The sequence below is a fragment of the Nelumbo lutea genome, chromosome 7 (assembly GCF_056320005.1).
Source record: "Nelumbo lutea isolate HS-2025 chromosome 7, American lotus-T2T, whole genome shotgun sequence".
Classification (NCBI taxonomy): domain Eukaryota; kingdom Viridiplantae; phylum Streptophyta; class Magnoliopsida; order Proteales; family Nelumbonaceae; genus Nelumbo; species Nelumbo lutea.
The window spans coordinates 10602147-10746325 of record NC_142690.1 but is presented as its reverse complement, the minus strand read 5'-3'; the positions used below and the strand labels follow the sequence as shown (position 1 = coordinate 10746325).

Sequence of the window (144179 nt, the reverse complement as noted above, 5' to 3'; positions counted from 1 at the left end):
TAATAACAACGTGATGCTGCAAATGATGTTGACGATGATAGTTTAATTACAAGTCTTTTCCCCAATAATAGCTAGGTAGTTTATTGGTGGTGATTATTAGTAATGGTGGGAGGTATTGGATTCCAAGTCTGGGTTACCTCCCAAACATTACCAACTGAGCCTGAACCTGTAGTTTAAGTGGACAAAAGAACACTAAAGGTCATGGTGTTTCTTATTGCCTAACATACAAAGTGCAAACCAAACCTCATAGAATCAAGCCAAATTCTATGAAGAATAAAAAGTTCAACAATTTTGAGAAGACACTCGAGAAGAGAGAAAGGACAACAAGAAAGGGTTTTAGTGGATGGGGTTAACTAAGATGCCACATTGTTAAGAGACCAAAGTCATCCAGAACAGATTGGGAGAAATAACAGAAAACATGGCTACTGTGCTTACATAAACAGGGCGCCCTTTTGTATTGATTCTGTTCATAACCGCAGAGAAAGGACATGAAGAAGATGCTACCCTGTGTTCATGAGCATTTCTGTTTTCAGAAGCAGAGAAAGTAGAAGAAGCTCTTATTTCAAGCAACCACCAGCATGGAATTAAGAAAAACTGGCCAAATCTTCCAAACAATTCATAGAAAGATAAATGGAACAGCATAGAAGATCTTAGGTATAACAAATGGAAATACAAAACTTGAATTATCACAAAATAGGTACCATAGAAGCTATAAAATACTACTTAACAACACAACCTAGCTTAGTAACAATTATACACTCCGTCTATGATAACAAGCTATGAACTACTCACAGACAAATTGTTTAAAACAGAAAGTGATGCACCTGGATACAGTGTTAGTGTCTTGTTTACTGCACCACACATAGACCTCAGAAGGACTCAGCACTTGGCATCTATAATTGCCTATTATATAACAACTTCGGACTTCATTTTTGATAATATAATTGTAAGAAAAATGATATTAAAAAGAAAGTTGTTTATATGTATGTATTTATTAAACAAATGTTTTAAACAAAAAGAATATGTATGTATGTATGTAATTTACCGTTTTAGATATAAAATATAATAAAAATTACAAAAAAGAAACATAACATGAGATCCTTATATATCATTAATTATCATTAATTATATAATCGTATCAGAACAAAAAAACCTTGCATTTTATATTATTTTGTATTACATATTTGTATTTGTAGTCTTTCCAAACTGAGCTTTACTGTATCTTTCTAGTATCATGGTTCAAACCCTTCCAACTTTGGCCTAACCCAATTTAGAAGTTAGTCAAAATTTTAATAGGCCCAACCCAAGAACCCGGATTTCTTGCATTCTATTTGGTGTGGGATGTGATACACTTCCAATGAAATTTGATATCTGAAAAATAAGAAAAAGGTGGAGAAAAAATAGGAAATTTGACTGTCCAGCTGAATTAGGGAAGAGGCTAAACCAAAAAAATAATGGAAACTCGAGACTTTCCAAACCAGAATGTGCATACACTATTAACCACCAATTTAAAAATCTTTTTACAAGAAAATCCAGGAAATGAAATCCTTTGATAAGAAACAAGAGTGTTTCTTCACTTGAGTGGTTGTTCAAGGCTTTTGTAAAAACAATGGGTTATTGTTTTTATAATATTGATGAAGTCAAACGATTGAAAAATATGCAAATCTCTTGTTAATGGTTCACAAAGAAGAAAACAAACCAGTGAAGAAGAAACATTGTTTCTTGCAAAAAGATTAATTTCCACCCGTCCTTGGGTTAAGTTTCTTGCAAAAAGATTTCCGGTTGTTAATGATGCCCAAAGAAGAAAGCGAACCAGTAAAGAAGAAACATTATTTCTGGAAAATGATTTCCACCCTTGTTCTTGGGCCAAGTTTCTTGCAAAACGATTTCCGTTTGTTAATAGTGCCCAAAGAAAACGAACTAATGAAGAAGAAACAGAGCAAAAAGATTTATGCTCCAGTTTTGGGGTTGGGTTTCTTGCAAAAACAATTTGTTGTTGTTAATAACATTTGCACATCTAGGGTTTGGGCAATTTGACAAGCAAGCACTGGGTTAAATTTTCCTGTTTTTGGTTTAACCTCTCCTTTGATTCAATTGGACAATAAGTTTTCCTCTTTATTTTTTTTTTTCAATAAAAACTTGAACTTAGAGACTAACGTCCCAAACCTTACCATTAAACATAATTTGCACATGTGAAATGGAAAAAACATAATTTGCACATACTAACATTCTTAGTATAAATCCGTTGCTTGGAATCAATAAAGCCTACAATCTAATTGTTTGACAGACTAGAATGGTTTTTTTTTCTTACAATACTAAAAACCTTAACTTTTCTGAAGACTTCTATCAAATCATCCTAGAATGTTTGTCCACTGTCTCTTATTCCATTCTAATTAATGGTATTTTAGAAGGAAAAATTCTACCTACAAGAGGACTTAGATAGGGGTATTTTAGAAGGAAAAATTCTATCAAATCCCCCTATTTATTTATCCTAACCATGGAATGTCTCACTCCAATGATTGTCAAAGCCAAAATGACCAACAACTGCAAGGTATCCAAATATCTGCTAGAACTCCATCAATTACCCATCTATTTTTTGCAGATGTCATTCTTCTTTTCATGAGAGGACATAGAGATAAACTAGATAATCTTAATACTATTCTGCAAAACTTCCAAGATGCCTCAAGACCACTGATCAACTTAGAAAAATCTGGAATTTATTTCAATGGAAACACTAACCCTAGGCATCAAAGAATGATCGTTGTCAGTTTCATATTCAAAAAACCTCCATGCAAATTCTAAATATCTTGGCCTACCTCTAATTTAGGGTCATAATAAACACTCTCAACTTTCCTATATCTTGGACAACCTCAAAGCCAAACTTAATAACCGGAAAGCAATGCCATGTCTATGGTTCAACTTCCCCAAAAAACCCTAACCCATATAGAACAAATTATAAAAGATTTATTGGTGGGCCATATCTGATTCCAATGCCCATCCGTTCCATTGGAGTTCTTGTAATTCATTATCTATCCCTAAATCTTCAGGAGGATTAGGTTTCAAGCATATTAAGTTAATCAATCTAATTCTTCTCAAAAAGCTAGCTTGGAGATACCTTAATGAGCAACATAAGTTATGGGCCCAAATCTGGAAGTCAAAGTACCTACCCTTTAGTCATTTTTTCCGACCATTATCCCTTCCTAGAGTTCTCTATTTTGGAAATCGAGAATTAGGTTTCCTAGTTAAACCTTCTTCCTTTGAACATATTGCTCAACTACCTTGGATCCAATCAGTTGAAACATTCCACATGATACCTCAACCCGTTTCATTCAATGTATCCTAGCTTACTTTCAATAATATCATTCATCATAATGCTTAGAATACCCCCATTCTACAACAATTTTTCAATATAGATCAGATTCATCAGATCTTACAGACTCCAATATATCCAACCAATACTTCCATTTCTTGGATCTCGACAAAATACCATTCGGGTAAATTTTCTATTGCTACAACTTATAGAGACTTAATTCAAGATTCTCTTCCGAATGTCTCTAATCATCTTAAAAAGTGTTTTAAATAGATTTGGAAGCTTCCCTACCCACCTCACTACCAGTTGTTCATGTGGCGAATTATTCAAAACTTCATACATGTTAAAACATAGATTTTCTCTTCTTAGGGTCAGTTATGTATGTTTTGCCAGAATCAATCTGGAACTTTGAACCACCTTTTTCTAGACTATTCCTTCACCCAATCTATTATTTTTTGCTTCACCTTGGAGTATTAATTTTTCACATTACGCAAATTGGTAGGATTGCATTTTACATTTAAGCAATCTTTTTACTGAGAAAAACAGTTTTCTAAAAACTCTTAGTTGGTATGCAATTGTGCTTTACTACATCTAGTTTGCGCAAAATGAAAAATCTTTCAAAGATAATATTGTTTCAAATCATTGGATTTTACACAAAACCAATAATGTTTTTAACAATCTCTCAATTTCTCCCACTTTGCATAAGACATTACCAACTTTAAGTTCCAAGTTACTATATCTGTGCAACCACAAATAGATGGCATCATTTTTATAGATGTAGGGAAGATATCTTCTAATGAATTTTGCTTTGGAACCATCCTCCTCAACTGACGCTTGGAATATATTCAAATCTCAGGAGGAAGAATATCTTTAAATTTAGTGGAAGCTGCAGAACTCTTTGTTGTATATCAAGGACTACTCCAGGCTTAGAGGTTTAGATGGAGTGCCACAAACACTTAGTTGCGATGACATAACCAAGTCAAGCTGCAACAATCCACATTATTGTCACAAGAATATCAATATATTGCAAATCGATGACAATAAATGCTCAAATCACATCAACATTAGCATATTCCAAAATCTTGTACAATAAATGGGTGGGGGGGGCTTGCCTTTGTGCCATATTTTCCTTGTCCAATGCTTTACTAGCAAGACCTTTTATCAAAATGAAGGGGACTGGGTACTCTGTCCACTAAACACCCATGCAACCCCCCCCCCCCCACACACACACACACAGAGGAGGACCACAAAGGTCGCACATCAAGTAAACCTCACTTAAGTGTTTCTCAATAGAAGGCATTCTATCAAAATACATGGGGGGCTGAACATTAAACTAACCAATTATTCATTTCACTTGTTTCTTGATACAATAACTTCTATCAAGAAATAGGGGGGTTAAAGCACAGAATGAATGAAAGTTAGCTCAAAACCGATTTCCATCCAAGGACATTACTAAGATGAATGCCAAAATGCTTATTGACAAGTGTGATTCAACATATCCAAATAAAAATTTTTATAAACAAAGTTTGCAAAGCATCTCATCAAGAAAAGGAACAATCACTAAATTGAACAGAAAAGATCAAGATACCAACTACATCTACAATCTTGTTGCTCATCGCCCCATCACGAAACTACAAAGTAAACACGATGACAAAAATTCTTATCAGTCAGTTCCCACTTACTGATAAGCAGGGGGCTGGTGTAAGTACATAGTGGTTATTAAGATCATTAGAGCATGGAGGGTGTCAAACCAACACTACACGGACACTTGTGATGAGTTTACAACTCATTGGACATTTGTGATGAACTCGTACCCGAAATAGGTTGCGATGAGCTTTGACCTACGCAGATCTACAATGAATCTTAGACACATGTGAACTTGTGATGAGATTTTGACACACGCAAACCCATGATGAATTTCAAACAAATACGAAATTACTGTAGATCGGGAATAAATATCGAAAACGCATGTTTCTTTAAATTACGCTTGTAATGGGATGCCCCGTGGTCTTAGTAAATGTGAGCAATGTAAATAATAAAGTCACTTGCGCCACGTCAATTTAAAAGGGTTACAGAAAGAAGTAGCATGCATAAATAATTCTTAAGAGATATGAAACCTTATCTTCTAAGGATCTCACTAGACATGCGACGAAACCCTAATGATACTCCCTTAATAGTCAACATAAAGAAAAAATCCCCTTTCCGTTTCCTTTAAAGTCCTTCTCCTTATAGCCTTGGCTTTAACAAATCTTCCCTAAGGGACGACAAATCCAATAATCTTAACCGAGGGTTTCTCAAATAGGGATTCTCCCTTCTCCCCTTTCTTCCTCTCTCTTTCCAATGTTCTCTCTCTTTCTTGGCCGTCATCATCTTAAACCTTCGGAGGCCTGACCGAATCGTGTTACTTATAATAGAATCTCTTGTTGCCCCTTTGATCGATGGTGTCATAACAACTTCTGACCTTTCCTGTTGGTTGTCCCTTGTATAATCGAGTTCCGATGATCAAATCACCGTTCTCGCTGAGCGAGTATTGAAAGGAAATTGCTGCAACTTATTCTTTTCTAGGGTTCCCACGATTGAAAGCCTTTTCGTGAAACAAGCATTGCGCGCTGGAGAAGGGTCGCACGATTGTGGCATGCAAGCTTGAAAATAGGATTTGTGGTGTTTCTTCTTGTCTGTTAATGGCCAGTTCAACCAACGGAACCCGGTTAACGATGAAACTCCCGTCAAGTCATTGTTATGACCAATGAGAGGACGTGTTCATCTCATACATGCTTCCTGTGAACCTAAGGGTTCATTGGATGTGAACTCGGAGTAAGGCATGGAGCGAGTTGATGTGATCCCCACTTTACATGGATAAGGTTGGAGGAATTGCAAATTTTGCATTAATTTTTCTGATATAAAATTTGCATTATTAATGGATGGATGCAAATAAGACAAAAAGTACAAATTTTGTTTCAGGTACAACTGCTCACAAACAAAGGTTGTAATTTGACCAACAATGGTGAATTTTGTAAGAATCTCCCTTGGATGTAAACACAAAGTTCTGAAACACATTCAATTTTGCGTGTTTCTCTGTTTACATGCAATCAAGTTAAAAAAAAAAAAAAAAAAAAGTAAAATTGAAGATAATCTCATCCCCAAATTGGCAAAAATAAGAAAAATATAATCCAAATGCATGTTTCTCTTCAAATATTTTCTATAGTACTCATAAATATATTTATAAATAAATAAATAAATCATACGATCTAGAGTCATTTAATCATGATGATTTTCAATGTCTGTGATTTTGGAAGTTGGAATTGGTTTGCCTCTTAAAAAAAGCCTTGGCAACAGCCAACAGAAACATGACGGAGCTCATCCTCAAAAGTGTTGCCATGTGGAATCCAAGTCCAAGGTCACAAGCATACGCGATGAAAATGCCTCAGATTTGGTATGAATTCCGTTAAGCCTAAACCGACCCAAATACATCCAACCCAACCCAAATCTAATCTGGGCTAGTTTAATTTGTCTGAATGGAGGTCTAGAATCAGAATTGAAATGTGTCGTTTTGATTTTGGCTGTTTGGTTGAATGGAATTAGAATCTCATTTTCATTTTTGGTGAAATGACATTCCTCCATTTAAGGGAAAAAATCATTCCCTCCCTTTCCCTTGAAAGCAAAATCTCATTTGTGCTAATTCCAATTCCTATTCTGATTCTAATTCCAACGATAAACCAAACGGTTCCTAAATAAAATGCTATACTGAACCAGATTGGGTCAAGCTCAACCCGAAAGCCATCGTTGTAAGGCTATTTTTACAAAGGTTACATCGTATAATGTCAACCGGTCGGTTTGGCATGGATCAACCTCAACCGAGATCCAATTTAGACTGGTTCAATTTTAACCTGATAAGTTTAATTAGCACTTAACGGATCCATGATACCCCTACTGGGTACTGGCTACTGCAGAGATATTCTGAAAACTCAGCAAGCTAGAATCAGTATGAATTGACAATTTGTATTTAAGCATGGACCTAAAGACCACACGAAAATACTTGTCAAACCTTCAAATGATGATAATGTTCATTCACACAACACATGGGTGACTCGCAGCCTTAAAAATGTTATGGTCGAAGATTTCAGATCAGATCTGATGCTTTTGCACGGTAAACTGACCCAGCAAATGATGGACAAAGACTAATAAATTTAGGTTCAGAGTGGTAAGAGAACAAATTTTCTACCCATGGAAGATGAGGAAGAATCAAAGTATCACTCCTGAGCTTTTGAAGTCAGAAGCAAATACAAATGAAAATTTGAGGATTAGATTGAACAATTTATCCAAATGTTGTGATATTGATAATGTTTAAATAAAATTCCTAGGCCATTTTCTTTCCCTAGAATTGATGACTTGAATACCTTGATGTAAGGCCAATTGAGGGAAGCGTGCAATGGGATGAGGTCTGAGGGTGAATCTAAGATTGCTCAACAGATCCCAATTCGCTTGGAAGACACGCCCTGAAGCGTGAATCTAAGATTGCTCAACAAGGACGCCTCACCATTTACACAACAAGGTCAAGTGTACTAAAACAATTAAAGAAAGAAAGCCATGTGCCCAAATGACATTTATCAAGCAACTTTGCCTAATATTATTAATTAACAAACTAGTCAGGATATTAAAACGGGCTTTGTTGAAAGTAATCGTGTCAAAAGGAGCCTTGCAATTACATTTAAGTAAGATTGAGTCCAATCTAAAGATTATCTTGACCATGTATTGTTGGATAAATTAGTGTTAAAATTAATTTTTGTTGTTAATCTAAAATAAAGAATTTTCTTATATTATTAATTTCGTTAATAAATTTATAGTAGTATTTGGCTAATTATTGATATGGCTAATTATTGTATTCTGCTACAATTATGAGAGAAAACTTATTTTGGTGTAACAATCTAAAAGACATCTGATTTCACTTTTCTTCAATTTTTTTGGTACCAGAGAACATCATATTTAATTTTTCCAGTTAAACTTTTCAATGTAGGAAAAATAAAAGGTAACTCCTAATGTATGGATTTGTCTTTTTGATAATCGTTTTCCCTTGTTACTAATAACAATTCCAGTAGTAAATGGCAAAGCAAAGATTTCAAATAATTAGTCTATAGTTTTACCTTTATTTATTTAAAATTTTTAAATTTTTCTAAATTTTTAATTTTATCTAAATTTTTAAATTTGGTTGTTGCTTGAGCCTATTGTATTATCTATTTTTTTTAATCTTTTTAGGTAAAAATGAATTCTCTTCTAGAAAGCCAAAGTCAATATTTGAATCATCCTCCATTAAACAAGTCACCAACACCAGTTGATTCAAATACAACTAGACCAAATTGTTCAAGTCCAAATAAAGAAGAATCAAGCCTTACAAAGGCATTGAGATCAATGGTATGGAAACATTTCAAGAGACAAAAGGTTTAAGATAAATAGAAAGCAATGTGAATCAATTGTAATAAAAAACTTAGAAGAGAAACCAAAAATGGAAACACCCAGAAAAAATAACTTCACTAAAAAATGAACATAGGAAAATTGAGCAATGAGATCCATTTTCCTAATGACCAACTCCCCCACCCCCCAATTTCTCAAAATAACTATGTTTATATCCTATTAAACTATTAAAAGTATCTTATTAACAGGGTCAACATATCAAGACAAGTGGATGTATATATGGTCGCAAGTTATAATGCAAAATCAAATTGAACACGAGCACATCAATCCATATGCCATCGTTTTAACATTTATTATAAATATATGGCTCGAAAAACATATAACTAACATTCTATACCTTCTAGGCTACCAACGTATACAAACGAATGGACTTCCAAGAGAGCACGTCCCACACAACTCATCCCCCATGAATTGGGAACATCTCCCCAACACAAGCATTAAAAATGTTTGTAAGGCTGTGTTTATTTGTGGTATAAATACAGATATCTGGTTCAGTTTTGTCAGTATTTGCATAGGGTGTAATTAAACATAAAAAGTTGATGTAAAATTCTATTCAAATCAAGTCTTACAACCATTGATATCGATAATCACATCTATTTACAACTATTCATAAACTTCAAACCGATTGGTATACAACTGCATTAATGTAACTTTACTTTTATACCACATTTAAACTCTGCCTAATGATAGTGGATGGACTGTGAAATGCCCTTGGAGTGAGTTCCATGTAGAGTCCATACGAACTCAACTTCCAAAGTTTCCTTACAACATATCCTAAATTAAAAAAAAAAAAAAAAAAACTCTCTTATCCTTTGCTTCCTTACAAAGTTTCAAAATCTAATCAGAATTTCTCAAACTCATGTGGGTGGTGGGTTTATTGCCTCCCTCTTATATCAGCAGTTGAGGTAGCTTTTAATGGATATTGTAACTCTGATTTCACGAAAGAAGAGTGGAGCATTACATCAGCAAACAGGTGCTCGGTGCCCATACGTAGCTTGGTAATTCATTTTTTTTGGTACTTCCCTCCAATACTCAGTTTTATCTATTTATATTTTATGGTTTTTTATGGGGTTATTTTTGTTAAAGCTCTGGTTTTCCACCTAGCTTTCTCAGTAAGCACATGAAGCAGTACATTTAGTAACAGAAATCAGTACTAAGCTTTCTTTGAAGAGCAGGATAGATTATGATTTTGACAATAAATAAGATGAGATAAGATCTGGGTTTGTCTTGACAAGTTGACAATAAACAGGATAGTTTTTTCATTATACCAAAACCAGATCAAATCAGCCCCCTACAATATTGCCCCCCATAACATCCCATAACACATTCTTGCCGTGTATTCGGAACATCTCCCAATGATGATATCATCATTTCTGATATTATCATTGAAAGATGTTTTCAATATATGGCGGAGATGTGCTGTGGGACATTGTTGGGGGCAATACTGTGGGTGGCTGATTTGAACTCTACCAAAACAGTATAATCTTTTATGTCATAATTGTTCAAGAGTTTGTCTTGATTTATGAGCACTGGTCATGTGCATTTTTTAAAGATAATAGTGATTTCTTCTTCGTTTACTTTTTTTTTTCTTTCACAAAAGGGTAAAATAAAATTTTTAAAATTTTAAATGAATCCACAGATAAGATTTCATTGATGGAGGGTACGTTTTAGGGGTGAGCAAAAAAACCAATCAAAACTGAATAAAAAAATCAGTTAATCGAACCGGTCGGTTTGGTGTTTTTAGAAAAATCGAAGGTACTAGTACGGTTTTGGTTAATCAATATAGAAAGCTAGAGGTTAATTGAACCCATCGGTATGTATATATTTCTATATATTTTATATATATTTATGTATATTATACATTATATATATTTTATATTTTCATATATTATAAATTAATAAATATGTATTATATATAAATATATATATTTATAATATATTATATATTATTTTTATTTAAAATATAATATTTTATTATATATTTTTGTATTTTTATAATATATATTATAAAAATTAAAAAACCAAAAAAACCAATGAACCAAACCGAAAATTAACTGAATCGATTAATCGATTAACCGATTGGCTTCGGTTCAATTTTAATTACCAAGTTTTCAAAAACTAATAATAGATGCTCATTATCCGAATCATGAACACCTCTACTACTATGTTTAATTCTATAATCTATTTACACAACCAAGGTACAATTAAGCCAATTTATAAAGACTCGGTGTATATTTAAATCTTAGTCAATCTGCACCACATCATTCACACTTATCAACAACAACAAATAATAATAATAATAATAATAATATCAACTTGTATAAAGAAAAGGAGTCGCAATTAACCTCTGTGATTCGCCCATTTACAAGCTGCCGCTGCTGATCTTGAACCGACTGATCCAGCTCGTTTATCAATAAGAGAAAGCGAAAGGACATAGACACATAGTAAGGAAGCAAAACAAGGGTTACTATAGTTAAAATCTATATGGCTTTGATCGTGTTGCTACTGCTTCTTCTCCATTTGTTATGGTCAGCACCAGCAACAGCGGCTATATCACCAACCCCGTCGGAGGCAAAGCCCGGTTGCCAGGACAAATGCGGCAACATCACCGTTCCTTACCCGTTCGGCTTTGGAGACCCAAGGTGTTACAGAAACGGCTTCAACTTAAGATGCGACAACACTTCGACGTCTTCCAAATTGCTTTTGCGTTAAGTGCATTCAGTAATGAATGGACGGAGGTTTTAGAAATATCACCGCTAGGCCAACTGCGCGCATATTCCTTTATCCAATATCATTGCTTCAACGAATCGGGTTTGGTGAATTTCACCCTGGACACTTTCAGTTTCCGTCATTATTTGGCCTTGCCCTTCACTTTTTCCCACACCCGGAACAGATTCACATTCATCGGTTGCGACTCTGACGCGCGTCTAACGAAGGTTGTAATGCTAGGGAACAGGTAAGTTTCGATTACGTGGTCCAATATTAAATCTCTTCCAACTCAAATATATAATATCTTTATTCCTTTCCAAATTTCAACAATCGTATCCTTATAAGATATCGGAAACACATCATATCCGTTAAACTAAACTTACAGCCAATCAACCGGTATGATAATAGATGTCACCAATATGGTATTCATCAAGAGTTAAAAGAAAAAAGATGGTATTCATCAAATTTAAGGTGTGCTTTAATTGCATAAATATATTCCCATATCATGTCTTTTCCGTATTATAGATCTTTCTTATTTTGAGTTTTAAAATCTTCTCCTTCTCTTTCTTTTGAATTCCTCTTTTTACATTTTTTTCAATCTTTTTCTCCTTTCCATTTCTTCTAAGTTTAGGTACTCAATTTTTGCTTCTTTTTTTTTTTGCATTTTTTGTCTCTCTTTGATTGTTATATATCTAAACTATAAGTTGCACACCTAATAAATCTATATACTAGTTGAGACCCATGTGATGTATGAATTTTATTAAGAACTGTAGAAGAAAGTTTATGACATTTTCAATTAAAAGGTGTTCATCTAAGTCCAATTCAAGCATTTTTTTTTGGGTTATGTCTAGTTTATTCACAATCACAATTAAAGTCTCACTTTAGTGAGAGTGCCTAATTTTCTATGCTCTAGATAAGTTTGTATTATTTTTTCTATCTTAATGCTCAAATTATTATTTTATAGATATATTCATATTATTTTTAGGTGAAAAATATTTTTTACCAAATTATTTTTGATTTGTATTTATTTCTAAGTAAAGTTAGTTAAGGGTAAATTTGATATTTAGATAAAATGAATGCATTACATCAATATTTTCTATTTCGAGTGTTAATAGAAGGAAAGTATCTACACCTTTTTTCAAAACAATATGGGAGGTTTTTTGTCAAGGTCAATACGTATATAGGGGAGCTTCATAGGATTGTTAGAAAATCCAATGAGGCTTTTATAATTTTCCCATTTTTAAATAGAATTTAAGTTGATTTAAATTAATTTAAGGTTAATAATTTTTTGTTAATCCTTATTAAATTTAATTAGTTATATTAAACTTATTTTTCAATGCAATTTAAGTTTGTTAGTTAAAATTAATTATAAAACTAATAATTGTTGGATAATTTTGTATTAGTTTTATATTAATTTTAATGGATATTAGTTTTTAATTTATCTTATTCCTTTTTTATTATTTATTGTATTATTAGAAATATTTTTATCAATAATAATAATTATTATTTTATTTAAGTAATTTAATAAATTATTTTTACTATGGTTAATTTATTTTTCTTATTTCAAATGGAATATAAATGGACTATACTTTTTATGATGTTTTATTCAATGCTTTCAACTCATCATTGACTCAAATGGTTAAACCATTTGAACTATCACCTAGACGTATTTCTAGTTCTATGTTTCTTAAAACCTATTATTTTGTCAAAAGCCATTGATTTGGTCAAAATCTATTCAACCTAGGTAGTTGAACCATTGATCCTTTTAATCTAATCATTGGGTCATGGGTTACAATATACAGTGTATCAAAAACTTCTAGGAAACTTAACTTTGTGCTTAGTTGTCTTATTGGGGTGATCTTCTTTTATTTTGTGTAACTTTTCATGATCTTTGCAACTGCACTATATAAAAAATAAAACTTATTTTATGGTCTCAAATTTTAATTTCCAGCTCTTTCATTTATAAAAAATAAAGAATTAAAATAAAAGATACAAATTGAATCTAAAATAACGCACACACACAAAATGTAATTTTATTATATCATATTATACATATATAAATGGATGATTTGTTATGCTTTGATTTGTCTAACCCAAATAGTTGAACCTTTGATCGGTGACCTAGAGGCAAAAACTATTCAGCCTCTAAGCCAAAATTTAAAACAAGGGTTTTATTTGCACAGTGAATTAAATAATATTTATTCTAAAATATAAATAAATTAATTAATTAATTAAAAAATTAATTATCTTTTAAGTTGAAGTAGATTATTTAGCCTAATATATATCCATTTCAATATAATTGTTTTTATTGATAATTATAATTTAATATAAATATATCTAATGTGTTTAAAATTATAGTTAAATTGAAATGGATATATATATATATATATATATATATATATATATATATAAAGTTAATGAATTTTAGGCAATTTAATGGAATAATGAGTAGGAGAGAGAGCTAATGGCATAATTGATGATAAGACATAACTAAAGAAGTTAATGAGAAAGAAGAGATGGAGTTAATGGTGAAAGTCTTAAAGATTATTGGCCACTTGAGTTATTTCGTTCAATTTTAAAATGAGAAAAATCAAAATAACATGAAATAAAGAAAGTTCCATCTTGGCATATTCCATTATAATATATATACAATGATAAAAGGGAATGTACCAAATTGGCACTTTTTTTATTTTGGTTATTTTTTAAGGGCATCTATTAGGAATGGCAACAAGGTAGGTTTGGAGTGGGGTCCATACTTCCCATTTTCGATCCCAACTTTGGAAAAAAATCCCTGCCCATGATTTCGTTCTTTGTTGACAATAGAAAATACCCTCCATCCCCAATCCCCAAGAGATGGGTTACCTATCAAGGACTCAAACCCTAAAGTTTTTATGTTAAAATTATTTTAGAAAATAGATTTACTTATAATAAGAGATTTTTTAAATATAGACATTTTAAATATATCTTGAAATGTATATATTTAATGTATAATATTATATATGTATGTTTTTAATATAATATATATATACTTGAGGATGGGGCAGGGTGGAGAATTCACTCACCATCCCAATCCCTGCCCCCATCCCCAACCCCTAGGGTCAAGGAAAACAAGTATTTGATGGGGACAAGGAAAATTGAGTCCTTAGCATCTATCCTTTTTTTGTTTGTTTTATTTTTTTCTAATTTTAAAGTTGAACAAAATAACTCAAGTGACCAATCACTTTTAAGATTTTTATCTTTCTTCATTAACTCACCATTAGCTTTCTCCTCTTTCTCATTAACTTTTTAATTATCTTTCATTATTAAGTATGCCATTAACTCTCTCTCTTTCAATAACCCATGCCACTAATTCTCTCTCCTCTTCCATTACTCTATTAAATTGCCTAAAATTCATATCTATTTCTATATCCATTTCAATTTTTGGGTTAATTATTTATATATACCATGTATTTTTAGGAACCTAACTACTTAAATGTACCATGAACTTTAAAAACGTATCTACACATACATTGTTGACCTTTCAAAAGTTAAGTCTAACAGATATGTAAAAGACAAAAACATCCTTATCTGTTCATTAAATTTTCAAAATATGCCATTTTCTTTCTTTCTTTTTTTCTTTTTTTCATTCTTTAATGCAGCAAATACCAAATCCCAAGACCCACGCTGAATGTCAGTCCAGCTTAAACCCTATTGCCATTGGCTCCACAAAAAATCCTCCCATTGAAAAACCCAAGATGCAAGGGAGGGAAGACCGATTCCAGCTCTAAGTTGCAAGAGGAGAGCTTGGAGGGCCAGTTGAAACTAAGCCTTGTCCATGACATAATTTGTTTGATTGGGACGACACTAGAAATGTCAATTCAGTGAGAGAACTTGTAGTGGTTGTAGTAGTGAACGTAGCTATCGTCCAACCAAGCTATGACATCCTCAGAGCTTAGGCATACCATGGAGATGGAGTGCTTAGTGAATCAAGTAGTTGGGGGAGAGATTGAGCTAGCACTACATGAGCCCATTAAATCAGTCCACATTGAGACTTATACAAGAGATCGCAAACGATCTTGCATGGTTAGATTATGGAGGAGAGCTTCAATGGATTTGTTGTTTGTTGAGGTGTTGATAGGTGGTGGGTCGTTGCAGTTGAGAGCAAGGAGAGAAGGGAGATGGGAGGCTGTTGAGTTGCAGCAATAGTGGAGGACTAAGGGGAGAACAAGTGACTCGAGAGAGAAAATGGAATCCATGTACACTTAACTCACACAGAAGTATTTCTGTGTTTATTATTTCTCGTCTTTAGTTGGTTAATTAGAAGAGCACAAGTCTAAGAGTGTTGGTGCTTTTTATTTTCCTTGAGTTCATCAGGTAAGGTTAAAAAGGCGGGTCAGTTTTTTTGATAGTCTGTCTTTTTAACAAAGTTTATTTCTAGCTTCTAGTTCTAGTTTTCATCATAGAATCTAGGCCAATATTGGTATTATGAAAGCATTCGTCTGTCTTTTTACATAGAATATTTCTAGCTTCTAGTTTTCGTCATAGAATCTAGGCCAATATTGGTATTATGAAAGCATTTGAAGGTATTAACAGCTCTAAACGATGCACTAATTGTGGTCCTATATATGCTATGTGGGGTTAGTCAATAAAGCATATATAAGTTGTTTTTAATCAAATATATAGGGTATATAAAAGCAATTAATCATACATTTTTTTGGTAAGACTATATACATTTCAATTTAACTATAATTTTATATATATTAGATATAATTACACTGGAGATATTCAATGATATATTAACTTCCATTTAGAAGATAGATAATTTTAATTAAATTAATTAATCAAGTAGTTTTTATTTTAAAATAAATATTAATTTACTAGAACACCCCTATATTTTTAAGAGTTCATTTTACAAAAATATCCTTATAGTTTGCCACCTATTTACTTAATCAATCTTTGGTTAAGAAATGAGAATTTTTTGTTTTGCCATCTAAAAATGATAACATGATATGATATTGGAAAATGTTCAAAGGCATGGATGCATGATTATTTATTCCAAAAGTACTCTAACACTTCATACAGAAAACAAAATTAATCAAATAGGGCCAAATGATTGTTTGTATTTTAATAGGGGCAAAATTGATATCTTCATTTTTAGTTTTATTAAATTTATTTGAATGGATGTGAGGGTCAAAATTGTTATTTTTTACTTTTTATCTAATTGAAAGATTGATTAAATAAATTGATTGCAAATTATAAGAGGTGTTTTAATAAAATATAAAAATACAAGTTAAGTTTTAGTCCATAAAATTATAGGGATGTTTTAGTAAATGACTCAAAAAATAATGATAAATTGTTGACTTAGCTTTTGAATGGGTAAATGGCAAAGATTCGAGCAGCAGCTCGCTTTTTAAAATTCTTATCATTTAACACATGGCTTTAAAGCAGTGGTTGGCCAAGGCAGTCGAACCACTCAAGTGGATTTGCTTAAAAAAAACCATTGAATCATTTAATAAACCGTCGATTTGGACAATTGAACCACTAATCATTTCAACCCAGACAGTGGTTTATGGTTTTTTATTTTTAAATATTGAATAATGTTATGGGTAAACTAGACAGCCAAATTGCTGGCCTAGAAATTAGAGGCAAAAATATTTTTGATAGTATACCCTGAAAGATATTGCATAAATATGTGAGGGTGCTCATTCTCAAAAATCTTTATCAGGTTGGAAGTTAGATATCTTTCTAGGTTTGTCAATGGCTTAGCTTTGGTATGGGTTCTAGCTCAGCCTAAACCGATCCAAATCTATACCACCCAATCCAACTAAACTAAATGGGATATTGTACCGGGTTGGGTCAAGCTCATCTAGATGAAAAATTGAAAACCAACTCTGCAAGGCTATTTCTACAAATGTTGCAATGTCATAATGTTAGCCGATGGTTTGGAGTGGATCAACCTCAACTGAGAACCAATTAAAGCTGATTCAATCCTGACCCAAACTCAAGCAAGTTTGAACCAATATGAGCTCGAAACTTGTTTTTGCATGGGCTAGAGAACCCAGGTTCTTCACCGAGTTGAGCCATGCTTGGGATTGAGGCCCAAATATTAATTAAGCGCTGGACCCTGGATCAAACACAACCTGCTCATTTGCTCAAGTAAAGAATTGATTGCTAGTTTAAACTTACTTGCAAAACTTAACTAAGATCAGTATTAATAGATTTACCTTTACCTTCAAAGCAACGTTGGTTATGGATCTAGAAAATTAAGGCCTCGATTGTATTTATTAACTACTTACTTTATTTTTTAGAAATATAGGTTGATTTGTCCATTCCCTTTTCCTGATTCATTATTGGAAATTCCAATTATGTGTTTAGCAACAGTTAACTTCTGTCTACCAATAACAACAATAACAATCAATGGTATGAGGTTCTTCTCCACAGCATTCCAGGATTTGGATTCACTCTCTCTGTCTCTCAAATCAACTAATTTAAGGGGCTGTTTAATAAGAGCTGAAGATGCTGAACTGAAAGGTTTATTGTTTTGTGCTTTAGTGAATAGGTTTTTAAGGAGGTTTTGGAGCTCCAATGGCTGTTATCAAACAGCCCCTACGCCTCATTCCAACTAGATGGGTTATGGGTAGAAGGAAACACTTCTACAACCACTGCAGTTTGTAGGTAGATAGATTGATGCATGATTTCTCCAAAGCTACAGTGTCTTTTAAGATGGACTTTTTACAAAATAAATGACCTTGGTCATTTGACAAAATCAGTTATGCTTTTAAGATAAACATTTTATAAACAGTGAGTGGTATAAAAAAATTATTTTCTTTGACCAAATTTCCCCATTATTACTGTTCATTGTCTTCCCCCTCCTGGGTAAGTCTTCCTCCAATCTCTCTCCTATTCCCTCTTCTCTCACTCTATATCTTACTTCTCTCTTCCCCTCTCCCTCCGTTATCCCCCCCCCCCCCCCCCACTCCCCCATCTCCGCTCGCTGCTATAACCAATAGTATAGTGGTGGTTCGGCCCGTCACTACTATCACTACTTCGGTATAGTATTACAAGTACTTTGGTGATTTATCACCATTTTTCTAGAATCCTTATTGTCCCACGATGCTGGCACCCATTTTCATTATCCATTTCGTCTTTTCTCAATAATACACGGAACCTCTTGCTAAGCGATGCCGTTGGTAGCAGTGGCAGTTGTTTTGCACCACTGGTTGACAAGTTTTGAGTACGAGCTATGACTGAAGCAACACTTCTTCCTACCACCTTGCTAATCATATTGCAGACTGATGTCTCTGCTTGAAGACAAATAACAAATCGAAACAGATTGTCGTATCCCTTGCTGTAGCAAACGAACCTATGCCAAAATACGACCAGGTAAGCTCTGTTATTGTTCACTGCATTTCATTCTCCTTTTTTTTATTTTCATTTTCGTGCTTTTCAAGTTAAATCCCCTACATTTTATTACGAAGCAGTCAGGATCTGAGGGGAAATTGCCAGAACTGGTGATGAGGCATCCGCTGATCGAACCAGCTTCTGGTAAATGGTCTGATGGTGATGCCGAAAAGAAGAATGAGAGGAAGGTGAAGAAAGAAAAAGAAAGAGAAAGAAGAGGGAAGAGAAAAGAAGGGAAAAGAAAGAGAAATGATGAGAGAGAGAGAGAGAGAGATCGAATTGGAGAGAATATGATCGTTGTCGCACCTGGGTCAGTGTTGAAAGGTAGAAGAAGATGAATAGTATTTGGACAGTTATAGAGGAGAGATGCTAAGAATGAGAGGGGAAAAAGTCTTGTGACGAGTCTTTTAATTGAGGGCAATTTTGTCCTAGAAAATTAAAGTTCTTTCTCGTTCATTACTTTTATCATTATTTCAAAAACATAATTGATTTTGTCAAATGACCTGGTCATTTATTTTGTACAATTCAAGTCTCTAATTTAATTAGTTTTATAAGATAAAATTAATTCATTTTAGAATTCTACAGGTACTTCAATAAGAAACAAGAACCGACACTAGAATTACAATCCCAATTGTGACCAGAAAATTTTTACTGATGTTGCTCTCGCTGTTGGTGGAGGGTAGCAAAATCGAAGTTCCATTACCAGAAATATCACAAGACGACTGATTGGGAGCACATAATAAATTCGGGTTACCTGAATAACTGTAGCATAAAAAGAATAAGACAGAGAAAGCCAATATTATTGTTGTTATTTAGGCTCAATGTGGAAGGAGTGTAAAATCTTGTATTTTATATAATTTTGCATGTATTTGTATAATATATATTTGTATTTAGGGCTCAGTTTGAAAGGAGTATAAATACAAATTTGTATAATATAAATACATATAAAATACAATGTTTTAAGCTCTATACATTTGTATTTGTACTCCTTCTGAATGGTTTCAAACTGAGTATACATACAAGATTTTGCACTTTACATATTTGTATTTATACTCTTTTCAAACTGAGACTTAAAAACAATAAAGACAAGAAAAAACAAGGACAATTGATCTACTTACACCAATGTTAAGTTGCTATTATTAGTGAGTGGAGAGGGAATTAATCCACTAAAGTTGTTGTTTGCCAAATTTCTACAACAACGAAGAGAAAAAGAAACAAATAAAAGAAGTATTAGAAAGATGCAAAATTCCAAACGAAAAAATTGGCCCTCAGCAGGAAATACTTACAGCATGTTCAAATTAGGAAAGTTAGCCAAGTATCTAGGAATTTCTCCACTTAAATTGTTATTATTCAAGTCTCTGCATGCCATAAATCAGGGCAATGTTATTAAAAAAACTACAAATTAGAGCAATTTCCAATTTATTACTTACATTAATTGGAGAGTATCCAAGGGGCTAATATCTGGGAGAGACCCTTGTAGTCCATAGTTACCGAGATACCTATGAATTGTTCAAAAGAAATAGAATTAACGATGTTCCTTTAGTTGTGAACATAGTTAAAAGAAAAATTATAAAGAAATAAAGGATGAAAGAAGATAGATAGTTGGTAAACCTGAAAAAAAAATAGCTCAATAATGTGATTAACTAAAACTATATGCCTTCCAGAAAAAAAAAAAAAAAAAAAAAAAAACTAAAACTAAAACTATATAAGGTATATTGCAAAAATAAAATTTTAATTTCCAGCCCAAACACAAAAAGAAAATATGGGGAAACATGATTTACAATGCAGTTACTTGTGGTGCTGTCTCGCGAGAACCAAAGGTACATTGGATCCAGTCCCAGGGAAAATCGTTTGGAAGACAGGGGTCACCGCTCCAATCTTGAAGTTGAACAAAAGTTTTTTTGTAGCAAAGATAGCACCTTTACTGACATAAAAAATGAAGAAGAAAGTAAGCCCAAATTAATTAATTTTCAATTCCTGTAAATCTCAGGTAGAGAATGATAAAAAAAGGCACTTTTATGAAGCTTTAGATCGAATAATTTCAACTTAGATAAAGAAGTTGTAGTTAAATAAAATTCTATATCATAACCTAAAATCTGAATACAATGAGATTATATATCAGCCTTTATTGATACAAAAACCATTAAAACGGTAGCCAGATTAGAAATGACAATTTGACCTATCCCCGTGGGGCTTCGCCCCACCCACCTTGGTCTCGGCTGGTTTTTAAAACCACAGGTTATGGTTCCAGGAAAACCTGAAACTCTGAGGATCAGAGATGGTATTTATCCACCCCACCCTAACTATATTATATAACACAATTCATATAAAATTGATAATATATGTTAATATATATTATATTATATTATATTATATTATATTATACTCTATTATATTACATAATATTAAATAGTTTTAGATAGGTTTCAAAAAATTAAAATATAATATATTTATAAGTATACAAGTAAGAATGACTTTGGCGAGGCAGGGCAAAGTCAGGGATCCCCGCTCTTTGTAGGGACGGGGATAGAGCTTAGATTTTTAGTAGGGATAGATTTGAGTAGAGACAAGCCGAATAGCTAGTTATTCGAGCTCAATTTGCCAAGTCTATACAAGGCTCGAGCTCGAGCATGAATTGGCTCAAGCTCGACTAAGAAAAATGTTTTATAAAAATAAAATATATATATATTTTTATTTGATATTTAAAAAATTAAGAATTATAATTAGTTATTATTATATAAAAGCAAAAATATTATATATAATATTATATATATAATATTTTTATTATATATTATTTTCTATAATTTTATATTGTTGTTGTTGTTGTTGTTGTTGTTGTTGTTATTATGCATGTAGTTATTCGAGCTTAATTCGATTAAAAAACGAGCTTGTAAATTGGACTTGAGCTTGGTTCGAATCTCGTTTTCAATCGAGTTGACCCGAGCTTGAATAGCTCATGAAGAATTCGGCTTGTGGCCACCCCTACCCACTAGGGTTTAGGGCAAGAAATTTCAATTCGGGGTCAGGTATGGGGCAAGCAAAACCCAACCCACCCCTTCCCATTGTCATTCCTAAGCCAGAGAGAGAGAGAGAGAGAGAGGGAGAAAATTCTAACTGAACTAAGAACCAAGTCTTTATAATGTGGGATAGATTCTTCTTTTGAATTGGTGATTGAATGCTTACTTTCAAAGTGACTTTGCTTTTGTAAATGGTTCTTGTACTACTACCAATGGACTTAGTGAAGTCAAGGGCAAAGAAGGCTAGTTTTCCCCATATGAGTAACTACAATTGACTAATGAACTAGATAACATCGGTGATTCTCTTTGAAAATTTGAAGAGTAGTGAAGGGTTAAAAAGTCTTTTTAGTAAGGGAAAATTTCTTATTAGTATGTTGTACTTTGGTCTTAATGTCATTTTAGTCCCCAGTTTTAAAATGCAACAATTCAAGCTTTACTTGCCATTAATTAGTTGTTAAGTGGCATTTGAAAAATATACAAATGTCCTTTAGTGTTATTTAATTTTCTTTATCAACCATTCAAACATTGACAAAAAAAATAACAGCCTCAAATCCTTATCTCTTCTATTCAAAAAAGTTGTAGTCACCAGAATGCTCACATGGCCTTAACTTTCTTGAATGTAAGAGGCAAGAATTTTGAGACTATTAATTTTTCGTCAACATTTGAATAATTGATAAAGAAAATTAGATGACACTCAAAAGGTATTTATATCCTTTTCAAATGCCACTTAATCGCTAATTAACTATAGATATTGAATTGACATATTTAAAAATTCAGTTACTAACTGTTTCCTTTTAAAATTAAAAGACCAAAATAACATTAGACCCAAACTACAAGATACTAATCCAAATTTTCCCTTCTGTTGTTAATTCTGTAAAACTAAAGAAGCTTATAAAAGGAAAAGAAATGGTAAAATACCCAAACAGTATAGAGACTCAAGAAAACGGGTCTATAAAGTAAGACTCACCATGTGTCCCATTTGTTCCAGAAGCTTCTAGGGCGTTGCCGATTTGAAAGATCTCCACTGCATTGACCATTGGTAGGAGAGTCGAGCCGGATGGTGGTAGAAGATCGTAACTTGTACCCATTTTATTGGCAGAATAGGATATATTTGTGGTTAAATCAATCTCCAAAGCAGTTCCATAAGGTGGGGTTATCGGATTGGTGATATTTCCGCCATTCAGATAAATCCAGAAAGATCGCTGCTCCGAGGAATTTAGCTGCTCTAATTCTAAGAAGTAGAAAACGCTGTACAGTGTGATCTCATCCTCACCGATGTCCTCGTAATCAACGATCCATATGGCAATACCAGGATCAGACGAATTTGAGCTTTTAATTTCTGTCTGTAACACAGATTTCGGAGGCTTATTTGGAAGATCTGCAATTATAACTTCACTATAGTTCGCAACCAATTCAGTGCTTCCTGCATATCTGAGCGCAAAACGATCATATATATCGCCTGGTTCCCAAACTCGATCATATTTATCATCTGGGAACCTATAAAGAGAGAATACTCGGAAGTTAGGACCTTTTTCTTTTCTAATTAAGTAATAACAAGGGAAAATTTTGGTTGCTAATGAAGGATTGCGTCTTTCCTCTGTCTAATTCATTAAAAATGCCACATCTAATTAATGAGGGTTGTCTAGGTTTGAATCATGCTCAACTGAGAACAAAGGCAGAAAACCCTAACATAATGACTGTCGATGCCCTAATTCTCTTCTTTGTGGCAGAACTTCCGATGAAAACTGCCATGAATGAAGATGAATTAACAAGAAATGGCTCAGTTTGTAAAGAGACATGAATGATGGGAAAAAATCACAAAACATATGACAGACGCTGAATGTCATCCCTGAAAATTTAACGTTTATTTGGCACTAATGTCATTGCTCCAGAAAACAATGACATATCAGTGTTATATCAAAAAAAATGGTGCTCTAAGAAATGCTTAATTATTTAGAATCGTTTTTTTATAAAAAACGGTGCTCCAAATCATGCCATGAAAATCGAGAAGACGTAGTTTGGAGTAATACCGAATTTGATGTTTTCAAATATTGCAATTCATTGCTGCCAATGAAGATGTGATGTGAACTTCTTATAATGGGTATCAGTGCCGAAAATAAAGACAAATATAGAGCATTCATATCAAACAGAAAATATTACTATTACTCCTATAATAAATGTCTTACCTAACAAAAAAAAAAAACACCATTTTCTCACAAAATATAGTAATTCCAACCCACACATCAATATATCTGCAGCACCGATACTAAACACATACTTAGAATGCCATGAGCGTAGCCACAATCCATAATCTTTTCTATTCTATTTCCCTACATGCTTATTTTTATTTTCTCCCACCCAGAAAAAAAGACGTTTTAGTAAGGACCCATTTCAACTAATAAAGACGGAGAGGAGAGTCCCCAACCGCTTGAGGAGGTGTGCTTTTGAGTTTTGATCCTCCTTACTCCTTACCAAATATGTTTTTGACCGTTGAAGCTTATATAACGCCTACATAGACTCGAAACAGGCACACAATACCGCGGCATCAAACAATGCCTTTGTTAATCTAATGTGGCAAATGCGCTGACTTGCAGCAGTAAAGAGGGGTAAAGAGGGGCAGAAGGATACATTCATCATTTATTGGAGTAAAGAAGGGCTTTGTTAATATAGAAATGGGAAAAGAAGTGACATTATGAAACCAGTTTCGTTAGAGCCTAGAGGTTGCTCTCTGTCTTTGAATAAGAGACATTCAGGTCAACGGTATTAAAGATTGAATGTCATCATGGTTAGTTCGCCAAGCCACGTCCTTGGCTAGGGATGGGTAGTGAAGTCCTGTCCAACTCATTTCGGATTATATATATTATATTATATATATTAAAATATATTTATTATCATATTTTAATTATAAATTTTCCTTTGTTTTTATTTAATCTATTTCAATAAAATACTTATAATTAAAAAAATTTAAGGTCCCACAGAGAACCTATCTCCATTGGTTAAGCAAATTTGGTTAATCATTCAACTATTCCCACAACTCTTCATTGAATTCGAAGCTTAAAAAAAGTTAATTAATTAATAACTAAATAATTATTAACTATTTTTTGTTAATTATGAAATAATTAATTAATAAATCATATTTTTTATTATTTAGTATTTTATTATGAACATTTTTGTTTCACTAATTCATATTCATTTGTTAATTGTAATTAAATTATTTTGTTATTATCTAATTAAATAATTAATAATTTATTAATGAGTCATGGCTTTAATATTAATTCTGAAAAGCAGTAGAAGGAAGTGTTTTTTCTATTAAACAAGTTTATCCATCCATTTCCACCTGTTTTCCACCAAAATGGTAGGACCCACATCCCAAACATTAGACATCACATCAGTGCCTTGCATGCCCCACATGCACATCTCAGTGTGCATTGGGAACATCTCCCCCTACTTGTCTTTAGGAGATTGTTCCCAGTACATGGTGATGTGATGTGAGGTGCAAAGGTGAGTATAAAGGTGAGATTGTTCCCAATACATTGGGAATATCTCACCTTTTTCCCATCCCATACACTTAGACTTGGCAAAAAGTTGACCCAACCCGTGAACCTAATCCAATCCAACCCGAAAAAATAGGGTTAGGATCTCATATTTAGTTACCCCGAATGTAAAAATGACCTTGATTATGGGTCAACCCGCTGACCCAATTGTCAAGTCGAATTGGGATTATTTATGCATTGTTAGAAGTTAACTCTTTAATTTTTTTCTGTTTAGTCTTTACCTTTTATTGTTTACTCTTTAAATTGTTAAATGTTCAAGTTTTTTATTTTATATTTGGAATTTTAAGGTTAATTCTTTTAATTTTGACATTTTTCATATAATTTTTCTTTATTTTTTAGGATGACCCGAATTGACCCATGGGTCAACCCTAACCCGAACATTTAGGGTTAGGGTCTACCATTTGACAACCCGACCCAAAGTAACTTGACCCAACCCAATTCCCAGGTCTACATACACCAAACATAAAAAGAAAACAATATTTTAGAATATTCAAATTTTCCCTTCTCATACCAAAACCCAAACAAAGCCCAAGGGAAACTCTTGCTATATATGCGACAGAACCCTTTTTTCCAAATAACTGAAGACTGTGTCTGTGTTTAGTAAGAAAAATGAGCATTACTTGTCGTTCTTTCTTCACTGTCTAGATCTAAAATTCTCCACAGAGACAGTTTGAATTTGCGACAAATGAAAGAAATTGGAAAATATGTTGCATTTGACATAGACATACCTCACATTTTTATCTCCGCCTTGGTTTGTTCTCCTTCTCGTGAATAATGGATAAGTCGCACCAAGTTTGCCATACATGCCTAAATCCAAGTTCCTTATTTCAATTGTAGAAATAAATGGCACGTCATCCGGATTGAACACATTCCGAGAAACGCAGACGCTTATGGCTTCAAACTTGGTGAGATACATCACTTCTTTGTAAAAGGGGAGGCCTGAACTAATATTGTACACTGAAGCCCAGGGGTTGCCATCGAACTGAAGATCAAACTGCGGTGCAGTTGATGTTTCATCCGTTTTAATCCCATAGTAAAAATGTGCACGGAGAAGAACACGCTCTCCCTTCCCCACCTGTATGGAGTAGCAATTCTTCTTTCCGGTGGGGAATACTCTCCGAGTTGTGTATTGACGAGCAATTGATGAATTAACTGCACTCGGAACACTTTCGCTTTTACCGCTTTTAATGTAGGTTTCATCTCCAACCCATGTGATATTGTTTGCGTCAGTGAACGAATCCGAGGACCCACAATCTATGCTCAGGAATACTGCATTCAATCGCAAAGAGTAGAAAGTAAATGAAACGGAACGGATTATTATCGACATTCACACAAGAGGAAATATTAGATGCTGAGAAAATCCTACCGGCAGCCAGTGTTGGCATGAGTAAGACTAAGAGGCCCAAAAGTATTTGCAGGAGAATAACAAGAATGTTAGTCATGGTGGTCTCTCTGCAGAGGCAGAGCTAGAGAGAGAGAGAGATCAGATACCCCAGACAGAGCTTTTAACACAAATTTTCTATTGCGTTTCGAAGGATTGACTTCAATTTACAGTTGCGTGGACGCCGAAGCCGTCTATGTGATGTTTAGTATTAAAATTAAAGATCGTCACGCCTACCCTAAAATAAATGATTTAGCTACGTTGTCTTCATCATTATCATATGATGATAAATGATTAATAATAAAGTGTTGACCCGGGGTTGAGTCCGTGAAAATGAGTAAAACCGCCCATTGGATCCCGGTTTTTAACATATCATATCCAATATCGATCATTCCCGGCTGAACAATAGGCAACTAGTCACTAAGTTGGACTTGGCTCTTTCCGATGGGATCCAAGAGTCCATCCGTGGGATGTAATTATTCGTATTTGGCATTCAATTTTTTTAAGTGTTTATGTTTTAAAATAAGTAATTATTTTATAGTGAGCATTTGGCATTTTTTTCTCTAATAGGTATTTAAATAAGTATTTGTGATTATTTTGTCTTTTATTTTATTTTTTTAATTTTTAAAATATATTCTTTGAAAGAATTTTTAATAAATTATTTTTATAAAACATTTTTATAAAAGTATTTTTATGAATGTATTTTTACAAAAATACTTTTATGAAAGTACTTTGTTAAAAGCACTTTTATAAATGTACTTTTACGAAAGCACTTTTAAGAAAGTATTCTTACAAAAGTACTTTTATGACAAAAGTGCTTTCATAAAAATACCTTCTTAAGCGTCAACATTTACTCACTCATTTACTTCCTGCACACACATTACCTGCCAAGCATTAATTCTAGTAGATCTGGTGCACCCAAGGACTTTCTCCAAGAGCACTCTCGCATTCCCCCCAGCTTCACACCTCATAGTAACTTGAGCGTCGGAGCCTCCGCCTCGGGTATCCACCCCGAGGCCTCTGACACTCTCTGTCTTGCAGTGCCTCAGATCACCAGGGACCTCGCCTCGACCAGTAGTCCCCGGCTACCATAGTCCTCACCTCGGTTTGTAGTCCTCGGCTTCGGTCAACCTCTTCCGAAGCCTTAGGTTCCCCAGATAACTCTCGAAACTTGAAAAATAAATTTACCTCGTTGCCCTCAGCCAAACCACGCGACAACACTAACAAATAGAGAAAAAGAGGCAACATATATCATCAATCACAAAGAGGGAAGAGAGAGATATTTACCTATGAATTGAATGATGTGGATGTGCCTAAGAGGGAGACCGCGAGTGAAAATTTTGCTGATTTGCGACCATGTGTGTGAGAGAGATAATGATAGAGAGCACGAGCGCGAGAAAGAGACGACTGAGTGAGAGAGTGAGCGAATGAGAGAACAATTGAGCACGTGCACGCGCGCGCGCGCGCGCGAGAGAGAGAGAGAGAGAGAGAGAGAGAGAGAGAGAGAGAGAGAGAGAGAGGGAGAGTGAGAGAAGGAGATAACGATTGAGCGAGAGAGGGATGATTAAGAGAGAGAGAAAGAGGAGAGAGACGACTGAGTGAGAGAGAGAGCAAGAGAAGGACGACCGAGAGATGGCAGGAAGAGGCGCGAGAGAGGAAATCTAGCGGCAATCATTTGGTCTCTAGTGATAATTTTAAATGACTGCCACTTGAAATATTGAATTCCAACGGTAGTCACCAAATAGTCAGGTCAAAAGCTGCCGCTAAAGATGTTTTTTCTTGTTGTGAGTGCACCTATTCGAAGATACATAGAGAAGAAGAGATACGAAGAAAAAAAACATTTAAAAAGGAAAATTAAAATTTTAAATGGCCAAACCAGTTATAAATCAAGCAGTCAAAGAGGGAAAATGATAGGGTCTGGCACCCACATACACCCACACCCGCACCCGTGCCCATGCCCACAAACGACCCAACTTGGCTCAGCGTGCGCGTGTGTGAAAAGCACCCCCACATACACCTACACCTGCTAATATACTCAAAACCATCTCTTTCTTAACCAATGTGGGACAAGAGCTCTTCACCTACATGCAAGAAGAGATAAGAGAGAAAAGACAAAAAGCAAAAATTAAAGGAGGTGAGATTCTTGAAATTTTGAATCTCCCTCAAACAATCTCCCATAAGATTCAAAGTTACAAGAATGATTGGATAACCTGAGCGTTGCGGTGAGAGAAGTAGTCAGGGTGATGTTTTTTGGACTTCAGCATCTGTAATGGGTCAAAAATTGATAATGCATTCCCAAGTCATCCAGTAGCTTGTTACTCATTCAACCTAATTCTAGAGATCTCCTTTCACATAGGTTGGGTGTCTATCACCAATGACTTATATAACAAGCTTCAACCCTATTCCTACCAATACCTCATAAACTATCTTAGAAGTCTATGATTTGTTTAATGAATCTACAAGGTTTTTTTAGACCTTATAAAATCCAGTGCGAGTATACCTTTGTTAAGCTATTGTCTTATCAAGTTGTGCCTTAAGCGGATGTGCCTTCTTTTACCATTGTAAGTTTTATTCTTGGCTCTAGCTATTGCTGCTTGACTATGACAATATAGAAATATAAATGAAACTGAATGTGGCCAAAGCGATATATTTGTTAGTAGGTTCCTTGGCCATTTTGCCTCGGACTCGGCTAATTTTAGAGTAATGAATTCATCAACATACAAGTAAATCATGACTCCTCATCATTTACAAACTTGCTATAGATGCATCTGTCAAAACTATTTTTGTTATATCCATTTGTCATTAACACATTATCAAGTTTTTCATGCCATTATTTGATAGCTTGTTTTAAGTTATATAGAGACTTAATTAGCTTACACAATAAGTTATTTAATATAAATTTTTTCTTCTAATTCCCATTTAAGAAAGTTATTTTTTCATCCATTTGGTGAACACCAAGTTTGTAAATGGATGTTATAGCAAACAAGATTCTAATTATAGTTAACCTTTTTAAAAATTTAAAAATTTTTAAAGTTTTTAAAGTTTGGGGGTACAACCCCCAAGTTTGGGGGTACAATTAAAGTTTGGGGGTACAACCCCAAGTTTCATGGTAATGTTCAGTAAATTTCCCTAAAAGCTAATGACTAAACCTTAGCGCTATGCATCATTTCCAAAACAGTTCAAACAGCCAAAGTGATATCTTTTACTCGCACATTTCTTCCTAAAAACTTTCATGCCTTGCCGATGTGGCCTAGCCGACTCCGGCGAATCCAGACTATTTTACGGCTGGGCTAAAAGCCTAAAAACCATGGGTGCAGCGGATTTCTCCTTTTTTTTTCTTTTCTTAGCTATTCTCTATCATTCGTCATTTTTTTTTTTCAATAACCAATTTGGACTAATAACATAAAAAAAAGGGAGAAAGCATCGTAATCAACTAATGTGGTTGTGGTTCGTCCATTTACAAGTTGCTCGTTTGAACTAACTGACCCAGCTCACCTATAAATGAGAGAAAGCGAGTGGACAACTGGACATAATAGGGGAAGTAAAACAAGGGTTGCTTAAAATCCATGGCTTTGACTGTTCTGCTGCTGCTTCTGCTTCAGCTTCATTTTTTATGGCCTGCACCAGCAACGGTGGCTATATCATCAACTCCGTCGGTTGTAAAGCCTGGTTGCCAAGTCAAATGCGGCAACATCACCGTTCCCTACCCCTTCGGTCTTAGAGATGGAGACCCAAGCTGTTACAGGGAAGGTTTCAACCTAATATGCGACCACGCTTCGACGCCTCCCAAATTGTTTGTGAGAGTAAGTGAAGATCGTGATCATTGGAAGGAGGTCATAGATATATCACTAGTGCAAGGCCAACTGCGCATATATTCTGTAATCGAATATGCATGCTACGACCGATCGGGTAAGGTGAATTCCTCCAATAGCTTCTTCGGTTTCCGTAGGTTGGCCTTGCCCTTCAGTTTTTCCCAGACCCGCAACAGATACACAGTCATCGGTTGCGACGCTGACGCGCGTATGACGGACTATATACCCGTTGGGAACAGGTTAATTTCGATAACCTGATCCAGTAGCTTTCGTTTCCAGAAAAAAAAAAAAAAAAAAAAAAAAAAAAAAAAAAAGCAGCTTTCGATTTCCTTCCTCAATTTTTTCATAAAGCAGCTTTTAAGTAATTTCGATAACCTGTTGCTGTCAAAATCGCAACAAGGCTGAAATAGGGAAAAATTCAGCAAATTTTAAATATTACTTACTTTTTCCCACTTTTAACAATCTAATGCAATATAAAATTTATTGAGTTTCAAAATCATTTACCTCTTTTTTTTTGTGAATTTTTCTTTTTTCTTTTTCAAAATCTACGATGACGGAAAGATATAATAGCAGAAAGGATTTGATCAATCAAACCCCTATATATTTTGATGAAAATCCACCTAATGGTTACCAATTTTTCAGTATCATGTCTTTCTTTTATGTTTTAGTTATTCTTTTCTTCCTTTTTGTTTCTCTCGTTGATTGTTATCTTGAAGTATAAACTGCATTTTCATTTTTCAATTAACTCTTGCGTTGCATGATGCAACTCGTGTAGACAAGGATGTCAATGTCTTCAGGCATACCTGAAAGACCTGAAACTAATGGATCCAATTATATTGAGTCTCTGTCTTATTTGTCATGATTGTAATTTGGAGGGTTTGATAGTAGAAAGGCATGATGTCGGAAAAACTTATAAAGTGATAATGAGAGTGATATTTATCAAAATTCATGGTTATGTTTTGATTGCTCAAAGCTGATAGATTTTCTCATTGTTTTGAAAACTGGACCAAAATCGAACCATTTAATCCGGAAAACGGTCATATTTTTCTTGTTTTAGTACATGGTACACGTTTGATTGGTCAAAACTAAGTCAATGGTCATATTTTCTCATTATTTTGAAAACTGAAACGGACCGGATGATTGAACCGTTTGATCTGGGAAACGGTCATATCTTCCTTGTTTTAGTTTTGACAGAAAGCATCAAACCCTTGTAAGAAATGACATAGAATAAAAAAAATTAATTATTTTAAACTGACTTGTAAAATTTTCTAACAAATTTAAAACTCTTCTGCTGCAGTCCAACAGGCGTCCGCTTTAGTACATGGTACACATATGGGTGTGCCAACGATCGCGAAAACATGACACTCTTGACCAATGGAACATGTACAGAGTCGTATGGCTGTTGCCAGATGAACATCCCTAAGGGGGTAAAGACTTTTGATTCCTCTATTAACACCATAACCCCTAATGAACCAGACACCGATGTCCTGGATGCCAATCCATGCAAGCATCATTTCCTTGTTGACTACGAATGGTACAACTACTTTTCGGTAGCCGATATCCGGGGTTTTGATTTCTATACCAGAAACGGAGGAAAAGTTCCGGTAGTACTCGATTGGGCAATAGAGAGGTTCTGGTGTGAGAATGCTTCAACTACAGATCCCAATTACGCCTGCCGCGGCAACCACAGTGAATGCTTTAACTCCCCCAGTGGTTGGGGATATCTTTGCAATTGTTCACAAGGCTACCAAGGCAACCCTTATCTTGATGATGGATGCCAAGGTATGTAACTACTTAACCACCCTCTCCTTGCTCTTTTTTCCACAATATTTCTACAGAGAACTTAATTTGATTGCAGACATAGATGAATGTGCGAAGCCAGAAAGCCATGACTGCACAGAGCAGGCGGTTTGCACAAATACGCCTGGGAGCTTCAAATGCACTTGCCCACCTGGTACAGAGGGGGACGGAAAAAGGAAAGGACAGGGTTGCATCCCTCTGCCGCCTTCCCGAACAAAATTACTGGTGACACAAGTCCTCATAGGTAATACAATAAGGCTTTGTTTGGTTTAGAAAAAATAAGAGAGAAACAAATGCAAATTTCTTGTTCTTTATCTTTGGATTTTGCTTTACTTTGCTTAAGCTTTTGTTTTACTTGATTTCCATTCAAATCATTTGCACCCACAAATTTTTGCACCAATACCAAAAAAAATTGCACTGCAAACCTTTAGCAAATTCTTCTTAAAGCTTTTTTTTTTTAAAAAAAGAAGGATACTAACAGAGAAACAGAAGAAATCACACAACTTAGTTTGGCACATCCTATATTCACGGAGGAGAGTGTGTAGGAAATCCCATTTGTATAGGAAACAACTAGATAGATTTAGGCCCTTTTTTGCAAGGGAGTGGGCCACCATGTTCCCATGTGTGTATTTGTGTTTTTGCAACACTACATGTAAGCACATGTGTATTTGAGGCATGGGCAGTTGGAGATTTTACAAGAAACTTGACACGTATATGCTTTGTTAAATTAGCAACTACTATTTTTTTGGTTGATTTTTGACTGGCCAAGTTATATGGATGATGCAGGTGTGGGTTTAGGTGCAGTGTTCATACTTGCTAGTTACTGGTTATACCAAGTTTTTAAGAAAAAGCAGATCAAGAATCGCAAAGAAAGCTATTTCAAAAGAAATGGTGGATTGCTATTGCACCAACAAGTTTCAACAAAGGAAGGTAATGTTGAGAAAATAAAGATTTTTTCTGCGGAAGAATTAGAAAGGGCAACTGATCAATATAATGAGAATCGAATTCTTGGTCAAGGAGGTCAAGGTACTGTGTACAAAGGTATGTTACAAGATGGAAGAATCGTAGCAATCAAGAAATCTAAAATAGTGGATGAAAGCCAACTTGAACAATTCATAAATGAAGTTATTATATTGTCTCAGATCAATCACAGGAATGTGGTTAAATTGTTAGGTTGTTGCTTAGAGGTAGAAATTCCTCTACTAGTTTATGAGTTCATCTCTGGTGGTACACTTTCCCATAATATCCATCATTATGAAGATTTTCCATTATCATGGGACAACCGTTTAAGAATTGCTACCGAAGTTGCCGGAGCAATTGCTTATTTACATTCAGCAGCTGCTGTGCCAATCTATCATAGAGACATAAAGTCTTCAAACATTCTCTTAGATGATAAGGGTAGAGTTAAAGTTTCAGATTTTGGGACTTCAAGGTCAGTTGAAATTGATAAAACTCATCTAACCACCATTGTACAAGGGACATTTGGATACCTAGACCCTGAATATTTTCAGTCAAACCAATTCACAGATAAAAGCGATGTTTATAGTTTTGGGGTTGTTCTTGTAGAGCTCCTAACAGGAGAGAAGCCAATTTCTTCTACTAGACAAGCAAAAGGGAAGAACTTGGTCACATATTTTGTTTCTAAAATGGAGGAGAACCATCTTTTTGAGATTCTTGATGCTCATGTCATAAAAGATGGTAGAAAAGAGGAACTCCAAAAAATTGCTGACCTTGCAAAGAGATGTTTGAATTTAAAGAGAAAGAAAAGACCAACAATGAAAGAAGTTGCATTGGAACTTGAAGGTTTAAGGAGCTTTGCAGGGCATTCTCAAATTCAACGGAACACCGAAGAGGTGGAATACATGATAGATGAACCTTATGGTTTATGGAGTGCTACATCAACCTTAACAGGGCATACAAGTTTAGAGAATGATATCATTTCGCAACTGGAGGAAAAACCACTACTAGTTAACTCATCGTCCTAGTTGTTTTTAGTATACTAGAAAATATTTCATTTTTAGTTCTCACAGCTTACAAGTTTACATGATATGTATTTATAATCATCCCAAGTAAAACCTGGGAAATACTTGTCTAAGTAAATTCATGTTTCCAAGTAAAAACAAACAGGGCTCTATAGATAAATTTGATATCATAAAGTAAACATTTAAAACCTCCCCAATATAACCTTCAGGAACCCTTAATGAAGCATTAGTTGCGTCAGTCTTTCTTGTGGTCCCATAAAAGCAATGGAGCTTGTAACCTGGAAATAATTTATTTTCAAGGCTCAGTTTAGAAGGAATAGGAATACAAATACAAATTTGTAGAGTACAAAACCTTATATTTTATATTATTTTGTATATATTGATACAGTATTTGTACTCCTTGAACCAAATGACAAGTATGATTAGATTAATTGAAACCATCTCCTCTAATTTTTTATTGTGGCAAAAAGTACCTCTAATATATGAATAATCTAGAAGTCGATCGTAACCATCCTTTCAATTCACCAATACAACATACGATATATTATATGCCGTCAATGATCAAACAATTTGTTACTTCGATTGGTCCATCATCCATAGTAGCAATCTGTTCATTTGTAAAACGACCAATGTTGAGGGGTATCTTGGTAATATAAAAATATATCTGAAGAGAAAATCATATTATGATAGTTAGAGTGATAATTTTGTATTCTTTTTCTTACAATTTAATTGAATATCTCTTACACGAGGTCTATGGAAGTATTTAAAAGATCAGCTTGACCAAGCCTGGCCTTCCCGGACTGAGACATGGGCGAACTTAGAGTTAGAGATAGTGTGGGCCAGGCCTACCAAGGGATATCTAGTGTCAATCAGGTTTTAACTTCAAACTGGCTGGGTAGGCTGTCCATTCATTGTAACCCTAAGGCTGCATTTGGAAACGATGCAAATATGTAGACTATAAAACGATTCATATAAATTGTAAAACTGGATTAGTTTTGTATTTTAATAAAATATATGCTTTTTCTTATCAAAAACCCACTTGAATACAAATTTATTTCTTTTTTATTGATGTATTTTTACATCTTATTATCAATATAAAAATGCATTAATCTGTCGTATTATCAAACACAAGCATTTACCCTAAGCCAGAATTTACACTTCATTTGAATCGTTTTCAAATGCAGCCTATACGGCTAAACTGAAATTGGCCAGCATCACCTTTTTAATTGAAAAGAATATTATTGGTGAGGCTGTCAATGGATCCGGAAAGCAAATTTAAAGTATTGATAGTTTGATATCGTATCTTTTGTACTTCGATTTAGGAGTGTTTCATGTCAATTCTTTTTTTATTAAAAATAAATAAAAAGTGCATATAAAAATACATGCCAAAAATAAATTTTAAAAAATAAAAAATAAAGTGCATGGTTTTTGCAAAGAATTGGGATCTGAGCGCACCTTACATTTTCTATACACATAAATATACATAATGAGATGTGTCCGTGAGGTTCGTATGAGGAGAGCTGTACGAGGAGCAAATGAATCGAGTTGTTTAAAGAATGACTGAATAGGGCCCATTTGGTTGAGCTACCACAACTGGATAGCACATTAATTCCAAGGACAGTTACCGTTTGTGTTTGGGTTAGGTGCACTGGAGTCGGTTTAGGTTGAATTGGAATTGAGGAGGGGATTTGACTCGAGTTTAGTAGATACGTGGATCTGACATGCCGATTAGACTATGATTCAACATTTTTTGCCACATCAGTGGGCCAAGTCACCTTGGTGTCTCAGGCACCTCGGTTAAGACCGAGGTCTGAGTAGTTCGAGATGGCCCAACCTACCGAGGTGACATGTAGCAGATTTCTAGAACTGAGCTAGTTATCTTCGGACTCTTCGGGATCACGCTGCATGACTGAAGGTCTTATCCTTAGGGGTGTTCACGATTCAGTTAACCGAACCATGGCCCCTTTTTGTAAACCAAACTGGTGGTACCGGTTTTTTCATTTTGCTAAACCAAAACCGAACCGGTACCACCGGTTAATTGGCCTGTCGGTTTCAATTTTTGACTGGTTCGGTTCTTCGATTTTTTAGTTTTTTATATTTATAATATATATTATATAAATATATGTATAATATTATATTATAAATAATAAATGATATATAATATATTAAAAATATATAATATATTTGTACATAGATCATTATAAATATAAAATAAGTATATGTTTATATATAATGAATATATATTTATATAAAATACATAGAAAATATGTGACATATATTAAAAATATATAAAATATACATATAAATATATATACTGGTCGGTTCGGTTAACCGTCGGTTTTTTTATAGGTTAACCGAAAATCAAACCGGTCCTTCGATTTTTCAAAAATTCCGAACTGACTGGTTTGGTTAAGCACATTTTGCGGTTCGGTTTTCTCGGTTCGGTTCGGTTTTCATGGACACCCCTACTTATCCTCATCCTGCCCGAATTGGGCGGACACGATAAGCCTTATCGACTAACACGAAGTCCACCTCTCGATGAGGAACGGACTCCTAACAGTGCGGGCCAAGGATCTCTGAGGTGTTTCGTGAGACCCGCGGCAGCTCAACTATATAAGGGCACCTACCCCCATAAAACAAGGTACACACGATTTATTGCATTCTATCTCTCTCATTCCCAAGCTTTCAACTCACACATTAAGATACTAACTTAAGCATTAGAGTGACCACGCCGAGTGAACCACCCTAGGTTCCCTAAGCACTTTTTCCTTGCAATTCGATCAGCTAGCTAAGCGTTCGACGTCTGAGCTGCCCTCCAGCTAAGAGCAACCAGATCGCGCACCATCAATTGGCACCATCTATGGGAATCGCTACACAAAAGCTAAGTTCCTACTTCTAGTTACTTTTTCTTCCTACAATATTCTATCAATGGCATCATCAAGTAACATTGGAAAGAACGTCGAGACCTTCGTCACTAGGGGGCACAATCAACTTGCACTCAACGCTGAGGTTCCCTCGGTAACCATTGGCCAGTTCACCATCCCCTGACCATTCTAGGGGTACAGACAGTTCAAAGCCAGACCTTCGTCACTCAGTCGGCCAACGCTCCTTTGCCTCATGTGAGTGCCACTCTCCCAACTGCAGAGTTGTCTATGGTTCTGGCTGGGATAAAAGCGCAGCAGTTCCATGAGCTGGTGTAGAGCATCCGACTCATGCAGCTGCAGATGCAGCAATTCCAGTACCAGCAATACTAGTACCAGTAGTTCTACTATCAGCAACAGTTCCCCCCCCTCTCCAGCAGAATCAGAACTAGTAGAATGTCTGTCAGTCTCCTCCCTGGGCTATAGGGCCATCTCAGGTCCCAACCCCTCCTCGAGGCCAGACCCCACCTCGGGACCTAGCAGCAGGTCGGCGTACATCACCACCTTGCCAAGTGATAAACTAGAGAAATTGGCCCCAGCACAGCCGTCAGAGCAAGATTGATCAACAACAACGATCACAACATGAGCACCAAGAAAATCAAGTCAGCAACCAGTAGCCTAGGGTAAGAGGTGCGGACTCAGTTCAAGACCTCTCTATCCCCCGTAGCAGTCAGAACCCACCCCGCGCTCATGAGCACATTAGCAACAGAGATCAGCTCCCTCCTCACGGCAACATCCGAGATTAGGAGAATACCAGGGTCTGGTCCTAGCCAGCACCATGGTAAATAGCATCAACAAGGAGGCTGCAAAGAAGCGACGCCATCGTAGAGCACGCCGTAACTCGGCAAAGAGCAGTGCCCCAACAGTAGTGGTAGAGAAGGGAAGGGAAGAAGTGAGCTCGGTAGCTGCACAGCCGGCTCCAGTTCTGTTGAGTCGGCCTTCCCCTCGTGCACCGGAAATCATTTCGGCCCCAAGGCCGAAGAACTTCAAGACACCCGCCCTAGAGACGTACGATGGGAACTCCGACCTCAATGACCACGTTGATAGCTTCCAGCCCCTGATGCTACTTGTCAGAGCAGACAACGCAAGCCTATGCATGGCCTTCTCAACAACATTCAGAGAAATAGCCTAGTCGTGGTATAGGAACCTGCCTCTGGGATCAATAAAAAACTGGCATTTGTTCGTGGACCTATTCACAACCCACTTCGTGACTAGTAAGAAGTGCTTGAAGTCCGCAACGAGCCTTCTGAATGTGGTACAATGGGAGAATGAGTCCCTCTGAAGTTAGACAAAGAAAAAGGAACCTCACCCCGGAGCAGTGGAGGGTTGTAATGAGGAGGTCGGGAAGCTCCTCGTAGTAGACTTCGTTAAAGAGGTCTAGTATCCGAGCTGGGTAGTCAATCCTATGCTCGTGAAGAAAGCCAACAGCAAGTAGCGCATGCGCGTCGACTACACCGACCTCAACAGAACCTGCCCGAAGGATAGCTTCCCCCTTCCTAGAATAGATCACCTGGTAGATGCAACCTCGGGACAGAAGTTGCTAAGATTCAAGGATGCCTACTACAGTTACAACCAAATTAGGATGGACTTAGCCGACTAGGAGAAAACAACTTTTGTAACCAAATTGGGGCTATACTGTTATAAAGTAATGCCCTACGGACTAAAAAACACTGGAGCGACCTTCTAGCGACTTGTAAATAAAGTTTTTAAACCTTTGATTGGAAATAAAATGGAATGTTATGTTGATGACATGGTCATAAAGCCCCAATTCTCTACTTCTTTAATTGATGATTTAAATTCTATTTTTCAAATTTTAAGAAAATTTAACATGAATCTCAACCTAAACAAATGTGTCTTGGGGATCACGTCGGGCAATTTTCTTGGTTACATAGTAAACCGATGTGGCATCGTGGCCAACCCAGAAAAAATAAAGGCCATACTCGATATGAGACCACCTCAGAGTACAAAGGAAATACAAAGGCTAATTGGCTGGGTTACTGCCTTAAACTAGTTTATGTCTCGGCAGGTCGGTGCCTACACTTATTTAAAACCATAAAGAAAAATGAGGACTTCGAATGGACCGAAGAGTGTCAGCTCGCGTTTGACGAGCTCAAAAAGTATCTAAGTACCCACCGGTCTTAACCCAACCTGAAACTGGAGATAAGCTTAGACTATATCTATCCGCGAGTGACGTGGTGGTCAGCTCGGTACTAATCCGAGAAGTAGACTAGGTCCAAAGGCCCGTCTACTACATAAGTAACGTTTTGCAGGCAGCTAAGACCAGGTACCCCAACATCGAGAAGTTGGCCTATGCCCTAATCATCGCAGCTCGGAAGCTACGCCCCTACTTCCAAGCTCACACCATCATCGTCTTCACCGACAGACCATTGAGGAACGTTTTACAGAAGCCTGAGGTCTCAAGCAAACTGATGAAGTAGATCATTGAGCTGACGAGTACGACATCCGGCTTGAGCCATGCCCAACTATTAAAGTTCAAGTCTTAGCGGTTTTGTCGCAGAATGCACGTTCAGCACACCAACCCCTGAAGTGGCTAAGCCAACCAACACGTCGGAGGCATCAACCAGTGCAGCACCAGTTCCAGTCAGGGAAGCCCCAACCTGGGATGAGGAGCCCTGGATCCTCCACGCCAATGGATCGTCTAATTAGCAAGGAAATGGAGCTAAACGCATATTGTACGGGCCGAGCAAAGTAAAGTTGGAGTATGCTCTCCGATTTTGATTCGAATTATTGAACAACAAAGCGGAGTACGAAGCACTGATAGTCGGGCTGAACTTGGCGAAGGAGGTCAAAGCGAAGCATGTCGTGGTATGTAGCAACAACTTGAAAAGATACTACCTGTGAGCTCGGGAGCAAAGAATCCGCAAGATTTTTCCCAATTTCAGATGACCAGCGAACTGGTCAGGCCGAACGTCGGCTACATGATACAATGGAGAGTGGACTACGAGTTGTTCCCAAAGCCCAAGGGCCACGGTGCCGAGCTAATAGTGACCTTGGTGCTAAGTGACTAATAAGACCCAGTCACTCCCTAAGCATATGGGCAACACAAGCAAAATCAACTTATGACTCATCGGTGCACAGGCAGGTTGAGCATATATGCTACAATGACTGTCCACTTCGGCTCACATTAACTTTAGGTTATTCTTTACTGTGCCTAGTTCGTTAACTCGGCACCTCGGGGTAACCAATTATTGTATGTGGAGTGACAAAAAGTATTTCATTACTTCTTAAAAGAAAAAGATATTTGGTACATTCAACAGAAAAAAAGGAGAAGAAAGAAGAAAATTCTACTAAACTGAGCTCAGAGGCTCGATAGATTTCATATGTACAAGGGGGTCCAAAGAAAAGAGGCAAAGTTCAATCTTCATGGGTCGGTTCAACCTCCATCACATCGTCATCTACAACAACCTCACCAGTCTCAATGACCTCATCGACTGCGGCACCCGAGTCCTTCTCTGTTGCTCCCCTGTCAAGCCCGTTGTCACTCTCCTCTTCGGAGCCCAGATCTTGGTCGGCTTCTAAGACCATCTCTGTGGTGATGGCTCCACAATCAAGCTCAGGGAACTTGCACCTAGTCAACCACCTACACAGCTTGAAGCCCTTCTGATAGGCATCTAAGTCGACCTCCTCCCTCATCTGATAGTACTCCGATGAATTCTTATAGGCAGCGACAACAGCGATCCCGACATCCTTAATGCCTTGAGTAAGATTGGCCTCACGTTCGTCGAAAGCAGCCCTTAACTCCTCGACCTCCTTCTTCAACTCTTCGACCACCTTCACCAGTCATTGGTTCAGTTCATTCTTTGCACACATTGTGGCCTCAAGCTTGTGAAAAGAGTCAACTACCTTCATCAAGCGGCTCTAGCACTCCATGAGCGATGCCTCGACATGATCTAATTTCATCTCAACAGCCAATACCTCTTTAGGTGCAACTCGGACCGTTGTGTGAGGGAGTGGATCAGAGAGTTCACCTGCAATGGAAGCAAATTTTTCTAAGTACGAAAGTTGGAGCAAACTGAAGCAAGATGAATCAAGGTCGAAGGCATACCACCATGTAGTGATTAGTAGCCTTGGTCCTAAGTTGACCGACAGGCAGACCTGTGAACTTGGTGACCTCATTGGGGAAGACCCTGTCCCTACTTTTTATGAGGCTAGTTCGAGTGTTCATGATGCTCGAGACCACCTTGGGGCCCTCACTAGAAGAGTTTCCTTGGAGGTAGCGATATGGGGCTCAGATGTCAGGACTACCTCAGGTCATCGAGGCGGAGACTCCTTTTCCTAGTCCTCAACGACCAGGTTGACGACTAGGGGATCCTCGGTGGCTATAGGGGTTGTGGGCTCAATAGTGGGCTCAACAGCAGGCTCATGGGAGGTGTCACCTCGAGCCATCTTCCTCATCTTCCTCTTCTTCATCCCCGCGAAGAGGTTGGTAGTTGGAACACTCGGCATGATGCCTGTGGAAGCAAATACCAAGATTTGCCAAAGTGGTAACAGAAGAAGACAAGATAAGAAAAGCTAAGTGTGTGTATGTCGAGGTGGCGACCTACCCGGAGGACTTAGCTTGGCCTTAACAAGTTTCTCAATCAAAAAATCCTCCAACTTTAGGCTAAGCTCCACCAAGAAGCGGATATCCTTCTTTAGCTTCCTATTGAGCCTGTCCCCGGGGTCACTAATACCCGTCCTCTAGTGCATCGAGAAAGGCCACCCCCCCAGCAATGGTAACAGTGAAGTATCTACTCTTCCTTGTCGGGACCTTGTTAGGATAGTCATGCAAGATCTTGTACCCAGGTCGGTAAGAAATATAATAGTTGCATTTATCCACTCCTAGGAGGTCGATAAGGTTTTTCTTGATGGAACAAATCGAACTAAAGATGTCTATGTCTAAAGGCATTTCGAAGCCATGGAATATGGAAATGGTCCTGACTATGGTGTGAACTGAGTTTGGATGAAGTTGGTTTACGGTGATGTCAAAAAACCTAACGACCTTGATGATGAAGGGGTGAAGCGAGGAGCACATCCCAGCAACTAGCTACTCTTCAAAGACCATAATCTCGTCGTGGTCATGTTCCCAAGGAAACCCTTCCAAAGGAAGGCTATAAACGTGGTCATCGGGGAACTTAAAGTGGGAAGCCAGTGCATTAATCCTCTCCAGCATTAAAGTAGAAGGACCAAAGCAATCCAGCCCCCGAGCAAGACAAGTGCAGTGAGAGGTTGAAGCCTTCTTTCCAAAATCCTTACACTCCTAAACCGAGGTGTCCACCTCGACTGGGCTGGACCCCGAGCTGTATGCTGATGTGGCCATCTCGATTGGACCAGACTCTATGTTTTGGACCGAGGTGCCCACCTCGGCCTGCTGGACTCACTACTCGTATCGAGCAAGCTACCCGTGCTACTACTAGACATACCAAACTAGAAGGTAAGAAACAAACAAGTAACTAAGACAAAGGAAAAAGGCTTACCTAAGACCAAAGGGAAGGGGGAGAGACCTCGGAAACAGGACAGAGACCACCGACTTGGAAGCAGGAGCACAACCTCGAAAATGCATACACCCGAAGTAAGGCAAGGTAAATGGGACCCCAAGGCCCCTATTTATAACTATAGTAGTCAATCTCAGATGGCTAAGATCTATTTGATCCAACAGCTCTCATCAAACTGGCTACATAGCTCCCAAGGCCGAAATCAGTTGAGAATGCATTTTGACGTCCGTGGGGTTTGTAATCTGTGTGACGTCTGCGTGTTCCCGATACGCAACCTAGTTTTATGGTCGAGCCGGCTGGGTCAATACGGTCTAACCTCTGGATTGGACTTCGGCCAGAGAGAAGACCGGGCCAAACCCACCTAAGCTCGTCATGACCTTCCAACACTGGGTCAGGACCCCTGGTATGGGGAGTGGGGGCAATTGATGAAGGGTGACTTGGCATGTAAACAACGGACACGTGGATGCGACCTGCCTACTAGACTATGATTCGGCATTTCCTACCACCTCAATGGGCCAGGTGACCTCGGGTGTCTCGGGCACTTTGGCTAGGATAGAGGTTCAAGTAGCTCGAGATGGACCAACCTACCAAGATGACATGTAGCGGACTTCTAGAAGCAAGCTAGCTGTCTCTGGACTCTTCAAGATCGCACTACACGACTGTAGGTCTTATCCTCATCCCGCCCAGATTGAGCGGACACAATAAGGTTTATCAGCTAGCACGAAGTCCACCTCCTAGCACGGAAGGACTCCTAACAGCGCGGGCCGATGATCTCAGAGGTGTTTCATGAGACCCACAACAACTCAACTATATAAGGGCACCTACCCCCATAGCACAAGGTACTCGCGATTTATTGCATTCTAGCTCTCTCATTCTCAAGCTTTTAACTCGCACATTAAGATACTAACTTAAGCATCAAAGTGACCACGCCGGGTGAACCACCCCGGGTTCTCTTAGCACTTCTTCTTTGCAGTTCAGCCAGCTAGCTAAGCGCCCAACATCCGAGCCGCCCTCCAACTAGGAGCAACCAGATCGTGCACCATTAGGAACCAATATCGAATTTGTGCCATTGACGTCCCTAATTTTCACTCCTTGCATAGATATTCCAGAAACTCAGTAAGCTTGAACCAATATGAGATCATACTTGTGTTTATGCATGGGTACATAACCTAGATTCTTCCTACATTTGGGCAATGCTTAGGATTGAGGCCTAAATATTAATTAAGCCATAGGCCCTAGGTCAAACGCAACCAACTCATGTTAAGAGTTGTTATGCAACTTCTGCTAGTTAAAAAATAACTAGCAAAACTTAATTAAGTTCATTAATTAATTGATTTACCTTTCCCTTCAAAGCAACATAGGTTATGGATCTAGAAAATTAAGATCTAAAAGTGTCAGTAGTTTGTAATTATGAACTTATTTTGGGGGTGTACTATTGTGTGGATGAGAAATTGGTGAGCATTTTGTGATAGGGACCAATCCACACCACACCATAGTTTATAACTATTCTAAATTGTAGATAAATTGTGTGGATGTGACCAATCCACACCCATAGTGGCATTCTATAGGTGTGGTGTGAACTAGGGGTGTGAATTGGACTGGATTGGTCCAATCTAATCCAGCCCACGTGAGTCCATTATAAATGGATCAGGTCCAATCCAGTCCAATGAATATTTTGGACCATTCTAGACCGGTCCAATTCAATGTTTGGACCATCCAATTTGAGCAAATTCGTTTTGATTTAGATTGGTTTCAACCCAAACTTGGTCCATTGACACCTATATTCTTATCTTATATCAATGGAACAGATATTGGATTAATCCAACCCAATCCAATATAAATTTATTATGAGCGGACCAGGTTCAATCCAATCTAATAAATATTTTGGACTAAATTGGTCCAATCCAATATGTCTTGTTAGTTCATTCAATCCATCCAAATTGATTTTGAACTGGACGGGTCCAATCCATAACCGGTCCATTAACACCCTTAGATACGACCAAGAAACCCAAAAGTATTTGCAGGAGAAGAACTAAAATGTTGGTCATGTTGACCTCTCTACAGTGTCAGAGAGAGAGAAAACATTAAACTTCTGTATGTGATTTTAAGCTTACAAAATCTTCTGTTGAGACAGTTTCTATGCTGGGCACGTTCTAGGTAGTTCACCTATTCACGCCCATACTTTGGTTTTTAGTAAAAATAACTTAAGATGTAATTAATACTTTACCCATTCTCAAGGTAACATGGCATTCCCATAAATTCTCTCAACAACATAGGTTGTTGGCACCCAACAGCTAAAGTTTTTCCTATTCAAGACAGTTCAAATCTTCTATCAACAAATGACAACTCTGAAAACATCTCTCCTATTTCCATGTTTTCATTCATGGAGAGATGTTTCCAATCTATAGGTGTAGTGTAGTGTCATGTGGGTAGGATATCTAAATTGTATTCAAGGATCATGTACAATCAGCAATTAATCGTACAAAGTGTGAATATAGCAGTACTTAATAATATTTTAAGGGATTGTAGCCGATAAAGGTAACTTTTGGGCCCTCTTTGAATCCCATGACACCAATCTGGACTCACCATGGTCCCAAGGAATTGGAATAGAACATTTTCACGGTAGAATATATATTGGTCCTATTGGAGGGTTGGAGTCCTCTAGCAATTCATCTTCTAACACAACTCCTATTCTAAAATTCATTGTCATTTTCTTATTTTATTTCCTTAAAAGGTAAACTTTTGGGGAGATTTGTCCAGTAGTCTGAAAGAGGAAGGAGATGAACAGTGTTTCTACCCTTTTTATATTTTTTTAAAAAGTTATTCTATTATAAAAATTATGTTAAAAAGATTAATTTTATTGATAATAAGACCCAAAAGTTGTCCTTATCAACTATAATCCCATATGTTAAAAACTGGCCATGAATGATAATTAAAACGAGCCAAAACATGTCATGTTAGCATATATGTGTGAATAGTTATGTACATAACACATACTTTATCAATAAAATAGCAGCGGAGGGCACGGGCTTGTAAAAGTAAATTAGTGTGTAGGAAAAAATGAATTTTCTAAAGGTAAAATTTTTAATTAATATTTTTAGGAAAAAGGATTTACTTAAAATAAGTAGAAATTTATGGATAATAATATATATAATTTAATAAAATAAATAAAATTTTCAGTTTTGAAGTCAATTTAATATAAATAAATCAATTTTGTTGTTAAATATAGAATACAAATTTTTTTTTCTCAATTTCCTAACTAGGCTTTGGGCTTTATATGGGGGTCAAGCTTGGGCTTGAGATCTAGACCTGATGGTCCGGTTATGCTTAGGCTTGGGCCTGAATATGTTCTGTTGATATAAAGGCAAAGCCTAGTGTGGCCTATGAATAGGTTTAATCCCAACCCCACGGTGAAGACAAGGGGACCACAAGGAGCCATGGCCCCCCTATGGCCCAACAAATCCCCACTCTTCATGTATATTTTCCCACTCCCCCACTCCCCACCCCAATGGTTGCTCCCCTAATGGCCATCCATATTTACTCCCCCTAACCCCCCAATCTACTTAGATTTTGGCACCCCTCATAAAAAACTCCTATCTCTACTCCTGCCCAACCTAGACCTAACCTATTTAAGCCCTAAATTACCCCCCAATCCGCGTAGATTTTAGCCCCCGTCATAAAATATTCCTAGCTCTGCCCCTACCCAAAGTAGACTTAACCTATTGATAGCCCTAAATTATTAGGCTCGGGGAGAAAGAAAAATAATTTTTTAGTAAAATAAATTATTAACTAATTTAAAATTTTAGTAAATCAAATAAATAAAAATATATGGATAATAATTTACTTACTTTTGTAAAATAAATAAATCAATTATTTATTGTAATAAAATAAATAAGTAACTATTTAACAATGTGGAAAAACAAAAAATCCAACATGAAATGTTGGGTCTATAATTTTTGGATCGGAACCGAACCGATCAGTTCTCAAGACAATCGGGTTTGTTTATAATAAACAAAAATAAATATTTATGTATAATGTATATTAAATATTCTATATATATATATATAATTTATTTATTAAATATATTGTACATTATATCTATTCCAAACCGATAGTAATTGGGACCCTATATCACCCGAAATCAACCTGTTGGTTCCAGTTCCTAGAACTAGAATTGGCCCAATCGGTTCGGGTCCATTGGGTTGGACCCGACCCATTGACAACCCTACCTAAATATTGGGCTCAAGGGGGGAGAATAATTTGTTAGTAAATTATTTCTAAATAAATAAATAAATGTCTACTAAAATCTTTCTCTTATTGTCAAATCTCCTTTATTTTACTGATTTATAAATAATTTATTTACTTTTATTATCTAAATAAATGCTTAGATAATAATAATAAATTAAAAAAATAATTTTACAAAATAAATAAATAAATGTCCATTAAAATCTTTCTCTCAATGTCAAATCTCCTTTATTTTACTGATTTATAAATAATTGTTTTTACTTTTATTAACTAAATAAATACTTAGATAATGATAATAAATTAAATAAATATTTTAATAAAATAAATAAATAAATGCCTATTAAAATCTTTTTCTCAATGTCAATTTTCTTTTATTTTATTGATTTATAAATAATTTATTTAATTTTATTAAATAAATAAATGCTTAGATAATAATAAAAACATAAGTGAATAAATAAAAGTTGAGACAAAGAGTAGGAGGAGAGAGAGAATTAAGAATGAGAAAAGAGGGATGACATTTTATTTTATAGGATGGCATAATCGTAATAACAATATATGGCATTGCTATAATTTTTGAATACCGTAGAGTCATTGTTGTAAAGAGAGTAAATTTGTCTTATATGTGTCATTCCTATAATTTTTGAATTCCTTAGAGTGGTAGTCTTGTAATTTTTGAATAATATAGAGGCAATTACAGGTTGGAGGATTTGTTTTATATGTGGTAGTCATGTAATTTTCGAATAACATAGGGGCAATTACAAGTCAATCACATAAGGGGGTTTGTCTTTATGTGGCATTCTTGTAATTTATAAGGAAAAAAGGAAAAAAATTATTGTTATTCTTGCATCCTCAAGCTTTCATTTGTACACATTTCATCTTAATATATTTATATAGATGTATAATTATCTTTTAGGTGTAATATATGCAATATATGAATATTAGTTTATATTTAATTTATACTTTTTAATTCTGTTTTAATTTTGAGAGAATGACTGTTCAGCCCACCATTAGAATTCTTAGCCCCATCGTATAGTTGGGGTAGGTGCCAGCTCGAAATTCATGCCAATACACAGGCGAGTATTGGTGTTTAGGGTGGGGTTGTTTGTTATTTTGAATTGTTATAGGTCAACAATGGAATTAAGAATTCTGCAGTGGGGTGCAATGTACTTTTCCATTTAATTTTTTTTTGAAAAAAAATATTAAATTTTGCAATTTGAGACTAAGAAATGGCATTTTTAGCAAAAATAGTGGGGCAAGACACCATGGGACACATAGATCTCAAAAGATTATCCAAAATAAAAAATTATCACCCCAACCGAACGTCGCAAAGTTATGACTTCCAAAAGTTTGCATATACATTTAAATGTGCAACCCTGATTTATTGATCAATTCCAACAGATAAATGATTCAATGACCTAGGTGAGAGATTTTTTTACTAGGTCAACAATTTTCAGGGTGGGGAACATATTCCCTGTCCCCAACTCCTGATTATGAAATTAATCCGCATCACCATTCCAGATCTCCATTGGGGAGAAAAGTTGTCCTCTATTCCCGATCCCCGACAAAGACGGGTTTCCCTTAGAGAACTAAATCCTCAAATTTTTTTTAGTTAACAATGTTTTTAGAAAATAAGTTTACTTGAAATAAATAATAATTTTAAAACATAAAATAATATTTTAAATATATTTTGATATTTATAAATAATATAAATAATATCATATATCACTACAAGAAAATTGACCTTTGGCAATAGGCACTTCATTACAATTTCAAATAGTTGTTGCCAAAAGACAAACACTAACAACAATTCATCAACGTTGTTGCTAAATCAAATGAATTGGCAACCAAAACTACCAAATTATTGCTTATTTTATCTATGACTGTTGCTAAAACAATGAATTGGAAACAAAGCTTAAAATCATTGAAAATTGTAGTTACAAACATATTTAATACATCAACAAATGGAATAAATAACAAAAATTCATTTTAATGAGTCACGCTTGGATTAACTACAATGATTTGATTATTGGACAACCAAGTAAGTAATTAATCAAAATAGGATCAACTTATGACATCACAATTAAAATAATAATATATAGAAAAATTTTAAAATAATATAATAAAATATAAAAAATTAAAAAAAACATGTAAAAATTATATTAAATATTTAAATATAATGATTGAGATGTTATAAATATAGAGAAATGCAAAAAGGGGAAGAAAACTCAATTCTTTTGGGTTTTAACCTTTTATTTCTATTTTTGGAGTTCAACTATGATAACAAATTTAACTAGTAATGAGACCTTGGGTTGAATAGGTTAGACGTGCCACATCAACATATATATATATATATATATATATATATATATATATATATATATATATATATTGGGAAAATTCCCAACGTTTGTTTGGTTTATAAGTGTTAACCGTAAATGAACCGATATCATTAACCAATCATGATCCTTGGGCCACAAACTACACACTAAAATCAACTTAAATCCTAATATTTAGAATTTGTTTAAATAAACAATTAAAATTAAAATATAAATATAAACTAAACAAAAATTAAACTTATATGTATACATGTAATTGACATGTTTGACCCAAATAATCAAACAAATGTATCATCTGATCCGATTTGATTTAATTTTTCCAAAAATTAATAATTTATTAAAATAAAAATAAATATAACAATTTAAATGAAGCAAAACAAAAAATGTAAGTATATTTAAACTATTTTCATCATTCATATACGTGTTTTTTATAAAAAATAAATAATATAACAAATTTACAAAAATTGAATATAAATAATATATTTATAAATAAATAAATAACATAACATAACATAAATATGTGTTATATATATTTATATAAATAAATAAATGACATATATATTGGATCGATTGGATAGGGGTGATTCGAATCTGATCCAATTTATAGTTGGATCCTATTTTCTATTCGATCCAATTCAAATATCTGAAGTGTGGAGGTCCGATTATGACAAAACAAGATATATTGGATCTTGGATCGAATCGGATCATGATTCGAATCATTTGCACCCCTGGAGGGTTGGACTACTTTTTCCTCCAGGCCATGGGTCACCGGTTTGATCGTTCAGATCGGATGGGTTAAAATTTTTTAGATGTAATATATATATATTTAATTTATATTCTTAATTCATTTTTTATCTTTTTATTTATAGAAATGCCAAAAATTGTGATTTAAGGCCAAAAAAGGTTTTGTTTCGTGAAAATAGCGGGGCAAGGCACCTAGGTATATAGATCTCAAAAAGTTACACAAAATAAAAAATAAAAATCATCTCAATTAGATATCTAAGCACAAAGTAGTGTTTTCAACCTGTTGTTAACTCAGTCAGTTGAACCATTCAAACCATTACATAGTCAAGATTCTAGGTTTGGTTTGAGTGAAACCCAGGTCAAAACCCATTGGCTTGGTAAAAAATTATCCAACCTAGATAGTTGGTCCATTGAATAGGTTGACCCACTTATTAGGTTGTAAGTTGCATACTAATTGTGTATACAAACTATATAGACACTGGTACGATTTGACCTGCTTGATCCAATTGGCCGAACCAGTGACCTACGACTCGGAGGAAAAAACAAGAAACCATAATCAGGGGAGGGGTGCTCACGGTTTGGTTGGGGCATTTTTGGAACCAAACTGATACTACCGGTTTTTGGAAAATTGGTAGCCGGAATCGAACTAAAGCCAATCGATTAATCATCGGTTTGGTTCATCAGTTTTTTGGTTTTTTAATTTTTATAATATATATTATAATAATATATATAATATTATATTTTAAATAATAAATAATAAATAATATATTTATATATAGTGCATATTTATTAATTTATAATATATAAAAAATATAATATACATAAATATATATAATATACATAAATATATACATAAATATATATAATATACATAAATATATATATAAAATATATGCATAACGGTCGGTTTGGTTAACCCCAACTTTCTATATTGGTTAATTGAAACCAAACCAGTACCTTTGATTTTTTAAAAACATCAAAACCGAAATTGAACCGATCGATTTGGTTAACTGATTTTTCAGTTTGGTTTCGATTGGTTCAATTTTTCAGTTTTTTTTAACCCCTAACCATAATTAGAAACTTATTTTAGTTTCTAAGACAAGAACCTCAAATTATTTTAGTTACTAATTAAAATAATCATTACTATTTTTTATTAGGATACTAATAAATCTTAATATTTTGTTAGAAAACATAATTAGAAACTTCCCTTTTCCAACAACGAATTCGATTGTGTTTAATTTATATTTTTTCCCTCTATGATCACTTGCCAATTCCAATTCCCCCTCCCTACATATCTCTTCCGATTCTTCCTCTTCAACTTCAACTAGAACACCATGAAATAGTTCAACTTACCCTTACAAATTAATATCTCCTCTCACTCTTCGTCTTCCGCTAGAATTAGATCACTATCAGAGGATCGACTTTAATCTCTCCTCCGACTCTTTCACTCGTTTCTGGTTCATAGATTTAGGTTGTGGTGGTCGAACAAGTCATGATTTTGGTCGATTAAGACAGGGGCGTTGTGGTCGAACAAGTCAAATAGGGTGAAGACGCTGAGGTAACCAAAATTTCCATATCCGCAGAGGTTGCTGGTTTTTTATTGCATATTTAGGTTATAAATCTCTCTATTTGTCATACACATTCAAGTAATGTTTATCTTTCTCTCTCGCCCAATTTAGGATATCTCTTTCTCTCTCGCCCAATTTAATGTTTATCTTTTTTTGTTTGTTTCAGGAAAGATCGAACCAGAGTTATCAAACATTCTGGACTTGCGCATGTTCTGCAAATCCTCTGAATGTTTATTTCAATTACAGGTAGTTGTCTCATTTATTTTTTGCTTGTCATAATGGTATTATTATTTCATTTGGTTAATCATAGCCAACTTTAACCGCCAAATGTTTAGTAGACTCTTGCATTTCATTTTCTAAAGCTGATGTACACAGGAGTAGCATTTCCAGTTATCTTAATTTCAATCTATAAACAGATGGTGCATAGGAATTACAACTTTTTTGGTTGACTATGTTCCATTATCTAATTTTTTTTTTCAAAAGGTTGTCTTTATTTAATGTCTCTTTGACATTAAAAAAAATTAATGTCTCTTTGCACAGACACAAATGATGGGAACAATTAACTCCCAATAAAAGTATTCATAAAAAAAACTCCCATTAAAAGTGACATAGACAAGCTTCAGGATTCAACACAGACACAAATGATGGGAACAAGATCGGAAAAGGCTTGAAACAATACAGACGGGATACAAAAAAGGCACCACAAACACTTGGAAAAAGTTTCAATAAGCATGCAAATAGCTGTTCACAGCTTCTAATGGGCAAGACTTGAAAACGTCACCAAAAAGTTTTTTTATTTTTTTATTTTTATTTTTTTTGGGGGGGGGGAGGGTATAAGAATGAGGTTGAGAAATTTCCCTAGTTCTGCCAAAAGATTCATCAAACCAGGTGAATTAATTTCTTTTGATCATAAACTGTCCTACAAATTGACCTTGAGTAATGAAGAATAAGAAGAACTTGTAATTAGGTAGTATGAAAATTAAATTTTCAAGACAATGTGAAATGTGAATAAACTGTTAGATCCCCACAAAATTCTATACACCATCTAATGAATATCTAATAACATATTTCATTGTAATGTATCTAACTTATTGGTTTTCTTGGGTTCTATTTGTCATGAAAATGTGATGTATGCGAGATTGAGCCACTTTGGTGTCAGGAATGCATGGTGGGAAGAAGACTGAACAAGGAAATTGGGCATTCTATTGAACAAAGTATAGAAGGTCATCAGCATTGTTTCAAAAGGCACTGAGTTATGGGCGTTAAGGCGAGGTGGGGCCAAATTGCCTTGCCTCAGTGGTCTCACATGTGTTACATGAGACTTATGCCTCAAATTTCAAGAACAGTATGCTTCATTTGGTCAACTTGAGAAAAAGTAAAAAAAAGACATTATAAAAAAGACCATGGTAGAGAACATGGTCTAAGACTAAGAGTAAAGAATACAGTGGGAGTTGGGACAACTACAAACATATAGGGCGAGAAGAAGATTATAAAAAATAGATGTTAGCATTTCTGTAGTAGCTGTCACCTCCTTTTCCTTTTATCTTTTTCTTCTTCCTACAGATCCTCTTGTTTGAGCCCTAAAGATATCGGAATTTTCTTGATTTTCTTTTATTGTAGCTTTAGGCCTAAATTGAAAGTATTTGGGTTGCAAAAGGTATATATCATGTTTGAAGTGGAAGTACCATGGTTCTTGTATGCTTTACTCATAATTTTAGTAAATGTTGTATAATTAAAAAAAAGGACTAAACTCTTAGAAGGTCAAGGTATATATCATTTGATTTTTGGGTAGGCGCATTCTACTTTAATAAAGGATGTACCTCCTTCAGATTGTCTCAATCTCAACACTACTAGAAGACAAGGTGCTTTGGAAGGGAACAAGATACTCCTAGTTTTCTGTACAATTTGCTTATCAGACATTTGTTGCTATGTACAACCCTTCACCATCACTGAGAATCTGAAAGTTACAAATTCCTTACAGATTTCAAATTTTCCTATGGAAGGCCTGTTGGGGGGGGTACTATGTGGACAAGAAAGACTCTCACTCTAAGGATGTTCTTCGTGTACTATTGATGTGGACGCTTTTATTGGGAGCAAGATTTGCTGATTCTCATCTTATCTAATTCTAGCTAGATACAGTTCTTATCTTATTTGTTCAGTATTGTTTTCAGTAGTATGGATTAGTAGGGAGTCTTATCTTATCTTATCAGTTCAGTAGTATGGATTAGTAGGGAGTCTTATCTTATCTTATCAGTTCAGTAGGATTGATTAAGGGAGTCTTATCTTATCTTATCAGTTCAGTAGGATAGATTAGTAGGGAGTCTTCCTAAAAGTAGGACTCTTATCTCTTGTAATCTCCTATTTAAGGAGCTGATATTATTCAATGAAGGCATGGAAAATTTCAATCAAGAAAGAGAGTAGAGGAGAGTTGGTGATCTCTTGAACAAATCACCATTAGGGCACCAAGATAGGTTCTTCAAGAAAAGGGAGGAACAAGGGAAAACAGGAGGTTTTCCCTGTGGACCGACCTGTGACGAGATCCTATTCGCGGGCCCATAACAATTTGGTATCAGAGCCAAACGTCATGGGCGATCTGGAGCAGTTAACGTCTAGGGTCCATGAACTAGAGCACAGGCTCGTGGAGAACTGCACGGAGGTACGCGAAGTCAAGGATGATGTCCGAGAGTTACGACGCTTGATGGAGTTGTACTTCTCTAACAAGGAAGGGGCTGCAACCACAAACAGTCGCCGATCAGACATGGCAGAATCGTCCGGCGAGCCGCAGGTCGTTGCCCTAGCGCAGGTTAGCAACACCCAGAATGTCCCGATTAAGCAGGAATCCGGTGTCGTCGAGGATTCCATCGACGAGAGTTCAAAGAAGAATAAGAGCAACTACTCCAAGGTCGTCATCGCTGGTGAAGGAGCTTGTATGCCTCATGTTGCGGCTGCAAATGTTGCAAAAGAGTGTTTGTTAACTGCAGTCAGATCAGATCCTAGGGCTGCACATATCTGGGCAAATCTTGCTAATGCATACTATTTGGTTGGTGATCATAGCAGTGCTGGAAAGTGCCTGGAGAAGGCAGCAAAACTGGAGCCTAATTGCATGTCAACTCGATATGCTATTGCGCTTCATCGTATCAAGGATGAAGAAAGGTCTCAAGATTCCACTGAACAACTTTCATGGGCTGAGAATGAAATGGCTTCAATACTCAGAGAAGGGGACTCTGCAATAATTGAGCTTCGGATAGCATGGGCAGGACTTGCCATGGTTCACAAGGCTCAACATGAAATTGCAGCAACGTTTGAAACTGGACACTATGATTTGACGGAAGTGGAAGAGCGAGCTCTGTACACACTAAAGCAGGCAATAGAAGAGGATTCAGATGATGCAGTTCAGTGGCACCAGCCTGGCGTTCACAATCTTTGTACTCTACAGTTCAAGACATCTCAAAAGTACCTTAAGGCTGCAGTTGCCCACGACAAAGAATGCAGCTACGCATGGTCAAATCTTGGTATCTCACTGCAGCTGTCTGAGGATGAACCCTCTTCATTGGAACCCGATCCAGGAGGGCAAAATCATTCCACCTATCCGGGATTCCTTTGACGGTGTTTCAAGACACCCATCTTGAATTCGAGCTTGAAGACAAGCTCTTAGTCCAGGAGGGGAGTAATGATGTGGACGCTTTTATTGGGAAGACATATCACCGCCGACAGCAGCAGTAAAGGGAGCAAGATTTGCTGATTCTCATCTTATCTAATTCTAGCTAGATACAATTCTTATCTTATTTGTTCAGTATTGTTTTCAGTAGTATGGATTAGTAGGGAGTCTTATCTTATCTTATCAGTTCAGTAGTATGGATTAGTAGGGAGTCTTATCTTATCTTATCAGTTCAGTAGGATAGATTAAGGGAGTCTTATCTTATCTTATCAGTTCAGTAGGATAGATTAAGGGAGTCTTATCTTATCTTATCAGTTCAGTAGGATAGATTAGTAGGGAGTCTTCCTAATTAGCAAGGAGTCTTCCTAAAAGTGGGACTCTTATCTCTTGTAATCTCCTATTTAAGGAGTTGATATTATTCAATGAAGGCATGGAAAATTTCAATCAAGAAAGAGAGCAGAGGAGAGCTGATATTATTCACCATTAGGGCGCCAAGATAGGTTCTTCAAGAAAAGGGAGGAACAAGGGAAAACAGGAGGTTTTCCCCGTGGACCGACCCGTGACGAGATCCTATTCGCGGGCCCATAACAACTATGTGGACAAGAAAAAGAATCTGTAAATAATATAAAATTTCAGTGCCATTTTGCAAGATCTATATGGATGGGGTTACGGATTGGCATTAACACTAATGATGTGGGTCAAAAACTCATCCATGAAGTAGTTGATGAATGACAAGAACACAATTTGAAAGATTGGTCCAAACATGAAGAGGATGTTATGATGCAGAGATTTGCTATTGCAATATGGCTGATTTGGGACTCTTGGAACAAAGTGATTCATGAAAATAAACATCCAAATCCCAAAGTGACCTTGGTAGAGAGCTACACCATTCAGGACTTGTATGAAAAGAGTACAGCAGAAACGAATCCTCATACTGATAATTGCTCAGACAAAATTTTCGTTGTTTGTTGATGGGTCTCATGATCCAATATCAGGGTTGGCAGCAACAGGTTTTATTATCTTCTCAGGTGCTAATACAGTCATTACGGCTGAGAGAGAGAGAGAGAGACAACAATGTAAAGCTCGGAATGCAGCAGATGAGGAATGGTGGGCATTTCTTAGAGGTTCAGAAGCAGCTCAAGTGACAGAAATCAAAGAACCGACAGTATATTCCAATGCTAAAAACCTTGTATAGATGCTAACAAGGAGACATGCTGCTGGCTTGTGGCTGTAGATGTGAAAAATGTGACCTACAGAATAGATCTCTAAATGTGCAGGCCAAGTAGATAATTTCTTCTTCCCAGGCCAAACAGTTTTAACCACATGATCACATCTGACTAAAAGGTTCTTCCTTAACAAAACATTAGCAATATCTTCTGCTTCTAAATTCTTATCAAATTCCAGCACTTCCTTGAGCTTTGGATGATTCCTCAGAAAGCTAACAAAATCCTTTCCTCTGATATATTCAATCCAGGTCTCCTATAAAACAGCCCATCAAGATTATAAATCCTTATGGTCCTCACCTTATCAGCAAACAACTGAAACACATTCTTCTTGCCATCTTGCTTCTCCAACAAGAATATTATGAACAAATTAGAAAACTGTACTAATAAAGCAAGCGAAATACTACATTCAAAGAATTATTCTCAGTTCAGTAAGCCAAAGCACATTTTTATCCATTAGAGGAGAGAGAGAGAGAGAGAGAGAGAGAGAGAGAGAGAGAGAGAGAGAGAGATTGTATGAAATGTTTTGTATAAATCTAACTCCTCAATTGGAAATGGTCAAAACACCCTAGCCAATATCAATGGTAGGATTTGTATGGAAATAAGTTAGTACAGGAGGTTAATATGCTTATTTATCTAATTACAGAAAGACTTTCCTATTGGCACATAAACCAAAGTTGGTTGCATTGGAGGGAAAGGTAAACAACTTTAATTTTGATGGTCAGTTGTTAGAAAACCCCAGATACTCTAGAGTTGATTGGGATAAGGAATATGTCTTATATCTGAACCATTTACTCCTTACAAGGCTGAAAGGCTTAGCATTGGCATATTCTTCATGTTTGAGTTAGCTACTGGTTGAGTGGAACTGTGAAGTAATGATAAGGTGGATGCAGTGGCTGAGAAATGTCCTTGGTCATTCAGGCTATTTTAGACGCCAAGGTCTTAGCTGTCCTATTGAACAGTTCCAAAACAACTTCCAGAATACAGAGGTTGAATAAATTATCAGAACAAATTTTGATAAACTAACCAAAACAACTTCCAGAATACAGAGGTTGAATAAAACTTTTCCAGATAAATTGTACTAAAAGTTATAGAGAGTTACTGTCCTAACAATGAGTGGTTAAAGGGACAAGAACTCAAATAATTCTACTTTGCTGACCAAGAAAAAACAGCTGTCTGGTTGACCTGGACCATGATTGTCTTAGCTATGCATCAAGACTGGCAAGAGAAGGCAAGAGAAGAAGTTCTGCATATCTGTGGAAAAAGAACACATGATATCGATGCTATATCCCACATTAGGCTTGTAAGTTCTTCTGTTCTTCCCTTTACCAATTAGGCATTGTAGTTTCATTTCCTAATAATAGATAATGGCAAAATCAAATATACGAGAATCTAATATATATGAGTTTCCCATTGCACCTATTTTTTCAGTGAAGCACTTCAGCCTAAGCCTGACCTATCTTTTGTTAGACCAAAGACCAACCCATGAGCTTCAAGATACATCGCTATCTGGCCTAAAGTAGGACTGTTTGGTGCTCTATTGGCCATCTTGTCCTATGTACTGTTCTGCTTGGTAACACTTGTATCATTGTCATGGACTCTATTCCTAGAAGTTTGCCTCCTACTTGGAACACCATCCAACTACACTTAATATGCAGTTATCTGCTAATAACAAACCACCCTTAATAATTTTCAGAAAAATTAATATTTATAAATAACAGTTTTAAAATCTTTTTATAATTATATATTCATACATAGTAAAATTAATATTTATTGTATTTTCTGGTCTAGGGACTGGGTATCTAATATTCCCATTTGCAATTCATAAAAGTGAAAATTTGGGTTTATGAAGTATGTAAAAGGCCAGGATTAATTAAAAAGACTATGTTAAAGGAGTAGCATCAATTGTAATGGTTAGGTTATGGGTCTCCCTCCTTTGCAGGTGATGCACAAATCTCTACCACTAGATGAGGCCATGATAAGAAAACCAATGCTGAAAACACCCAACACCACCACTGTTTTCTAACAAACACATCAAGTTGCCTCTACAAGCTATCACCTGCACAACTTGTCTTTATACCACAAGAAACACCAATTAACAGCAGCATACTTCAACAAGAAACAGTTCTGAATCGATAAAACTCAATAAAACAAATCTTGAATAACAGATAACCTCATAAACTTAACAAATTTCCGGTCGCACTTTGTTCTATCATCCAAATACAGCAACATATAGAATACTCAACTGCTAAAGTCAATTGGTGATTAATGGTGATTCCTCTGTTTGCAGAAGTAAGAGTATCCTATGTGCAAGGTTGAAGAATAACTAAAATCTATCCAGGCGATTAATGGTGCTCTGATATCATATAACCAGCCTGGAATAAACCTCAGAACAAGAGAAAATAAGAAGAAAAAAGGTATGAAATCAAAGCAGGTTGAAAGAACAAGAAGAGAATAGGCAAAGAAGAAAGGGAGAATAAAAAAACAGGGCTAAAATCAGAGGAGATCAAACAATACTTATCATCTCCTAACCACTGCCCACCTTTATTTAGTATTATAATGTGATGTACATTGATTAAACTGCCCCTACTAAAGTAATATCAAGAAAGAATCACATTTATATCTTGCCACCTATATATACAACTCCTAACAACAATAACATCCAAAGTTCTTTTCTCTTCTAATTTCTTACTCTCATTCCTTGGTGGACAGCAAGCTTTCTAGTTGCTTTTCTACTATTCTTCATTCCTAATCACTTCAAACCCCTCCACCTCTACAAAGCCCACCACCAGATCTGAAATTAGTAGGAAATACAAACATCATTCTACCAGCTCAATGTAAATCTTAGTAAGGCTACCCAAAGAAGTAAAATGACCTGGACTATCTGTATGCCAAACATGACATTTCCATGGGATTATCCTTCCTCAAATTCACGTTGGAGAATCAATAATATGTATGTTCAACTAAGCTAATGATGGTTAGTTTTTGGCACAGATTTTCTCCATTGTTACGCCAGCAACCCTGCATTTTGCATTCTGGGTGGTCCCCTGCAGTTGAGTCTTGCTTTATATTATTATGATCAGGGCACCAAGTGGTGGCTCTTAGGGGGCGTTCTTTTTCTGGATTTTGAGAGTGGGGAAAGTTGGTCGATGGAATTTTGATTCCCATTGACCAAGAATCCCATGCTCTTTTTTCAGATTTATATAAAAACCAGGGAAAGTTTATTTTCTTGGGTATCACTTACCCATCTCCTAGGTGAGTAAATTACTTTCCCACCTGGGGGAAAATTGCCAACATTTGAATGGGACAAAAATGCCCCTTTTAATAATGGATTTTTATGGATAAAATGGTCATTGCCTTATTTACATGGAAAATAAAAGAACATGGATAAATGTACTTACTCAGATAAGTCTTTTCTAGGAAACACTTACCCGGGTAAGTAGGTAAGTGTACTTACCCGGGTAAGTAACTTATCGAAAAGCAAACGATGCCTTAGTCTTAACACGTATGCCATATGATGATACCTGGGATGAGGATAAATTGGCCTCCATTCTGATTTCACTTTCTTCTGTGAACATGTTTATCATGCTGTTGTTCCTCTATTTCCGTTAGATGGCTATATTTTATTAAAAATTGAGAACACTAGTACACAAGGCACGGGATCAATCCCATCTTTACCTGCAAACTCATACATGAGAATAATATGTGAAGCAGAAGGCTTAACGCATTGTCGTAACTCTAATTGGGATATTCTTCTCTGTCGAGTATTTGGGTGATGGTTTATATGATTCCAGGTCCTTACACTAAGAAATATGAGATCCTTTAGTGGCGTGTGAGTGGATGATGCGGATCTGAGGAGTCTGATCCAGCTGTAATCTGTAAATGAAGATCAATTGTTAATCATGTTGCATTCTTTTGGACACCCAAAGAATGGTTTCTTAGATCACAAATGCTGGTGACATATGTCCCAAGACATCTAACTTCAAAAGATCAACAGAAGGGAGGGGTTTGATGGAATTGATTGATGAGTTTTCTGGTGGGAATTTCTTTGTGACAACAGGAAAGGGTAAAGTAGATTGAGGCGATATCCACTACGGTTTTTATTAGCTATAGTTTGGCTTTGATGACGTCCATATGTTTGCTGTAAGGTTAGAGCATTTATTAGTTTTGTTTTTGTTTCACTAACCTCAGCTTATGGTTTGACATGTGTGGAGATGTATTGATTGTGCAATTGCAAGCCCTAGTCCAAGGGATGGTAGCAAGCTCAACCGTACGTTGGAGAATAACAGTTGAAGAAGGGAGGAAAAATTGGGAGCACAGAATGGTTCTAACGGCTGAAAGGGAAGTAAAGGACTGGACAAAAATCCTAGATGCAGTGGCACAAAAGTTAAAGCTGGAAGGTGATGCTACACTATTGCCTTTCTCTGAGAAGAAAGCTGTCCTGAAGTTGATGTTCAGAAGTGGAGCTTCAACATGATACAGATCGATGGCGGATTGGTACAGATACAAAAACGGGTCCCAATCTGTAATGAAATCGAACCAGAAGAAGGTAGCTTTCGGATTAAGTTGCTAGGACTTCCTTTTCACCTCTGGAACGAAACAACTTTGAAAAAAATAGCAAAAACCTTGGGTGGAGTAGTGTTGGAGATAAACCAGAGGAGCTTGCGAGCAGTGGAACTTAGAGTTGCAGGATTGAAACCAGAACAAGTGCCCTGTTCGATTGAGATATGCTCGGATGGTGCCTGGCACAAAGTTTGGATTCCTCAGAAGCTGAGGCATCGCTTTGGGGAAGACGAACAGCTGAAAAGGGAGATGCTGAGGTGGCCGGTTGGAGTACACGTGGCTTTCAGGGGCTGAAGAAGAAGACTGGTACAATGAAAACAGAAGGGGAACAGTCGCAGGAGGTTAACCAGTCCCAAAGCACTCCATTTAAAGCAAGTAATTCAATTTTTTTTGAACAAAAGACTTTTGTCTATGGTCGACAGTCCTATGCTGATGTGGCAAGAAGGGGTTTGGGTTCGGATGGTAATAACCAGGGCGCACACTCTGAGCCGGTTCGAAGATTGGGTGAGCCGGATAGCATAAACACTCTTAGAGGCCCACATGACACTTTAAGTTGTCACGTGGGTCGGGAAAGAAAGAGGGAGATGATAGATGAAAAATCCAATCTATCATCTTCCAAAACAGCGTTGGCCGAACTGAAACAAAAGGAAAAATGCCGAACAGAGAGAGAAACTCGATCTCTGTGTTGGGTCCCTCGACTGGATGTTGAGGAACAGGAAAGTAGCGCAGCAAATCGCCCTAATCCGTGCTATTTGAGGGATAAGAAAGAAGAGAGGGATGTAGAAGACCAAGGGTGGATAAGCTGTGGTTCAGACAGTGACTTTGAGGAGGAGAGTTCAGATGACATTTCAAGTTTTGGAAGCTTGGAAGATGAAGGATCTCAAGAGGATCATAACAGGGAGTCCCTAAACTTGGACTGTCTATTCCATGGAGATTTGGTGGGAGGACAAGAAGGGAACGAGGAGGCAGGGATGCACAACACAGAGGCTGAAAACAGAGAGACTCACAATCAATGAGGTGGGGGGCAATTATGGTGCCCAGAACTGGAAAAGCCTCTCTCAAGCGCTAGTGCTGTATGGAAAACCGAGGTGTTAGCTTACGTTAACCCAGATCTGAGCAAGAATACATCATAGAATGGTAAACAATCGGGTAAGGGGAGCAGTCGTTGTGAAAACAGAATGACGGGGAATATTTCCCTCCAAAACGAGGAGACAGAAAACTCCAATTTTGACACACAGGGCTTGACAACCATCTGTCCGCCTACAATCCCAATTCCCTTTGCCCAGCCGAACCCAGGTAACCCTGCTAACCCTGCTCATTTAGCTTTTGCTACTGATGCGGCTTCTGTTTCTCTTGTTCCAAATTCCGTTCCCACTCCAGTCTCAGAAGCCCATGAGAAGGAGGCCATACTGAGCCCTTAAGGAAAGAAGGGGGGAGAGGTGAGGATGGAGGGAACTTTATGGGAAGAAAGAATATGGGGAATCATTGGGAGCATAATGGGTGAAATCGAGAAAAATGAGCTACAAAGGAGAGTTACAAATGGGTCTGAATTGAGGAGAGGACTAGTTATGGAGAGAACATAAATGAAAAAGGGAAGGAGACTAGGAAGGATGATTCGACAACTGAATTTGTTGGAAAGCTGGGGTGTAAGCTGAAGAATCCAAATTATCTAAAAGCTTACCTAATAAAAAGAAAGGAGGAGAGCAAGATTAATAGAAGAAAATTGAGTGAAGTGGAGAGATTAAAGAGAGATATCGAGGGGGATAGAAGGAAATGATTCAAATAGAGAGCAACTATCAAACAAGTAATTAGGAAGTTCAATCCGGATGTGGTGTTAATCCACGAGTCCAAGAGAATGGATTTTGATAGTAGATGGGCAAGAAGTGTCTGGAGTTCTAAAGGGATAAAGTGGGTGGCTACTCTATCTTGGGGAGCCTCAAGTGGGATCATAACATTGTGGAAGGAAGATGTGGTGGTAGGTTTGGAAGAACTGATAGGGGATCATTCAATTTCTATGAAATTCAGGCAGGTGGAAGATGGCTTTGAATGGGTACTAACAAATGTATATGGCCCCAATGACTATAGGAAGAGGAAGAAGTTATGGGAAGAATTGAGTGATATTAGTGGCCTATGGGAAGGACCTTGGTGTGTGTGTGTGGGGGGGGGGGACTTTAATGTAGTAAGATTCACAGAGGAAACCAACAATCCCAGACAGAGAGTGACAACCAGCATGAGAAGTTTCAATCAATTTGTGGATACTTTTGAGCTTAAGGAATTCCCGATCCAAAGCAATATCTACACTTGGTCCAACCTTCAATCTAACCCAATCTGCTATAAGTTAGATGGGTTCTTATTCTCAACAGATTGGGAGGAGCATTGGGGAAATTAAATTCTAGAGCACTCCCTAGACTCACTTCAGACCATTGGCCTATAGTGTTGTGTAAGGACTTAAGAGGAGGTGGATTTGCTCCCTTTAGGTTTGAGAATATGTGGTTGATCCATCCGGGATTCATAGAGAATATCAAAGAATGGTGGGAACAACACAATCCGTTAGTTGAATGGGAGGGGATGAGATTCTACATAAAGATTCAATTCCTAAAATCTCAAATAAAGGAGTGGAACCGTTTGGAGTATTTGGAAGAGTGGAGGAAAGACAAAAGATTTTAATGAAGCAAATTGAGGAACTAGACTTAAAGGAGGAAAGGGGTTCTTTTGGAGAAGAAGACAGAGAATTGAGATGGAGGGTTAGAAAAAAGTTGGAGGATCTCTTATTGCAGGAAGAGATAAGTTGGAGACAAAAGTCTAGATGTAAATGGTTAAAGGAGGGAGACAGAAACACTATATTTTTTCACTCTGTGGCAAACGCTAGAAGAAGGAAGAATATCATCTCTAAGCTAGAAGTTGATGGAGTTGTTTTTTCCCAACCAGCAGAAATAGTAGAGGCTTTTGCAACCCATTTTAAATCAATTTTTGGAAGGCCTCTAAATGAGAGGATTTGGGTGGAGGGATTGGAATGGTCAACTCTTAGTTTAGAAACCAGAGTGGGGTTAGAGAAAAACTTTGACTTAGAGGAAATAAAGGAAGCAATATTTTCAATGGATAGAACGAAAGCTCCAGGCCTAGATGGATTTACAATGGCATTTTTATCAGGATTGTTGGAATATTGTGAAGAAGGACCTAGTGTTGGTTTTTGAGGAGTTTCACAGGAGGGGAATCATTAATCCGAGTTTAAACTCTACATTCATTGCATTGGTACCTAAAAAAAAAGAGACATCACATCCAAGGGATTTCAGGCTGATTAGTTTGGTGAATAGTCTGTACAAAATAATTGCAAAAGTCCTGTCTCTGAGAATTAAGAAAGTTTTTCCAGCCATTATCACACTCAATCAAGGAGCTTTTGTGAAGGGAAGGTAGATCACTGATCAAATTTGATTGCAAATGAGAGCTTAGAGAATTTTAGGAAATTGAAGAAAAAGGGAGTGGTTTGCAAACTAGACTTAGAGAAGGCTTATGACCTAGTTGACTAGTCCTTCTTGGTGGAGGTAATGAAAAGTTTTGGTTTTGGAGACAGATAGTGTAGATGGATCTGGGGTTGTATCAGGAGTTGCCATTACTTGATATTGGTGAGCGGAATTGCGGTGGATTTCTTTATGGCCAGGAGAGGAATAAGACAAGGTGATCCGCTCTCCCCCTTTCTCTTTACTCTAATTGCAGATGTCTTGGGGAGACTGATACATAGAGTCGATTTTAGAGACTTAATAAGAGGTTAGAGAGTCGGAAGGGGGGAAGTACCACTTACACACTTGCAGTTTGTAGATGACATAATCCTATTTTGTGAGGGTGAGGATATAAGATGGATCAGAAACCTAAAACTGACAATACAACTCTTTGAGCAGATGTCTAATCTTAAAGTGAACTTCGATAAGAGTTGTGTGGTGGGAGTGAATTTGGAGGAAAGGGAAGTAAGTGATTGTGTAGGTGTATCAGGGTGTGCTATCTTGGAGTGGCATATCACTTATTTGGGCCTCCCCCTAGGAGATAACCCCAAGAAGGAAAGCTTTTGGAACCCAGTAGTAGAGAGATTTGAGAAAATGCTTGCTTCTTGGAAGAAAAATTATCTTTCTCTTGGGAGGAGAATCACTTTGATTAGGTCTACCCTTTCCAACCTTCCTATTTACTTCATGTCAGTGTTCAAGATTCCTACAAAGGTCTCCAACAGGATAGAAAAATTAATGAGGGATTTTTTATGGGAATCAGGAGTGGAGAAGAAAGATCATAGGGTGAGGTGGGAAGTGGTAAATAGGAGCAAGAAGCTAGGGGGGCTTGGGATTGGGAATATCAGGAAAAGGAATATGGCATTGTTGGGGAAATGGTTGTGGAGATTCCCGTTGGAAAGGGACAAATTGTAGACAAAGATTGTGGCTAGCATACATGGGCTGGATGAGAATGACTGGGATCCTGGAATTTTGGCAAGGACTACTGCCGCATCTCCATGGAAATCCATTCATGATCTGCTTCCAGTTTTCTCCCCTTGGATCAGGTACGATTTGAACTCCGACAATCGAATAAAATTCTGGGAGCAAATTTGGGTTGGGGACCTACCCCTGAACGACCAATTTCCATCATTGTTTGCTTTGTCAGATTTGAAAAATGAACCCATTTCCTCATTGGTTCCTTCTGATTCTTCTTCTGGGTTTAGGTGGAATCTGGGCTTGAGAAGGGAAATAAGGGATACAGATTTGGGGTGTATGTTATCTTTGCTAACCATCATTGAAAATGTTTTCTTGAACCCTAATAAGGGAGACACCAGAATCTGGACCCCTTCTTCATTCGGTTCTTTCTCTTGTGTTTCGTTTTTTTGAGACACTAGTCCAACCTACTACTCCGCTTGGGCCGTCATTCCCGGTTAAAGAGATTGGAGCAAACCCATTCCTCCTCGGGTTGGTAGTTTTTGTTGGGAAATTTTCCTGGAAAGAGTTAACACAAATGATTTGCTTCAAAGAAAGAGGCCCAATTGCTGTTTACTTCCCAATAGGTGTATACTTTGCAAAGCTGATGGGGAAACGGGTTATCATATTATGGTTATTTGTCCAGTTACTAAGATTGTTTGGGAGTGGGTGTTTTCCCTTTTTGGGTATACTTGGAATCCCCCCGGGAGTGTGCAATGCTTGTTCTCTTCTTCTTTCTTTAGTTGGCCTAAAAAAAGGGGGAAGATTATGTGGAGAAGCATTAGGGCTGTAGTGTGTTGGTCAATATGGGAAGAAAGAAATTCACGAATTTTTTCAGATAAGGAAAGAACCATAGAAAACCTAACAGATTTGATACTTTCAAGGGTTGTTCATTGGCTGAAATCAATGGAGATATTCTCTGAATTCTCTATGGCAGACATGCTAAGAAAGTGGAAAGAGGTTGCTACTACTGCTATGTATAAAAGGAATTGTAGTCCCACTTGGACCCCCCTCCCGCCGGATTCATAAAACTGAATTTTGATGGATGTACCTTAAGGAATCTAGGGCCTTCTGGGATAGGGGGTGTTTTCAAGAATGAGGAGGGGTATATTACTGTCATGTTCTCTAGGCCAATTGGAGAGGGTGACTCTCTTAGGGCCGAAATTCTAGCAGTTCTTGAAGGAATCCAAAGAGCAAGAGAATTAAGCATTAAATGCTTAGTGATTGAGGTGGACTCGAAGGTGGTGATTAGGTGGCTGAAAGGAGATATCAATGACTTGTGGAGCTACAACAATAAGAAAAAAAAATTAATTGGCTATGTAAGGACTTAGAGGTGCAATGCAACTAGGTGAAGAGAAGTGCTAATTCAATGGCTGATGGGTTAGCTAAGCAAGGGGTGGCTAAGGATTCTTTGTTTTGGGCACATTTTTAGTTTTTTGTTACCATTTTGATGTTGGGGAGTTCAAATAGTTTACCTCCCCATTTTCTGTAATTAATTTTGACAAGTATTATTAATTAATAAAGAGTTCTGTTATCGATAAAAAAAAAAAAATTTAGGTTGGTATGCATCTACATCAAGAACAATAAGCTCATCTTGAGACTGGGAAAGATTTCTAAAAGAAATGCTTAGGAGGATTTCTAAAAACTTCTGAGTGTAAGATTACATATATGTTTCATAGAATGCAATTTACTGTAGAAATGGTGTCCTCTTTTAGATTAATTTATTATTTGGTTTGGTGTCCTCTTTTAGATTAATTTATTATTTGGTTTGTTTAATTTTTTGCTCCGTCCAATGTTGTTCTTATTGTTTAACCCAACTCTACTTGGGTTTTCACACTCATTTACTTAATTTTCTCAGACAAGATTATCAACAATTGTTTGATTGTTGCCCATTCAACAACAGTTTATATAGGTTGTTGTCTAAGATGATTGTTAGATACAACTCTTCAACTATTGCAAATTTACAATTAGCAATGACTAACATAATTGTTAGAGATGGTACCATTAGGCAACAAGTAATCGGTTGTTGCTAAATAACTATATAGGTAACAGTTTTTATACATTGTTGTTAAATTAATTTGTTTGGCAATGGTTTCAAATGGTTGTTGCAAAACACTATTTTTTTGTCAGCAATTGGGCCGATTGTTGTAAAAAACTTATTTCGCAAGACTTGGTTGTTGTAGAACACTTTTAACAATGGCTTTGTTAGTAACAGTTCGTTTAGTTGTAAGTAAAACATTTGGCAACAATTTTTTTCTATATTAGAAACCATGGTTTTTAAAAACGAACCGGTGATCGAACCGGTCAGGGGTCTAGTTACCAGTTCGAACGGTCCAGCCATTTGACCCGAACGGCTAGCCCATTTTGACAAAAAATAAAATAATTAAAAAAATTGTAGAACGGTCAAAATCGTTTGAATGGTTAACCGTCTGGTTCAGCGGTTTGCTGACCAAAATCAACGGTTTTGGGGAAAAAGTGGTTTTGGAGGAAAACGGAACTGGTCAGGTGATCAGTTCCCGATTTTTTTGGTCTGATCGTCTGGTTTGGTCCAGTTTTGAAAACAGTGTTGGAAACAATATTTGGACTGTTGCCAAAGGTCAATTTTCTTATAGTGTATATATATAATATTTGATATATATAATCGGGGTTAAGGTGGGGTAGGGACCTCAATCCCCATCCCTGACCACCTTGATCAATGATTCCTATTAATCCCCATCCTCGTCCCTGCCCCGCCAAAGCAATCCCATCCTTGACCCCATTTTGAAGTATGATTTGTCAAAGCTAATTAAAAAAATATTTTTCAAAAATTTGTCATATTTTGGAATTTAAAGATTTCATTTAATTACCACAATGGAGAAAGGGGCACATGTATGCAAGTATGCACATATGCAATAGCAAGTCTCTATATTCTCTTTTTCATACTTTTGTATATATAAATTCCAACTTAAAAAAGCTTAATACAAATCTATTTTCCAATGTGGAACAAGGTATAAAAGAAAAAAAACAAAAGTTTTGGTTAGAGTTTGAAAACCCATTTTGAAAAATCAAGTGTATGTATAAATGTGCCTAATTATATAATTAATTAATCAAAGTTAATCTCTAATAAATTCAAAATCCAATAATGCCTATAGAGACTAACATGTCATGTGGAGAGAGCCTTATATAAACAAAAAAAAGGTGGTTTAGCCAAATTTTTCTGCACATAAACACACAATTCTTGTTATTCCCATTAATAATGGGATTAAAACTGATACATATTATATCAAATAAAATTATACTGGAATTTCAATAATAAACAAGAACCACCAGCAGAAATACAATCCCATTGATGATTGAAAATTTTTTACTAATCTTGCTGTGGCTGTAGCTGTTGGTGGGGGGCGGCAAAATCAAAGTTCCGGGTGGCGGTGGAGTACTCAAAGTTGCATTTCTAGAATTAGAACAAGACTGATTGGAAGTACATAATAAATAGATGTTGCCTGTGGAACTACACCAAAAATAATGAAATAATATAAGCTGATGATGATAATGATATATCATACTACAATATATGTCAATGAATAAAAAAAGAACAATCAAAAACATGGGAAAATATGTAAAGTCTGGATTTACTTACTCAAATTTTAATTTGGTGTTATCGGTGATTGATGAGGGTATTGATCCACTAAAGTTGTTATTTGCTAAATTTCTAAGATAAAAAAACAAATAATAATACAAAGTTTCAAATTAAGAATATTATTTCACAAAGAATGCCCCTAATTAGGAATTGAAATACTTACAGTGTGGTGAGGTTAGGGAAGTTTCCCAGGAAACTAGGAATTTTTCCACTTAAACTGTTGTTATGCAAGTCTCTGCAAATCATAATATAAATGGACAAGGCAAAAAAACTACAAATCAGTAAAACCTCCAGTAGTTTAATTAGTTTTCACAGTTGTTTCATTCCAGATTACTTACATTATTTGGAGAGTATCCAATGCGCTAAAATCTGGGAGAGAACCTTGAAGTCCGTAGTTACTGAGATTCCTATGAATTGTTCAAAAAAAAAAAAAAAAGAATGGATATTTAAATTACCTCTTTTCTTGTGGAAATAATTTAATTGTCTTTGGTAGTAAAAAAAAGAAACATTAACAGAGAAAACACAAGAAAATAAAGAATGAAACGGGGTAGATAACTGGTGAACCAGAAACTAATGAAAAGAAATATGAGGAAACAAGATTTACAGTGCTATTATTTGAGGTGTATCGCTATCAGTACATTGGACCCAGTCCCAGGGAAATCCGTTTGGAAGACAGGGGTCACCACTCCAATCTTGAAGTTGAACAAAAAACTTTTGTAGCAAAGACAGAGCTTTTACTGGCATAAAAAGAGGAAATAAACCCAAATTAATTTTCAATTCCTGCAAATCTCTTTACATTAGATAGAAATTTTATAAAGTAAATAAATAATAGTGATTTCGATTAAGCTGAAAATTGAAGAATTTCAACTTAAAGAGGGAGGAAGTTGTATTTAGATAAAAGCCTAAATAATATTTTCAATACAATGGAAAATTAACTAACTGAGGGTGGCTTAATTGGTAGGATGTGAGAGTCGATGTAGGAGAGACCAGAGATTATATCCGGCTGCCACAATCCTTTGGAAAATTTCAACTTCTGGTTCTGTCTATTCTGTTTCATTTATGAAATTTCGCATAAAACCAAATAAGCTAGAGGTCAGTGCCCAATTTTGGTCCCAGCTATCTCACATCTTGCCAGGGTGGAAACATTCCCAAACTTGCAAAACGATCACTCAACATAAATGACAAAGTGAGATATTCCCATTGAGCATTTATAGGGTCATGTGGATTTGGAAAGAGTTTTTAAGTAGGAGATCCAAACTTGCAAACCCTGACTGGAAATTTCAAAGCCAGCATTCTGGGATGATGTACTCTGATGAAGGTGTTTAAGCTTTGATTTTGAAGAAATTTAAAAAGTTTTGCTTTTGCCAATTAGTAAATAGCTGAGATGATCACCTGGCACATCCCTCCCAACATGGAAACATGGGAAGTGGGATAAAATCATCTAAGTGCAGCCTCTTTGTGGACCTAACTAAGAAGAGAGAGAATAGATGGAGATCAATGTCCACTCACCATGTTTAATGTCTGTTCCATCTGTTAATTTACTTCCGATTTCATACATTTCCAGTGCATTGATTATTGGCGGTAGAGTGGAGTTGGCTGTGCGGTTCAGACAGTACCTCGCGTTATATCCGTCCCCAGATGCAGATTTATTTGTAGTGAAGTTGTACTCCAAACCCTTCTTATGAGGTGGGATTATCTGAGGGGAAATATTTTCTCCATTCATGTAGATCGAAAACGAACGCTGCTTTGAGGAATTGAGTTTCAACAATTCGGAGAAATAGAAAATGGTGTACATGTTGGCTGTCAAATTGGAGAAGGTTATACAAAGATAAGAATCGGACGAGTTTTGGTTATAAAGTGCTGTCCGTAATACAGTCTCTGGGGGCTCATCTGGAAGGTTTTCAACCGAAATACTGGTGTTGTTCTTGACGGTAACAAAATCTTTGGCACTTGGGAGTGGGTACCATATGCGATCATATTTGTCCTTAGGGTACCTACAAGAAGAAAAAAACAACGGATAGAGATGACTTAGAATTTTCTGCACCTTAAGATTATGTTTGGTTTGATGGAGAGAGACAGAGAGAACCTTCAACTTGGTATGGTTTTCTCACCAAATATCAGCTTTTCAAAAATAAAAATTAAAATCTTTTAGGCTTGTTTTGTGCAATCCAATTTCATTTGCACTAATACAATTGCAGAGGAATACAATAAAAAAAGCATTATTATATTTCAAAACAAAAATAAATCAGAATTTGCTTTCAACTCATTTGGATTCCCATGCTTTTGCACTAACATAAATACAATTAAAATTGCGTTGCAAATAAGCTATGCCTTAGGGGAAATTATCCAAACCGGTAATAGATGATATAAATATCTTACTTTCTAAGGGGAGCAGCACTTTCTGTATTTACTTGCTTTAGATTTGATCTTTAATTTCTTGTTTGTTTGTTTGTTTGTTTGATAAAGTAAAGAAGAAAAATGTAGTCCCACCTTATAATAATGGAAGTAGGATTAGAGGAAGGTTGTTTCGTCTGGAGGAGTTTTTTTTGTCCGGAATTGAGGTAGGAAGCAAGATAATGTGTGGTCCCTATTTTATATGAGACAAAATTAAACTTTTAAATTTAGGAGGAAGTTGATTTGCCAAAAAAATTATAGAAAAACAAAAAACTAGGAGGAAGGTGATGCAAACTTTGCATCATTTTTTTAATGTAGTGAATATAAATGAGATAAAAAGTGCAAATTAATTTTGTATTAAATAGGAATTAATCATAATTACAATCACATAGATTCAAAGCTGAGCCGTGTGCAAAATTTGAATCTGGTTTGGGCAGAGGTAACAAGAAAAGAAGGTTGGAGGGCTAAATGTAACGATTTATACCAAGTTATACCCTATAAAAAATAATGAGAATTCATCAAAATTTAGGGGGTGGTTTTAAACCACCCCGAGATGAATTAAACTCATCAAACTTCATTTTTATAGAGTTTGACCAGTAAAAACCACCCCGAGATGAATTTCTCAATGGTTAGTATTACTATTACCAAAAAAGAAAGGTTAGTATACAACTTTTGGTACAAATCATAAAGTCCAGGAGATCCAGATTGGATTGATCTTAGACTCCGGTGACGGAGGAAGACGGAAAAGCAGGATGGAAGAAGTAAGAAAGGATCCTCAAATCCAAATCACTTATTTCACTTGAATCGTAATGAATATCTGAGGGGTTAAGGGGCAGTCATTCTGGAATTAATCCACCTGAAACTGTTTCAACCCCCTTCCCGGCCGGCCAGCTCCCAAATTAAACCAATCCAAAGACCAAACACAGACTAAAGGAGTTTGAAAGATATCTCGATCGAGTTGATAATAGTACCTCACTGTTTCATTTTCGCCATAGTTTGATCTATCGTAGATATACAATGGATAAGTCGAATCAACTCCTCTGTACATGCCTAAATGCAAGCTCCTTACTTCAATTGCAGAAATAAATGGTACGTCGTCAGGATATCCCTCATTCTTAGCAACGCATACGCTTATGCTAGCAAACCTTGTGAGATATATCGCTTCATAGTAAAATGGGTCTGCACTGCTATTATCTACTGTAGCCCAGTGGTTGCCGTCGAACTGAAGATCAAAAGTCGGTGCAGACGATGTTTCATCCCTGTAAATCCCGTAGTAAAAATATGCACGGAGAAGAACACGCTCTCCCTTCCCAACCTCGCTTATGGAGTAGCAGTTTTTCTTTCTGATGGGGAATACTCTCCGCGTTGTGTATTGATGAGCAACTGATGAGTTATCTGCACTTTGAACAGTTTGGTTTACACCGCTTCTGATGTAGGGATGGTCTCTGACCCATGTGATATTGTTCGCGTCAGTGAAAGAATCCGAGGAGCCACAATCTATGTTCAGGAATACTGCATTCGATCGCATATTGGATTATTATCAACAATCAGTCAATCACAAAAGTAGAAATACTGAATGCTAGGAAATGGAGGTCAGAACCTACGAACTTACCGGCGGCCAGCGTTTGCATGGGCAGGACTGCTAAGTGGCCCAAAATTATTGGCAGGAGAAGAATGAGATTGTTGATCATGGTGATTGGTGGTCTCTCCTCTAGCGATCGGAGATAGCTAGAGAGAGATCGATCCCAAATTGAGCTTTTAATTATTTGTTGTCTCCGATTTCACACTTGCAATTTTCATTTGCATTTTGTCCGATTGACTTCAACTTACAGTGGCGTGAACATCGACGCCAATTACATCAATACATTGTGCCGTGGACGTAAGGGATGGTGATATACATTTCAGAACCTCAAGCGACCCAAAAAAACTAAAAAAGACTTCCCTTTCATATGTACCTTGTCAAAAGTTTTCCAGCAACTAGGAGGATTTTAAATAAAACTTGAGTAAGGCAAGATTTGGGCTGAGCGTTTCTGGTATTAAGTTTGGAAGACTAAGGATGGGGCTTGAGGTTGGCTTCAAGGATTTCAAGATTACAAGCAGAATGGGAATACTATAGAAGTTGGAAAACTCTCCCTTCCTTCTCTCTTTTTCTTTCTCTAGGGACCTCTCTCAGGTTTCCTCCCTTTAGTCTTTTCCTCTCTCTCTAGGGCCTCTCTTGGGCTTCCCTCCTTCAGTCCCCCCTAGTCTCCCCTTTTTCTCAGGTTGCTTCCCCCTTTTGAGCTTGAATTAGATCAATATTTATAGAGAATGGGAGGGGGGGTCAAGCCTAAAACTCGCATAGCTACATTTTCTAGGATTCAAAAGAGGTTTTTCTTACAAATAGGCAAAGATTCTTCAAAGAAATATGTGCCTATTCAAGTTTTCCTGTTTGGTGAAACACTTTCTTCGATTAAGGAATGGTTTTCACGGGTTTTGTGTGTCGAATGGGAGCTGAGGGCATGTCTGTCATGGCAGTCTCGTATTTGGAGCTGGTAGTGGCAGAAAATGTAAATTTGATGTACTTTTAAATGTTATTTTGTCTTTTCTTGGTCTCAAGTAGAGTCTATTTGGTATTTTGAGCTTTTTAAGCCTATTAGGCTTTATTTCATTGGTCAATGTGTTCTAATGGGTTAAGAATGGGTCTGACATCAGTCATCACCCTTTTAAGGCTTCAGGTTGGGCCAGATGACATAGAAATTTAATCTGGTGCGTTGAAATTGTATCTTTCTAGTTTAACGGTCAAACGAATGAATTAGGATGTGAAATCTGGTGTACTGGGGTTTTTTCAGTCCTTGAATACACTGGTGATGCCTAATTGTTCAAATAGGGTCAGCATGATTGAGTTCTATGGCTGAAAAGTTTGAATTAATGGGATTTGCTGAAATAAAGTTTTTGTTTGATGAAGGGTCAAATGTGGGAATTTTAGGATGCAATTTGGTGGGTTGGCACTTTTGATTATCCTGAATTTAATGGAAGTGATGGATCTTTGATCAAAGGTGTAGATTGATTGTTTTAGTTTAGATCATGGCCTTAGCTTATGGTTTTTCAATCAACGAAAGGGTCTAAAATTGAATCTTATTTTTTCAATGGTCAAATGAAGGTGTTTAGTCATGGAATTTGATGTATTAGGGCTTTTTGCGTCTTCGAATACAATAGTAAGGTTTGATTGGTAATATGAGGTTGAACTGGCAGATGGTAAGCTCCAATTAATAAGATCTGTTGAAATAGGATCTAGGCTTGGCGATGGGTCAAACAGGGGAATTTTGATCTACCATTTGGTAAGTAGGCATGGAGTCAAGTGGATGGTTCTGATTTGAGAAAGATATGTTTGATCTTGGTAATCATTTAAGGCCATCAAAATGAAATCTTGACGTTTTTGTAGTTGATCATTGTAGATTTGTGGTGGGATTCACTAGTTGATTGCTTCCTAGTGGTCTTGAGGTGATGGGTATGTTGGATTTGATTTTGAGAAGTTGGAGTTTGAACATCGCATAGATCAGGGCCGTTAGAAAGGGAGTTGGAGTGATGAACAACAGATCATTGTAGTTTTAGTCATAAAAACTGATGTGTAACTAATTTATAGTTTTCCAAGTCTGGGGATGGTGTCTAATCCGATGTTAATGTTCACCTCAAGGCTGTTATTTGTCTTGTGCACTGTGTCAAAGGAGGGCATTTCGGGTTTAGAGAGTGTCAAGTCAACCTGATTGTGTTTTTAAGTTTTTGGGGTCTAAGAGGGGGATATAAAGAGGTAGGGTAAAGGGACCGAGCAAAAATTGGATGCTAATAACCATCAACAAAGAATTTCAAATGTAAGACTAATTCGGTTTTTGGTTCATTTCGGTTGAAAATCTCAACCAAACCAAACCAAAATAAAAAACTGATTAAAAAAAAAACAAAAACCAAATTCAACTGATACCCGAATTAACCGAACTGAACTTGCTTATTCGATTTGATTCGATTTGGTATTTGGTTTTTGGTTTATCAACCAAATTTGAACACTCCTAGTTAATAGTTTTGACCAAGGAATGGGTTAAGAGTGAAACAAAACCGGTTACCTGGATGGTTCCTAGGCTGAACAGTTTTACCATCCGGATCAGATATAGTTCAAAAACATTGGCTCCTTGCATAGATATTCCAAAAACTCAGCATGCTTGAACCAATATGAGCTCATATGTTTAAGCTTGGGCTTGAGAACCCTGGTTCTCCAATTGGGTTATGCTTGGGGATGAGGCCTAAATATTAATTAAGTCCTAAATCCTAGGTCAAACGCAACCAACTCAAGTTAAGAGTTGTTCTGCAGCTTCAACTGGTTTAAAATTGCTTGCAAAACTAAGATTATTAATTAATTGATTTACCTTTCCCTTCATGGATCTAGAAAATTAAGATCCAAAGGCTTCGTTTAGTTTGTAGTAATAGGGATTTTTTAATCAGAATCGACTATTCATTCTGATTCTAACTATTTGGTTGGGAAGAATTGGAATCCCAATCCCATTCCTGTTGGAATGGCATTCCCCAATTTGAGGGAATGTCATCCCCTGCCTCTCCCTTGGGAATGAAATTTCATTATTGATTTTTTTAATTTTCATTCCCAATCCTATTTGAACCATACAGTCATGGGAATAGATCATTCCGATTCCAATTCCGAAGGATTTCAATTCTGACTCCAACTATAAATCAAACGGATCCTAAAATAATCATCAATGGCATTCCCCTCCTTCCTCTCCCTTGGGAATGAAATCTCATTCCTGCTGATTTTAATTTCCATTCCCAATCCTATTTGAACCAAATAATCATGGGAATAGATCATTCCAATTCCAATTCAGAAAGATTTTGATTCTGATTCCAGGTGTAAATCAAACAGATCCTAAAATAATCATCAATTTATTTTATTTAATATAATAAAAGTATAGGTTAATTTGATCTCTCCCTTTTCCTGGTTGATCATTGGACATCCAAAATATAGCTTTAACAACACTTAAGGCTCAGTTTGAAAGGAGTACAAATACAAATATGTAGAGCGCAAAACCTTATGCTCAGTTTGGAAGGAATACAAATAGAAATATGTACAGTGCAAATACATACAAAATAATATAAAATACAATGTTTTGTACTCTACATATTTGTATTTGTATTCCTTCTAAACTGAGCCAAGAGTACAAATGCAAATATGTACAGCGTAAATACATACAAAATAATACAAAATATAAGAGTTTGCACTCTACATATTTTCATTTGTACTCCTTCCAAACTCAGCCTTATGTTTTGTATTATTTTGTATATATTTGCATTGTACATATTTGCATTTGTACTTTTTCCAAACTGAGCTAAATGTTTTGGTTAAAAAGCAAGAACAACAATAACAGTTTGCAGTTTGTGGGTGCGAGGTTCTTTCTGCATAGAATTCTAGGATTTGGACTCTTCCTCTCTTCAATTCTTTCAGCAAAACATAACTAAGCCTCATCCCAACTAGGAAAACCTTTTCACTTCACATTTCGTCTATTCTTGCCAATTGACATTAAGATTCAACTCTTTAATTTAATTAGTTGTACAAACTAAGGTAAAATTGATCCATTATAGAAATCTATAAGTATTTCAATAAGAAACAAGAACCAACAGTAGTTACAATCGCAAGTGTGATTGGCAAATTTTTACTGATGTTGCTCGGGCTGCTGGTGAAAGGCGGCAAATTCGAACTTCGATTAACAGAATTAGCACAAGACGACTGATTGGGAGCACATAAGTCAGCATTACCTGAATAACTGCATCATGAAGAAAAAAAGAAAGAAATCTAAAAGTTGATGATGATATCGTGTCAATGTTGTTGTTTTTGCTAAGAAATAATAAGAACAAGAACAATCAAGGGCTCTAGATCTACTTACACAAGTGTTAAGTTGCTATTATTGGTGAGTAAAGAGGGTATTAATCCACTAAAGCTGTTGTTTGCCAAATTTCTACAACAAAGAAGTGATAGATAAAAAGAAAATAAAAGCAGTAAGCAATACCAAATTCCAAAGAAGAAATTAGCCCACAAAATGGGAAAAGTAATGAAATACTTACAGCATATTCAGGCTAGGAAAATTTCCCAGGAAACTAGGAATTTCTCCACTTAAACTGTTATTCTGCAGGTCTCTGCAAACCATAAATGAGGGCAAAGGTAATTAAAAAACCTACAAATTAGTGCAATTTTCAATTTAATTACTCACATTATTTGGAGAGTATCCAAGGCGCTAAAATCTGGAAAAGATCCTTGAAGTCCGTAGTTACTGAGATTCCTATAAAGTTGTTCATAAGAATATGAATAAATAATTTCATTAGCTGTTATGGTGAACAAATTTGACAGAAAACAATAGAAGGCAATGAAGGATAAAAGAGGATAGATAGCTAGGAAAAGTAAACCAGAGAATAATAAAAAGAAATATGGGGAAACAAGGTTTACAATGCTGTTATTTGAGGTGCTGTCTCGCTAGAACTAAAAGTGCATTGAACCCAGTCCCAGGGGAATCCGTTTGGAAGACAAGGATCACCGCTCCAATCTTGAAGTTGAACAAAAGCTTGTTGAAGCATAGATAGCGCTTTTACTGGCATACAATAATAAAAGAAAGTAAAACCCAATTTAATTAATTGAACCACAAGTCTATTGGCATTAGATAGAAAATGAAAAATAATTTGGATTTTGGTTGAGCTGAACAATGAAGAATTTCAACTTAGAGTCTTAGATAAAGAGGAAATTGTAATTAGATAAAACCTAATTCATATTATGATAATATTAGCTTGTAATTTGACAATAAAATCATTCATTTGATACATGTGAACATCACAAAATGATAATATTACAAGTATATCATGAAAAGTAAGATAATTATTGAGGTATAGGAGAAAATGTTAGACTTGGGAGCATCTTCCTAATATGTTATAATCAGTTTAGGCTTTAATGGATTGGAAGCTCTACCCGGAGAAAGTCTCCATTAATTAAGGATTAGATGAATAAAGTAAAAAACTATCATGAAAAGCACCAGGAAAAAATAGACCTGTCAATGGGCTGGGTCTACCTGATAGAATCAAATCGACAAGACCGATTCTGTGGTTTTTCTGATTAATAATTGAATTGCTGGAACCGGTTCTCTTTTTTTTTTTTTTTTTTTTTCTTTTTTTTTTGTAACTTATGTTAAATTTCATAGCAGTATATACGATAACTTTGATTAAAAATTTTTATTTTATCAACATATAAACAGTGTGGATGCATTATTTGCTACCATTTTTCTGGAAGCTATATTATCAAAAAATGAAATTCCAAGTTGCTAATATTATAGGTATAAGGTACTTATAGATGTCTGAAGCCATCTTTGGGAGTGTTTATTTGTATTTGTCACCCAATTTTTTTCAAGTGCTTATTTCATATTGAGTAATTGGTAGTCTTTTTCTTCAATAATCATTTAAATAAGCATTTAAGGCTAATTTGTCCTTCATTTTCTTTCAAATTTTTAAAATATATATTTTTGAAAGCACTTTTATGAAATCACTTTTATAAAAACGCTTTTGTGAAAGTGTTTTTATGAAAACACATTTATAAACGTACTTTTATGAAAGCATTTTAATAAAAGTACTTCTAGAAAAGTAATTTTATAAAAACACTTTTATGGAAGCACTTTTATAAAAATACTTTTTATAAAAGTACTTTGACTACTTTTACTACTTTTACAGTACTTGTATTAAAATACTGTTATGAAAGTACTTTTATAGAAGTACTTGTATAAAAGTACTTTTACAGAAGTACTTCTATAAAAGCACTTTTACCTAAATACTTTTATAAAATTCAACAAGGGATAATTTTATAAGTGGTATTTTAAAAAACAACTAGGGATAATTTTGGAAGAAAAATGTTGAATTAGTACTTATTGTATAAACACTTAAAATAAATTATAAATTTGGACTTAAAAAATAAATACTTATTTCGTTCCCAAACACCAATTAATAATGTGGTGCTGGCCCAAATAATGACTTATTTTTAAGTACTCTCAAACATAGTGTAAGTATAATTGGATGAAATTAAGTCAGACCCAATTATCCCAATTGATAATTGGTTTGGTTCTAAATCTATTTTATAGTATCATTTGATAACGATTTGAGAGTAGAGGTGTAAAGTGGGTCGTGCCGGGCCGGCACGGCATGGCCCATGGATGGCCTTCACAAACGTGCCATGCATCGAGCCAAAGCTATTTATTTAAAAAATTGATAAAAAAACTTAAAATTTTAATTTTATATAAATTTTGTATATAAAATTGCTTATATATGCAACAATTAAATAAATTAGTATAATAAAATTAAAAATATATTTATTTTATTAATATATTATATAATTATAATTTATATAATATTTAATAACTATATATAAAATATATATATGAGCCATGCTGGGCCGTGCCCGCTTGCGGGCCGCGGGCGGCATGGCCTGCTCGGTCGTGCCGTGCTGTACTGACCCGTGGATCTAAAATCTCAGGACATGCACGGCCTGCATGATTGTACCGGGCCTGGCACTGCCCGCGGACCATCATGCTGGGCCGCGGGCGATACGGCCCAATTTACACCTCTATTTTGAGAGTGATTCACCGTGTTCCGATCTAAATCCCACCCATTGACAGCTCTAAGAAATAAGGTAGACAGACGCACCATGTTTGTTGTTTGTTCCATTAGTCAGTGCTGAGCCGACCTGAAACATCTCCTCTGCATTGATCATGGGCGGAAGAGTGGAGTCAGCGGAACTGTTCAGACGGTACTCTATGTTCTTTGTGCCATCAAACAGTGTTGTCGTAAAGCTCATTTCCAACGCAGCTCCATTTGGCGGGACTACCGGACGAGAGATATTTTTGCCGTTCAGGTAAATTGAGAAAGATCGCTTATCCGAGGAACTGAGCCTCTCCAATTCAGAGAAATAGAAAATGCTGTAGACCCGACCATATGGCAGCTGAGGGGGACGTATATAAATATAAGAGCCAGATCGGTCGCTGTGTACTGCTGTCTGTAACACAGATTTTGGAGGTTGATTTGAAAGGCCTGCAGCCACAATTTCTTTTTCGTTCCTAATACCAATTAATCGGTTGCCGCCCGGAAAAGCATCCCAAATACGATCATATTTATCATCTGGAAACCTGATAGAAGCAAAAGGTGAAACTTTAAGAGAAAGAAGAACTGAGAATTTTATACATCTTACAAATAATAAAAAGATTAGAGACCAGGTTCAGTTTTGCTGATAACCCTGTCTTAAGTATTTTCTTATACCAATCAATTCACTATATAATGCAATACTTTGTCTTGGTTTCACATGCGAAGGATAATGCAACAAATTTAGTACATCTATTTTATTATCTCTCTGTTTTTGTTTCTCAATTTATTTTCCTCTCTTTATTCATCTTTTAAACTATATAAAAAATGGCATCCGCCACAAAGTCGAAGTGAATATCAAGGTTAAATATTAGATTTTGTATGTTGTTAGAGGGTGCAAGTCAAGCGAGACGGGTTTTAACGCAACCAAGGCTCAACCCAAAAAAATCTGCCTATGGTCCAAACCCAGCCCAAGCTCAAGATCAATCCTGAACTATCCAACTCAAGCCCAGACCACAATAAAATTTTACGCATTCAGATTAGGCTTGGGCCCTGGCCACCAGGCTTAGGTTGGTCGGTCAGCTCACACTGAAAATAAATATACATGTAAAAATTTGGGGAATCATCGTGGTAATTCGTAATTTTTGAAAAAGTGGTAATCTGTAATTTACCCCTAAAATTTATGCATATATAATGTCTACATTTGCATGATTGTAGTTCAAAATTTTACTTTCTTGATCTGTTCTAATATCGTCTCATTAGTCGGTAAGAAAGAAAATATGAAAGAGAATCAAATTAAACCATAAGAAAGTTTGTTTAGGATGAATAGAGTAGCAAGAATAACTCCCCACGTCATCCATGCATACACACCAGCCATCCGGCAACTGGGCTCTCTACATGACACTACAATGCTTGCAACAGCACTGTTACTGTGGCGAGCAATTAATAATAGTAGGTTTATGATATGGAAAAGATATGACATCTGAAAAAGTTCTGACCAGCGAACTGGAATCATAATTCATAGTAAATCAGGTGTTGTTTATGAAAATTCATGGGTGGGTTTTGATCGATGAAAACTCTTCAAGTATATCTTTTCTGCATCATATATTTTCTCATTTTTATATATTTTTTATATATTATAAATTAATAAATATGCATTATATTATATATTTATAATATATAATATATTATTTATTATTTAAAATATCATATTTTATATATGTTTCTAGTTTTTATTATATATTTAAATATTTTTATAATATATTATAAATATAAAAGAACCAAAAAAACTGATGAACTAAACCGGTTAATCAATCGGCTTTGATTTGATTTCGGTTACCAATTTTTCAAAAACCAATAATACCAGTTCGATTTCAAAAATAGGCCCACGATTTGGTTAACCGAACCATGAGCACCCCTAATAATGTATCCAAGCTTTCAGTGATGCAGACTGGGCCTCCTGTTCTGAAACCAGAAAATCCTTAACAGGGTTTTGCATTTCTTTGGGGTCAGCTCTCATTTCTTGGAAGACAAAGAAGCAAATAACAGTCTCAAGATCATCAACAGAAGTAGAATATAGGAGTTTAGCAGCAACGGTTTGTGAACTTCAATGGATCTCCTATGTTCTCAAGGATTTTGACATCCAATTAAAACTTCCAATTCCTCTTTGGTGTGACAATCAAGCTGCTCTACACATCACTGCCAATCCAGTGTTTCATGAAAGAACAAAACATCTGGACATTGATTGTCACTTAGTTAGAGAGCAGTTTAAGCAAGGCTTTATCAATCCTCAACACATCTCCACTCATCACCAAGTAGCTGATGTTTTTACAAAGCCACTTTCTAGTCCTAAATTCAGAAACTTCATGTCCAAGTTGGGTTTGCTTGATATCCAACAAACTCCAACTTGAGGGGGGGATGTAGAGTTACTTACTCTTAAGTCATTCGTTAACTCTTTTTTTTTTCTTTTGTCTTTTACTATTTAAGCTGGCCTTCTGTTATTGGCCGATGCTCTGTATATAAACTCTGTTACTGTAACCCTTTTTTACTGCGAGAAAGAATAGTTTTTCTCTCCACTTTCTTCTTCCTTCCTTCTTGCCTTTTCTTCTTGTTTTCTTCTTCTTTTTGTTTTGTTTTGGTACAGATCCCAACTTTTTTAAATAGAAGAGGCAAGGATTTGGGACTGTTTATTTTTTATCAAAGTTTAGATGGTTGATATAAAAGATTAGAGGACACTCAAAGGGAATTTATGTCTTTTCAAATGCCACTTAATGGCTGATTAATGCCAGGTACTATACCTGAATTAACACGTTTTAAAAGTTCAGATACTGAATTGTTGTATTTTAAAGTTTAGAGACTAAAGTGATGCCACTCCAATTTTTCCTAAATTATATTCTGCTACAATATATATTTTTCTGCCCATTAATCACCATCTTAGATGTGTGGTTGCTATTCACATTGGGTGGAGTGTGGATAGAAAAAGTGGACAGAAAATCTGGTTACATCAAAATTCACTGGACTTTTCATTGTTCAAAGAATTTCCTATGCATACCTTTCTGCTTTCTAGAATTTTCCTAGTTCTAGTTGATTTCAGCTGGTTGGTAATGTTTCCTGCTGGTCGTAGCAGCGGCGACTCGCCTGAGTTGGGGGATGGGCTACCCCGTTGTGTAGCTCTTCAAAAATATCAAAAAAAAAAAACAAGGAATTTTCTTAGGTAAGGAACCGCGGAATCGGTAATTTTGGTTTCAAAAAGGTAATGGATAATTTGAAAACCACTCTCACGTTTTAGAATTTTGATGAAATCAAGTGTAGAAGATTGGGATCGGCCAGCGGGTCTAGATTACGGCCGGTGAAAAAATTAAATGAAAGGACCCTCAAATCCGCCCTCATCCAGTCACTCTGGAATCCAACGACACTGTTTCCACCGGCTCCCTTCCAGGCTTCCCGACCCCAGCCCTCAAATTAAAACCAGTAAAATCTAAACGCAGACTAAAAGAAATTAGAAGTATCTCTGACTTGGTAGTAACTAATACCTCACGGTTCTATTTTCGCCATAATTTGTTCTCTTTATTGAGAACGATGGATAGGTCGAATCAACTCCGCCGTACATGCCAACATCCAAGCTCCTTACTTCTATCGCAGAAATAAATGGTACGTCATTAGGATATCTCTGATTCCGAGCAACGCAAACGCTTATGGCATCAAACTTGGTCAGATATATCACTTCGTAGTAAAATGGGTCAGCACTGCTATTTCTGACTGTAGCCCAGTAATTGCCGTCGAACTGAAGATCAAAAGTTTCATCCGTGTAAGTCCCATGGTAAAAGTGTGCTCGGAGAAGGACGTGCTCTCCCTTCCCCACATCTATGGAGTAGCAATTCTTCTTTCTGCTGCGGAATACTCTCCGAGTTTTGAATGGACGATCCACTGAATCATCTACATTTGGAACAGTTTCTTTTTCGCCGCTTTTAGTGTAGGGATCATCTCCTACCCATGCGATATTGTTTGCGTCAATGAAAGAACCAGAGGAACCGCAATCTATGCTCAGGAATACTGCATCCGATTGCATATATATACATTATGGAAAGAAAATGAAATGGAATGGATTATTATCGAGAATCACACAAGAAGAAATAATATATAGATGCTGAGAAGAACTTACCAGCAGCCAGTGTTGGCATGGATAGGACCAAAAAACCCAGAAGTATTTGCAGGAGATGAACAAGAATGTTGGTCATGGTGGTTTCTCTTTCTCTCTCTCTCTGCAGAGTTGTCAGAGTGAGAGACAGAGAACAGATCCAGAGGATTGGATTGAGATTTAAAAGTGTTGTCGACGACTTCATTGACTTAAATTTGATCGGGATGTTCAATTAATATTTAAAGGATGGTGCCTACCATTGAATTGGTCATAGCATCTTAAGTGCTGTTAATTACCTGAGGATTCATGTACTTACCCCGTGATCATCATTATCGTTGTAAATTAGACGATAATAGCTGTTGACTACGGTCGAATTGTTGAAGTTGCAGAGATTAAACAGCTAGGATTTTAGGGTTTTAAAATTCTTATCATTTGACCAGATGACCTGCTGATTTAACCGTTAAACTTACCACCCAGTCAGCAGCTATGCAGGTCCCTCCCAGTGGTTGGGTTGACAGGTACCCATCTGGCCATCTGGCCATTTCATTAAATGTGAACTTTACTCGGCAAAACTGGAGATGGAAAGGATGCAGCGAGGACTTGATCCAAGTCAACAGAGATATATCGACCATTTCCAGTTGAGACACCTGGAACAAAGTACGAATTTCTATTTGGCTCTTTCGTGGAAGGTTCCAGCGTTCATCCGTGGGAGAGACGGCAACCACTAAAACCATTAACAATTTAACATTATTATTAAAAAATAATAAATTAATAAATAACGTTATACCATTTCATGTGGAGTTGTGGGACCTTGTAATCCAAATGTTATTTTTATTTATTTTTCATTTTTTCCTTAGCCTTAAGACGGATTCCATATAACAAATCGGTTAAGCAATGAGGTTGAGATAAACAAATCAACAAAACAAGGAACATATAACAGTGAGTTTATGCATGTAAAGCTACATTTGTTATCATTTGCAAACTTGGTTGGTACGTAGGCATCAAAATTGCGCATCCAACAACTCAATTTGGAAGGAATATAAATAGAAATATACATTTGGAAGGAATATCTCCCTTGTCGTTTATGGGGATTGGGAAGATATTCCCAATACATGGTGGTTCTACTTGAGTATGGATGTGGAAATGTTGAGACACAGAAGCAGTAGATACACTCGTAGGCGAGCCTAACCATCGTGGCCAGCAGCAACAGTGAAGGGCAGCAGCATTGAGCAGCAGCACTGAAGGGGGGCCCACACGGCAGATCATCAGGGGCCCACTTACCTTGCCACTCTAGCTAATTCACCGCCAGCTTACCTTATCCCTTATCTCTTATCCCTTATCCCATCTACTTATCCCCTGTTCTTAATAGGAGTTGTGTTACCAGTAGAAATAGGAAGTTAATTACCATTAGAAGTAAGAGTTTGAGTTTCGATAAAAGATGGATTATGCTAGCCGAATGCAACAAGGAAACCCTCTTGTAATCTCCTATTTAAAGGAGCTTGGAATTAGAATAAAGGCATTGAATTTTCAATCAAGAAAGAGCTTAGGAGAGTTAGGGTGATCTCTTTGACAAATCACCCCCTAGTTCGCCACAATAGGGTCAGCACGCAAAGGAAATAACAAGGGAAGGCTAGGAATTTTCCCCGTAGACCGACCCGTGACGAGATCTTATGCCCGGGCCCATAACAGGAAACAACCTGTGGGTAGCATCCTGAGTCTCTAAAATACATATAAAATACAAAGACATTTTTGTATTTGGTTGCAATGCAAATAAGTTTGCACTGATGTAACTTGTTCAGCAATTTGTTGACCTGAGTGATTTAACGACCTAGTCAATGGATCAAGAGATGCAAGTTACAATTTATATGAAAAAATCTTCTCAAGGCCATAACTTTGCCCTTGGTGGTCAGATTGGGGTGATCTTTTGCTTATTTTTAATATTGGGTAACTTTTCATGATCTATGCAATGCAAAACATTGAGGGTGTCATACTCTGCATTTGGCATTGCTTATTTTAAGATCTTGTATCATTTTGCAGTTAAAAACTCAATGTCGATAGGGTATTTTAACAGAAAAAAAGAGAGACAAATGCCAAATGCAACCTTAGTCTATTATTTTTTGCCAAAAACACCTTTTTGCCTTTAAATTTCTACAATTAAAAATATACAATTGTATATTTTAAATAGATATACATATATATATAATTATGCAAATCATATAAATATATAATTATGTATATATAATTATACATATCATATAAATGTCACGGGCAGATCTGTTTGACCAGGGCGGCTGAATTGGAGGGTATTTGGGAACTCCTTTTAAGGGGTCTTTCAGGCTTTCCAAAGCTTGGAAGACCTTGTACTGAGATTTTTCGTTTGGCAACCACAAGATAGAAAGCCAAAAACATAGGCCCCCTAAAAATCTCGAAAAATCTGAAAATTGTTCATAATCCAAAAGCTTCATTTGAGGCTTCTGGTCTTTTTGAGCTTATGAGATCTTTCTTATTCGAAGAAAAACCCCTTGTTTCACTCTCACATTCCACCACCAAGGAATCTGAACACATAGGCCTCCTAAACGAATGAACCTCTGCACATTTGCATAAGCCAATATATAGGTGGGGCCCATAAGTGCTAAACACACATTTGAATGCATTAGTGGGTCCCACACATGACATTTCCAAGGTGTATTTTCATTTAAATGTTTAGCACTTATTTGTTGTGCTATATGTGTTTTCAAATGGTCTTTGGGTCCTTTTGCTTTTAAGAATATCTATGAAAAAAAATTGCAATCAAATGGTCTTTGATTTTTGAAGATCTACCCATAAAAGTTCATCAGTCTTTTAAGGTCTTAAGCTTTTAAAAGATCTTCTTAAAAAGACTTGCCAAACGCCTCCTTAGTCACCTAAGCTTTTAAGGTCTGATTTTAAAACATTGCTCAAAATTATTTTACTACTTTGTAAAATTTTCATATTTTGGAATTTAAAGATTCCATTTAATTACAACATTGTAGAAAGGGACACATTTATGCAAGTATGCACATGTGCTTGCGTTAGATTATAGCAAGTCTCTATACTCTGTTATTCATATATATTTCTAATAAAGTGTATACTGTATACGTAAATTCCAACTTAAAAAAGCTTAAGACAAAACTATTTTCCAATGTAGAACAAGGTATAAAAGAGAGAAAAACATAAGTTTTGGTTAGAGTTTGAAAACCCATTTTTCAAAATCAAGTGTATGTATATTTTTCTGTCTTTTTGAATAAATTTTAATTTACCATTTTCCAAAAAAAGAATCAAGTGTATGTATAAATGTGCCCAATTATATAATTAATTAATCAAAGTTAATCCCTAATAAACTCAAAATCCAATAATGCCTATAGAGACTAACATGTCATGAGGAGAGAGCCTTATATAAACAAAGAAAAAAGGTGGTTTAGCCAAATTTTTCTGCACATAAACACACAATTCTTGTTATTCCCATTAATAATGGGATTAAAACTGATACATATTATATCAAATAAAATTATACACGAATTTCAATAATAAACAAGAACCACCAGCAGAAATACAACCCCATTGATGATTGAAATTTTTTTACTAATCTTGCTGTGGCTGTAGCTGTTGGTGGGGGGCGGCAAAATCAAAGTTCCGGGTGGCGGAGGAGTACTCAAAGTTGCATTGCTAGAATTAGAACAAGACTGACTGAAAGTACATAATAAATACATGTTGCCTGTGGCACTACACCAAAAATAACGAAATAATATAAGCTGATGACGATAATGATATATCATACCACAATATATGTCAATGAATAAAAAAAGAACAATCAAAAACATGGGAAAATATGTAAAGTCTGGATTTACTTACTCAAATTTTAATTTGGTGTTATCGGTGATTGATGAGGGTATTGATCCACTAAAGTTGTTATTTGCTAAATTTCTAAGATAAAAAAACAAATAATAATACAAAGTTTCAAATTAAGAATATTATTTCACAAAGAATGCCCCTAATTAGGAATTGAAATACTTACAGTGTGGTGAGGTTAGGGAAGTTTCCCAGGAAACTAGGAATTTTTCCACTTAAACTGTTGTTATGCAAGTCTCTGCAAATCATAATATAAATGGACAAGGCAAAAAAACTACAAATCAGTAAAACCTCCAGTAGTTTAATTAGTTTTCACAGTTGTTTCATTCCAGATTACTTACATTATTTGGAGAGTATCCAATGCGCTAAAATCTGGGAGAGAACCTTGAAGTCCGTAGTTACTGAGATTCCTATGAATTGTTCAAAAAAAAAAAAAAAAGAATGGATATTTAAATTACCTCTTTTCTTGTGGAAATAATTTAATTGTCTTTGGTAGTAAAAAAAAGAAACATTAACAGAGAAAACACAAGAAAATAAAGAATGAAACGGGGTAGATAACTGGTGAACCAGAAACTAATGAAAAGAAATATGAGGAAACAAGATTTACAGTGCTATTATTTGAGGTGTATCGCTATCAGTACATTGGACCCAGTCCCAGGGAAATCCGTTTGGAAGACAGGGGTCACCACTCCAATCTTGAAGTTGAACAAAAAACTTTTGTAGCAAAGACAGAGCTTTTACTGGCATAAAAAGAGGAAATAAACCCAAATTAATTTTCAATTCCTGCAAATCTCTTTACATTAGATAGAAATTTTATAAAGTAAATAAATAATAGTGATTTCGATTAAGCTGAAAATTGAAGAATTTCAACTTAAAGAGGGAGGAAGTTGTATTTAGATAAAAGCCTAAATAATATTTTCAATACAATGGAAAATTAACTAACTGAGGGTGGCTTAATTGGTAGGATGTGAGAGTCGATGTAGGAGAGACCAGAGATTATATCCGGCTGCCACAATCCTTTGGAAAATTTCAACTTCTGGTTCTGTCTATTCTGTTTCATTTATGAAATTTCGCATAAAACCAAATAAGCTAGAGGTCAGTGCCCAATTTTGGTCCCAGCTATCTCACATCTTGCCAGGGTGGAAACATTCCCAAACTTGCAAAACGATCACTCAACATAAATGACAAAGTGAGATATTCCCATTGAGCATTTATAGGGTCATGTGGATTTGGAAAGAGTTTTTAAGTAGGAGATCCAAACTTGCAAACCCTGACTGGAAATTTCAAAGCCAGCATTCTGGGATGATGTACTCTGATGAAGGTGTTTAAGCTTTGATTTTGAAGAAATTTAAAAAGTTTTGCTTTTGCCAATTAGTAAATAGCTGAGATGATCACCTGGCACATCCCTCCCAACATGGAAACATGGGAAGTGGGATAAAATCATCTAAGTGCAGCCTCTTTGTGGACCTAACTAAGAAGAGAGAGAATAGATGGAGATCAATGTCCACTCACCATGTTTAATGTCTGTTCCATCTGTTAATTTACTTCCGATTTCATACATTTCCAGTGCATTGATTATTGGCGGTAGAGTGGAGTTGGCTGTGCGGTTCAGACAGTACCTCGCGTTATATCCGTCCCCAGATGCAGATTTATTTGTAGTGAAGTTGTACTCCAAACCCTTCTTATGAGGTGGGATTATCTGAGGGGAAATATTTTCTCCATTCATGTAGATCGAAAACGAACGCTGCTTTGAGGAATTGAGTTTCAACAATTCGGAGAAATAGAAAATGGTGTACATGTTGGCTGTCAAATTGGAGAAGGTTATACAAAGATAAGAATCGGACGAGTTTTGGTTATAAAGTGCTGTCCGTAATACAGTCTCTGGGGGCTCATCTGGAAGGTTTTCAACCGAAATACTGGTGTTGTTCTTGACGGTAACAAAATCTTTGGCACTTGGGAGTGGGTACCATATGCGATCATATTTGTCCTTAGGGTACCTACAAGAAGAAAAAAACAACGGATAGAGATGACTTAGAATTTTCTGCACCTTAAGATTATGTTTGGTTTGATGGAGAGAGACAGAGAGAACCTTCAACTTGGTATGGTTTTCTCACCAAATATCAGCTTTTCAAAAATAAAAATTAAAATCTTTTAGGCTTGTTTTGTGCAATCCAATTTCATTTGCACTAATACAATTGCAGAGGAATACAATAAAAAAAGCATTATTATATTTCAAAACAAAAATAAATCAGAATTTGCTTTCAACTCATTTGGATTCCCATGCTTTTGCACTAACATAAATACAATTAAAATTGCGTTGCAAATAAGCTATGCCTTAGGGGAAATTATCCAAACCGGTAATAGATGATATAAATATCTTACTTTCTAAGGGGAGCAGCACTTTCTGTATTTACTTGCTTTAGATTTGATCTTTAATTTCTTGTTTGTTTGTTTGTTTGTTTGATAAAGTAAAGAAGAAAAATGTAGTCCCACCTTATAATAATGGAAGTAGGATTAGAGGAAGGTTGTTTCGTCTGGAGGAGTTTTTTTTGTCCGGAATTGAGGTAGGAAGCAAGATAATGTGTGGTCCCTATTTTATATGAGACAAAATTAAACTTTTAAATTTAGGAGGAAGTTGATTTGCCAAAAAAATTATAGAAAAACAAAAAACTAGGAGGAAGGTGATGCAAACTTTGCATCATTTTTTTAATGTAGTGAATATAAATGAGATAAAAAGTGCAAATTAATTTTGTATTAAATAGGAATTAATCATAATTACAATCACATAGATTCAAAGCTGAGCCGTGTGCAAAATTTGAATCTGGTTTGGGCAGAGGTAACAAGAAAAGAAGGTTGGAGGGCTAAATGTAACGATTTATACCAAGTTATACCCTATAAAAAATAATGAGAATTCATCAAAATTTAGGGGGTGGTTTTAAACCACCCCGAGATGAATTAAACTCATCAAACTTCATTTTTATAGAGTTTGACCAGTAAAAACCACCCCGAGATGAATTTCTCAATGGTTAGTATTACTATTACCAAAAAAGAAAGGTTAGTATACAACTTTTGGTACAAATCATAAAGTCCAGGAGATCCAGATTGGATTGATCTTAGACTCCGGTGACGGAGGAAGACGGAAAAGCAGGATGGAAGAAGTAAGAAAGGATCCTCAAATCCAAATCACTTATTTCACTTGAATCGTAATGAATATCTGAGGGGTTAAGGGGCAGTCATTCTGGAATTAATCCACCTGAAACTGTTTCAACCCCCTTCCCGGCCGGCCAGCTCCCAAATTAAACCAATCCAAAGACCAAACACAGACTAAAGGAGTTTGAAAGATATCTCGATCGAGTTGATAATAGTACCTCACTGTTTCATTTTCGCCATAGTTTGATCTATCGTAGATATACAATGGATAAGTCGAATCAACTCCTCTGTACATGCCTAAATGCAAGCTCCTTACTTCAATTGCAGAAATAAATGGTACGTCGTCAGGATATCCCTCATTCTTAGCAACGCATACGCTTATGCTAGCAAACCTTGTGAGATATATCGCTTCATAGTAAAATGGGTCTGCACTGCTATTATCTACTGTAGCCCAGTGGTTGCCGTCGAACTGAAGATCAAAAGTCGGTGCAGACGATGTTTCATCCCTGTAAATCCCGTAGTAAAAATATGCACGGAGAAGAACACGCTCTCCCTTCCCAACCTCGCTTATGGAGTAGCAGTTTTTCTTTCTGATGGGGAATACTCTCCGCGTTGTGTATTGATGAGCAACTGATGAGTTATCTGCACTTTGAACAGTTTGGTTTACACCGCTTCTGATGTAGGGATGGTCTCTGACCCATGTGATATTGTTCGCGTCAGTGAAAGAATCCGAGGAGCCACAATCTATGTTCAGGAATACTGCATTCGATCGCATATTGGATTATTATCAACAATCAGTCAATCACAAAAGTAGAAATACTGAATGCTAGGAAATGGAGGTCAGAACCTACGAACTTACCGGCGGCCAGCGTTTGCATGGGCAGGACTGCTAAGTGGCCCAAAATTATTGGCAGGAGAAGAATGAGATTGTTGATCATGGTGATTGGTGGTCTCTCCTCTAGCGATCGGAGATAGCTAGAGAGAGATCGATCCCAAATTGAGCTTTTAATTATTTGTTGTCTCCGATTTCACACTTGCAATTTTCATTTGCATTTTGTCCGATTGACTTCAACTTACAGTGGCGTGAACATCGACGCCAATTACATCAATACATTGTGCCGTGGACGTAAGGGATGGTGATATACCATTTTTTTTTTTTAATTTAATTTTCTTTTTCAATGAAGGACGGCCTACCATAGAATTGGTCTTAGCTATCACTCAAGAGGGATTTTAGCAACAAGGATAAGAGAAATAAAGGCGTCTTTAGCATCGTTGTGGGGTGTTTCACGTACGCCATGTAGACAAGTGAGGGAGGAGTTATCTTTTCTTCGTATGTTATGTTTAGGCTGCCTTTGGAAACGATGCAAATAATTAGTGTAAATGCAAATATCTAGACCCGTCCATATAAATTGTAAAGTTGGATTAGTTTTGTATTGACAAATTTATCTTCTTACCAAACAGATGTATTGTATAATGTGTTCATTTTAGTGGTTGAAGTTAAGGTTTTAAAAACTGACCCAGAAATCGAACCGTTCTGGCCACTAATTTTTTGGTCCGTGGTTTGACCATTCTAGCCACCAGTTTTAAAAACTTACCCATTTGATTGGAATATTAAGGTAAGATGCATATAAATATAAGAGAAAATAAAGATAGAATGAGAGGTATTTGAGAAGTTGTGGATGAAAGAGTTTAGAAGAAAAAAAAGAAGAAGGAAGAGGAGCTGCAGCGGTGACAATGGCGGCAACAGCGGTTGTGATGGTTTCGTTTATCATTTTGACGTAGATGAAAATGTTGTTTTATTCAATAGTATCCCGGGCCCAGCCCAGTCCACATCTTGGGCCTAAAATACATGCCGGGGAATGGGAATAGTAGGGGTCAGGCCAGGCCGGGCCTTATTCAGACTCTACAACCTTGACGGTAAAGCAATAAACTGATTGTACACAAATTAGGCCAGGCCGTGCCGAATCCATATCAGATCGTATCATATAAGATTATACACGAATTTCATCAATAAATAAGAACCAAAATTAGAATTACAACCCCATTGATGATAGGAAAATTTTTACTAATCCTGCTTTGGCGGTGGCTGTTGGTGGGAGGTGGCAAAATCGAAGTTCCATTGCTGGAATTAGAAGAACAAGACTGATTGGAAGCACATGATAAATACATGTTACCTGTTACACTAGAGTTCAAAACAAACATGAAATAATATAAGTTGATGATGATAATTATATATTAGTAGTAACAAATTATATATGTCAAACATTACTGTTGCTGGTGAAGACAAAACAGACAACAAAAACAAGGGCAATATATGAGCTCTGGGTTTACTTACTCCCATATTAAGTTGGTCTTATTGGTGATTGAGGAGGGTATTAATCCACTGAAGTTGTTATTTGTCAAATTTCTACAATAAAGAAGATATAGAAAAAACAAATAGATGGATAAAAATAAGAATTTCCAAGTTAAGAAAATTATTCCATAAAATTGGACGAATGCTCCTATTTAGAAAATACTTACAGTGTGTTCAGGGAAGGAAAGTTTCCTAGGAAACTAGGAATTTCTCCACTTAAACTGTTATTACTCAAATCTCTGCAAACCACAAGAAGAAAGGATAAAACAAACTACAAATTAGTAAAATTTCTAGTTTTTTAGTTTTCACAATTGTTTCTTTCTAATTTACTTACATTAGTTGGAGAGTATCCAAGGCAGTAAAATTTGGGAGAGAACCTTGAAGTCCGTAGCTACTGAGTTTCCTATGAATTGTTCAAAAGAAAATGAATAAATATAATTTAATGACCTTTGATTTGAACAAATTTAAAAGAAAATAGAGGATCAAGGAGGAGGATAGATGGCTGATAAACAACAAGAAAACAATCAAAGGAAGTATGGGGAAATTAAAAAGATTTACATACAATGCGGTTATTTGAGGTGTCTCGCTAAAATTACATTCAACCCAGTCCCAGTGGAATCCGTTGGGAAGACAGGGGTCACCGCTCCAATTTTGAAGTTGAACAAAAGCTTTTTGTAGCGAAGATAGCACTTTTACTGGCATAGAATGATAGAAAAACTCAAAAAATAAAAGAATAGTAAACCTCTTCTGTAGCGAACAAAAGAACAGCTTTCTGCTTAGGCTGTGTTTAGTTTGAACTTTGAAGGAAAAAGTAGGGAAACCTACATATACCAAACCTTGTATATATAAGTTTCCTTATTACCTTTTCCTTCAAACCAAACATAGCCTTAAGGGTTGGACTATGATATAGAAAAGATATGATATCCAGAAAAAAAACAACTGACCAATTGAAGTCACAGTTGGCCTTCCTAGGTTTTGCTTCTTTGCTTTCTATGTATAACCACAATCAATTTGGAAGTGTAGCTAATAAGAAAGAAGAGAGGAAGAGAAAGGCAATGTGCACTCACCATGTTTACTGTCTGTTCCATCAGTTAATGGGGCTCCGATTTGAAAGGTTTCCAGCGCATTGATTATTGGCGGGAGAGTGGAGTCGGATGTGCGGTTCAGACAGTACCTTGCGTTGTATCCGTTCCCAGATGCAGATGCAGATATATTTGTAGTGAAGTTGAATTCCGAAGCATGTCTGTAAAGAGGGACTATAGGATTGGAAATATTTTTTCCGTTGATGTAAATCGAAAAGGAACGCTTCTCTGACTTTGAGGATTTGTTGAGGTTCAACAATTCGGAGAAATAGAAAATGATGTACATCTTATTGGTTGTCAAGTTGGAGAAGGTTATGCAAAGATAAGAATCGGACGAATTTTGGTTGTAAAGTGCTGTCTGTAATACAGTTTGTGGAGGCTTATCTGGAAGGGTTTTAACTGAAATTTTGGTTTTGTTCTTGAGAGTCAAAAAATCTTTGGCACTCTGACGTGGATACCAAAAACGATCATATTTATCGATAGGAGACCTACAAAAAGAAAAGCAACAGAAAGAGAGAGATGGATGGATTATAAGAATTTTTGCATCTTAATTTGTTTAAGCAATTTTTAGTCATTAAAAGTTGTCTGTCTATACAAGAACCATCTCAAAGGAGAACATATTCGCTCTCACCATCTCTCTTGATTTTTATATCCAAATCCTAAACTCTGAACTTACAAATCTTAATCCTAATCCTAAACTCCCGATCGGGGTGCAATTTGGGCAGTTTTGGTCAGGTTTTAGGTCAACTGAGATCCAATGTTAAGATTTGGATTCACCCCCTGAGTTCGAATCAAGCCCGCAGACAAAACTAATAAAATTTGACACTCAGATTGGATAAAGACTTGGTCAGGTTTGGATTGGTCAGTTGAGGTGGGTTTAGTAGCCCAATATTTAGCACCAATAATATAAAGCATTGAATAGAGAAAAATATATTTGGACATATGCATACCATGTTGGGGCTAAGCTTGAACTACCTAAGAACTAGGCTTAGCCCACTTCTATAAATAGAAAAACCTTGTAAAATTTTGGGCTGGATCGATCCGGGCTTAGGTTGGACCCGCTCAACCTATCTTAGAATGTGACTCTATTCCAATGGATTTTGGATTTTGATTTAAAAGATGTATGTTTGACTTGGCATACCTCACAACTTTATCTCCGCCGTAGTTGATTCTGTGATGGAGGAACAGTGGAGAATTTGGAGCAGCTCCACCGTACATGCCTAAATCCAAGCTTATTACTTGAATTGCAGAAATAAATGGTTGGCGACCAGGATCTGTCTGAGCAACGCATACACTTATGTTATCGAACTTGGTGTGATATATCACTTCGTAGTAAAATGGGTCTGTTGTGCAACTGGCCACGGTAGCCCAGCGGTTTCCGTCGAACTGAAGATCAAATGTTGGTGTAGTAGATGATGTTTCGTTATTGCTGCAATCGTTCCCATAGTAAAAATATGCACGGAGAAGAACTTGATTTCCCTTCCCAACGTCGCCTATGGAGTAGCAGTTCTTTTTTCCGGTGGAGAATACTCTCCGAGTTGTGAATTGATGATCAACTGATGAATTAACTTCCCTCGGAGTCGGAACAGTTTCGCTTTTTCCGCTTTTAATGTACGGATCATCTCCTACCCATTTGATGTTCGTTACCTTGTCAGTGAATGAGTCCGAGTAGCCACAATATATAATTTAATAAAAATGTATATATTAAATTATAAATATACATATATATGTTTTAATTAATATTATGCTATTTATATATTTTATATAATATATAAAATACATATTATGTATTTTATAAAATATATAATGCTGAGTCGAACTGAGCTCGGCCCATAACACATTGGGGCTTATTGTGTTAGGCCCAAGGTCAGGCCCGCAGGCCTAATTACATGACCAAGCCCAACCGGGGCGCGGCCCAGGCCGGGCCGGGCCATCGGGCTACCCGGCCCATGAACATGTCTACTTCACACTGAATTCAGATTGACTACCAAACATACGCTCCCAACAATCATCTACTTCAGCTATGAGATCGGCTTCAATCAGTCGAATGTTTGTTCTAACAACCTTTACACCCTTGCATTGGAAATATTTATGTATCTATGTGCTTTATTTTATAGGAAGATATTTTTAATGCAAAACTACAAGAGGCTGTTGGAACGGTATGAGCATGGACCTGCACTGACTGAAGCGAACTCTTCAGCCATATATTGGAACATCTCACAGATATTTCAAATACACAATTGAAGTGGCCTGTTGGGTCTGCGGAATACAGTCACAAAAAGCATGGACATCATTTTTCTTTTTCTTGGCAAAAAAAAAAAAACGAAGTAACTTCATATATTATTTGATAGGTAATAACTGTGAAGTAGCAGATTGTCTAGGGTCATAGTTGATGATCATGTGACCTTTACAAGTAGAGTATGCAAGTGTGTGAGCAGCTTTGTTGAAACTTCTATTTACATGAACAAAAGATATGCTTGCAAAAAAAGATGCAAGTGTCATGAGTTTTGTCCAATGTAGCTGCTCAATGGGAAGTTGGCCCGACCTCGTAATCAAGTGACACATGGACGTGACTCGACATAAGTGACAACTCAACATGATCAGATCAACACATGGACATGACTCAACACAGGTGATAACTCAGCGAAAATTAGCTCGCTATAAAGTGAGTTGGGTACCCTGGTACCCCGAGCTAAAGTTACTTCGGGCTAAGATCGTCCCAGCACCAGTTCGCGACTAGGACAGCGGTACCAAGTCCGGTACAGATCAAGCTCGGACAGCTGGGCCCACCTTGTCAAGAGTCCACCTCGAGAATGGCCCACCTCAGTGCAAGATCACCTTGGTACTAAGGCACTTCGACATTCAAAGCAGGTCGGGTGTGAAGAGCACAAGCCCAGACAGCTCGCCACTAGGCAGCTCGCTACCAAGCAACCTGGCACTTCACAAGCAGCTCGCTACCTAGTCTAGTCGACCTCCGCATGGCAACCTCGAGGAACGCACCTTCGTATCTCGCATCCCACAGGACCGTACTTTGTAACGACTACATTAGTTCACCCACTCCCCGATTTAGATGGGGATGGCCGACCTCACAGCAGGAGACGTTACTCCCAACTAACACGATAACGGGACCTGACACAGCGGAAATTCAGGACCTACTCCACCAAAGCCATCAGGACACCAGTATATAAAGACCTCACCCCCCAGGGGCGAAGGTAATGTGTAATCTTGTTCTCTAGCTCTCTAATTCTCTGATATCATCTTCAAGCTCTTTACAACTAAAGTGCTAACTTAGCCATCGGAGTGTCCCCGTCGGGTAAGCCACCCTGAGATCTCTGATTCCTTTCTTGCAAGAACCTCACTTCTCGTTGTTGCTGGTAGCCAGATCGTATCCAGTAGGGAGCAGCCAGATTACGCCACATCATTTGGCGCCGTCTGTGGGAAATCATTACTAAAAGCCTCTTATCTCCATTTCAAAAACCTCAAGCTCATCCATGGCTACCTCTAGCATTGCCAAACAGCACAACAAAGCGAATGTCTCTAGGGGACAACCTCAGTTCTCGTCTGTCTGCAAAGGTCAGTTTACCATACCGCTCTCCGCAGGTGGGATCCCAGCACTGGCGGTGCCCCAGCCAACTGTGCCCATGAACGCCCCACTTCCTCCTGTCATGGGTGCGACTTCCGTTGAACCCTCTGTGGTTCCCCCCAGAGTCAGGCAGAACCAACTAAGCGACATGGTGCACTGTGTGCAGGCTATTCAAGCCCAAATGCAGCAAGTCCAATAGTTCCAACATTACCAGCAGCAAGTTCTACATCACTTTTTCTAGCAGCAGTTCCCATCACTGCAACAGAACCAACAGATAGCTCCACCCCAGTGTCCGGTGATGACGTAGAACCAACAATAACTCAACTGCCGTTAGAGCAACTGCCCTCCTCGCCGAGGAGAGACTTCCCAAGTCTCATTCTACAACAGAAGGGGAAAACAAGTAGCCCTTCCCATCTCGCAGCAACAGAATAGGTCAGGAGATACTCGGCCCACCAAAGCCAATCCGCCCCAACACGCACAATCGGAAGCTTCACTTACAGGAAACCAATTCGAAGCCTTGGCTACGGACTCTACGCGAGACCCTTTTGCTCGAGAAAGCCAGTATCAACAGTCCGATTCTCTTCAAGCCAAGACGTGGCTTGACAGCACCGAAGCAAGCAGCACCAACGCGAACCTGGTCAAGAAGCAACGAAGACGGTGTCCTAAGGTGTGCCAGGCATTAGTTCCAGATCAGCTCGCGGAACCCAACTGATCCGAGCAGCCCAAAGGTAAAGCAAGGGCGAGCTCGGAAATAGCAAAAGCCGCCCCTCTCCTCTCTGTCACATCTTCTTTGTCCTCTGAGCTCTTAGCCACTCCAATGCCAAAGGACTTCAAAGTGCCCCCGTTGGACAAATATGACGGGTCTTTCGATCTGAATGATCATGTGGACTCTTCCCAGTCCCATATGCACCTCGCTGGGGCTGAAAAATCTTGCATGTGCGTTGCCTTTTCTACGACCTTCAGGGGGTAACACGCACATGGTACAGAAACCTCCCACCTGGAGCAAAGAGTTGGGCGTAGTTCGCGCAAATGTTCACTTCACACTTCATCACCAGTAAGAAGTGTCCGAGGTCACAAGAGAACCTCCTTAGCATAGTCCAAAGGGAGGGGGAATCCATTCGGAGCTATATCAAATGCTTTAATGACACCTGTTTGCTAATCCCGGACTTAGACCCTGTTGTAAGACTCGTAGTCGCAAAGAAGGGAATCACTCACAGAGAGTTCAAGTGGCATGTGGTGGCGAACAAGCCCAAAGACATCACCGCATTTCTCAAGCTCGCTAATCAATTCATCGAGACTAAAGAAGAAATGAACCAAAAAACCAAAGCTCCAGCGGAGAAGAAGATGATGGAAGACTACATGTCGCACAATGGTGGCAGCAAAAGAAAGAAAAGCAAGTCCCCGACCAAAGGAGGGAACATGTCAGATTTTAATCCCTGAGATCCCCCAGTTGAAAGAACGAACTTCACCCCCTCAACGCAAAGCAAGGGAAATTTCTTATGGCAATTAAAGACGCCGCGTTTGTAAAGTGACCACCCCGATTGAGGGGAGATCCAACCACTAGACATAAAAATTTATATTGTCACTTTCATAGAGACCAAGATCATACCACCGAAAACTGTAAAAACCTCCGCATGTATAGGACCAAAAAACCCAAACATATTTGCAGGACTGAACAAAAATGTTGGTCATGGTGGTTTCTCTTTCTCTCTCTCTCTGCAGATCCGGAGACAGAGAACAAAGTGATGTTCAATTAATATTTAAAGGATGGTGCCTACCATTGAATTGGTCATAGCATCTTAAGTGCTGTAAATTACCTGAGGATTCATGTAGTTACCCCATGATCATCATTATCATTGTAAATTAGGCGATAATAGCTGTTGACTACGGTCGAATTGTTGAAGTTGCAGAGATTAAACAGCTAGGATTTTAGGGTTTTAACATTCTTATCATTTGACCAGATGACCTGCTGATTTAACCGTTAAACTTACCACCCAGTCAGCAGCTATGCAGGTCCCTCCCAGTGGTTGGGTTGACAGGTACCCATCTGGCCATCTGGCCATTTCATTAAATGTGAACTTTACTCGGCAAAACTGGAGATGGAAAGGATGCAGCGAGGACTTGATCCAAGTCAACAGAGATATATCGACCATTTCCAGTTGAGACACCTGGAACAAAGTACGAATTTCTATTTGGCTCTTTCGTGGAAGGTTCCAGCGTTCATCCGTGGGAGAGACGGCAACCACTAAAACCATTAACAATTTAACATTATTATTAAAAAATAATAAATTAATAAATAACGTTATACCATTTCATGTGGAGTTGTGGGACCTTGTAATCCAAATGTTATTTTTATTTATTTTTCATTTTTTCCTTAGCCTTAAGACGGATTCCATATAACAAATCGGTTAAGCAATGAGGTTGAGATAAACAAATCAACAAAACAAGGAACATATAACAGTGAGTTTATGCATGTAAAGCTACATTTGTTATCATTTGCAAACTTGGTTGGTACGTAGGCATCAAAATTGCGCATCCAACAACTCGATTTGGAAGGAATATAAATAGAAATATGTATAGATAGAAATGAGCTCGAAATTCTATCCACGAGATGTTCCCACACGACATGTTTCCTCACGACATGACAATTGCACATTGGGAATATCTCCCTTGTCATTTATGGGGGATATTCCCAATACATGGTGGTGCTACGTGAGTATGGATGTGGAAACAATCTGTGGGCAGCATCTTAAGTCTCTAAAATACATATAAAATACAAAGACATATTTGTATTTGGTTGCAATGCAAATAAGTTTGCACTGATGTAACTTGTTCAGCAATTTGTTGACCTGAGTGATTTAACCATTAATTTGTTTGACCTAGCCAATGGATCAAGAGATGCAAGTTACAATTTATATGAAAAAATCTTCTCAAGGCCATAACTTTGCCCTTGGTGGTCAGATTGGGGTGATCTTTTGCTTATTTTTAATATTGGGTAACATTTCATTATCTATGCAATGCAAAACATTGAGGGTGCCATACGCAGCATTTGGCATTGCTTATTTTAAGATCTTGTATCTTTTTTTGCAGTTAAGAACTCAGTGTTGATAAGGATATTTTAACAGAAAAAAAGAGAGACAAATGCCAAATGCAACCTTAGTCTATTAGTTTTTGCCGAAAACACCTTTTTGCCTTTAAATCTCTATAATTAAAAATATACAATACAAAATATAATTGTATATTTTAATTATATATACATAATATATATATATATATATATATATATATATATATATATATATATATATTGTTATGTATATATAATTATGAATATCATATAAATGTCACGGGCTGATCTGTTTGACCAGGGTGGCTGAATTAGAGGGTGTTTGGGAAGTCCTTTTTAAGGGGTCTTTCAGGCTTTCCAAAGCTTGGAAGACCTTGTACTGAGCTTTTTCGTTTGGCAACCACAAGATAGAAAGCCAAAAAGATAGGCCCCCTAAAAAGCTCTAGAAATCTGAAAATTGTTCAAAATCCAAAAGCTTCATTTGAGGCTTCTGGTCTTTTTGAGCTTATGAGATCTTTCTTCATTCGAAAAAAACCCCTTGTTTCACTCTCACATTCCACCACCAAGGAATCTGAATACATAGGCCTCCTAAACGAATGAACCTCTGCACATTTGCATGAGCCAATGTATAGGTGGGCCCATAAGTGCTAAATACACATTTGAATGCATTAGTGGGTCCCACACATGACATTTCCAAGGTGTATTTCCATTTAAATGCTTAGCACTTATTTGTTGTGCTTTATGTGTTTCCAAACGGTCTTTGGGTCCTTCTGATTTTAAGAATATCTATGAAAAAAAATTGCAATCAAACAGTCTTTGATTTTTGAAGATCTACCCATAAAAGTTCATCGGTCTTTTAAGGTCTTAAACTTTTGAAAGATTTTCTTAAAAAGACTTGCCAAACACCCCCTTAGTCACCTAAACACAAAAGAAATAATGGTTCAGGCTCCAAATCTGATTTTAAAACATTGCTCAAAATTATTTTACTACTTTGTAAAATTTTCATATTTTGGAATTTAAAAATTCCATTTAATTACCACATTGTAGAAAGGGACACATTTATGCAAGTATGCACATATGCTTGCATTACAGTATAGCAAGTCTGTATACTTTGTTATTCATATATACTTCTATAAAGTGTGTACTGTATGCGTAAATTCCAACTTAAAAAAACTTAAGACAACTATTTTCCAATGTGGAACAAGGTATAAAAGAGATGAACAATTAAATTCATGTCTTTTTATAGAGATCAACAATTAAAAGAGATGAACAATTAAAACCACCCCACTTTAGAGTTTGACGAACAATTAAATTCATCAAACTTCATTTTTATAGAGTTTGACCAGTAAAAACCACCCCGAGATGAATTTCTCAATGGTTAGTATTACTATTACCAAAAAAGAAAGATTAGTATACAACTTTTGGTACAAATCATAAAGTCCAGGAGATCCAGATTGGATTGATCTTAGATAGGTTGTAGGAATGCTCTGATGCTCTGATGGGAATGCTCTTACCAAAAGGTTACCAAAAAAGAAAGGTCACCAAAGATAGGAATGCTCTGATGCTAAAAACAAAGAATATATTAGATGGGTTGTAGGCTTAGATTTGGTCAAGCTACCAAACGGCCTAAATTTAATTAATATTACATGGTTGTAATCAGATGGTAAGCTTCCAAGAACGATCTAACGAATAACAATAATAATAAGGCTACTTTGTAGAAATAATTTCATTTAAACGCAAGCCATGATGTTTAAATGGGTTGAATACATTGATGGATCCATGGGCTTGCATACAAGGTCAACGGGGATACGTTCACCTAACAAGCTTAGCCAACTGTCACCTTATTTTTAATTAATAAATTAATTAATTTTTATGAGCAATCATCTACTTCACACCGAATTCGGATTGCCTGCCAAACATACGCTCACAATCATCTACTTAAACATACGCTCCCAACAATCATCTACTTCAGCCATGAGATCGGCTTCAGTCAGTCGAATGTCTCTTCAGCCATATATCGGAACATCTCACAGATATTTCAAATACATAGTTGCATTGGCCTGTTGGGTATGCAGAATACAGTCACAAAAAGTATGGACATCATTTTTCTTTTTTTTTTTTTTGGCAAAAAAAAAAAAAGAAGCAGCTTCATATATTATTTGATAGGTAATAACTGTGAAGTAGCAAATTGTCTAGGATCATAGTTGATGATCATTTGACCTTTACAAGTAAAGGTTGCAAGTGTGTGAGCAGCTTTGTTGAAACTTCTATTTACATGAACAAAAGATGTGCTTGCAAAAAAAGATGCAAGTGTCATGAGTTTTGTCCAGTGAAGCTGCTCAATGTGATGAAGCGGAATTTGGTTTTACTTCGTGATAAATTAATATGATCAGATCAAGACGTGGACATGACTCAACACAGGTGACAGTTCAGCATAAATCAACTTGTTATAAAACGAGCTGGGGTACCCTAGTACTTCGAGTTAAAGTTACTATAGGCTAAGGTCGTCCCAACACCAGTTTGCGACCAGGACAGCGGTACCAAGTCCAATATATATCGAGCTCAGACAGTAGGGTCCACCTCGTTAAGAGTCCACCTTGAGAACGGCCCACCTCAGTGCAAGATCACCTTGGTACTAAGGCACTTCGACATTCAGAGCAGGTCGGGTCTGAAGATCACAAGCCCAAACAGCTCGCCACCAAGCAGTCCGACACTTCACAAGCAACCCGCTACCTAGTCTGGTCAACCTCCGCATGGCAACCTCGAGGAACGCACCTCCGTATCCCGCATCCCAGGAGACCGTACTTTGTAATGGCTACATTAGTTCACCCACTCCCCGATTCAGACGAGGATGGCCGACCTCACAACAGGAGACGTTACTCCCAACTAACAGGATAACGGGACCTGACGTAGCGGAAATTCAGGACCTACTCCACCAAACCCATTAGGACTCCAGTATATAAAGATCTCACACCCTAGGGGCGAAGGTAATGCGTAATCTTGCTCTCTAGCTCTCTAATTCTTTAATATCATCTTCAAGCTCTCTATGACTAAAGTGCTAACTTAGCCATCAGAGTGTCACCGCCGAGTAAAACACCTCGGGATCTCTGACTCCTTTCTTGCAAGAACCTCACTTCTCGTCGTTGTTGGCAGCCAAATCGTATCCAGCAGGTAGCAGCCAGATTACGCCACATCATTTGGCGCCGTCTGTCAGAATTCGTTACTAAAAGCCTCCATTTCAAAAACCTCAAGCTCATCCATGGCTGTCTCCAGCAATGCCAGACAGCACAATGAAGTGAACATCTCTGGGGGGCAACCCTAGTTCTCATTTGTCTGCATAGGTCAGTTTCCATACCGCACTCCGCGGGTCGGATCCCAGCATTGACAGTGCCCCAACCAACTATGCCCATGAACGCCCCACTTCTTCCTGTCATGGGTGCCACTTCTGTTGAACCCTCCGTGGTTCCCCCCGGAGTCGGGCAGAACCAACTAAGCGACCTGGTACACTGTGTGCAAGTTATTCAAGCCCAAATGCAGTAAGTCCAGCAGTTCCAACATTACCAGCAGCAAGTTCTGCATCACTTCTACCAGCAACAGTTCCCATCACTGCAACAGAACCAGTAGATAGCTCCACCCCGATCTCCGGTGACACCAGCAACCCCGATCTCCGCTTGAGTAGATAGCAACTCAAGCGCCGTCAAAGCAACCGCCCTCCTCTCTGAGGAGAGACTTCCCAAGTCTCATCCCGTAGAAAAAGGGGAAAACAAGTAGCCCTTCCCATCTCGCAGCAACAGAACAGGTCGGGAGATACTCGACCCACCAAAGCCAATCCGCCCTAGCACGCACAACCGGAATCTTCACTTATAGGAAACCGGTTTAAAGCCTTGGCCACAGACTCTACGCGAGACCCTTCTGCTTAAGAAAGCCAATATCAATAGTCTGATTCTCTTCAAGCCAAGACATGGCTTGATAGCACCGAAGCAAGCAGCACCAATGTGGACCCGGTCAAGAAGCAATGAAGATGGCGTCCTAAGGTGTGCTAGGCATTAGTTCCAGATCAGCTCACGGAACCCAGCCAACCTGAGTAGCCCAAAGGTAAAGCAGGGGTGAGCTCAGAAATCGCAAAAGCTGCCCCTCTCCTCTTTGTCCCGTCTCCTCTATCCTCCGAGCTCTTAGCCACTCCAATATCAAAGGACTTCAAAATGCCCCCGTTCGACAAATATGATGGGTCTTTTGATCCGAATGATCATGCAGACTCTTTCCAGTCCCATATGCACCTTCAGGGGGGTAGCACGCACATGGTACAGAAACCTCCCACCCGGACCAATTAAGAGTTGGGCGCAGTTCGCGCAAATGTTCACCTCGCACTTCATCACCAGTAAGAAGTGCCCGAGGTCATAAGAGAGCCTCCTTAGCATAGCCCAAAGGGAGGGGGAGTCCATTCGGAGCTATATCAAGCGCTTTAATGACACCTGTTTGCTGATCCCAGACTTAGACCTTGTTGTAAGTGTCGCGGTAGCAAAGAAGGGAATCACTCACAAAGAGTTCAAGTGGCATGTGGTGGTGAACAAGCCCAAAGACATCACCGCATTCCTCAAGCTCGCTGATCAATTCATCGAGACTAAAGAAGAAATGAACCAAAAAACCGAAGCTCCAACGGAGAATAGGATGAGTGAAGACGACAAGTCAAACAATGGTGGTGGCAAAAGAAAGAAAAGATTTGCAGGGCGCATTCAAGGAGTTCGGCCGACATCCTGTCCAAAGGCAGCTTCGACAAGTTACAACTCTGAGAAAGCGACATCCAGCCTGCAAGTACTCCTCTAGTGGGCTTCAGCAGATAAGAAGTCAGGCCCCTCGGGTGAATTTCATTGCCTGTAGAGGTCGGGACATGGCCCAACATCGCAAGGTTTGAGCATGCCTTCCTAGTAGTCGCAACGCCTTCCTTGTACAATGCCATTATAGGATGGCCCATCACTCATGCACTTAGTGCAGTGGTATCTACCTACTACCTGGCCATGAAGTTCCCCATGGACTTTGGGGTAGGGGTAGCTTGGGGCGACCAGCTCGAGTCCTGGAAGTGTTACGTGGCGGCCCTCAAGGGGAAAGCCAAGTTGGCAGAAGGCGTCCAGCTCGAAAGGCCCATAGAATATCCTAGGGAGTGAGCTACACCAACCGAAGGAATAGTCCTCATCCCGACCTTGGAAGAAGATCTGGCCAGGACTCTCCATATCGGGACAGCAATCGGATAACCTCTTCAAGCTCAATTGGTAAGTTTTTTGCTAAAAAATTTAGATGTATTTGCATGGTCCGTGGAAGAAATGTCTGACATAGACTCAAAGAAAATAACTTACAAATTAAAAACTGATCCCATAGTCAAGCCCGTTGGACAGAAGAACGCAACCTCGCCCTAGAACGCTGGAGGATAGTCGACGAGGAGGTCGGGAAACTTCTCGCAGCTAATTTCATTAGGGAGGTCCATTACCCGAGCTGGGTAGCTAACCCCATTCTGGTAAAGAAGGCCAATGGTGAATGGCGCATGTGCGTCAACTATATCGACCAGAATTGAGCCTGCCCGAAGGATTGTTTCCTGCTCCCCAAGATCGACCGTCTAGTGGGCGCGACCTCAGGGCACGAGTTGCTGAGTTTTCTGGATGTGTACTTTGGCTACAATCAAATCAAGATAGACCCTGATGATGAAGAAAAAATGACTTTTATTACTGAACTGGGCTTGTATTGTTACAAGGTCATGCCCTTTGGGCTGAAAAATGCTAGGCAACCTACCAAAGACTTGTGATCCAAATTTTTGAGCTATTCATCGGCGATAAGGTTGAATGCTATGTAGACGACATGGTCGTCAAAACCAAATTTTCAAATTGCTTAACAAATGATTTGCAAAGTGCTTTTGAAATTTTGCACAAGTATAGTATGAAGTTGAACCCTAACAAATGTGTCTTTGGTGTCATGTCGGGTAAATTCTTGGGTTATATAGTTAGCCGACGTGGCATCGAAGCAAACCTCGAAAAGATAAAGGCTATCTTGGATACAAAGCCACCTCGCAAGTTGAAAGAGGTTCAGAGGTTGAATGGCCATATGGCTGCTCTAAGCTGCTTCATGTCCAAATCAGTAGATCGCTGCCTGCCTTTTTTCAAGACAATTAAGAAAAGTAATGAGTTTGAATAGACTGAAGAATGCCAACTCGCCTTCGACGAGCTGAAGGAATATCTAATTAGTATCCCGGTTTTGACCCAACCCGAGGAGGGTGATGTTTTAAAGTTGTACCTCTCCACGAGTGATGAGGTGGTCAGCTCGGTACTAATAAAAGTAGTAGATCGGGTCCAAAGACATATCTACTATGTGAGTAAATTTTTGCAGGGCGCCAAAACCAGGTACCAAGAGATCGAGAAGTTGGCATATGCGCCGGTTACAGCAGCTCAGAAGCTTCGACCATACTATCAAGCCCACACAGTCATCGTTCTAACCAACCATCCTCTGAGGCAAATCTTACTCAAGCCCAAGGTATTTGAAAGACTGGCATAGTGGGCTATAGAGCTCCGCGAATACGACATCCAGTACGAGCCCCGAACAGCAATTAAGGCCTAAGCCTTGGCCGATTTCGTAGTAGAATGCATTTTCAGCACTTCAGCCCCTGAATTGCCAAAGACTGAGCACGGGGAGAAAGCTTCAACCAGTGTGGAACTAGTCCCAGTTAGGACGAAGTCAACCTAGGATGAGGAGCCCTGGATCCTTCATGTAGACAGTTCATCAAATTAGCAAGGAAGCAGAGCTGGGGTCATCCTGTACGGATGGGGCGAAGCTAGAATATGCACTTCGGTTCGAGTTCGCGGCATCCAACAATGAAGAAGAATACGAAGCACTGATAGCCAACCTCGTAATCAAGAGGCATGTGGATGTGACTCAACATAAGTGACAACTCAACATGATCAGATCAACACGTGGACATGACTCAACACAGGTGATAGCTCAGCATAAATTAGCTCGCTATAAAGAGAGCTGGGGTACCCTGGTACCCCGAGCTAAAGTTACTTCAGGCTAAGATCGTCACAGCACCAGTTCGCGACCAGGACAGCAGTACCAAGTCCGGTATAGATCAAACTCGAATAGATGGGCCCACTTCATCAAGAGTCCACCTCTAGAATGACCCACCTCAGTGCAATATCACCTTGGTACTAAGGCACTTCGACATTCAGAGCAGGTCGGGTCTGAAGAGCACGAGCCCAGACAACTCACCACTAGGCAGCTTGCCACCAAGCAGTCCGACACTTCACAAGTAGCCCGCTACCTAGTCCAGTCGACCTTCGCATGGCAACCTCAAGGAATGCACCTCCGTATCCTGCATCCCACAGGACCGTACTTTGTAACATATACATTAGTTCACCAACTCCCCGATTCAGACGGGGATGGCCGACCTCATAACAGGAGACGTTACTCCCAACTAACACAATTACGAGACCTAACGCAGTGGAAATTCAGGACCTACTCCACCAAACCCATCAGGACTCCAATATATAAAGATCTCACCCCCTAAGGGCGAAGGTAATGCATAATCTTGCTCTATAGCTCTCTAATTCTCTGATATCATCTTGAATCTCTCTACGACTAAAGTGCTAACTTAGCCATTGGAGTGTCCCCTTCGGGTAAGCCACCCTAGGAACTCTGGCTCCTTTCTTGCAGGAACCTCACTTCTCATCATTACTGGCAGCTAGATCGTATCCAACAGGAAGCAGACAGATTACGCCACATCACAATCCATTCTGATGGTGAACCTTTACTTCCTAGAAGATGTGCTACCTTTTCAGAGTCACTGTATACATAGAGATCTTGATCAGTTAAGGTAGAAGCTGCTTCAAGACCTACTATTAACACCTTTATTTTTGCTTAATAGCTTGAGACTACCCAACAAGGTCTTCCTTTAGCAATGGTTTCAACTGTAATTCGTTGGAAGATGAAACCTCTTCCTACAGTTCCTGTTAAAGGATCAAAGGAGCCATCCAAGGATGGTTTCAAGTATAATGTTATGCTACCCTTTTGCAGAAAAGAGAAGATTTCATGGAAGAACTTGGCAGCTTGTTCACCGAGTTTAGCCATCCAAGGATGATTTCATGGGGGGGGGGACCCATGTAATTGTGATACCATATTGTTCTCGCAATAGGGACACTTAAAGAAGAGATGGTGCAGTGTTTCTATATTTTGTTTACAGAATGAGCAAATCAGGTCTTCTGGTTGTAGCCATGCAGTGCACTTATCCTTGGTTGTAATCCCCTCGCATAAGAATTTTCACATGAAAATTTTTTAACCATTGAAGGAGATTTTGCTTCCATAAGAACTTCCAGTCAAAAAAAAAATGATCAACTCGATGCCATAGGCTTAGTCAAATATCTGTACATTGAGTGAAATCTCCTTTTGGAGTTTTCCTCCATATGATGAGATCTGAGTCCATGGAATATGACTAGCATCAATGTTGTCATTGAGGAATTGCAGGTTCCATGTACCATCTGCGTTTAATAGATCTACAAATTTAAGATTTGTTTGCTGTTGAAGCCCATTTCTGTTTGGTTTTGGAATTCCTCGTATCAAAGTTGGAACAAGATGATGCGCGATCTGGATGCTCCTAACTGTAAGGCAGTTCGAACATCGGTTGCCAAGTGGATCGCCCAGACTGCAAGAAAGAAGGATCAAATAACCTAGGGTGGCTAACCCTGTGAGGTCGCTCCGATGCTAAGTCAGTTCTCAGTAGGTATTTGCTAGCTGGAAGTCAATAAAGTAGAGAGCTAGAATGCACTTAATCACACGTACCTTGTGTTAGGGGATTCAAAGACCTTATATAGTTCAGCTATCATGAGTCCAAAGGGGTCTCCCCAGGATCTTCGGAGCGAGAGGTAGGAGTCCATTCCGTTTTAGATGGTGGACATTGTGCTAACTGATAAGCCTTATTGCTTCCATTTGATTTGGGCAGGATGAGGATAAGTCCTACAATTGTGCGGAATAATCCCGAAAAGTTCAGGGATCATAGACGAGGTTCTATAATCCACCGTGTCCCACTTCATCATATGTAGTTACTGAGGTCCCCTAGCTCTGGTTCTGCCCGAGGTGATTGAGGTGCCTGAAGTGGCCTGGTCTACCGAGGTGGTGAGAGGTGTCAAGTCATAGCCTGGCTGGAAGGTCACATCCACATGTCTTTTATTCATTAGGTCAGGCCAAATCACCCCTTATCAATTGCCCCCCACTCCCCATGCCAGGGGTCCCAACCCGGTGCGGGGAGTTCACGACAAGGCTAGGTGGAATTGGTCAAAATTTTGTCGGTTGGAAGAGCAGTTCTTTGGTCAGACTAGACTAACTCGCTTGGCTCGACAGGCTAACCAGATCACGTACCAGGGACACACAGACATCACACGGTTTATGAACTCTGCGGACGCCAAAGCATGTGTTCAACCGGTTTCAATCTCAATAGGTGTGTAGCCAGTTTCCACATGAGCCGTTGGATCACCTAAGAACTCAACCATTGAACTCTGGGCATTGCAGATATAAATAGGGGCATGGAGGGGCCCGTTTCTTCACCACATATCGCATATCCAAGTTATGAGGTCGCACATCTATCTCCATGTCAGTGTCTCCTACTCCTATATTGTCGAGGTTGCTTCCAGTCTCCACTTCGGTTCTTAGGTGAGTTTGCTTTGTTTTCATTCTCCATTTCCTGTTTACCTTTGAGTAGCTTGGTATGTCAAGTATTAGCACATGTAGCCTTTTTTACTCTAGCGAAGAGTCTGCCAGAGCTGAGGTGGGGACCTCAGTGCAGGCTAAGGAGTCTCAACCCGTCGAGGTGAATGCCTCAGTGCAGGGTTCGGACTGTTAGACAGTTTTGTATGCCCTTAGCTTCAATCAAAATTGATGTACTTTATGAGTTTATTGTAAATGAATAAAAGTACATATTTGATTCATGTTCCCTTGGTATGTTTCTGTGTAATACCCTTAAACTGGACACTTATTGAGACTCGTGTTAGTTTAGAATGTTCACAGCCAGTGGGTCGGTCTGGGGAGACCTATCCTGACAAGGCTGACACTGTGGTGCCACCAAGTCGGTTGGGGTGGCTTGTCTCAGCTACCAGGGTGAGACCCTAGGCACATACAGTGTGGGATTAATTGAATCTTTGAACTGGACCAGATTTCCAGTATTGCCCTGGACCTTGGAGATTGATGGGTAAAACTGGAAAGTTACACCAGACCCCTAGACTCGATTATGATACTGCACTAGGTGTCGGATCAGACTGTCTTTGATGTACCAATCAGTGAGTGGGTGATCATAGTGACAGGATCAGCCCCTTTGTCGGACAAAGGTAATGATCGGGGATGCGCTCTCACTGCTGGAAACCAAGACTGCCGGCAGCCGATTTCAACCGTTGAAATTTGTCTTTTACAAAGTGTATTTTATATGAGATATAAAAGTATATACATTATGGTTTCTAAAATGTTTGCAAAAAGGTTTTAATTCCCGGGATCCATATAAGTGGAGAGTGCAACACTGTTCCTTGCAGCCGAGGGAGATGTCCTCTCTTGTCGGGCAGTGTATGATCATTATGGGCTGAGAGGTTAAGTGTAAGACCATTGAGGATAATACCTGATGGGATAATCTTGCATCTGCCCACAGTCCCTGGGTGTTACAAGGTGGCTTGGCCCAGGGACCACTTAGGGTAAGTGTTGGGCCCATAGAGCCCATTTGATGGGTTTCAGGGGGTGCATTGTCTTAATAGTGTATTCGACCAGGCCTTGTAACAAAGGCTGGGCCGAACCCATGTGGCTGATGTGTAGATCAATGCTTGGGTCCCACGCCATACAAGGAAGCCCAACTGGGCAGCAGTTAGGAAGGTTAAGTGAGCACATAAGCTTAATGGGCCTAAAGCCCATTTCGAATTGGGCTATTAATTTAGTTAATTAAAGGGGCGAATTCTGAGATGGATTAGCAGTTAGGATAGGGTCTTAATCCTATCCACTCAGAGAGTCCAGATCTGAATGTGATTCAGATCTAGAAACCTCCTAATAAGATTAGGATAAAGCTAATCTAATCTGCAGATATGATAAGGGTTTATCCTTATCACTAGAAGAGAAGGCTGACCCAAATATGATTTGGATAAGCACCTCCTAATGGGATTATGAGCTGATCTTTTCAAGTTAACAAAAAAGAAGGAGGGGGCGGCAGCCTTGAGAGAGACCAAGAAACACATCAGATCCTCTTTAGTGCTGAAATCAAGAAGAGAGAATTTTGCACCCTGCGAATACTCTCTTGCCGCCTCCCTGTTCTTGCCGCCATGTTTGCCAGTTCGATCTCCAGTTGTGGGAGAAGTCAAGATTGGATCTTGACATCAGTTCTTTGAGAAATGATTGAAAAGGAAGCTGTTCTCACGTACCATTCTACTGATTCTTGTGAAGGACAGAGTTCTTGCAGAAGAACACTGCTGATTCTGCTCCATCCTGCACTGCGCCATCTTCAGTGGGTGCAGTCTTTGGATCCTTCCTTGGGCGTGAACACCTTCATTGGGAGATATTACTTCTCCGTATCAGGTATCATTCTCTCCCATTCCTTTTGGTTCAGATCTGGTTCAATTTAAGGTTCAAGATTTATCCTTGAAAATATGATTTTCTAAATAGGGAATGTGATTCCCAGTTGAAGGGAGAGAAAAATTTTTGAAATTCGCCCCTTATTCTGCAATCTTTGGGCGTCCATGTGATGGATCTCTTAACCCTTCACAGACTCCAACCCCCGTCCGAGGTGGATGTACTCCAACAAGAACACGAGGCTTCCGGTAAGGTGGTCTCCACTTCACGTTGGACTCGGGGTCCAGAGAGCTTCGGTCCTTCCACGATGATAGCTGATAGACTTTTGTCCTTAGTAGCTCGCTACAAGCTCCCCGACAACCTTGTCTATATCATCCCCTTAGGAAGGTTTCCCTGGGACCATGGCCATGACGAGATCGTGGTGCTCGATGAGCAGTTCGCGGCTGGGCTGCATTTTCCACTCCACCTCTTTATCATTGAGGTCATCAAATTCTTTGACATCACCATAGATCTGCTCCACCCCAACTCGATCTGCAACATCGTAGGTGCCATCTCCCTTTTCATGACTACAACCGTCCCTTGACCCTTGACATTTTTTCTTCAATCTATTCTATTAAAAATAACTCCGCTTGTGTCTTCCCGGGGCATAAGCAAAGTTACTATATGTCTCCCCGATCTAGTTACAAAATCCTGCACGAATTTCCCAACAAAGTCTTGGCCTAGAAGAAGCGCTACTTCGTCATTTGTAACACTATGGGGTGGCCATTTCCAACTCAATAGAGGCCCGACATTCAAGACTCTGGCATCAAGCTGGACAAGGCAAATCAGGAGGAAGTCCGTTCTTGGGAGAAGCTCGGGTTGAAGCTCAAAGACTTCGTGTCTGAAGCAAAGCTCATACAAGTTGAGCTAAGTCCTCCTAGTAGGTTGCCATCTCAGTGCACACACTTTTCACTTACGTTTACCTTTAATTTTTTTTTGGCTAACTCTAATTTTTATTTTCCATAGGTACTATGGAGGAAACTCCTGCTAGCGAGCTCTTTGGGAACATGAAGAGGGGAAAGAAAAGGAGGGCATCCGAGAAGGCCCACCCCCAAGAGACCATTGCCTAGCCCTCCGAGGATGCTATTATGGCCGAGGATCCTCCGGTGATCGACCTGGTCAAAGAAGACAAGGGAAAGGACTCCCCACCCCGCCAATCTAAAAGAGACCACGAGGATGAGCTCTAAGCAGCTCGCGGAGCCAGCTCGTCAGGTGAGGGCTCCGAAACACCGCCAAGCATTCTGGACCCGAGATGCAGCTTCCGGAAGAGCAGGGAGGTGACATATGCAGCGGAGATCGCTAAGCTCTTTGAGCTCTCCATCAATGAGCTTGGGCAAAAGGCTAATGGTTACTGCATGGCGGTACGTGTCTGCACCTCGAATAAGGTTCTTCGTTTCCCTTTAATGTTTGGGACTTATTTTCTCTATTTCTGGCAGGCGAACTCCATGGTCCATGCTTTGGTTTGGAAGTCTGAGGCGCATCTAAGGAGAGATCTACAAGCTGAGGATTCTTCTAAGAGTATTCAACGCGAGCTAAACAAGGCCCCGAGTCAGATCCACAAGCTGGAACATGATGCACGAGCTCAGAAGGATCTAATCGAGCTATTGATGGGAGAGAAGAAGGATCTTGAAAGGGAGAAGGAAGATCTCTAGGCTCTTATGCATGAGCGCGATACATTCTTCAGTGATGCAATCAAGGAGGCCGCGAAGAAAGCCGTCGACCACTACAAGTCATCATGGGAATTTTGCAAGTAGTCGATAAAGGCCACCACGATGGCTTACCGGAAGGGCATCAAACTTAGATGGCTGATGCGATGTAACTTCCCCGACCTTGACCTCAAGTCTATCACCACCTTTGGGGTCACTAAGGAGATTTTTGATAGGAAGCAAAGGATCCAAACTCCGAAGTGGGGAGCAACGATGACGACCTTGATGACCTCAGTGAAGATATGGCAGATAAGACAATTGAAGATGCTGGTGATGCCATAGAAACCAACCAACCCACTGATGTTACAGATGGGGAAGAGGAGCCCCAAATTGACTGAACTTACTTGCCTCTTTTCTTGGACCTCCCGTATATGTATGACTTCCTGAGCCTCCGAGCTCAAATAGCTGTAGCCTACTCTTTTTTTTTTTGTTGAATGTAATGAACTCCCTTTTTAAATGAATGAAAACTTTGCCTCCTCATCTTACTTGCACAAATTCCATTTGCTCCAAAATTTTCTAATTGTGGGTTACTCCGAAGTGCCGAAGTGCCGAGATGACGAACTAGGCTCAAGTAAGAGTAATCTGGTGTTAATGTACGCCGAAGTGAGCAAATATTGTAGGGTACATGCTTGATCTATCTGCACGCAAGCTACTTGTCTCATACCCATGCCAAAGATGCAATCTAGGTCTTAGGTTGCCTATGCCGAAGCGATAGGGTCTTAAACTACCCATGCCGAAGTGAATAGGTCTTAGGTTGCCCATGCCGAAGCGATTGGATCTTAGGTTGCCCATGCTGAAGCAACTGGGTCTTAACGTGGTGCCGAGATCTTCTGTTAGCCCGACACTTTAGCCCTTAGAACTCGGGAATGACTCACAGTCCACTGCACTTATCCTTTAATATGCCCATGCCAAAGAGATGACTGAGTCTATACAAAGCCAAATTTGTGAATTTCTGAGGTGCTCACAAATAGTATCTCTTAAGGTTGCTGATGTTTCAAGCTTGGGATATTTGTTTCCCTTCCATGGTCTCAGCTCATACGTGCCTTCTCCAAACACTCGTCTTACCATGTATGGGCTTTCCTAGTTCGATCTAAGGTTACCTACACCAGGTTCAAGCACTATTACCTTCCGAAGTATTAGGTCGCCAACTCGGAACTGGTGTCTCTTGATCAGGGCATTGTAGTACCGAGCTACCTGGTGTTGGTAGGCCACAGTCTGGATGTAGGCTAGGTCGCATACCCCTTTGATCATATCTAAATTAGTTCGAAGCTCATTGTCATTGGCATCCTCATCGTACGCATCAAGTTGCAAGGTCGGTACCTCGATCTCGGAAGGGATCACAACCTCTATTTTATATGTCAGGTTAAAGGGTGTTTAACCTATCGCAGTCTTGACAGTTGTCCTATATGCCTAGAGGACACTGGGCAGCTTGTCCACCCACAAACTCTTAGCTCGTGACAAACGGGTCTTTAATACTCGGAGAATGGCCCTGTTCGTCACTTCAGCTTGTCCATTCGCTTGGGGGTGTGCCACCGAAGTGAAATTTTGTTGGATCCTCATTTCGGCACACCTGTTCTGAAACTCAATATCTTCAAACTGCTTTCGATTATCCAATATCGGTTCTTTAAGTAGTCCAAAGTGGCATACTATATTCTTCTAGAAGAAGTTCAGCATGTTCTAGGCTGTAATTATTACCAAGGGCTCGACTTCCATCCACATCTGCCTAGTTGTAGGTGAGAATGGTCCAAGGATATCTATTCCCCATTGTGCAAAGGGCCATGGGCTGGTCAAGTACTTCAAATTGGTAGTAGGTTGATGGAGGATGTTGGCGTGCCACTGACAGTTATCACACTTTTTGACGATATCGACTGCGTCTACCTTCATAGTAGGCTAGTAATATCCTTGTCTCAGCACCTTTTGGGCTAGCGCCCAGCCCCCCAAGTGTCCTCCGCAAAGTCCTTTATGGATATTGTGGAGTACTCGGTCTACTTCTGAAGGCTGCAAGCAATGTAGGTAGGGGAGCGTGAAAGTCCTCCTATACAGCCACCCATCTATAAGAACGTACCAGGCTGACTGACGCTCTACCCTTTGAGTTGCATTGCATTCAGATGGTAGGGTAAATCGTTCGCATTGTATTGCTGCTAGTGCTTGCCAACCATGATATGGCGTCGGCCTCAGCGTTCTCGAATCTCGGTACCTGTCAGATGAATAAAGAGAAGAAGGTCGACAACAACTCCCTTACTTTAGCTAGATAGTCTACCATGGTCAGATCTTGAGCCTCGTAGTCATCGTAGACCTAGTTTACCACCAACTGAGAGTTGTTGCATACCACGAGGTGCTTCGAGCCAACCTCCCTCGCCAAATTCAGCACGGCTATTAGCGCCTTGTAATCTGTCTCGTTGTTCAACGTTTTGAATCCGAACCACATAGCAAACTCCAGCTTTACCTCGCTTGGCCTGTACAGTATTAGCCCAACACCACTTCCTCATTGGTTAGACGAGTCGTCGACGTGGAGGATCAAGGGCTCTTCGTCCCAATTTGGTCTCACCCTGACCAGGACCAGTGCCGTGCTGGTTCACTCCTCTAATGTGTTACGGGCTCAATCAGTTCAGTGGCTGGGGTGTTGAACGTACATTCTGCTACAAAGTCTGCCAAGACTTGGGCTTTGATTGCTAGCCTTGGCTCGAACTGGATGTACTCGCTTAACTCGATGGTCCACTTCGTTAACCTACCAGACACCTCGGGCTTGAGCAAGACATGCTTCAGAGGCTTGTTGGTAAGGACGACGATAGTGTGGGATTGGAAGTACGGGCATAGTTTCTAAGCTGCTATTACTAGTGCGTACGCTAACTTTTTTATGTCAAGGTACCTAGTTTCCGCTGCCTGCAAAACTTTGCTCACGTAATAGACAGGTCGTTGGACCAAGTCCACTTCTCATATCAGTACCGAGCTAACTACCTCATCATTTGTCGAGAGGTACAAGTTCAACTTAACACCTTCCCCGGGTTGGGTTAAAATCGCTGGGGTACTTAAGTACTTTTTTAGTTCGTCAAACACTAGCTGGCATTCTTCGGTCCACATAGTTTTTGTTCTTTTTAATCACCTTGAAAAAGGGTAGGCACTGATCCGCCGATTTAGACAAAAACCGGTTTAGGGCAACCACCCAGCTAGTTAACCTTTTAATTTATTTTATCTTTTGGGGCTGTCTCATGTCTAAAATGGCCTTAATTTTGTATGGATTGGCCTCGATGCCATGTTGGTTCACTATGTAGCTGAGGAACTTACCCAACGTGACCCCGAAGACAAACTTGTTCGGGTTGAGCTTCATGTTATATTTTCTTAGAATTTGAAAAACGTAATTTAAATCATCATTTAAGGAGTTCAAAAACTGGCTCTTCACGACCATATCATAAACATAACATTCTACTTTATTTTCAATAAGAGGTTTGAAGACCTTATTTACAAGTCGTTGGAAAGTTGCTCCGGTGTTTTTTAACCCAAAGGGCATCACTTTATAACTGTATAGCTCCTGTTTAGTTACAAATGCTATTTTTTCTTGATCAGCTACATCCATCCTAATCTGGTTGTATCCGGAGTAGGCATTCATGAAGCTCAGCAGTTTGTGCCCCGAGGTCGCGTCTACTAGGCGGTCAATATTGGGGAATGGAAAGCAGTCATTTGGGCAGGCGTAGTCGATGCACATGTTCCACTTGCTGTTGGCCTTCTTCACTAGCACAGGGTTGGCCCTCAACTCGGGTATTGGACCACCCTAACAAAGTTACTACGAGGAGCTTATCCTCCACCGCTCTAGGGCGAGGTTCTATTTTCTTTGTCTAACTGGACTGACTATTAAGTCTATGAGTAATTATGATAGGGTCTATACCAGGCATTTCTGCAACAGACCAAGCAAATTGAGTAGAAAACTTACTAGCTACGATTTGAGAGGTTCGCTTAGTAGTGCGCCAATCTGGAGGGCAGTTTTCTCCATTGGGGCAGCTCGCTCCTCTGTTTGCTCGAGTGGAGGCTTTAGCTCAACATCGTCAGTCAACTTTGCCTTGCCCTTCAGTGCGGCCACATAACACTTACGCAATTCCAGCTAGTCACCTCATACAAACCCTACTCCACAGTTTATTGGGAATTTCATTGCCAAATACTGCGCAAAGGGCATGTAGAATGGGTCGACCTAGAATTGTGTTATAGGGGGACGGAGTTGTGACCACGAGGAAGGTGTGCTCGAAGCGCACTAAGTTAGGCCATGTTCCTGCTGCAACTGTCACTTTGATGTGTCCAAGGGGCCTGACTACTTCACCATTGAACCCCACTAGAGGCAAGCTTACTGGTTGCATATCACTTCGTTGTAATTGTAGTTTCTCGACAGCCTCCAGAAAAAGTATATCTGCTGAACTACCGAAGTCCACTTTTATCCTCTTTACCTCGAAGTCATTAATGACTAGCTTAACGATGAGAGCATCATCATACGGATATTGTATCCCACGAGCATCATCCTCCGTAAAGTAGATGGGCTATTCGATCCGAGGTCTTTTCGATGGATTTTCTACTTCATGCTCGAGCTCCCAAACTGAGGTCTTTCCTACCTTAATGGTACACCCTGCAACAATAGACACGCCGGAGATCATGTTGATCACCCCACGGATTGGTCTGCCTTAAGGCGGCCATTGTTGCTGCCAGTGTGGCTGGTCATTCCACCTGTTCGACTCCAGAGCTTCTCTTCTTTGGTCAGCTTGGTGCTCTGTTGATTCTCTGCCATCACACAAGATATACTTCTTCAGGAACCCGCAACAAATAAGCTCTTCAATCTCATCGCAAAGGTTTCTGCAATTCTTAGTGTTGTGCCTGGTGTCATGATGGAAATGGCAATAGTAGTTCGGATTCCTGGTCACTGGGTCTCCTCGCAATCTAGGCGGCCACTTGACAAAGGAAGAATCCTTGATCGCCATCAAGATTTCTCCTCACTTCGCATTGAGGGGGGTGTAGGACATTCTTTCGACTAGTGGGGTTCTGGATCGCCGACCTGATCTAGAACATCTAGATGGAGACTTACTTTTCTATATTGGAGACTTACTCCTCCTCGGTGACTTACTCTTTTTTTGCTAGTGCTCACTGTTGTTAGCTTCCTCATCTTCCCTTTTCCTCTTTTCTCCTGGTGGGGCTTCTACCTTGGGGTTAAGCACCTCCTCCATTCTGATAAAATTTTCAGCATCAAAGAGAAACTTCTCGATGGTCTTTGATGAATAAACTCCGAGTTACCATGCGAACTCCTTGTGCCTGACTCCCTTTATCACCGTAGTGAGTCGGACAGTCAGTTTGAGGTCCAGTATCTATAAGCACTCAGTATTGAAGTGCGCAATAAAACTTTGGATGGTCTCATTCTCCCTCTACACCACGTTCAGAATGCTCGCTTAAGACTCCGGTTACTTCTTACAAGTGATGAAGTGGGCAGTGAAGCAAATGATTAACTGGGCCTAGCTAATAATTAAGCCCGGCGCTAAACTCCTATACCACGCTCTGGCTACCCCCCTGAAAGTAGTAGAAAATGCAATGCACATGCTTGCCTCGTCTGCCTCGGCAAGGATCATTTGAGATTGGAATGCGTCAACATGATCATTGGGGTCGTACTTCCCATTGTAGTCCTTTGGTCTTAATTATTGGGGTCTCTAGAGTGAAGACCTTGAAGTCCTTTGGTCTTGGTGCGGCAAGAATCTTCGACGACAGGGGGGAAGGCTAGCTCATCAAAACTGGAGCCAAATGTGCAGCTACAGAGCTCACTTCCTCCTGCACCCTACTCCATTCTAGTGGCTGACTATTCTGAGGGCCGGGGTATTTCTGGTGGGACTTGTGGCATCGTCGCTTCTTTGTTGCTTCCACATTGGAACTATTCACCTCTGTGTTGTCTTGGACTTCAATCTTCGTCCGCTCACATTCTCGGAGACTGTCACGAGGAGGCAGAGGGTTCCGGCTTCCCGCTTCTTCATTGTCCCGAACTTGCTGATGGTTGTTGCGGGGCTCAAAGGGGACTCGATGTGAGCCCGTGCCTCAAGCCCCAATTTGCTATTGGTTACTTACTTGGGGTTCGTGGTTATTACTTTGCGAATGTTGTTGCTGATCAGTTCATGTGCAGTGGCTAATCTCGGGCTAGTTGTTTTGACCTTTACTCCCTTGGGGTGGAGGAGGTGTTCGCCGATCCTTGGTCTTGTCCTGAGGTGGAAGCTAGTTCCGAGGAGGAACTAGAACTTGGGGATTTCTTACACCCCGGGAGGAGACCGATGTACATTATTCTACTTCTGGTTCGGGTCCTGAGGTTGATGCTGGTTCTGTAGGTCTAGGAATTGCTAATGGTACTACTAATAGAAGTAGTATTATTGAAGTTGTTGGAACTGGTGCATCCGATTCATCTACAACTGTATGGTTCAGACATTCTAGACTAACTCGTCGAACTTCTGACACCCGACTCCAGGGGGGACCACAGTGAGCTCCAGTACAGAGAAAGTGGTTCTCACCTAAGGTAGTGAAACATTCAATTATTGCTTACTGTAATAGTTCTACTAAGGAGAAATCCCCAAAGTCGTGAGGGGGATAGTGATGAGAATAAAAATTATCATATTTGTATCCCTAAATATTCAGTTTTTTACATTTAATTAGTACTTAATTGGACTCACTATGCTTGTATTCCGATTCAGGGCATGAAAGAAGGTGTTAGGAGAAAAAACAAGGCTAATCGGGTAATTTTACACAGTTTCAGCACTGCAAGATGATTTGGGCATAACTCTCCCATCCAGACTCCGATTGAGAAGATTCAAGATGAATTAGAAAGATGAGGAAAAACTCTAAAACTTTCATGTTTGGTGTTTTGATATATTCGGACTGAATCGAGGTCAAAGTTGGGCCCAAAATCTAACCAAATTTGTAGAGAAGCCTAGTTCGCAGCTGAAGCCCAATTTGTAGAGAAGCCTTGCAGCGGCCCAATTCGTTAAAGAAGCCCAATACGAATGCAAGAATAAAGAGTCCTATCAGATTCAATTTGTAATTCTAAGATAAAGGATATTGAAATTACTAGATGAGAGATAGGATAGGATTAGATCTAAATTAATCCATAGGAATTAGGACTCTCTATTTTTGAGAAGGAACTCCAAAAAGGAGTTGGAAATAGCCCCTCCTCCTAAAGCTATATAAAGGGGGGGCGGACTAGCACAAAGGCATCAATCAATCTCTGGAGCAATCAAAAAGTCCTCTAAGAGAGCTTCAGCCTTCAAGGAAGCAGTCAGCAACCTAGGAGGAGGAGAAGGCAGTGGCAAGGAGAAGAGGGCGGCGACAAGGAGAAGACAAGCTCATCGATTTCAACTTCAAGGGCAACATCATGAGTTCTTTCTTATACCTTGTTTGTTTAATCTTCTTTATCATGAACTAGTTTATTTATAGCTGGGGCTATGGAAAGCCTAACCACGACCATGGATTGATTTTTATTTAATTTAACCAAGTTGTTTTTATTTTCATATTGTCTATGAGTTATTATGCGTAATGCAATTAGGAGCTTAGCCATCTCTTAATTGATTTGGTTTATGTGAATGAACCGGAAGGGAAATGCATATAATAGACTAAATAATTCATAGTGTGAATTGAATGGTATATAGGAATATATATACATGATTCATCTGATGATACAAGCCTTTCATAGAACTTAATGCACTTTCTATCTCAAGAACTCTAATCGAGGAATCGAAGGGTTACTTGATAGAAGTAGGTTTGATATATCCTGGAAGGGAATATTAAATAAATTAGGAAAAACTTCAGCTTATGAAAATAATAAATTATCTTGGTTAATTTAATAAATTGATATTCATTGGAAAGGTTAGGTGGACCAATAGTCCTGGCCTTTTTATTAATCTTTGCAAGTTCAGTCATTAATTTCCTTTGTTTTTATTTCTTTTCTTTTTTCTAGCTTTAATTTTCAGCAGTAACTATTGTTAGATCCAAAATTCGGCTGTCCAAATAATTGAGGGAAGCTATAGTTCTAATACTTATTTTGTTAAATCCTCGTGGGAATGATATCTTTATACTACTTGATAACTAGTGCGCTTGCTAGGGTTATATAATTATAGCTATCAAATTTTTGGTGCCGTTGTCCGGGATTTTATCCTTAAATAATATTAGAACTTGTTAACCTTGGTTAATTTGGATTTTACTCTTTATTTAATGTGTTTGAATTCTTGCCTTGTTCAGATTAGTTAGTGTATGACACGTACTAGAGGCGAAGAACTAGCAGAATTCAACCTTGAAATAGAGAGAACCCTTCGCATACTGCAAAGAGCCAACAAAAGTAGAGAGAGAGAGAGCTGATCGAAAAAGACATTGAGGAAGAGATGGCAAACGAAGCAAATTGAACTCTTATGGACTATGCTTGTCCAACAATTGATGGGGCTACTTCTAGCATTTGCAAGCCAACGATTTAAGCCAATAATTTCGAGATCAAGCATGTGATTATCCAAATGATCCAAACGTGTATTCAATTTAGTGGGTTACCGAGTGATGATCCTAGTGCAAATATCATTAACTTCCTGGAAATATGCAACACATTCAAGCATAATGGAGTTAGCGATGATGCTATTAGGCTTAGACTCTTTCCATTCTCATTACGTGATAGAGCTAAGGATTGGCTTAACTCACTCCCTGCAGGAAGTATCACTACTTGGAATGACCTAACTCAAAAATTTTTGGCTAAGTATTTTCCTCCCTCTAAAACAATAAAATTGATCAATGATATCACTACTTTTGTTCAACTAGAGAGGGAATCCTTGTATGAGGCATGAGAATGATTTAAAGAGATGCTTAGGAAGTGTCCTCACCATGGAATACTAGTTTGGCGCCAAATTCAAACTTTTTATAATGGTATTATTCCATCTAATCGCTCCATTATTGATCCAGCTGCAGGAGGCACAATCATGAGGAAAACTCCAGAGGAAGCCTATGATCTAGTAGAAGAAATGGTATCAAATAGCTAACAATGGAATAATGACCGAGCTGATCAAAGGGGAGTGCATCATCTAGATTCTTTTTCAACTTTATCTACTCAGCTTGCTAGTTTGAATAAAAAATTAGACAATCTTAGTATTGTAGCAATAAATATGTCATCTTGTAATCCATGTGACCTTTGTGGCCAATTGGGACATATAAATTCTGATTGTCAGGTAGGTAGTCCTTTTGCTTCACATGAAAGTGCTAATTTCGTTTCTCATGGTGGCAGGCCAAATTTCAACCCTTATTCGAATACATACAATCCAGGGTGGAGGAATCATCCAAAATTTTCATGGAATAACAACCAACAGAAAGCACTCATAGGATTTCAACAACAGCCGCCCCCACAAGAAAAGAAGGGAAATTTAGAGGACATGATTTCTAAGTTCATAAATACTGCTGAAGCAAAGTTCTAAGATCACGAAAATATATTATTAAATCAAGAGGAATCTATTAAGAACTTAGAAGTTCAAGTGGGGTAGATTGTGGGCATGCTGTCAAAAAGAAAATAGGGACGATTGCCTAGCAATGCAGAGAAGAACCCAAGGGAGCAAGTAATGCCATTGCCTTGAGAAGTGGAAAGACTATTGGGGAGATTAAAGATGATGATCAAAAAGTTGAGGTAGCCGATTCACAAATGGAGATCAAAGGGAGTACACCTAAATTAAATTTAGATGCTATTAAACTTCCTCTCCCCTAACCTAAAAGAGTTTTGAAAGTTAACTTGGATAAACAATTTGAAAAATTTTTAGAGGTGTTTAGAAAAATACATATTAACATTTCTCTTCTTGATGTATTATCGCAGATGCCAAAATATGCCAAATTTTTAAAAGATGTGATGTCAAATAAAAGGAAATGGAAGGAGCGTGAAATGGTGAAACTAAACAAAGAGTGCTCAACAATTCTTCAAAATAAATTACCCCCAAAGCTCAAAGACCCAGGGAGTTTTTCTATTCCTTACACCATAGGAAATACTGAGTTAGAGAGAAAGCTTTATGTGATTTAGGTGCCAGTATAAATCTAATGCCATATTCTATTTTTGAAAAACTTGGATTGCATGAACTAACACCTACTACTATTACCCTGCAATTAGCTGATAGAAGCATTAAATATCCTAGGGGAAAAGTAGAAGATGTTTTAGTCAAAGTGGGCAATTTTATTATTCCTGACGACTTCATTGTGTTGGATATGAAGGAAGATAGGACAATGCCTTTGATTTTAGGGAGACCTTTTTTGCTACTGGTAATGCTTTAATTGATGTGAAAAAATGTCTACTTACTCTTAGAATCAATGGTGAAAAAGTAGTATTTAATGTATTTAAAACCATGAAGTATCCCAACACAATTGAACATAAAATATATGCAATTGATTGCATTGATGTTTGGGTAGCTGAAGTTGATGCATCTAAATCAAATGATCCTTTAGAAAGTTGCATTCGTAATTCTTGTGAAAATGTGTAGGTCTTGGATGAAGAAATTAAGGAGGCTTTGAACTATTTGGAGGCTGGTCAAGAAGAGTTCAAGCCAAGACAAGGAAAATTTTTACCATTGGATGGACCGACCACTACCAAGCAATTGCGACCTTCCATTGAAATACCTCCAGCTCACACAAAACTCCTCCCATCCATTGTGCATGCCCTTATTCCAGATTTAAACCCACCCATGATGGATGAGAAGGGAAAACATCAGAAGTTGCAACTACAAGACCTGGAGGATCCGATTTATGATTAAAAACAGGGAAGTTTGTTTTTCCTTTGTTTTCACTTCTTATTTTTATAGTTAAGTTATTTCCACCTTTTCATTTTACCTTACATTGAAGACAATACGTAGACTAAGTGTGTGTGTGTCGGGGGGGGGGGGAGTATAGGATTTTAATTCAGTTCAAAAAAAAAATCAAAACCTCAACTCTTTTAAAATCAATTGAAACAATGTTTTGAGAAAATTCTTGTGAATCTAGTAATGAGGTACGATCAAGGAGTACATGACTTATCTGAAGTCATTTCTAGTTAAGCTAGTCCAAAATTCAGGTTTAAGTAAATGGGGTAGTTGTTTTACCATTGCTACAATTGGTAGGATGGAGTATAAAATGCACCTACCAACCAAGTAATTCAATGGTAGGATGGAGCATAAGATGCACCTACTATCTAGCAAATTCAACAATAGGACGGAGCATAAAATGCACCTATTGGCCGAGTGATCCAAAAGTGAGACAAATCATAAAATGCATTCACTCCCGAAAAAGAAAAAGAAAAAAAACAAAATAAAATAAAAAGTGAGGTTTTCCTTGATTTACTACCTACTTTGCAGAAGCAAAAATTGGATTGACTGATGAATGAGTCGTGTATGACTTGGTTGTGTTGATTTAATGGTTTGCAATAGTTAACCTAGAATATTTGTGGAGAAAGACAAAAGAGAGTTGAGTTTGAAAATCGATAGGATAGTTAGTTTGTTCTTGTTTTTACTTGAATTTTGTCTTGCCCGAGGACGGGCAAGGTTTAAGTGTGGGGGGATTTGATGAGAATAAAAATTATCATATTTTTATCCCTAAATATTCAGCCTTTTATATTTAATTAGTACTTAATTGGACTCACTATGCTTTTCTTCCGGTTCAGGGCATTAAAGAAGGTGTTAGGAGAAAAAACAAGGCTAATCGGGTAATTTTACCCAGTTTCGGCACCGTGAGATGATTTGGGCATAACTCTCCCATCTAGACTCCGATTGAGAAGATTCAAGATAAATTGGAAACATGAGGAAAAACTCTACAATTTTTATGTTTTTAGTTTTGATAGATTCGGAATGCATCGAGGTCAAAATCAGGCCCGAAATCTAATCAAATTCGTAGAGAAGTCTAGTTCGCAGCTGAAGCCAAGTTCGCAAAAAAGCCTTGCAGCGGCCCAATTCGTTAAAGAAGTCCAATATGAATGCAAGAATAAAGTGTCCTATCAGATTCAATTTATAATTCTAAGATAAAGGATATTGAGATCACTAGATAAGAGATAGGATATGATTAGATCTAAATTAATCCATAGGAATTAGGACTTTCTATTTTTGAGAAGGAACTCCAAAAAGGAGTTGGAAACCGCTCCTCCTCCTAAAGCTATATAAAGGGGGGGTGGACTAGCACTAAGGCATCAATCAATCTCTAGAGCAATCGAAAAGTCCTCTAAGAGAGCTTCAGCCTTCAAGGAGGCAGTCAACAACCTAGGAGAATAAGGCGGCAGCAAGGAGAAGACAAGCTCATCGATCTCAACTTCAAAGGTGACATCATGAGTTCTTTCTTATACCTTGTTTGTTTAATCTTCTTTATCATGAACTAGTTTATTTATAGCTGGGGCTATGGAAAGCCTAACCATGACCATGGATTGATTTTTATTTAATTCAACCAAGTTGTTTTTATTTTCTTATTGTCTATGAGTTATTATGCGTAATGCAATTAGGAGCTTGGCCACCTCTTAGTTGATTTGGTTTATGTGAATTAACCATAAGGGGAATTCATATAATAGACTAAATAATTTATAGTGTGAATTGAATGGTATATATATATATATATATACATGATTCATCTGATGATACAGGTTTTTCATAGAACTTTATGAACTTTCTATCTCGAGAACTCTAATCGAGGAATCGAAGGGTTACTTGATAGAAGTAGGTTTGATATATCCTGGAAGGGAATATTAAATCAATTAGGAAAAACTTCAGCTTATGAAAAAAATAAATTATCTTGGTTAATTTTAGGGTTGTTCATAAGAATGCCCAACCCGACCAAACCTACCAACCCGGACCGACCCAACCCGAGTCGGCCGGGTTTTCATCCGTACCAGTCAGTTTCGGGTTAGGCACATACATAAACCAAAATATCGGGTCGGTTTCGATTTTCTTGCATGAAAACCGAAACCAACCCGACCCGAACCAAACTAATATTCTTCAAGTTTGGTAGTTCCTACTTCCTAGTTTGAGTAGTTTCCTAATTCCTACTAGTCTTCTACTTTTAGACTTCTACTAGAACTAGAACTCTAGAAGGCTCATTAGGCAATTACAATTAGAATTCAATTAGTTGTCATTTTTTAATTTTTTACCTAGATTAGAATTTAGAAGGTTTCTAATTTTTTATTTTATTGACCACTTTTGTCTTCTCTTAAGATCTTCTATTCTCTAACTTGGTTGGTCTGCCCCCCTCAAGCTCAACTGCTCAAGTCTCACTCTCAAAGACTCAAAGTTTCAACTTCAATCATTCAAAGGTTAGTATTTATTTATTGTTTTTTTTTTAATTTAATGCATGTTATAAGTTGATATATTTTATTTGTGTTTTGTTTAAGTTTAAGCTTTGAAAAAAAATCCAGTCAATGATGATATATTTGCAGAAAAAACTTCAGTTTTGTATGAAAAACCTAATCTATTTAAAATTTTAAGTATATATTTTGGTTTTAATTCAAATATATTTTATATTTAAAACTATTAAATAAAGATATTTCAGTTTTACATAAAAACCGAAATATCTGAAAAAAGTTATATCTAAAAAATATATATGAGATATATATTTCCAGAAAATATATATTCCAAATTTCCAATATATTTTATCTGTATGTATATTTTTGTTTATATATATATATATATATATATATATATATATGTATGTATTTTTTTTAAATACATATTTCAGTTTTAAATATATTTTCAGAAAATATCTTAAAAATAAAAACTTCAGTTTTCAGTTTTTATGAAAAACCTAATCTATTTAAATATATATTTCGGTTTTAATTTAAATATATTTTATATTTAAAACTATTAAATAAAAATATTTCAGTTTTACATAAAAATCGAAATATCTGAAATAAATTATATCTAAAAAATATATATTCTGCAATATATGAGATATATATTTCCAGAAAATATATACTCCAAATTTCCAATATATTTTATTTGTATGTATATTTTTGTTTATATATATATATATATTTCAGTTTTAAATATGTTTCCAGAAAATATATTAAAAATTAAAAACTTCAGTTTTCAGTTTTTATGAAAAACCTAATCTATTTAAATATATATTTTGGTTTTAATTTAAATATATTTTATATTTAAAACTGTTAAATAAAGATATTTCGGTTTTGCATAAAAACCGAATTATCTGAAAAATCTATATCTAAAAAGTACATATTCTGAAATATATCAGATATATATTTTCAGAAAATATTTTTAAATATTATAAATAATATGTGTATTTCCGAAATATATATATATATATACTATGTATTTTTATATTATTATATATTTCAGCTTTAATTGTTAAATATATTCTGAAACTAAAATATAGAAATATATTAAAATTTTAAAAGTTAAAACCGAAATATAGTAATATATATATTTATATATAGTATTTAAATATAGTATATATATTTAATATATCTGATATATTTCGGAATATATATTTGAAATATATATATTTGAAATATAGTAATAGATTTTATAATAATTTCATAATTTGCACAAAAACTATGTATTTTTACTGAAATATATCAGATATATATTTTGAAACATGTTTTTATTGTTTTATATATTTCAGTTTTATTGATGTTAGATAAAAAAATAACATATATAGTTTTTTATTATAACCAATCAGTTGCTTTTTTCTTAATTTGTTACATTAGGAATGTCACTTGAGAAACTCAATAATAATTATAAATTTATAATGATATTTTGTTTTCAGATGGATCCTAAAATAAATGAAAATGTGCATGGGATTGATGGAGTTGATTCAGTTGAAGATTCAATAGCAATGAGTTCAAAGCAACAAGATTCTAAGGCTACAAATTTGGTAAAAAATCCTCATGCTCCTCATAAAATTACTAGAACACAGACCACTAAGCAAAACAAAAGGCAAGGTTCTAGATTAAAATTAGTGATGAACTTACAATTTATCTATAATTTTTGAGGACTTTAGCATGGATTTTTATGCCGGTTTTATTAATTTTTGCCTTAATTTAGCTTAATGCTAAGAATAGGTTCAGGGATAATCAATCCAAGAAAAGGAAGGAAAAAGGCAAGAAAAGAATGTTCAAAAAGACCAATTTCAGTCCAGCCCGGTCGTGGAAGCAAGAGAGAGCACTTCGGCCCAAAAAGAGCAAGTGAATTCCTTGAGAAAACCCAAGAAAATAAAGCCTAGCTATGAGGAGAATTCGGCCCAGCAAGGAAGGCCCATTTTTAGCCCAAATAACAGCCTAGAGTGTAGCCCACATGAGCTCAAAAGCAAGCTAAGTTGTAGCCCAAATAGCAGCCCAAAGGGAGCTAGGGGCGGCAACTCCTAGATGTTTCTTGAAGAGAAGGAGGGAGCACTCTAGAAGGTTCATGAGGGGTGTAATACACCCCATTCTAGAGGCTTCAAGAAGGGGCAAGAGCCCCCTTGAAAAACTATATAAGGAGGCCTCTAGGAGGGGGGAAAGTTGTTCAATTGCTTGAGAGGAAGGCTCTCCCACTCTTAGAGGTTCGGCCACCTTGAGAGAAGAGAAGAGAAGAAGGCTAGGCGCAAGGAAGAAGAAGAAGAAGGGCTGAAGGAAGTTCAAGACAAGCAAGCTAGAAGAAGAAGGTGAGTTCGAATTGAGAGTTTGTGATTCAAAGATCTTCTGTAATAAATCATTTGTAGTTTCATTCTCTTTTGATTTGAATTCAGTTTTTTAGTTATATGTTCTTTCTTCTTTCTCCTTGTTTCCATTCTCCCTTGATGTATTTCATCTTGTAAAATTTCAGTTCAGCAATCTAATTCTTTTTTATTCATTCAAATGGTCATGCATTGTATTTGAAGTTTCTTGAATAAGGGTGTGATTGTAGATTAATTCGGCCAACTAACCTTCAAAACTCATATCTGAATTCTCAGATCTGAGATTGCAAGATCTGAATTGCTTGAAAGATTCAGATCTGCAATTTTCAGATTGGGCGAATTAATCTACAGCTTGGAATTCCTAGAGTGCTTGAGAGAGACTCTAGGAATTCAGATCTACTATTCAAGAACTGAATTGAGTGCAAGGTTAGAGATAACTTGCACAATTCAGTTGGTGATCAATTCAGATTTGAATTGATGCCTTAGAAGTGTTTGAAGAAATGCATGCATGGGGATTAGATTCTTGCTAGAGATAGAAGAACCGTCACTCATGCATAGGATGAACATGCGCTTGAGAGAGGCTGTTCATGACCTTGGGGTTTCACCAAACCAAGGCTCAATCATGATTTATTCGAATGATCCAAATTGATAGATTGCTGAATTCTGAAGATTGACATTTACTGCTTACTCTTCTAACCTGAATTGAAGGCAATTGGGCCAATGATTTAGATAGATTTTAATTTAGGATTTCTTAGCTTTCATTAGAGTTTTGATTTATTTGTTGATCAGATAAGAAGTGCTCAATTTAGTATTGGTAATTGTTTCCTAAATCCTCGTGGGAACGATACTTCACTCACTACTTTATTACTTGAACGGCTAGTGCACTTGCTAGTGTCACAATGAGCCACACATCAATTAGAAATTTGGGACCATTTCACTAAAATTGAGGATAAGGATGAACCTAGGGCTGCATGTAATAATTGTGCTAAAGACTGTGCATGTGACACAAAAAATCATGGCACTAGTAACATGTGGAGTTATTTGCAACAGCAGTGCATGAAATATCCCTATAGGGTTGATAAAAGGCAAAAGATATTATCTTTTGAGCCTAAAAATGAAGGAGGAGAAGATGGTCTCACTACTAGTAAGCTAAAAGCAATGACTTTTAGTATTGAGGAAGCCATAAAGGAGCTTGCCAAAATGGTTATACTTGATGAATTGCCTTTTAGGATTGTGGAGGGGGAAGGATTTAAGAAATATTCTCAAGCTTTGCAACCTAAATTTACAATCCCATCCTGTATCACAGTTTCTAGAGATTGCATGAAAATTTTTCTTGAGGAGAAAGTGAAACTGTAAAAAGTGATAAAAAATTCAACGTATATGTCTTACCACTGATACTTGGTCATCAATCCAAAATTTAAATTATATGTGCTTGGCAGCACATTGGATTGATAGTGAATGGAATTTGAACAAAAAAATTTTAAACTTTTGTCAAGTTCGTAATCACAATGGAGAAACAATCGATAAGACTATTGGGGATTGCTTGCTAGAATGGGGCATTGATGGAATTTTTACAATTACTGTTGATAATGCAAGTTCTAGTGATGGTGCAATTAGATATTTAAAAAGAAGAACTAGGGAATGGAAATGCACCATCTTGGAACATGAATTCATGCATTTAAGATGTTCTGTTTATATTGTGAATTTGATAGTGAAAGAAAGAAGACTTACATGAGTCTATTCTCAAAATCCGAAATGCTGTAAGATATTTGAGATCATCTCCATCTAGGTTTCAAACTTTCAAATTGTGTGTTGAGAAGGAAAAAATAGAAAATAAGAATATTGTATGCCTTGATGTTGAGAGTAGGTGGAATTCTACCTATTTGATGTTGGAGGTTGCTTAAAATTTTGAAAGAGCTTTTAACCAGCTAGGTGAGGATGACCCAAGATATTTCTTATACTTTGAAGGCAATGATGATGATGAAAATGAGGAGAGTGGAGGCGGGAATAAGAGAGGAAATGGGAGAGGGAATAAGCATGACGGGCCTCCTAATTATGATGATTGGGACAATGCCAAATGTTTTGTAAAGTTTCTAAAGCTTTTCTATAATGTAACATTGCGGTTTTCAGGATTTCTTTATGTCACATCGAAAGCATTTTTTCATGAATTTGTGGCATTGCAAACTATGCTGGTTCGTTTATGTAGAAGTGGAGACAGTCTCTTGATTTCTATGGCAAAGCGCATGAAACGGAAGTTTGATAAATATTGGGAGAACCTTGAAAATCTGAATTTCTTGTTATATGTTGCCATTGTTTTGGATCCTTGTTACAAATTAAAATATGTAAAATTTTGTTTTGGTCAAATATATGATAGTTTGAGGGCTAGAGAAATGACTGAGAGAGTAGAGGAAACTCTTAATCGTTTATATTACCATTATCATTATCATAATTGCAATTCAAATTTTAATGCTGGACATGAAGCATCAAGTTCAAGTAAAGCTTCTAATGAGATGGATTTCGATGATAATGAAGATGATACATTGAAATTCTTAGCATCTCAATTTGCAAAACACTTAGAAAGTGAAAAAAGTGTAGAAAGTAAATCTAAGGTTGCAAGGTATTTGTTAGAGAGTTGTGAAAAGCCAAGTGATTCATTTAAAATTTTGATTTGGTGGAAAATGGATTGTCAAAAGTATCCTACACTTTCTCAAATAGCAAGAGATGTCTTAGCCATGCCAATTTCTACAGTTGCTTCTGAATCGACATTCAGCACAAGTGGGCGTTTACTTAATCCATTTAGGAGTTCACTATCTCCAAAAATGGTGGAGGCTCTTATATGTGGCCAAGATTGGTTACGGTCCAAACCAATCCCAACTGATGTTCGAAAAGCTATAAATGAAGTGAAAAAATATGAAGAAATTGCATTATGTAATATTTGTGATCTTGTGAATAAACTTTATTTCATGATATTGTTTATAACTTGTATAATTTTTTGAGTTACATACTAATATTTGTTTTTTTTTTTTTGTTTTAGAATTGTCAGGAACAACGGAACAAGTGTAATTAAGTGGTGATGATCGGTGTTTTCACTGTTTTGGTAAGACTTAATAATCTTTACAAATGTAATTATTTTTTTTACAATTTACAGTTTTATTTTCCAAGTAATGTGGCAATCTAAAACAAACTTTTCTTGTTTGTTTTTTGACAGTTGAGTCATTAGCATGGCCGCATTTCTTCTTCAAACATGAAGTTCCAACTTCCAAAGCCCTTAGGCCACCTTTTTGAATGGTTGCAACTTGCAAGCAACTTTGGATTAGTGATTAATGAACAACTTTTGTGATTAACTTTTCATTTAAATTTTATCATAGGAGATGGCTGAAATGATGTTCAATTTATGATTGTTTTTATTTCTTACTTGACACTTGTTTTTACATGAAGAATTTATTGATTTTATTCTTTACCTGAGTTAAATTTAGATTTATCTTGGACTCTTGAATATCAAATTATCAACTAATTATCATTAATTAAAACATTTGACGTAGTATGATAAACAACTAATCTTTAAAATATAGTAAATATCATTTATCCTTTTACTCATATTTTTACTTGCAAAGTGAATGGCGCATGCCCGTAATAATATAAACAATTGCTATGCTTTCTCCAGAAGCTTCAATGCATGCAGGAAAAAATATATATATAATATTAGAGTAATTACTAGGCTTTTACCGTGTGGATATGGCTTAGGAGTTTTGAGTTTGTTTGTATTAGACGAGTTGAGTTCTATGTAATTTGTTGAAGGAAGTTTTTCTCTCTTGTTGAGTTCACAAGTTGCATCCCTATAACTCGGCAGGTGCATCCCCAGCACCGTTCAAGAATCAAGATCTGATATTCGCAAAAATGTTATCCACGATATCCACAAAGACAGCATTAGCACATCATCAGGAACATACAAGCGACATTATATGTATACTTGCAGTGTCGTGTGGGTAGGTCTGGATAGGAAATGAGCGCATTTGAAACATACCAACAGCCTGTTTACTGGTTGAGATCACTTTGGCTGTTTGGAAAAAATAGCTTCCAAACAGCCTGAGCTCGTTTGGGAGAATTGGGATTTACTTCTCGTGTGGCCGGGTGACCTTACAGGCATATCTCACCGTGCATTGAAAACAATTCCAATAAATGATAACAATAATATAGAAATACAGAAGATGTTCCCAATACATGGTGGGATATACCTGTGAGGTAGGTGTGAGACATGAGGAGCAGAGCCACATGAAACATGACACCTTAGCTAATTCAGATCCTCATATGTCTTTTCAACTAAGAAAGTATTAAGTATAAATACCATTTTAAACAGACTCCCAAAATAGTAAAGGTTGTTCTTAAAGTTTTTCCCTACTGGCCCAGAAGATAACCAAATAATCCATGCTGGGTCAAAGCCTGCAAAAACACTGGATGATAAGTAAGCAAACATCTATTTCAAGTTTCAATAAAACTAATATCCAATCTCTCTGTTATTAAATTTTGCAACAGCCTAATAGATTTTAAAGGTAGTTCAGGCAATTTAAGCTCCTAAGGTCTTATTTGAATCTTCATTAATTAAGCTTGAAAGTTGCACATAATCTTTTGAGCTATTTTATGAATAAACATTAAGCTACGAAACACAATCCACTAACTTGCAGCTTTTCAAGTTTGGAAATCGAATTATTCATCCATTCAGTTACTTGTTGAGATTCCTCTCTAACTGGTTTTTTTTTTTTTTTCCATTTTTTTTCTTGAGAATTCAAGGAATTTCTTCCTTCCCTCGGTTCACCTTAATTTCGAACTCTCTTTTGCCAAAGGAAATGTAAAAAGATAGAAATTTCTCAAGGGCCAGGGCAAGTTCTGGTTCTTTATTCCAAATCTATGTCCTTAGAGGCGCGGGATCAAACCCAAGTAACTGCAGGCTCTCCATGAAAAGTAAATGGACCTACACTCTGCTCTGTTTCCTTCCCATAATCCCTCCTGTAATATGCAATATATAACATCCAAATGTGGTAAACCAATTTTCATAGGCAAGCAAACAGAAAAGGACTATATTTTAGTCATTCGTCCTTTCCCTTACGAAAAGATTTAATATGTATGTATGTATGTGTTGAACTCAGGCATTCCAATAAACAATAGTTTTGTTTAATAATTAGTGCGGACCATGTAATGTTATACATAATTGAAATCAAATCCGAGAAAAGTTATAACAGTTTATAGCCCATGAGTAAGACACAATGAAACAGCCAAGATTTGTAATTCTTCACTATTTATATTCTTTTTCATCTTCTACCAAGAAAGCTACTGCCAAGAAGAAAACAAAGAAAAAATTGTGTTTGTTGTGACATTGAGATCTAGATTAAGGAAGGATTGTACAAGCCAGTTGAATTGACACCACCATACAAGGAAAATGGAGAATGTTTACTTTAGGTACAACTTGTACATATTCACAACATTTCTGGTAGGGGTGAGAGTCCAGTACCCAAGTCGAAAAAATTACCCTGCACCAGGGCCCAGGCACATTCAAATTTTGACAAATTCTGAACCCAAGCCCACTCAAGTTGCACCCCCCGCCCCCCCACCCACCCACTAATTTTTGAGGTGTTTGCTAATATATACAACTTTGTATCAAAATTAAAAAAAAATGCCACATCATCAAAAACAATTTATTTTTACTGATGTGGCAATTGATTGTTTTCTTAAAAACAAACTTGTACATATTGACAAATACCCCCTTAATTATAAATATGAAATTAATCTCATCGTATAATTGCCTAATTAGAAGCAGTTTATAATAACTACAGGATCATTTTGGTATCCTAACTCTATCTCAGGTAGACCTGTTCATGGGCCAGCCTTTGGGCTCAGATTTACACTGTTTTAGACTTGGGCTTCAGGCTAGATCCATTAATCATTTTGGTATCCTAACTCTATCTCAGGTAGACCTATTCATGGGCCAGCCTTTGGGCCCAGATTTACACTGTTTTAGACTTGGGCTTCAGGCTAGATCCATTCAAATTGTGGTAAAAGTTAAGCTTAAGGCCAGCCCATGAACAGGTGTAATCTCAGGCTAACAAGCATGAAAATGCAGATTCGGTGCATGCCAACTTTATGTTTAAAGGCGAAAAATTAGGTCTGTATGCCATCCATACTAACTGCAATGTCCAGGACCAGAATTGGGTAATGGTCTCTTTTATGTAGGCAATGTCCTTCATTTCGTATACATAAAGCTGCCTTGTGTTGCAAATACTTGTTTCGCTTTAAACGGTAGAAGTTAAAACAGCTATAAATTTTTTTATTGGACGATCATCACTTGTCCCATTTTATAAATACTTATTTGTTTTCTGGTTTTATTTTCTAAAACCCCCACTATCATATACCCCTACCTGTCATTGTTTCGAATTTTATATATAGACGAAACTTTATGTGGTGGAGGAATTTGAAATTTTTCCTAATTCATTTCTCATCTTTTAGAACAGAATAATAGAGTTTTCAAACTAGGAGCGTTTTCTTAGAATATCCTTATATAACAAGTGTAATTTATTAGATACATGGAGATTATTTATATATTGATAGGATAGATGCAAAGGTTAATAATTTAGATTGGGTTTAGGAATCCTAATTAAGATTCTAGGCCCTGAATATTCCTTTTATATCCATTATTGTTCAATTAAAAATAAAAGGTAAAAAGAAGAAAAAAAAAACATTTAGATGATTCTTACACTATCTTGTTTTTTTCTTCTTTTGGTATTATATAATACACATTATTGTGGAATTGGGGGTGTGGCACAACAGCTCTCATGAGGCACATTGACCATACCATGGGGAGCCTGCGATTCCATGAGTTTGAATGTTTGATCTCATGCTCTTATATAAAGGGTGGGAAATGACCATCTTGACAAATGGGTCATCAACTAAATACTGCTTTAAATGCCATAACTCACCGGTTGCATTTAAAGTTTTAACTACATATAGTTGCAATATAAAATATGTTGATTTCTTTTGTCTTTTTTATCAGAATTTTCATATTATACACAATGGTACAACAACACTTCTGCTATTTCAAATAAAATATTAGAAATTAAAAAAATAATATTATTGATATGTTATGAGGAATCCAGATCTAACCACAATAACTCTGCCTACTCTATTCATATACCATCGCACCTATACATGCAAAACATCTCATCCACTAATATAATATCATGCATGTAAAGATGTTTCCAATACACTGGGATAATGTGTTGTGAGTAGACATCTGTTATGGGGGCCCAAAATGCAAGTAGGGTTCCTATAAGCTGGGTGGGCTATAGCCCATACACAATAGTCAAGACATTCCCAACAAGATTCAATATTAACGGATTATAAGAGAAGAAAAAGATTACCTAGGCAGTTGTAAGTGATGCTCTGAAATTTTTTCAGCCACAAAAATTCAACAAAGCCCACCAGATATTTTTCCAATCTAAGATGTCCAAACGTGAAATATAAAGAATTCTACCAAACGTGCAAGTAAAATATATATATATATATATATATATATATATATATTTATCTTGTCAGAACTCTGAACTGACTCTCCACATGTATTCTTCCCTAAAAAATAAATAATAAACAAATAAATGAAAAAGGAAAAATGAGCTTGGAGGCCACTCAATAGCCATCTGTTTCTATATAAATTAGCTCCCTGTCTTCCTCTTTCCTCAGATCATCTCCATAAACTTTCTTTCTTCGCAGCTGGGAATCAATGGCCAGCTTTCTCTACAACTTCTTCCCCACTGATTTACTTAACTCTGCTCAATTTCCAGCCGGTGGAGACAAGACTCAGCAACCAGTTCTTCCCCATGAAGCCCGCACAAGAGAAGGAAAACCCAAAGTAGAACAGCTCCGATCAAGGGTCCGTGACAACCTTCAATGCAACTTCTTCCCCGCTGATTTGCTTCCTTCTGTTCAGTTTTCAACTGATGGGGACAAGAATGAAAAACGAGGCATCAAGGACAGAGTACCAACGCAAGATGAGACTGTGCAGGCCGATCCCCAGCTATCCCTGCTTCATCTATCTACTACTTTTCCAGATTCAGGCTGTGATTCACCTTCTTCCTGAATGGGTATCTCAAGATTTAAGAGTTTCTGCTGGTTTCACAATCGGTATATATATATTATTGTGTTTCTGATTTCGCAGTATAAAGCGATACAGATGTAATCATAGAAACTTTATGTTCACAGGGCGATCAAACAGAGAGCTAGCAAAAGTGTTGTTTTTGAAGTTGTTTTGGGCTTGTGTTTTCAGGAGCTAGTGGAGTGAAGTGAATCGGATAATTGGAGGATTAAGCAGAGCGATCGAGCTTATATCAAACAGTGATTACCCTAACATCGTTGCGATCCAATATATATTAGACTGTATTAGTTTAAGAGCAGTGCTGCAATAGTAGAGATGGAAATGTATCGGAAAACACCAGTGCTCTAATTAATGATAATTCAAACCAAGCTCTATATATTGTATCTTGTTTAGTTTATGCAAATTCAACCCAGTAGTAATTCATGGATTTTAATCGTTTATGTTATGATGTATCAATTTGTAACAGAGATGGCGATGGAGGTAGAGAAAAGAATTTCATTGCATACACCCAGCTAACGCACTACGCCCTCCCCCCACCCACCAACGACCGTGTCTGGGGTAGGTGGTTAGTTAGCATCCCTTCTCCCTTCCCAAAAGCTGGCCAAGAGCTGAGATGAGAACGCTCGGCGCTGTGAGTGCCAATAGTCTTCACGTGCACGTACATCACGTGGGGGCATAAAGCTACTTTACCAAAAAATTGAAAAGGAAAAGAATTCTGGTATATTGGGTGATATTTGGCATATGATGATTTGTTGAAAATTACTGTCATGTTGGAGCCAGGAATCTGCGTTGAAATTTCTGTTCGCTGGACTGATTTTTGGCAATTTTCAGGAAATTAGCTAAAAATTGATTATTAAAACCATCCCTTTTAGGGATATCATTTTTTTGTGATTTCTTATAAACTCTAATTAATTCCGACTTTTTGAGGATGATATGACATTCAACGTGGCATTGAATGATAACTTTAATATAAAAATAATCGGCGCTTGAAAATTAGTATCAAACAGATTTAAAATTGATTTTTCAGAAATCAACTTGACATCAATGATACCAACCAACAATTTTTGGTTACCAATTTTGAATAATCAGCAAAGAGGAATAACTATCGATGCCAAATCAAGGTTTAAAGTATCGAAACATAAAGTGTATAAGAAATGCAATTTTAATATACATATTGAGATATGTTTAATATGCATGCGTATCAGAAAAAAATTAAAATATGCATATATACGCTTTGAAACACTATAAATATTTTAATAAATCATAAAAATACATAACAACACTAAATATAAGACTTAAATGAGGTGTATATACATTAAATTAATATATTTTAATGGTTTTAGGAAGAAATATATAGTAGTTAATTATAATTTCATTAAAAATCCTATACTTAACTATAATTTATAAATTATAATTCTTAAGTTTTAATGTTTAATGGGATGGGAAAAAACCAACTCTCTTATCCAACCATAAAATATGCATTAACACAATTTCTAAGTGAAAATATATTTAATAATTATTTATTATTTATTTTCAAAAAATATAAATAAATAAATAAACATTACATAATATATTCAAAAATATTTATTAAATAAGAAATGTAAATTAGAGTTTGGATGTAAGAAATGTAAATTAACATAAATTTATACATTCAAGAAAAAAGAAATCATAAGATATTATTAAAAATTGAAAAAAAATTACCTACTTTTTACCATATTTTTTCAAAATTTGAAAAATCTTCAAAAAAAAATAATGATCCACACTTGTTTCTTGCAAAATTTTGCAAATCTAACACTCTAGGAATAAAGTTTAGAGTCTTAGAGTCATTTAGGGGTAAAAGAATCTTATTTTTCCCCTTTATTTTTTTTTCAGTTTTTGGTCGTATCTTTTTCGTTGATACACTACCGATACGTCTTGATACACCTCCGATATGGGTTCAGTACGCATGAAAAAAAACGATACACACAATTTCCATACATATCCAGTATCTATTTTTAAAAGATAAGATATGATACGCTCCGTATCAAATGTATCTTATCGAAATTTTAAACCTTGTGCCAAACATCATCCAAGATGTGTGTTCCACGTTCTTTAATCAGAGAAAGTAGCGATGTAATTAACTAAATACATATTTGCGGTAAAAATGATGATTCCTACCGTTGAATGGGGTAGAAAGATTGAGAGATATGGATTTTTTATGGAAAAGAGAAAAATATTTATTATTGAAAAAATCTATGTAAATTTTTCATCGATTTTCTCCATGTAAAATTGACATGTTTACAATTTTACATCAATTGACAATTTTATTTACATTTCTTTCAACCATTTACAAAAGTGTATTGGGTGGAATATAATATAGCACGGATACGGGCCGGGATTTGCATCGCTACCAAACACAGCTTCTAATTTTCTTTCTACAAGTCTATACAAAGATGAAACCAGCATTCTGGGCACGAGAGAAATTGGAAATCTTGCAATGGAAAATAATTTTCACGAAATTGCATGATTTCTATGGAAATTATGAAACATTGTCACAATACATGATATCTTGGTGTGTATGTGCTTTCATTGTCCCCTTTTAAAGAAAAATTGAAGTTAGATGGTGTCACGTACGTGGAACTTTAAAAGCCATCTGTGAGCTTGAATGGGGTTTTCAGCCAGGCCTAGCCTGGTAGGGGTGCTGTGCTGGGTTGGTCCCATTTAGCATTTTACATTGTTTTGGGTTTACCTTCTTTTGGAATTCGGGCGGGATCCATTCAAATTTTGACAAAAGTACAATTGAGAGCTTCGTATATGAATTGAATCTTGTCATTGTCAGTTTAGGAAGTGTTTAATTAGAATGGTGGATTCCAATATTGTCAGGCTTAGGAATCATTTGGTAGCACCGGATACACCCCTTTCTTAATGTCGGGCAAATTGCTTTGCTTGGAGAGAACATTTCATAATTTTTCATGGTCGATGTTGAAGCCACCTTACTGAACAGTCAAAATATTTTAAAATAACAAGGAGGTGTGGATTCAGCATACGTCCATCATACAAATCGATTATACCTGCAATTTAAAAGGACCTAAAGCCTTTTTTCAATTGCTTTCGCACACAATATTAAAAACATTTGGGTTGGCATAGGTCCCTAAAATTGCTCCTAATGCACTTGGAACTATTTTCTTCTTTAATTTTTTAACCCTACACAAATTTAAAAAATGCCTCCCATGTTATATCTCCTGCAACTTTTTATATAATATTATTATAATATAATCTTAATAATATTGTTATATTACTATATTATATAATAGTAATACATTATACTATATATTATGTACTAATATTAAACTACTGACCCACTAAGGTTTTTGCGTCCAAGTTATTTAATGAATATTCTGTGCTTCTCTGTTTTTTCTCTATTATTCTCTATTTTTCCTTTTCTTTTCAGTTATTTCTGTGCTCCATCTGTTTTTTTGTGTTCCATTGTTTTTTGTTTGCTTTCTTTCTATGGTTATTTTGATATGGAGTTCCTACTCTAGTCTCCTTTCTACAAAAATCACCGGTGGATTTGCCTCACTTATTTTGTCGTTTCCAGCGTTTTGGACGGTAGTTTCAATTCTCCAGCGTCCTAAATGGCTGTGATAGTGCTCCGACGTCCTGGTTGGCAGTTCCAGTTCTCTGGCTTTTCAGTTGATAGTTACAGTTTTCCAGCATTGTGAATGGACGTTATAGTTCTTCGGCATTGTGGATGGACGTTACAGTTCTCCAACATTCATTGGACAGAAGCTCGCAGTCGGCAGTTCTTCGGTGTGCTGGATAGAAGTTACAGATGATGTTGTCTTTTGCGGTTTTTTTGGAGTAGTTGGAAGTTGCAATTCATGGCTTCTGGCTATGTAACATCCTCTGTCAGTTTTCATTTTAGTTGGTAACTTCTCTTGGCAGTTTGCTCGCCAGTTAAGGTGGTTTGGAGATGTACTTATCCACTTCTGTTGGTGATGTTAAGTCACCTTGCTTTGGTTGTAGAAGTTCTTCCAATTCTCCTAAATCTATCTCTTTGTTTTGTTCTTCTTGAGAATGTATCTCTGATCTTTACTTAGCCTTGTTGGCATCTCTTTGTACCAATCTTCTACATCCATCATGTAGTACTAAGAAATAACTACAGAACTATGGCAGTTGGCAAGCAAATACGATGAGTTGAACGTTGGTGCTTGTTGAGTGCAATGATGTGGTCTGGCCTTTATAGGAGTCCTGGTGAACAAGTTTATTTCTATGCTCATCGCTGTTAGGTCTTGTCTCATCGCAGTTATCAGAACCTTGGGATGTATCATCTCTGATCCAAGTCTCACAACAACAATTGAATCAAGAAACACCCTAAAACAAAAAAATTTTTATATGTAATTGTACACTGCAGCCCAATGCAGAATTCTGAAATTACAGTCCCCCATAACTAGTCTATTAGTAGGCCCCTATAAATCACATCCTGCATATGAATTTAGTATCGATCCATGGTCAGGATTAACCCCCTTACCGTGGGGCTAAGAATTCTGAGCTGGGCTGATCAATCATTTTCCCAAATGTAAACACTCTAAATATCGCTTTGTTTTCAAAAGTAAAAGCAACCAAATGAAGATTTCTAAAATAGAAAATTCGTTGTCTTTGTTGCCACTCACTTGAAACTTTATTGTTTTTATACCAATGTTATGTGCGGGCCTGAGTTTCTGCAAACCTGTCTTCTAAAAAACAACCACATTTGCCGAGAAGTCTCCATCTGCCCATCTGCTGCTCAAAGCTACCCCATGATCAATGACAACATACAACTTTGAGATGTGCGGTTATAACGCCTTGTGGGTAGGTGTGAGTAGCAGATTTTATCGCTGGTATGCTAATGGAGCCAACAAAATTTCCTCCCAATAGAACCAACATGCATGATACAAAAGTAAAACTAAGACCCATTATGCATGTGGTGAGCGGATACGGTCCATACGGATCATGTTAGAACGTGTTGATCAAAGGAATTTTTATTGGCAGTAGAACCCGAATCAGTTATGGGGGCCCAACTGCTGAAAGCTATGGGTCGTGAGGCTGAAGCCTAGGCCCCTGCAGACTCAAGAGTCACATTCCCCACAAGCTCAAATTAAACGGATCAAAATAAATGTAAATTAAGTATTCCGAATTTTATCCACCGCTAAAAACAAGGCCCACACAGATATTTCTCTAAAAACTAGCTGGAATTAATGTCTAAACACGACAAGAAATCCGCCAGAAAATTGCGACATGTAATAAACTTTCTATGCAGTTAGAATTGTTTTTCTACTTGGAACCTTCCCAAAAGCTTCTATGTTCCTCGCAGGAACCGGAAAGCTGATCTTTCAGCCCACGCCATAGCCATCTGTTTCTATATATATGTGAACAGACATTAGGGCAACTTCATCTCTAAACACAGTCAAAGTTTCTCGTCTTCTCCTTCCCTTCCATCGAGCATCTGCAACGCTTCCTTTATTTACAACAACTTCGAATTAATCAATGGCCAACCTTCTCTACAACTTCTTCCCCACTGATTTGCTTCATTCTGTTCAACTCCCAACCGGTGGCGACCAGACCACTCGCCCACAATT

The 144179-nt window shown here is 37.4% G+C and overlaps 6 protein-coding genes, 2 long non-coding RNA genes and 1 other non-coding gene across 9 annotated transcripts; 3 read left to right on the top strand and 6 right to left on the bottom strand.

Annotated features, from left to right (window-relative positions):
* Window positions 1–22820: 22820 nt before the first annotated feature.
* On the bottom strand, window positions 22821–26881 carry LOC148845054 (uncharacterized protein At1g24485-like). Its single transcript, XM_088955839.1, has 3 exons — window positions 26806–26881; window positions 26168–26708; window positions 22821–23382 (listed from the first exon to the last, which is right to left on the bottom strand). The coding sequence occupies exons 1-3, from the start codon at window positions 26879–26881 to the stop codon at window positions 22821–22823; spliced, it is 1179 nt and encodes a 392-aa protein (XP_088811965.1).
* A 3505-nt stretch (window positions 26882–30386) lies between these two features.
* Window positions 30387–34545, top strand: LOC148845053 (wall-associated receptor kinase 5-like). The gene is made up of 4 exons (XM_088955838.1): window positions 30387–30838; window positions 31930–32414; window positions 32491–32676; window positions 33219–34545. The coding sequence occupies exons 1-4, from the start codon at window positions 30387–30389 to the stop codon at window positions 34415–34417; spliced, it is 2322 nt and encodes a 773-aa protein (XP_088811964.1). The 3' UTR covers window positions 34418–34545.
* A 16839-nt stretch (window positions 34546–51384) lies between these two features.
* Window positions 51385–53895, top strand: LOC148845052 (uncharacterized). Its single transcript, XR_016101950.1, has 3 exons — window positions 51385–51713; window positions 51890–51969; window positions 52883–53895. It is a non-coding gene; the product is annotated as an uncharacterized LOC148845052 (long non-coding RNA).
* Window positions 53896–69227: 15332 nt separating this feature from the next.
* Window positions 69228–73464, bottom strand: LOC148845051 (uncharacterized protein At1g24485-like). Its single transcript, XM_088955837.1, has 7 exons — window positions 73238–73464; window positions 72597–73137; window positions 70741–71225; window positions 69836–69968; window positions 69570–69638; window positions 69395–69466; window positions 69228–69303 (listed from the first exon to the last, which is right to left on the bottom strand). The coding sequence occupies exons 1-7, from the start codon at window positions 73314–73316 to the stop codon at window positions 69228–69230; spliced, it is 1455 nt and encodes a 484-aa protein (XP_088811963.1). The 5' UTR covers window positions 73317–73464.
* A 3709-nt stretch (window positions 73465–77173) lies between these two features.
* Window positions 77174–84625, bottom strand: LOC148845050 (uncharacterized protein At1g24485-like). The gene is made up of 8 exons (XM_088956067.1): window positions 84425–84625; window positions 83796–84315; window positions 80332–80810; window positions 78101–78242; window positions 77868–77936; window positions 77722–77793; window positions 77544–77615; window positions 77174–77423 (listed from the first exon to the last, which is right to left on the bottom strand). Exons 1-8 carry the CDS (start codon window positions 84603–84605, stop codon window positions 77246–77248), a joined length of 1713 nt encoding a protein of 570 aa, XP_088812193.1. The 5' UTR covers window positions 84606–84625; the 3' UTR covers window positions 77174–77245.
* A 3185-nt stretch (window positions 84626–87810) lies between these two features.
* LOC148845049 (uncharacterized protein At1g24485-like) lies at window positions 87811–92478 on the bottom strand. Its single transcript, XM_088955595.1, has 8 exons — window positions 92277–92478; window positions 91636–92176; window positions 89780–90264; window positions 88875–89007; window positions 88609–88677; window positions 88434–88505; window positions 88271–88342; window positions 87811–88141 (listed from the first exon to the last, which is right to left on the bottom strand). The coding sequence occupies exons 1-8, from the start codon at window positions 92353–92355 to the stop codon at window positions 87940–87942; spliced, it is 1653 nt and encodes a 550-aa protein (XP_088811721.1). The 5' UTR covers window positions 92356–92478; the 3' UTR covers window positions 87811–87939.
* Window positions 92479–93216: 738 nt separating this feature from the next.
* On the bottom strand, window positions 93217–98585 carry LOC148845048 (uncharacterized protein At1g24485-like). The gene is made up of 8 exons (XM_088955836.1): window positions 98441–98585; window positions 95994–96477; window positions 94838–95340; window positions 94333–94465; window positions 94105–94173; window positions 93938–94009; window positions 93753–93824; window positions 93217–93599 (listed from the first exon to the last, which is right to left on the bottom strand). Exons 1-8 carry the CDS (start codon window positions 98583–98585, stop codon window positions 93425–93427), a joined length of 1653 nt encoding a protein of 550 aa, XP_088811962.1. The 3' UTR covers window positions 93217–93424.
* A 24992-nt stretch (window positions 98586–123577) lies between these two features.
* LOC148845047 (small nucleolar RNA R71) lies at window positions 123578–123684 on the bottom strand. The gene has a single exon (XR_016102767.1). It is a non-coding gene; the product is annotated as a small nucleolar RNA R71 (small nucleolar RNA).
* Window positions 123685–138028: 14344 nt separating this feature from the next.
* On the top strand, window positions 138029–139015 carry LOC148845046 (uncharacterized). Its single transcript, XR_016101948.1, has 2 exons — window positions 138029–138611; window positions 138754–139015. It is a non-coding gene; the product is annotated as an uncharacterized LOC148845046 (long non-coding RNA).
* The last annotated feature ends 5164 nt before the right edge of the window (window positions 139016–144179 follow it).

Coding starts and splice junctions, on each gene's coding strand:
- LOC148845054 (XM_088955839.1), bottom strand. CDS start 26,881: ATGACTAACATTCTTGTTATTCTCCTGCAAATACTTTTGGGCCTCTTA. Junction 26,709..26,805: donor CATGCCAACACTGGCTGCCG/GTAGGATTTTCT, acceptor GATTGAATGCAG/TATTCCTGAGCATAGATTGT. Junction 23,383..26,167: donor GGCGGAGATAAAAATGTGAG/GTATGTCTATGT, acceptor CTCTCTTTATAG/GTTCCCAGATGATAAATATG.
- LOC148845053 (XM_088955838.1), top strand. CDS start 30,387: ATGGCTTTGACTGTTCTGCTGCTGCTTCTGCTTCAGCTTCATTTTTTA. Junction 30,839..31,929: donor ATCGGTTGCGACGCTGACGC/GCGTATGACGGA, acceptor CTTCTGCTGCAG/TCCAACAGGCGTCCGCTTTA. Junction 32,677..33,218: donor GGTGACACAAGTCCTCATAG/GTAATACAATAA, acceptor TGGATGATGCAG/GTGTGGGTTTAGGTGCAGTG.
- LOC148845051 (XM_088955837.1), bottom strand. CDS start 73,316: ATGATCAACAATCTCATTCTTCTCCTGCCAATAATTTTGGGCCACTTA. Junction 69,639..69,835: donor ACACCTCAAATAATAGCACT/GTAAATCTTGTT, acceptor AACAATTCATAG/GAATCTCAGTAACTACGGAC. Junction 69,304..69,394: donor TTCCCTAACCTCACCACACT/GTAAGTATTTCA, acceptor TTTTTATCTTAG/AAATTTAGCAAATAACAACT.
- LOC148845050 (XM_088956067.1), bottom strand. CDS start 84,605: ATGAAGTCGTCGACAACACTTTTAAATCTCAATCCAATCCTCTGGATC. Junction 77,794..77,867: donor TTGGATACTCTCCAAATAAT/GTGAGTAATTAA, acceptor TATGGTTTGCAG/AGACCTGCAGAATAACAGTT. Junction 77,424..77,543: donor AATAGCAACTTAACACTTGT/GTAAGTAGATCT, acceptor TTCATGATGCAG/TTATTCAGGTAATGCTGACT.
- LOC148845049 (XM_088955595.1), bottom strand. CDS start 92,355: ATGATCAACAATCTCATTCTTCTCCTGCCAATAATTTTGGGCCACTTA. Junction 88,343..88,433: donor TTCCCTAACCTCACCACACT/GTAAGTATTTCA, acceptor TTTTTATCTTAG/AAATTTAGCAAATAACAACT. Junction 88,142..88,270: donor AACACCAAATTAAAATTTGA/GTAAGTAAATCC, acceptor TTTTTGGTGTAG/TGCCACAGGCAACATGTATT.
- LOC148845048 (XM_088955836.1), bottom strand. CDS start 98,585: ATGTCGCTTAGTTGGTTCTGCCTGACTCTGGGGGGAACCACAGAGGGT. Junction 96,478..98,440: donor GATCCCACCTGCGGAGAGCG/GTATGGTAAACT, acceptor TCAAATGGGTAG/GAGATGATCCGTACATTAAA. Junction 94,174..94,332: donor ACACCTCAAATAACCGCATT/GTATGTAAATCT, acceptor AACAATTCATAG/GAAACTCAGTAGCTACGGAC.